This window comes from Balaenoptera ricei, chromosome 17 (genome assembly GCF_028023285.1).
Source record: "Balaenoptera ricei isolate mBalRic1 chromosome 17, mBalRic1.hap2, whole genome shotgun sequence".
Taxonomy (NCBI): Eukaryota; Metazoa; Chordata; class Mammalia; order Artiodactyla; family Balaenopteridae; genus Balaenoptera; species Balaenoptera ricei.
This window is the reverse complement of record NC_082655.1, coordinates 76,680,239-76,824,417: the sequence shown is the minus strand read 5'-3', so window position 1 is coordinate 76,824,417 and position 144,179 is coordinate 76,680,239. Positions and strand designations below refer to the sequence as shown.

Here is a 144,179-nt window from a genome sequence, read left to right as displayed (position 1 = left end):
ATGTCTTAACTATGTATTCCTCACTTTCCCATAGTCCTCACTTCAAGCCCTATTTCTGGGGACCCCCCCCCCCCCCCCGCCCAATAAGCAAAGCCCTGGGCAGGTAGGGACTTAGGACTTGGTCACCACTGGGACACCCAGCCTGGCATATACTTGGTGCTCAACAAATATCTGAGAAATGAATGAATTCTATCAATGATGTCCGGGTGGGTTTCTCCTAATAGGATTCTGTTTTTTATGCCTTCTTTCAAAAGTTCAAAAGACTTTTTTGTTTGTTTTGTTTGTTTTTTTTCAAATAAAAGGAAAAGATCAAATAAAACAAGAATAAAAGCACTCTATTCTAGAGGATGACATCACGGGAGATGATCAACAGTCATTTATTTAATAGGACCTATTACGTACGCTGTTGACTTTACATCGAACAGAAGATCCAACAGTGGACAGCCAAGCTCAGGGTCGGGGGGACATTTGAAGTGATATCATGGAGGAAAAGGTTTGAAGTTTTCTTGCTTCCTGATAGAAAATAGGCTAAATTTTCAAAGTGTAATTTCACAAGTAAAAGAGCCAAACTTCTTAAACCATTCCATGCTTTCTAAAGCAGAAAGAGGAGGCAAGTGGTGGAAACACAACTGAATCTCTGTATAGAGCTCACTGGCCAGTGAGGTTCGACTTCTGGGGATCTTGACATCCGGGGACAAATGTCCACATCGACACGTGTCCTTTTGCCCTCACACCATCACGTGAGGATGAGAAGCTATTAAATGTATATTATTTATAAGCTAGCATGATACTTTTCTTACAGAAGACCTGAACTTGGTTATTTTATTATGGCCACATGATTACTGAAATTGAGAAATGAAACAGAGTTTATCTCTTCTAGTTTTTCAACCCTGCTTCTAAATTAAAATCAACAGAGTCTTCTTAAAAATTACACATGCCAGGGCTCCATTCCAGAGCTTCTGGTTAAGTCTCCTGGGGTAGGGCTCAGTGTGATGTAGAGTCAAGGCTGAGAACTACAGCCCCGCCATTACTAATTCCCTCCAGGACACACAGAAATGGCTCTGCCTTTGCAGAGCTTCACTAAGAAGAGCAAACTCATACGGCACATGTACCCTGTTTTCCAGACGACTCGTCATTACAAAGCCCTGCCTTCTATGTAACCAAGGTTTTCTCGCCTCCACGGGTCCTGGTCCCAACTTTTGAGTATCCTCTTGATCCCGTCCACCCCAAACCCTGAGCCCAGTGGCCATGCTCTGCTGACTCAGCAAATGGTCCCCCTCCTGCTCTGTTATTTTTGTGATAACGAAACCGAGGGCAGTCACCAGTTAGGTCCCTTAAACTGTAACTTGCTTAATAAATAATACCCTGTAACCTGCCTTCACTGACCAAGCTTGCTTTCATTGGTCTTGCAAATTGCATACCGTACGAGTTTCATGTCACTTCGACAATATATCACAAGACTCCTTTAACTATAGGTAACACCATAGATAACACCTCTGATGGATGGGTCACTATAGTAACCGTTGCTTAAGCTGTTTTTCAGGAACATGGAGCTAGTCTTGCCCAGTTCAAACCAGTTGAGACCACCGACCATTCAACTGAGCCCCCGCGAGCATCTGATGGATGACCTTTTGATGTCAGGCCAAAAACTCCACCTTCAGATCATGCTAAGGCTGCCGTTTTCTGAACACGCGTCCCATGAAGAAGCCTGTGACTCGGATGCTCTTGCACAGAACACCGATTACTTCACTTTTTTCTTGCCTCCAATCACACTTCCCCACACCTCAGACCACCCTGCTTCTTTATCCCATAAATATTCCAAGCCCCTCACCTTCAGGGAGGCAGATCTGAGACTTGTTCTCCCATCTCCTTGCTTGGCTGCCTTATGAGTAAACTCTTCTTGCTGCAAACCTTGGCGTCTCAGCATTTGCCTTGTGTGTGTCTGGCAATGAACCTGGTCGGTAACAATCACAGTTACCCATGCCCTTCTCTGTTTCGGCACCTCTGTCAGCTTCCCCAGGGCTCAGCCTTCAACCTGCCTCACTTCCCACCTTCATCTCCTGCTTTCTTCTTCCTCCTTCCTGAATTCTCTCCTCTCCTCTCCCATCGCTGGCACCCAGGCCAGCCAAGCCTCACTGTATTTTGTTCTGAAGTGGCCTTCTTCCCCTAGAATATTCCACTCATCCTTAAAGCCCAGGGAGGACAGCTTCCCCTCCTCCTCATGCAGGAGCGGTTCTGACCCACACAGCTCCGTCTTCGTAGCTCAGGACGAAATTACCAAGTTCACGTCCATCCCTGTGTTGTGCCGTTGCCTCTCCCACTAGGATTTCAGGTCCTTATGGGAAAGACGTGTATTTTTTTCACCTTTCAACCTGGAACTCATAGCCCAAAACCTGGCACATAGAAGCTTAAGAAATGCTTGTTGAATTAATGAATCAATGAATGAATACCGTATATTTTCCAAAAACAATCACATAACTCCCCAGGCTTCTATCTTCTAGTCTAAACACTATTTGTTATTCAGCTCTTCCCAAAGTTTCATGGTTTTCAGATCTTTAACCCCATCTTGGTTGTTCTTTTCTTAAAAATAAAAAAATAAAAAAAATATGCTCCCACTGCTGAAATCCTTCTTAAAGTATAACAGTCAGAACTGAATACGCTGCAATATGCAAGATGTGATCTCACAGTGCAGACCGCAGCAGAAATAGTCTCTCTATTGCTGTCTAGAATCATCTTACATAGGAAACTTTAGGTAAAATCACCTTTTTTTGGCAAACTAATCACCATCACATTGAATTTGCAGTTATCTAAACACCCAAAGTAAATCTCACATGTGCTGATACCTAGCATGGTCTGCCATGACCACTGTTTTGGCAGTGTTTTAACCTCCATGAAGAATGATACATTTAATAGCTTATCCTTTTTTCTTTTAATGGTCAAGGATATTTTCTTATTGTGGTTAAACATGACATCCTAATTATTTTTGTGTATTGTTTCATGGCATTAAGCATATTCATATTGTGCTACCATCCCCACCATCCATCTCCAGGACCTGTTCATCTTCCCCAAGTGAACCTGTACCCACTGAACAACTCCCCCCTCCCACCAGTCCCTGGGAACCATCATTCCACTTTCCGTCTCTATGAATTTGACTACTCTCAGTCTCTCATATAAGCGAAATCATACAATATTTGTCCTTTTGTGACTGGCTTATTTCTCTCTTTCTTTTTTATAAATTTATTTATTTTATTTTTGTCTGCGTTGGGTCTTCATAGCTGTGCGCGGGTTCTCTCTAGTTGCGGCGATCGGGGGCTACTCCTTTGTGGTGCAAGGGCTTCTCATTGCGGTGGCTTCTCTTGTTGCGGAGCACAGGCTCTAGAGCGCAGGCTCAGTAGTTGTGGCGCACAGGCTTAGTTGCTCTGCAGCATGTGGGATCTTCCCGGACCAGGGCTCAACCCGTGTCCCCTGCACTGGCAGGTGGAGTCTTAACCACTGCGCCACCAGGGAAGCCCTGTGACAGGCTTATTTCTATTAACATAATGTCCTCAAGATTCATCCATGTTTTAGCATGTGTCAGCGTGATATGCTGACTTATAGTAAGAAATATATATTTGGTCTTCCTCCACTGTTCCTGGCACAGAGCTCCTAAAACTCTTAGAATTTCCTAAGTGTTGAGATGGATTAAGGTGACTTTTGTTATGTTAATGAGGTGACTTCTGGAATGCCCCTGGGTCACCTAAGGACTGGTCACCTGAGTTACCAAACTTAAAGGGTTGGAGGGCTTCCCCGGTGGCTCAGTGGTTGAGAATCTGCCTGCTAATGCAGGGGACATGGGTTCGAGCCCTGGTCTGGGAGGATCCCACATGCCGCAGAGCAGCTGGGCCCGTGAGCCACAATTACTGAGCCTGCGCGTCTGGAGCCTGTGCTCCGCAACAAGAGAGGCCGCGATAGTGAGAGGCCCGTGCACCGCGATGAAGAGTGGCCCCCGCTTGCCACAACTAGAGAAAGCCCTCGCACAGAAACGAAGACCCAACACAGCCATAAATAAATAAATAAATTAATTAATTAAAAAAAAAAAAAAAAAAGGGTTGGAACTTTCAGTCCCAGCTCTCTGACCTCTGGGAGAGGAGGTAGGGGTTGGATATGAAGTTTAATCACTGATGGCCAATGATTTAATCAATCGTGCCTATCTAATGAAGCCTCCGTAGAAACCCAAAAGGTCGGTGCTCAGAGAGCTGTGAAGATATGGGGAGACTGGTGCGGTCCCAGAGGGCATGGAAGCTCCACGCCCCTTTCCCACACGTTGTCCTAAGCATCTCTTCATCTGGCTGTTGACTCATACCCTTAATAGCCGTTGTAACAAACTGGTAATCTAGTGCATAAATGGGTTTCCTGAGTTCTGTGAGCTGCTCTAGCAAATTAATCAAACTCAAGGAGGGGATGACAGTCTTCAGCCGGGTGGTCAGATGCACAGGTTACAACCTGGAGTTGCAATTGGCATCTGAAGGTGGGGGGCTGCGGTTGCGGAACTGAGCCCTTAACCTGTGGGACCTGATGCTACCTCCAGTCAGACAGGGTCAGAATTCAATTGAGTTGTGTTGAATTGAGTGTAGGACACCAGCTGGTGTCAGAACTGTTTGGTGGGGGGGGGGGGGGACAGCCCCCAACACATGCTGGAATTGGATGAAGAACCCTTTTTAATTAGAATTTCCTTCCTTTTTAAGACTGAATAATATTCCATTACATGTATATACCATATTTTGCTTAGCCGTTCATTTGTCAGCGGGCAGTTGGGTTGCTTCCAACAACTTTTATTATACCAGGCCGCTTATCCCACCCTCAGAAGTACATCAAGACTCTAACTCTATAACCCCAAACGTGTGCATGCCCGCCAGCTTCTATTCACCAAGTATGTGTCCTCTACCCTTCCATCAAGTCTCTGCGGCTCCCAGAGGACTTCAAAGGCCCTCAGCACACCTACAGTCCTTCCCAGCCTTGAATTTTGACCACAGACTCGGTTGTGACAAAGTATTTGTCACATTTAAGGACCCTGCTCAAATATCAGCTTCTCTCTGAAACTCTCTCCTCCCAAGGGGGCGCCACTGATGTTTGCAAAGCCCTCCGTCACCACACCAGTCTCAGAGGTCAGCAATTGCAAGTGTTTTAATTGCGTGTATTCCCTCCTCTTTAGCATAGGCTCAAACTAAATATGTCTTTAAACCCCCTCGGCTTAGTTCAGTAGATACTTGGTACTCAGTAAACGTTTTTTGAACAAATGCATAAAAACATGAATCCTCCTGGCTTTCCAAGATTGAAAAAGTAAATTGAAAATAGCATATTGTGTGAGTAATTTCCATCCTCTGTCTTCTAAAATGGCCTAGTATTGGGGGGCGGGGGGTTGTTTGTTTTCTCCTGCGTTAGAATATAAAGCTATCAGCTGACATGATAGACTAATCCCCAGTAAGGATTAGATTATTTAACAAAAGAAGCATTTGAAAGAGATGTAAAAGAAGAGAGAGCAGGGACAGCCTGGCATAGCAACATTGTCTTCTCATCATGCTGTCTGCCTCCTCCTGTCATTTGGGCTCAAGACCTCAAGGCGGAGAACTTAATGATTAGATCTTTATGCACAGTTGGTCCACCCTGAGAGTCGGTGACTTTCTTTGCCGACTTCCAACTCTCGGCGGCTTCAAACACAAACAGCGTCTCTCTGGAAGGATGGAGCTGACAGGATAACACACGTGAGCAGCATATCAGGGAATGGCTTCCAGGGGGCAGCAAGTTCACCTTCAACTGCATAAAAATGCTACAGTTTACTTTGTGGAGAAGACACGGCAGCAACATATAATGAAGATTAAATAAACCTTCCATCCAGTCAGTTACTGTAGATACTTCTTTGGGGTTTTGCTATCTTTGCTATCTAAAATATTGCTAATGTGGACACAATTTGCCATAACTAGCAAGAACCCAGCCTTAGAAAAGAAGTGCTTAAATTACAAATGAGATGTGCTGATATAAATGTACAGAGAAAACACGATGAGATTCTCTGGGTCTAGTTTTCTAGTTTCAGTTTCCTAAGAGATCAAATGTACCTCAGTATTGAAAAAAAGTTATCTTTATCCATCCACCCTACCTTGCAAATGAGTTTTTAAGAATATGCATTTGCAACAGCACAGATGGACCTTGAAGGTATTATGCTAAGTGAAGTAAGTCAGACAGAGAAAGACAAATACTGTATACTCTCGCTTATACGTGGAATCTAAAACAAAAACAAATCAAAAAACAGACCAACCTCATAGAAAAAAGAGATCAGTGGCAGGGGTGGGAGGAAAAGGAATTGGATAAATGTGGTCAAAAGGGACGAACTTCCAGTTATAAGATAACTAAGTTCTAGGGATGTAATGTACAATATTAGCACTGTTGTATGATATATATAAAGCTGTTGAGAGAGCAGACCCTAAGAGTTCTCATCACAAGGAGAAATTTTATTTTTCTTTTCTTTTTACTGTATCTATACAAGATGATGAGTGTTAATTAACCCTACTGTGGTAATCATTTCACATATATGTAAATTAAGCCATTGTGCTATACAACTTAACAATATACAGTGATGTATGTCAATCATTTCTCCATAAAACTAGAAAGAAAGAATATGCACTGATATCTACTACTATTAAGAGAAAGAACACACCAAACCAGACCTGTCACCCCTTCTGCAGGGGCCTCGGGTTATTAGGGCAAGAAAGGGGGATTAACGGTTCTAGCTCCTCAAACCTCTCCAGGCATAGCAAGTCTGGTTTTAGCTGCTTTACATGATGGTCATCTGTAAAAGAGATTCAGTGACTTCAAAAAGCTTGAAAATCACTCTATTAAAAAAATTAGAAGTCCCAGGGCAGCAGAATCCTATGGAACAGACCCAGGGCTCAGATTTAGGGCACCTGGGACACGCAGCCCAGGCTCAGCACCAACCAGACCTGTAACATGGAACGAGCCACAGAAACCCTCTGGGCCTCAATGTCCTCATCTGAAAACTGATGCAATGGATCAGAATCCATAGTCCACTCAACCTCAAAATTCAGAAATGCAAATGAAATCTTCTGAATGATATTAATAATCACTCGTGGGTACAGAAGCACAATCTCTGTTTCAGATGTTGTAAAAGGAATTTTATTTCTTAATGAGATGACATTCCATATAATAAATGTAATGTGTGGGAGTCATCTATCTTTAGACCCTCTTTCTCATAATTGGTGCTTAATCTCAGTTCTTTCCTTGAAATTCTGTCCATGTTGTTTTTGGTTGCCTGATCGGAAAATGCAAAGGTCTGAACCAGATTGCCTATTCAATTTTACTCAACTTATTAATTATTTAAATTACGTGGTTCCATTAAACTAAAATGGAGATCGCTAGTGTCCCAAAGTGATTAAGAGAATATAAGCCCTAATCCATAATTCAAAAATTATAAAGATATGATTGGATGAAAGATGCTGGCTTAGGAGCTCAAGGCTCTTCCACAAGCCGAGCAAGTCTTTATGTCACTAACACAATCTCGAGTACACTGCTAACTAATAATATATTTGACTTCCTTGGATATACCATACATAAGTCAGATAAGCAAACACTAAAAACCAATATACACAGAATTTTCAGACATATTATTTCATTTAATTTTCTCAACTCTATGAAATGAGTGTGTGTGTGTGTGTGTGTGTGTGTGTGTATGTGTGTGTACAATCAGGAAATTATCAAAAAAGTTAATTATACTGCCCAAGGTCACATGTCATAGGGGTCAGAGACCTGGAATTAAAGATGGGTTTTGAGATCCCATTCTTTGTTCGATCCACTACACTGTTTATCTTGATAATAGAATTTTCTATCTAGGGTAGTGGCAACTCTCGAGAATCTACTAGGAGTCCTGCAAGGACATGTGGAAGAAAGGAGAGTTCTTGACTGCGGAGCTCTCGCCTTCCAGTAGACAGAGCACAGGGAAGCCCTGTATGACAAGGGGAGCATATACTGAAAAGACCAACGAGCAGTATGACCCACAGGTGCTGCAAGAACTCAGGAAAGGGGAAAATTACAGGCTGCATGAAGAAAAGCTTCACGCAGGAGATAGGACCTGACCAGGGCTTTGAAGAGTGAAGGTTTAAGTACGGAGAAGCAGAAGGAGGCATTCCAGGCAGGGACAGACAGCATGAGCAAAAGCTGAGAAGCAAGAATGAAAAAGCAACACACCGTTGGAGACAACAGTCACGTCCTGGCCCAAAGTCGAGGGACAGGAGGAAAATCACAGTGTTCATTCTATTGCTATGCTTCAAAACACACATACCTGTGTTATATATACTCTTTTGCATGCAAATGTTACACAATAAAACTTAAGATGATTCAGCAAGATATATTCAGGGACCAAGTAACAGCACCTTCTGGAGTTGCAGTGCCTGTAGCTTGAGGAGAGGGAGAGAAGATTTGGCCAAGATGGATTGGGGTCAAAAGGAAAACTGACTTGAATACAACAGGGAAACAATTACCAGTTCAGGATGATGGATACCATTGAGAAAAATAAAAAGTTCCATGTTACAAAATCATTTTCATATCTTTGCAAACATCAAAACACTCTTCCGTTCACTGATGGCAACAAACTGTATTTAGTGAATAATCCTGGGTAATCCTACACACTTCTCTGCTTCTTGCCCACACTGTAGTCACTGGCAGTGCCCATTAAATGGTGCCAAAACCAGGGAAGCTCTACGCAGGCACTAGGATGTATTTATGAGGCATCAACTTTCTTATCGCCAGCATGCCACTTCCCCACATCTTGTAGACACATCACCATCGAACACACAAAGTGATTTAAACTAGTCGGTGTTCCAGAGGCCAGAGATGATGCTTGTCTACTTCACCGCTATAGCTCTAGAGCCCAGGATTCGAACTGATAGAGTCACTCACTTAATATTTGTCAAATACACAAATGAAGAGAGAAAGGGAGGGAATGAAGGAGGGGACACTTACCCTCCACTTGCTTTTCCCAAGTATATCTTTTCATTTTTTCTACTTAAGTCATTCAACCAATACTTCCTGAGTGCCCTTTATGTGCTAGTCACTGTTTTACATGCTGAAGATACAGCAGTGATCAAAACAGACACAAAAATCCCTGCCCCCAGGGAACACTTTCCAATAAACGCACACTCGGGAAAAAGATCTTTTTCATCCCTGCAGAATGTGATTTCCTTGTAATAAGCTTTTATTTTAATTAAACAATGTGTCTGTGTTTATAAAAGGATTTTACTAGTTTCAAGTATTAAAAAAAATGTCCCAGGTTAATCAGATCTTCCTTAACTCTGGCAATTAAAAGCTGCCATAGATAATATTGATAATATTGCTCTGGTAACATAGTAACATAGACAACATTGTTGTTAACATAGATAACATTGTTGGTAACATAAATAATATGGCTCTGGTTTTGGAGTGGTGTGTTTGGGTAAAGGAATCAAAAAATAAATCCGTTTTGTAATGATATTTTCATATTTTACATGGTTCCAATACAGAAATGATAACGTTAACTCTTTAAAATAATTAGAAATGACCTACAGTGGTTTCAGCCTAACAAGGCCAGGTGAAAACTAAGTTGCAGCCCTGATTTCCCCTTCCTGGAGCTGGTTCGTTTGTGCAGACCTCTGGTTTCTTTGCAGCAGAGATCGAGTGGGAGGGGTTTTGGAGGTGTGCTCAAGAACCTGATGCAATCTTTCAGCAATCACACTCAAACTCTTGTTTTCTTGATGAAAAGAAAAGGGATTCTTGGTAAGAGTGATTCAAAGTTATACATGGAGCCAGACTCCAACAAATGGCGCCACGTATAACCAGCATGCATCTACCAAAGGCCATTCAGAACTCTGGTTACAGATTTGCTTAACGATTCATGAAACGCCAAGACACGATTTCATGAATCTTATTTCTCTCTCCATTCCAAGGGATCCCTGTGCTGTCAAAGAGGACGACCCCCAAGAAAGAGCAAGTCTAGGAAGCAGAGTAGACAACATCCGCACCTATAATCCTCAGGCATCTCTTTATCTCACAATAGCACACGTGCGCTGATACCCTTTACCACCGGGGCTCCATAGCTTAACTTGGGCTTTTTCTTTAAACCGCTTTCTTCAAAATCCTAACTGGATTTTTATTCCTGGATTTGTTTTCCTTTTGCTAGATTACCAAGAAGAAAGTACTTTGCTCCCATATTTGTCTTAATTCCTAAGATAATTTTATTAGTAATCTAATAGATGAGTTTCAGTTCAAACAAAAGCACTCAGATAGGATCCCCATAGGATCCCCATATCTCCCATTAGAGAATTTTTTCCTGGAGGCATGAAGGATGAATGTTTAAAAGCTCACTCAATGCTAGTCAAAATAAATCCTAAAAAAAGGTACTTTAATCACACAGAAAGTCCGAATGGTTTTCTAACCAAAAACACATCCTGTACTCCTGCATCATATTATTCATCACACATCACAGCAAAGTTTGTAAATTAACGCTATAAATTCTATGATGACAGGGCACACCTGTCCTATCTCCATACCCCAAAACCTCTCCAACGCTGGGCACATGGTCCATGCTGAGCAAATTTATGTCCCAAGACTAACATTTTACTAATTTGTATTGAAATCATAATTCCAAGTAAAGAATATATGAATATGTAAATATATATACCACTTTGTATAAAAATGCAAATATATACATATATAATGGAAGAGAAAATGAAGCTATTGTTCTGCTGGAAAAAGCAAACGGCACCTCATTTTTCAAACCTTCCGCTGTTTGACAAGGCTGCGGCAGTCTCTCAAGCATCCAAAAAAGGACAGTTTATTTTGTTAGATAGGATGGTTTGCAGAGAAGGCAGGGGAGGAGCATAGATCAAGCAAAAGCCAATGTTTCCTAGGACTCGGGTGACATAAGAACCTTCTCCATCAAGGAATGAAGAGGAGGACACCGATGGTTCCTCCTCCCTCCCATCTTTCATCAGGGGAGCAAGGGGATTTGTCTTTCAAGCCTCTTTGTTTCACCAATTAGCCCAGTGTTACTGTTGATGGGCAGGGGAGGTAGGTCCCTAACATAATGTTGCCAGATTTAGCAAATAACAGCACAAGAAGCTTGGATATATTTGCATTTTAGATAACTGTTCTTAAATCTATGTCCCAACTGTTCTATTTGGGAGTCCTATATTTTCTTCTGGCAATTCTACCCCCATAGCAGGGTAATTTCAATCCACACTTTCCAAGAAGGAACTTTCAAATTGATTTTAACCTTCCTAGAGTTCCTTTTCTTTCTTTTTATGCTACTCCTGTCACATTTTACCTGTCTCAGGACTGAATGACTGACTACACTGGGAATTTTTTTTAAATTTGATTATGTCATGATGACTTCCCAGATTTTCCAGAAAGAAAAGGGTCCACTCACTGGTCAGCATCGTCTTCCCGTGGGCTCAGGATAGTAGCTGCAGTTTCCCAAATACTGGCGTAAAGACAAACCCTGTTGACACTGTTTCTCACACTAGATCAAACAGACTTCCTGCCCCAAAAGAAGTCTGCATGGACTTGTGTCTTTTGACAAAAAACTGTAGGAAGAATAAGAGGCAGCTGCTAGGCTTCAGGAAACCTGGACTTCACTCCTGGCTCTCACAATGACTCTCTGTAGAGACATCAAGCAAGACATTTCAAGATTTTTGTGGCCCCAGGCATTTCAACATCTGGGGACTGGTAGTTCCAGATAGATCGCCTAACTAAAAAGAATATTACAAGACTAAGATGAAAATTCTTTGAAGAAAAGTAAAAGCTTGAAAAATGGTAACATCACTTGTTTAGAAGATGCCTGCTTCTCAGAAGGACTTAGCATGGCATAGAAAATGTATAAATATAAACTCTTTTAAAATAAATCAATGTCTCATTTCCCTGGTGTTTTCAGAGTGTTCCACGTGAAGCCAAGACTTTAGAAAACTATGCCTGAATCTCATATCTCTGAGCACACTGAAAAAGATGTCTTGCATTTTCTTGATGATTCTAGGGCAACGTTAACAATATTGGTTATTGAGCTCTGTCCCACCAAACAAGAAACAAATGCACTAAAAATATTTATACTTTTGAGAGCTCCCAGGGCCACTGCAACAAGGAGGATGGTTTGCCTTGTCCTAAGTGGCCCCAGCTGCCTGCCGGCCTGCTGGCATTTCTCATCCAGACCTCAGGCCATGCTGTTTCACACCTTCTCCCTTACTTCACAAGCAATTTTACCACAAAAGGCACATATCTTATGACAAAGCATGAGGGATTTGCCACCCAGAGGCATTTTTCCTTACTTCTGTATTGCTGCCTATATTCCAAGGGGTTGAGACTGTCAGTTTCTGTAGGGCTCTGTTATATACCTTCATGTCATTCACAAGTCCTGTGTACATACAATATATTTAACAATCGTAGATATTTATTTCAAGTGTTGAATGTTTACTATACCTCCCAATACATTAAGAACTATTGTATGGGGCTTCCCTGGTGGCACAGTGGATGAGAATCTGCTTGCTAATGCAGGGGACACGGGTTCGAGCCCTGATCTGGGAAGATCCCACATGCCGCGGAGCAACTGGGCCCGTGAGCCACAACTACTGAGCCTGAGCGTCTGGAGCCTCTGCTCCGCAACAAGAGAGGCCGCGACAGTGAGAGGCCCGCGCACCACGATGAAGAGTGGCCCCCGCTTGCCGCAACTAGAGAAAGCCCTAGCACAGAAACGAAGACCCAACATAGCAATCAATCAATCAATCAATCAATCAATCTTTAAAAAAAAAAAAAGAACTATTGTATTTTTTTTTAAGATTTTTTTTTGATGTGGACCATTTTTAAAGTCTTTATTGAATTTGTTACAATATTGCTTCTGTTTTACGTTTTGCTTGTTGGCTGCAAGGCAGGTGGGATCTTAACTCCCTGACTAGGGATTGAACCCACACCCCCTGCATTGGAAGGCGAGGTCTTAACCACTGGACTGCCAGGGAAATCCCTAGAACTACTGTATTATTATTATTATTTTTTTTTTTTTACTGTATTATTTTTTAAATCAGATATCTATTATCAAAAAGTACTGAAATTTTATGCCTAACAGCTGCGAAACCATCCCAGTCAGCTGAATTATCATATTCCTTCATTGTGAGCACACCTGATAAACATTTTAATGTTTCTGAACATTAGGAGTTAAGTCTTACAATTGATATTCATGTTTAATGTGATAATGTTCCTTTGATTCCAGAAAAGCTGCTGTTAAGAATGATGCATCTTTAACTGAATTTGTAGAGTAAATAAAAAGAAAACTTTTTAGAGTTTTTCTAATAAAATTCGAAGAGGCTAAGAGGTGATACTGTCAGAAAGGAAGTAATATTACCGGTATTAATTTAGCCTTTAATCATCACACACACACACACACACACACACACACACTTATACCATTATCTCCTCACTCCAAAGGCAAATATAACTTTGATATTTAACCTTCTATTCCATTTTTCCATTTTTGTATATATATATGAAATTTAAAATATCTGTTATTATATTGTTTTTTATAGAATGATATAATAATACTGCTGTGTAATTTGTCTGTATCACTCCACCCTATGTTTTGAGAACTATCCAATATGTGTAGATACAGTTCTGTAGTCATATATGTAGAAATAGTTCACTGCTTTTAACTTCAATATGACCTTATCACAACTTATCAGAGTTTATATATTCATTCCCCTACTGATGGAGATTTACTCTGCTTTAAATTTTTACTGCTACCAACCATCTTCCGTGAACATATTCGTGTCTCTTGAGCTCGTGTACCAAGTGTGCTGGACCCGCCTCTGATGACCATGAGAGCCGATGGTGCACATCTTTCCTACTCTGCCTTCAGTGATGTAATGTCAGTAGCTTAAATATGAGAATTTACATTATGGGAAATGGCAAACCTACAAATCAAACTCACAACTCCCTCCCCAACTGGAAAGACAGTCTGCCAGCACAGCACTGGATGTATACTTTCTGAGGTGGAATTGCCAAATATTCTGGAGTGCTTGTTTCCATTTTTTCTGGATGCAACCAAAGATTCTGTGCCACCATCTACTTCCACCAGACAGTATATGAAAGTATTGCTTCTAAAATATCTTTACCAAGGCTTGACATTGCCAGGTATGTTATTTGTGCCTACATGATAAATAAAAATTGGCCTCCCATTACTGGCTTCATCTGCATTTTCTCACTAGCCAGTGAAGTTGAGTATATTTTCATATACATAGGGAACATTTGGATTTCCTTGCCTTTTAATTGCTTTGCCCATTTTTAAATTGGCCAGCCTTTTTCTTATTGACTTATAGGAGTTCTTTACATTAGTCTGGAAAATTAATCTTTGCCTGTTACACAATTTGCAAATATCTTTTGTCAATCTATTGCTTGTCTTTTAACCTTGCTTATGGTGTTTGCCATGTACTAGCTATGTGACCTTGAGACAGTTACATACACTTATATATCTTATATTTTTTATCTGTAAAACTTAAACTATAATTGGTTAACCCATCTTATTGGTTGAGTCGATACATGTACATCGGTCAGTACATAGCAATTATTATTATTGTTGTTGTTCTTATTCTTGCTGTTATTATTACTATTATCATAATTACATTATTCTATGGAAGTTCTTGGTTTTCATACAGTTTTTTTTCCTTTACGGTTGTTTGTTGAAGAAATCTTTCCCAAATCCAAGAAGTGGGGGAGACAGACTACTCTATTTTCTTTTTGTACTTTTAGAATTTTTGTTTAGGTCACCTATGCATTTGACTCTGCTTTCTTTCTTCCCTTTATTCTGAGCACCTAGCCAAAATTCCTGGAGCCAGTAGGTGCTCAACAAATGTTTACAGAAAGAAGACAGGGGGAGAGGGAGAGAGGAATTAGTATTCATTTTTATAAGTGATCTCGCTAAGAAACTCAAGGGGGAGAGAGATGAAGGACGAGCTAGAGGGATAAATTACTATTAACTATACTTACAACCTATTAAAATGGAAATTCCTTATTCCCTTGTCATATTTATGTCAAATCTTACAGAAGCTTTAAAAATTGATAACTTCCAAGACAAGCAAGGGCACTTGGTATCCAGGTCTTGAGATGTTTTATCTTATACATAATAATGAGCACTGCCTTTATTCCAGTGCTCATTCCAGATAATGTCTGTGTAATTCTTAGACCATAAACTGTCCCTCCCTGAATCATGTTCGTTTTCTACCTAATCCTGGGATTCATCGGAAATCCAATTCAAATTTACAGTTGAAAAGCAGAATGGGAGAACATACTGGCCCTCCGGCTGCTGCTATTTCATTCCCCAGAGGCCCCTCCGCTGACAGCTATGGCCCATGTGGAGGAACATAGAACTAGTACCCAAAATCCTCAAACCTAGAAGTTCCATACTAAGTCGTGTCTATAGACTGCAGAGTTAATACTAGTATCATCACTAGCAACTGGGGAGTCTTCATTCTCAAAAGTTTGGCAACCAGAAAACTACATGATGGGCAATAGGAAAGATGGACTTCCATATGTTTACCTGGAGCCAAAAATTTCAAGTTCATGCCAAGCTGGGACACGGAGAAGTTCACAATCAGGTGATTTTAACCTACTGGTACCTTCTATTGGCACAGCTGCTTTTATTCCATCATCAACCAAATAAGTTATTCAAATGTTAAATTTCTTGGGATTAGGGGTTTTATCTTTTTCTAATAACATTTCCCCATTCCCATGAGTTAGGCAATGCACACTTCTAATGCCCAGCTTACCACGTTGCGCTAAACTAAAATGATCTGATTTACAGGTAGCCCTTCAAATTACTAGTCTTTCTTACCACCAGAATTTTTGTGATTGGACATTGTTGTGCCTAGAACACTTTTTTTTTGGCACCAATTTGGGTTTTCGTACACCAGCTCCTTAACACACAGTTCAAGCCACCGTGCAGGACAGAATCTCTCAGAAAACATTTGCACTTTTGCAAGATTACTACCTTGATCAGTCAGCAGGCTGAGATGCAATTTCCGGAATATTGCTTTGAAGTTTATAAGAATGGATGGAAATGAAGAAAATAAAAGTGATGAAACTATGGAAAAGATAATTGTGACAAGCGTGAAATTACTATCATGCTGAAATTAAAATACAGAAAACCTAAATTGGATGCTCATGTGTCTTAAACTGGCCATTTACGTATTCAGTTTTCAATAGAAAAATAAATGTAAATGTGTAGAAAATGTCAGAAATATATATAGGGAATTGTGTTCCCTATACATATAAAAGGTGCTATGTAATTATGGATTTGAAGAAAGTATTATATATACAACTGGAAGATAGCATTCTGACTGCATTTGTCCCCTGCTCCTTATGAGGGGAGGTCTGCTTAATGGGTCTTTATACCCCAGAGCCAAGTACAGTGCTGTCTCCAATAGACACTCAAGAGACGTGTGTTGAACCAACTCACTAACTGTGTACGATTTACTTCTATTTACTCCTAGGCCACTCTCATTATATAAAAACTCTAAGTCCTTCTTAGTGGTTAGAGTTTTCCTTTGTTTCTGTCCATCCCCAAGAAAGCTCTCCCCGCTAAACTCCATGGATAATCCCCACCAAGATAAGCCACTTGTATGGTCCAGACAGATGCTGATTCGTATGTAAGCACCAAGATTCAGCCTTACACTATTCCCACTTCTAGCTCAACTATTTCACTAACCAGCCATCTCAGTGACAAAATTAATGGATGCAGTTTTTACATATGTACAAAGTGACTCCATTTCAATGAAGTGCAGTCCTTCTGCCTCTTTTGTGCAAGATTTTCACTGGTGCCAGTGAGAGCTTAGCAAGAGGAAGCCTGAAGGGGTTGATCCATTGTTGGAGGATGGAGAGGAAGGAGCATTTTATGAAAGTGGGATCATTATAATGCTTCCCACTAGAACATTTTTAGTGCTCACATTTCAAGCTTTATACAGCCGACCCCCCTGATTTGGCGATATCCCAGACCCGAGGCCCAATAAGGTCCTTGGTGCTTCCTGAGGCTTCTCAAGCAATGAGGCAGGCAGCGCTTTCTCTTTTTTGATCACCATCAAAAGAATAAATTATGAAACAATAGACAATCCTGCTTCATTTAAAACATATGAACCACTTCACAATAGCATTGCCATCTTTTGGGTCAAATGGAACAGCTGTTTGAAGGCATAGCATTAGACCTTAAAACTTACCAATCTAACTTTTAATGAGTTAACCTAATAAAATACACACTTCACACTAAGTGCAGGCTGTCTATTTCAATGAAGTTATAAAGTCGCCTTACAAATATGGTCTTAGAAGAATCTATTTCTTTGTGATATTGTGACAAGTTCTTTCAGATTGTCAAAAACCTTGCTAAATAAATATATTTTCTTAAAGCAAACTGATCTTCATCTTTAAATAACAGTGGACAGAGACTCACTATAAACATAACCCTACTCTGAATGCTTATGGGGCTGTATTCTCATCCTGTAAAGTTTTTCTCCATTGTGAAGTTACCTGTTCAATCATAACCTTGGTTTATCATCTTTACTGTGTATTTTTGCTGCTATCGCTGGGCTGAGCAATTTCCATCAGTCAGTGCAACAAAGGCCAAATTTATCTTTTGTTCCTGAAGTTTCATTTATTCTGCAACCTCAAAAAAACAAATGACGAATTTCGCTTTACCCTTGTTGTTAAGGTAGTGGTTAGCAATTTCTAACAACTTAAAAAGAGGTTGAAACCCATGGTTTCAAATTCAGATTAATAGATGGTTATTTAAGCCACAAAGGAAATAATGCCATCAGGATATTCTTGCAGTTAGGAGAGAGCCTGCTTCTAATCAGTAATCCTGTACACCTAAACATTTTCTGAGAAGTACATTTATGGATGTATTTTTGAACTTCCTGTGTGTCTTGCTATGAGAAGAAAAACATCCCTAAAAGTACAATTCTTCAAAAAAGAAAAGGACAAGAGAGCTGGTGATACACATGGTGTACATGACCCTCCAAGACTCCCTTTTAGGTAGAAGTTAGCAATATTGTGTCACACTTGATCTGGCAAAATTGGAAGTCACAAAATCTAATGTGTCAGCAAAGATACCTGACAAGAAAACAAAAAAGATGTGTGTGTGTGTGTGTGTGTGTGAACATAATAAAAGAAACTACAGCCTATTGGTAAAATTTTACACTAGGGGATTCGATGACCAAAAGTTACTAAGTTTTAATCAGTTAATATTTTTTGAGTACCTACTTTACATGAAAAATTGATCTAGACACCATAAGACATACAAGAGAAGGAATTTACTGAGACCCACCTTCAAGGAGCTTATCACTCAGTTGTGCCAAAAAGACCAACACATAGGAAGATGACAGCTCTAAGAGGCAGAATATAAATGACCAAGAAGTGGCAGAGGCGATAAGTGCTGTGCATCAGAGGATCACTTTGGGCCAAGGAGGTCAGTAAATATTCCAAGAAGAGGGAGTGACAAGTGACCCTGGGCCTTGTCCGTCAGAAGCTAATCCTTTGCATTCTAGTATGTACCCTTGGGTAAAGTCCTTGCTCATGAATATGATTTTTTTTTTAATCAATTAATAGGCTACTCATTTCACATGTCTTCAGTGTCTCCCTCTTCCTTTTGTAGGGGCCAAGTGAAAATCTCATTCAATAAAACACAGTATTGATACTTCTGAAAAGATGTTGAAGTAATAATCATAGTGCCTATTCTGAGCTAATCCAACAACAAATATAAGAAAAGCAACAAAGTTTGACTGTTTTAACAACCATGACTACTTTTTCAAAATAATAAACCAACCAAGATTCCATTCAAATGTTTCCCTCCTGAGGTAAAGAGCAAAAGATCAGGAAATAAGTGAAGATACTCTCATTAGTAGAATACAGTTGTCACCACTCATCTGCGAGGGCTACGTTCCAAGACCCCCAGTGGATGCCTGAAACCACAGATAGTACCAAACTGTATATATACTATGTTTTTTCCTATACATACATAACTAGGATAAAGTTTAATTTATAATTAGGCACAGTAAGAAATTAATAATAGTAACTAATAATGAAATAGAACAACTATAACAATATACTATTAAAAAGTTATGTGAATGTGATCTCTCTCCCTCTGTCTCTCTCTTTCTCTCAAAAATATCTTATCATACTAATTTAATGCTTTTTCCATCTTAACTAAGCACTTATCCCACATTGTGGTCGTACCTTTTGCAGTTTGAGGCATAACAGCAAAACTAGCGCAAATTTCTTTTTCCTTCTTCACAACTTCATGGATAGAAGATTCATTCTTATTATAGATCTTAACCACCTCAGCATACAATTTTTTTCCTTTTGTTATTAATTCAAGAGCTTTCATCTTTTCACTTAAAGGAAGCCCTTTACGGCTTCTCTTTGCCATATTTGAACTGCCGGCGTCACTGCTCTTGCATTTGGGGGCCATTATTGAGTAAAATCAGGGTCACTTGAACACAAGCACTGAGATACCACGACTGCCGATCTGATAACCCGGACAGCCTCTACGTGACTTGCAGGCGGGATACACCCGACAAGGGATGACCCACATCCCCAGCAGCACGATATTTCATCAGGCTACTGAGAACGGCATGTAATTTCAAACTGATGGATTGTTTACATCTGGAGTTTTCCAGTTAATATTTTTGGATCACGGTTGATCATGTGCAACTGAAACTACAGAAAACGAAACTGCAGATAAGGGGGTTCAACTGTAGTGCTTGAGATACACCTGAGCAGGACGTCCCTGGTGGTCTAGTGGTTAAGAATCCACCTTCCAATACAGGGGACGCTGGTTCGATCCCTGATCGGGGAAGTAAGATCCCACATGCTGTGGCGCAGCTAAGTCCGTGCGCCGCGACTACTGAGCGCAAGCACTCTAGAGCCCGCGAGCCACAGCTAGAGAGAAGCCCACGCGCCACAACGAAGAGCCCGTGCACCACAACGAAGGATCCCACATGCCACTATGAGGATCCCCCATGCTGCAACTGAGACCTGATGCAGCCAAATAAATAAACAAATATTAAAAAAAAAAAAAAGATGACACCCAAGCACAACCAAGTCAACTGCCAGCTGAGGACACAAGCAGATGATGGGGGGAGGGGAATGGGGTAATCTAACCACCAAATAATAGAGATACTAGGGGAAACAGAGTCAGCAGCACTAAAACCATACTCAAGGAAATAAAGTTCAACTGCGTAGAAAGAAAATCCCAGTAGAGACATTATTAACAAACCATCAATTCTATGAGAATAGTGCAGGTTTTGAGAGAACAAATGACATGAACAATTAGCTAGACATAATTCTAAAAACAAACAAATAAAGCAAGGCCAATGAGGGAAAAATCACTGTCAATGAAATGTCTGGAGTACTGGATGTCAGTACAAAGAAGGAATAAATTAGGTCCAAATGTCACATCATACGCCGTAATACATTCTAAGTGAGTTAAAGTGTAAAACACACACTAAAACTATGTATGTCAGAAAAAAATAGAAAGATGTGTAAAATGACACGGGTAAATGTTTTAAAAAGAAAGCAACGAAATTCCCAAACTGACAACATAACTAATAAAAGTTTCATATTCTGAATATATACAGAACTGGTACAAATAATGCCAGTGCTCACATTTCACTGGAGGCAGGAAAGAAATATAAATCAAATAAATTTCAGTTACCACGACACAGCTGTGAGACCAACCATAATAAAAAGAAATAATAAGAGTCAATGTTAAAGACAAAAACTCTGCAGGAAAGGAAAGATATTCACAGTAAACCACTTGACTTAACGTCAAGCAATATTTACAAAGTCATAACACACAACGTCTACTGACACGAGCACGGGGGAACATGGGGGTGAGGGGTGTACAAAACCTAAGTCTGTGCAGTAGTTAATTTTTAAAATTACTGCTAAAGAAATAGCAATTTAAGCATTTTTTTAAAAAAATAATATGGACCTAATTACCTGAAGAAACAGACAAAAAGTGTGGAAAGTCACAGCTCTGTTGGCCAAACTTCTGGAGTAGAAATAGTAGAACAGAAGACTGCTGTTTTCTATAAGCCTTCCTTTTTTTTTTTTTTTAATAAATTTGTTCATTTATTTATTTATTTTTGGCTGCGTTGGGTCTTCGTTGCTGCGCGGGCTTTCTTTAGTTGCGGCGAGCGGGGGCTACTCTTCGTTGCAGTGCGCGGGCTTCTCATTGTGGTGGCTTCTCTTGCTGCAGAGCATGGGCTCTAGGCATGCGGGCTTCAGGAGTTGTGGCACGTGGGCTCAGTAGTTGTGGCGCACGGGCTTAGTTGCTCTGTGGCATGTGGGATCTTCCCAGACCAGGGCTCGAACCCGTGTCCCCTGCATTGGCAGGCGGATTCTTAACCACTGCACTACCAGGGAAGTCCCTCTATAAGCCTTTTAATACTACACTCCCTTCTGTTACAATGCTTGCTTTGAGAATCAAATTTTTTCTAGCACAAGTAATTAGTTATTTAATTTGAGAACAATTTGAGCATAATGCAAATTTCCCATTTCCTTATGTGTGATTTTTGTCTGTAAGAAGCACTAGAAATACTGCACCCAGCTAAACTGGGTAGGAAAACACGAAACACATATACTCCCGTCAGTTATGTACCAGCTAACTCCATGTACCAGGTAAACAAGACACACACATCCACATCCCTAGTTATGTACACACATTACTCATGAAGATGAGCAGCAATAAATACGTCCAACTGTTTCTTCTTTGTCACACCAACATTGACAATTTTAGTGTTTTTTAAAACTGTGCTTAATGTATTAAAAATATTATTTCTAAATTATTATCTGTCAAATTCATGCATATCATTCATGAAGTATTTGAGTGTCACGTCCCTAATCCCATTTTTGCCCTGTGGTGTTTATTTGTTGCTTTGTTTGCTTGGTTTTTAATTAATAGACTTTATTTTTTAGAGCAATTTTACGTTTACAGAAAAACTGAGCAAAAAGCACAGAGTCCCAAACACACAACTGCCCTATTATTAGCATCTAATGTAAGTGTGGTATGCTTGTCACATTTGATGAGCCAGCATTGGTACATTATTATTAACTGAAGTCCATAGTTCACTCTTTGTGTTGTATATTCTATGGGTTTTGACAGATGTATAATGACATGTATCCCCCATTACAGTGTCATACAGAATAGTTTCATTGCTCTAAAAATCCCCTGAGCTCCACGTATTCATTCCTGCCTCCCCCAAGCCCCTAGCAACCACTAATCTCTTTACTGTCTCCAGAGTTTTGCCATTTACAGAATGCTATATAGTTGGATTCATACAGTGTGTAGCTTTTTCGGATTATACTCTTTCACTTAGCATTTAAGATTCTGCCATGTATTTCTGTGACTTGGTAGCTCATTTCATTTTACTGCTGAATGATACTCCATGGCATGAATGTACCACAGTTTGTTTATCTATTCACCTACTGAAGGACATCTTGGTAGCTTGCAAGTTTGGGTAATTATGAATAAAGCTGCTATAAATATTTGTGTGCAGGTTTTCTTTGTGGGTGGACATAAATTTTCAGTTCATTTGAGTGCAATTAACTTTTCAACTCAAGGAGCACTATTGCTGTATCACGTGGTAAGAGCACGTTTAATTTTGTAAGAAACGGCCAGACTGCCTTCCAAAGTGGCTATACCACTTTGCATTCCCCTCAGAAGTAAATGAGAGTTCCTGTTGCTCCACACCCTCGCCAGCATTGGATGCTGTCAGTGTTTTGGATTTTAGGCATTCTCATTGGCATGTAGTAGTATCTTGTTGTTTTAATTCCAATTCCCTAATAACATACGATGTTGAGCATCTTTTCATATGCTTATTTGCTATCTGTATATCTTCTTTGGTGAGGTGTCTGTTCAGATCTTTTGCCCATTTTTTAACTGGGTTGCTTCTTTTCTTATTGTTGAGTTTTAAGAATTCTTTGTATATTTTTGTGAAATCTGGCTTGTCTTTTCATTCTCTCAACAGCGTCTTTCACAGAGCAGAAGTTTTTAATTTTAGTAAAGTCCAACTTACCATTTTTTTCTTTAGTGGGTCATGTTTTTTATCACACAGTTTTGCACAATGCAGTGATTTTTAGGAATTCACAGAGTGCGTGATAGCCATTGACCACATTTATCCTTTTCAACCGTTCATTTATTTGACCACATAATTCATTTTGAATAAAGCCCCCAAAATAATTGGTACAGAGGTACTAAGAAGCATAACTTATGGTGAAAAATTGGAAACTTAATGCCAAAGAGTTGAGATTTGATAAGTAAATACAAGAGAATATTGCCAATATGAAATATGAATATGGTGTTAAAGATGGTTAGCATGTCAACATTCTTTACATACGAAAAGAAGTTCATGGAAATGTTAAGCAAAGAAAGTAGCATTCAAAATATCAATCGTACATTAATTTCAACTAAGAAAAAATGTAATTTAATAAAATTAAAATAAAAATAAATAAAAATCCAGTAACACGTATTAGTTAGAAAAACTAGCACTTGCTGCCGTAAAACAAATCCCCGAATCTCATTTTCACTGTGAGATTTTTCATTCATGCAAAGTTGAATATAAATATTCCAGGGAAGCATCAGCTAAGGGACCAGCCTCCTTCCATGTGTGGTTCTACACATCCCCCAGGCCATGGAGCCCTTGGCCAATTCCTTCCTCTGCACTTGGCGGGGAGGCGGGGGAAGAGTGCGAGGGGCCACACAGGAGGTTTTGACTGGCTGGCTTGAAAGGCTGAACAGACTCCCACCCACGTGGCCACACCCACCTGAGGGCAGGCTGGGAGAAGTGGTCCAGCTGTGTGCCCAGGACACAGAGGAACGCTTTTGTGCCTGCACAGACCTCTCTGCACTTAACAAAATTAGACTATGGTTTTCTTAGGCTCCTTTCTCCTTTCCGTTTTGCTCAAATCTGTGATAATATGTAAGTATCCCTTATTATCTTTACCTATTTAGTTCCTGGGTCCAGATTATGAGAGTTCAGATACACTTACCCAAGTCTATTGGATTCCGGTGTTCAGACAGGAAGGGTTTTGAGAGTTAGGATTTATTCATTCTGTAAGAGAAGAAAATTGAAATTTACAGTCTCTATCTCATCCCCATCCTTCATTTCAGGTAATACCTCCTAAATCAACTCAGTATTGCCGTCCTACTTTAAAATTTTACCGTAAGATTACACGTTTTGCTAAAGAAACAGTGTGTAACAATTCTTTCTGTGATTCCTCATTCTTAACCTAAATCTTTTTTTTTAAAGATAAAGCAAAAAGAGTCATGTACCAAAATGTTCATTGCAGCTCTATTTACAATAGCCAGGACATGGAAGCAACCTTAAGTGTCCATCATTGGATGAATGGATAAAGAAGATGTGGCACATATATACAATGGAATATTACTCAGCCATAAAAAGAAATGGAGGTATTTGTAGTGAGGTGGATGGAGTTAGAGTCTGTCATACAGAGTGAAGTAAGTCAGAAAGAGAAAAACAAATACAGTATGCTAACACATATATATGGAATCTAAGGAAAAAAAAAAAAGGTCATGAAGAACCTAGCGGCAAGACGAGAATAAAGACACAGACCTACTAGAGAATGGACTTGAGGATATGGGGAGGGGGAGTGGTGAGATGTGACAGGGTGAGAGAGTGGCATGGACATATATACACTACCAAATGTAAAATAGATAGCTAGTGGGAAGCAGCCGCATAGAACAGGGAGATCAGCTCGGTGCTTTGTGACCACCTAGAGGGGTGGGATAGGGAGGGTGGGAGGGAGGGAGATGCAAGAGGGAAGAGATATGGGAACATATGTATATGTATAACTGATTCACTTTGTTATAAAGCAGAAACTAACACACCATTGTAAAGCAATCATACTCCAATAAAGATGTTTAAAAAAAAAAAAATTTCAAAGATTTTCTTCTAAGTACCACACAATGACTCTAGGTCTTCTAACCTACATATTAAGAACCAGTGTTGGTTATTTATCAGTGGCATTCAGCAGGGTCAATTCTTGTAGAAGTGTTTTGTATTAACATAGATATTTTTATATGATATAAGGATCTGTAAGCATGCTACATTTGGGGAATAAAACAGCTTTATCGTAATCATTTCTAAATCTTTTTTTATTTCCATGATCACTTTTAACATTATTCTCCAGTTACTATTTAATTTTGACAAAAGTTTCGTAAAGTGTTTAAAAATTTTACAGAGTAGGTCTATTATTATGATCTTAAAAAAAATATTTTATGTACTTGCTTGCTGATTTTTCCAAAAGATTTCCACTATTAACTTGTCAAGTTGTATAAAATGTTCCATACAGGCTCTTAACAAATATTTATATTTAATCTATGTTTAACTTAGAATAGTATTTTCATGTTTACTATATTTAATCTCTATAATTATGTGTCTTCCTTTATTTTTCCCAATAAGGTTTTATTGTATTTCTTTAATATATATTTTATGTTAAAAGATAAATCACTATCCATTTATGCAAAGCTTTTGTTGCTGTTATTACATAACATATTGACATTTTATTTTCTGTTTAACTCTATGTCATTAATGTATGTATGAAATTGATTTTTTAAAAAATTATGCTAAAATCTTGCAACTCTGGTGAAATTTCAGTTTTTGGTTTGATGTCCTTGATTTTCTGTATAATTATACAATTAGTAAATGTTGACCTTCTAAAAAGATATCCAGAGACCTTATTTGAGGCTCTCCTTCAAATAACTTCTTATACAGTATTTTTACAGTTTCAGTAAAATAAAAAGTTCAATCTATATCAACTCTTAGTCTTCTAACTAAATGGATTAATTAAAACTGAAACTATTTATAAAATTAACTGAATTAAATAAACTGTAACAGATTGGAAGTCATGTCTGAGGTAATTAGATTTGGAGTCTGATTTTATAGACATTAAAAGAACAAATTAACAGTCGATTGATACCCTAAGTAAATATATTAAATGTAACATAATAAATTTTATAAATGTACTCTTTGTATATGACATTAAAATTTTACTACAGTGGCAAAGAATATTTCTAAAATGAATCCTAAGGGGAGAATTGCAGTTAGTTACTAGATCAGTAACTATTTTGAATGTTATAATATCACCACCTACTGGAGAAATAGGATAGGAAAATTTCTCATTTTGGAAATCCTCATCAATAGCATTATTTATTCAATTTAGACATTCCTAAATTCACATTTTTTAAGGTCTCAAGATCCTAACCCTATTCTTTACACACACGAGGAAATAGACACAGAAGGGCTAAACAGTTCAATGATTTGCCCCAGTCACGCTACTAATTATACAAAAGATGATGATATGAGACCAATTACATATATATAACTATTCTCCAGGTCTCCTAGTTCTCAGTCCCGTGATCTGAGTTCTATAACTTGGTCTTCCAGCATGACAGGCACCACGTTCATTGTCAGCGTCCATTACAATAATGGCTAAAACACTCTTGAAGTAAAAGCAAAGTTGGTTTTCCTATCAAACGTATTTATCATAATTTCCTTTTTTTTTTTTTTCTTTTTTTTTTTACTAACTCATAGAACAATTAAGAGCTAAATCTCTCTGAAGTTCTTATGTTATCTCCTACAGGTGACTGTTGACTGAATTATTTAGTATGAGCAATCTAATTTCTCATTTCTCCCTTTTATTTTCTCACCTATAATTAAAGAAAGAAAGGACACAGCACTTTCCATCTCTCAGATCAACCATTTAAAAAGACTGTTGGAAACCGGGTGGGAAAACAGGCCCCCCCTTAAACTGTGAGAGTGTAAATTGGTGCCAACGTTTGCTGGTAATTTCAAAGCTCACCCGTCCCCCCTCATGCGTGCCTTCACTTTCCGGGTCAACTGCAGTCCAAAAATACTAAATAAACTATTCATCAGTTTTAAATTGAAAGCCGTTTTGATTAACATTATGAAATCTCACGCTGCTCCGTCTTATGCAGGAGCCCCAACAGTCAACATCGTCTACACCTGACATCCAACCACCAACAGCATCACAGCTCAATGATTCTCCTTCTGATGTACTGGCAGAAGGTTGGTAGTAGCCCAACGCTACGTCACTATGCCTACAGTCACTCACTTCACTTCATCTCATCATGTAGGCATTTTATCACCTCACATCATCACAAGAAGAGGGGTGAATACAGGACGATAAGATATTTTGAGAGAGAAAGACCATATTCGCATAACTTGTATTACAGTGCATTGTTATAATTGTTCTATTTTATTATTCGTTATAAAATAATTTTACATTGTTATTGTTAATTCTTTACTCTGCCTAATTTATAAACTAAACTTTATCATCAGTACGTATGTATAAGATAAAGCACACTGTATACGGGGTTTGGTACTATCTGTGGTTTCAGACATCCTCTGAGGGTCTTGGAATGTATCCCCTGTGGGTAAGGGGAGACTACTGCATCCATCAAAAATTTAAATCACATAGTTTTTGATGACATAATTCCACTCCTAGGGATTTATAATGATATTTCTACACAAATAATCATTGCAGCATTATTGGTGATAGCAAAAATGAAATAAATTTGGAAACAACCTATATATTATTAATAGGAGACTGACAAAATAAATTATAGGGCATTGATACAGCTATACCATATGGAACATTGTGCAGCCACTTTTTAAAATAACATAGTTCTATGCATACTTATAAGAAAAGATAACTAGAGATTGGTTCAAGATGGCGGAGTAGAAGGACATGTTCTCACTCCCTCTTTCGAGAACACCGGAATCACAACTAACTGCTGAACGATCATTGACTGGAAGACACAGGAACTCAACAAAAGATACCCCACATGCAAAGACAAAGGAGAAGCCACAATGAGACGGTAGGAGGGGCAAAATCACAATAAAATCAAATACCGTAACTGCTGGGTGGATGACTCACAAACTGGAGAACACTTATACCACAGAAGTCCACCCACTGGACTGAAAGTTCTGAGCCACACGTCAGGCTTCTGAACCTGGAGGTCCGGCAACGGCAGGAGGAATTCCTAGATAATCAGACTTTGAAGGCTAGTGGGATTTGATTACAGGACTTCAACAGGACTGGGGAAAACAGAGAGTCTACTCTTGGAGGGCACACACAAAGTAGTGTGCACATTGGGATCCAGGGAAAGGAGCAGTGACCCCATAGGAGACTGAACCAGACCTACCTGCTAGTGTTGGAGGGTCTCCTGCAGAGGCAGGAAGTGGCTGTGCCTCACCATGAGGACAAGGACACTGGCAGCAGAAGTTCTGGGAAGTACTCCTTGGCATGAGCCCTCCCACTGTCTGCCATTAGCCCCGCCAAAGAGCCCGGGTAGGCTCCAGTGCTGGGTCGCCTCAGGCCAAACAAACAACAGGGAGGGAACCCAGCCCCAGCCATCAGCGGACAAGTGGACTAAAGTTTTACTGAGCTCTGCCCACTAGAGCAACAGCCAGCTCTACCCACCACCAGTTCCTCCCATCAGGAAACTTCCACAAGCCTCTTAAATAGCCTCATCCACCAGAGGGCAGACAGCAGAAGCAAGAAGAATTACAGTCCTGAAGCCTGTGGAACAAAAACCACATTCACAGAAAGACAGACAAGATGAAAAGGCAGAGGGCTATGTACCAGATGAAGCAACAAGATAAAACCCCAGAAAAACAACTAAATGAAGTGGAGATAGGCAACCTTCCAGAAAAGGAATTCAGAATAGTGATAGTGAAGATGATCCAGGACCTCGGAAAAAGAATGGAGGCAAAGATCGAGAAGATGCAAGAAATGTTTAACAAAGATCTAGAAGAATTAAAGAACAAACAAACAGAGATGAACAATACAATAACTGAAATGAAAAATACACTAGAAGGAATCAGTAGCAGAATAACTGAGGCAGAAGAATGGAAAAGTGACCTGGAAGACAGAATGGTGGAATTCACTGCTGTGGAACAGACTAAAGAAAAAAGAATGAAAAGAAATTAACACAGACTAAGAGACCTCTGGGACAACATTAAATGTGACAACATTAAATGCGACAACGTTCACATTATAGGGGTCCCAGAAGGAGAAGAGAGAGAGAAAGGACCCGAGAAAATATTTGAGGAGATTATAGTTGAAAACTTCCCTAACATCGGAAAGGAAATAGCCACCCAAGTCCAGGAAGCACAGAGAGTCCCATACAGGATAAACCAAAGGAGAAACATGCCGAGACACATAGCAATCAGACTGGCAAAAATTAAAGACAAAGAAAAATTATTGAAAGCAGCAAGGGAAAAACGACAAATAACATACAAGGGAACTCGCATAAGGTTAACAGCTGATTTCTCAGCAGAAACTCTACAAGTCAGAAGGGAGTGGCATGATATACTTAAAGTGATGAAAGGGATGAACCTACAACCAAGATTACTCTACCCGGCAAGGATCTCATTCAGATTCGATGGAGAAATCAAAAGCTTTACAGACAAGCAAAAGCTAAGAGAACTCAGCACCAACAAACAAGCTCTACAACAAATGCTAAAGGAACTTCTCTAAGTGGGAAACACAAGAAAAGAACAGGACCTACAAAAACAAACCCAAAACAATTAAGAAAATGGTCATAGGAACATACATATTGAAAATTACCTTAAACGTGAATGGATTAAATGCTCCAACCAAAAGACACAGGCTTGCTGAATGGATACAGAAACAAGACCCATGTATTTGCTGTCTACAAGAGACTCACTTCAGACCTAGGGACACATACAGACTGAAAGTGAGGGGATGGAAAAAATATTTCATGCAAATGGTAATCAAAAGAAAGCTGGAGTAGCTATACTCATATCAGATAAAATAGACTTTAAAATAAAGAATGTTACAAGAGACAAGGAAGGACACTACATAATGATCAAGGGATCTATCCAAGAAGAAGATATAAGAATTATAAATATATATGCACCCAACATAGGAGCACCTCAATACATAAGGCAACTGCTAACAGCTCTAAAAGAGGAAACTGACAGTAACACAATAATAGTGGGGGACTTCAACACCTCACACCAATGGACAGATCATCTAAACAGAAAATTAATAAGGAAACGCAAGCTTTAAATGACACAATAGACCAGATAGATTTAGATATTTATAGGATATTCCATCCAAAAACCGCAGATCACTTCTCAAGTGCGCATGGAACATTCTCCAGGATAGATCAAATCTTGGGTCACAAATCAGGCCTCAGTAAATTTAAGAAAACTGAAATCATATCAAGCATCTTTTCTGACCACAACGCTATGAGATTAGAAATCAATTACAGGGAAAAAAAGGTAAAAAGCACAAACACATGGAGGCTAAGCAATACGTTACTAAATAACCAAGAGATCACTGAGGAAATCAAAGAGGAAATAAAAAATATCTAGAGACAAATGACAATGAAAACACAACAATCCAAAACCTATGGGATGCAGCAAAAGCAATTCTAAGAGGGAAGTTTATAGCTATACAAGCCTACCTCAAGAAAAAAAAAAAATCTTAAGTAAACAATCTAATGTTACACCTAAAGGAACTAGAGAAAGAAGAACAAACAAAACCCAAAGTTAGCAGAAGGAAAGAAATCATAAAGATCAGATCAGAAAAAAATGAAAAAGAAATGAAGGAAACTGTAGCAAAGATCAATAAAACTAAAAGCTGGTTCTTTGAGAAGATAAACAAAATCAATAAACCATTAGCCAGACTCATCAAGAAAAAAATGGAAGAGACTCAAATCAATAGAATTAGAAATGAAAAAGGAGAAGTAACAACTGACACTGCAGAAATACAAAAGATCATGAGAGATTACTACAAGCAACTATATGCCAATAAAATGGACAACCTGGAAGAAATGGACAAATTCTTAGAAAGGTATAACCTTCCAAGACTGAACCAGGAAGAAACAGAAAATATGAACAGACCAATCACAAGTAATGAAATTGAAACTGTGATTAAAAATCTTCCAACAAACAAAAGTCCAGGACCAGATGGCTTCACAGGTGAATTCTATCAAACATTTAGAGAAGAGCTAACACCCATCCTTCTCAAACTCTTCCAAAAAACTGCAGAGGAAGGAAAACTCCCAAACTCGTTCTACAAGGCCAACATCACCCTGATACCAAAACCAGACAAAGATACTACAAAAAAAGAAAATTACAGACCAATATCACTGATGAATATAGATGCAAAAATCCTCAATAAAATATTAGCAAACAGAATCCAACAACACATTAAAAGGATCATACACCATGATCAAGTGGGATTTATCCCAGGGATGCAAGGATTCTTCAATACGCAAATCAATCAACATGATACACCATATTAACAAATTGAAGAATAAAAACCATATGATCATCTCAATAGATGCAGAAAAAGCTTTTGACAAAATTCAACACCCATTTATGATAAAAACTCTCCAGGAAGTGGGCATAGAGGGAACCTACCTCAACATAATAAAGGCCATATACAACAAACCCACAGTAAACATCATTCTCAATGGTGAAAAACTGAAAGCATTTCCTCTAAGATCAGGAACAAGACAAGGATGTCCACTCTCACCACTATTATTCAACATAGTTTTGGAAGTCCTAGCCACAGCAATCAGAGAAGAAAAAGAAATAAAAGGAATACAAATTGGAAAAGAAGAGGTAAAACTGTCACTGTTTGCAGATGACATGATACTATACATAGAGAATCCTAAAGATGCCACCAGAAAACTACTAGAGCTAATCAGTGAATTTGGTAAAGTTGCAGGATACAAAATTAATGCTCAGAAATCTCTTGCATTCCTATACACTAATGATGAAAAATCTGAAAGAGAAATTAAGGAAACACTCCCATTTACCATTGCAACAAAAAGAATAAAATACCTAGGCATAAACCTACCTAGGGAGACAAAAGACCTGTATGCAGAAAACTATAAGACACTGATGAAAGAAATTAAAGATGATACCAACAGATGGAGAGATATACCATGTTCTTGGCTTGGAAGAATCAATATTGTGAAAATGACTATACTACCCAAAGCAATCAACAGATTCAAATGCAGTCCCTATCAAATTACCAATGGCATTTTTTACAGAACTAGAACAAAAAATCTTAAAATTTGTATGGAGACAAAAAAGACCCTGAATAGCCAAAGCATTTTTGAGGGAAAAAAATGGAGCTGGAGGAATCAGACTCCCTGACTTCAGACTATACTACAAAGCTACAGTCATCAAGACAATATGGTACTGGCACAAAAACAGAAATATAGATCAATGGAACAAGATAGAAAGCCCAGAGATAAACCCACGCACCTATGGTCAACTAATCTATGACAAAGGAGGCAAGGATATACAATGGAGAAAAGACAGCCTCTTCAATAAGTGGTGCTGGGAAAACTGGACAGCTACATGTAAAAGAATGAAATTAGAACACTCCCTAACACCATACACAAAAATAAACTCAAAATGGATTCGAGACCTAAATATAAGACCGGGCACTATAAAACTCTTAGAGGAAAACATAGGAAGAATACTCTTTGACATAAATCAAAGCAAGATATTTTTTGATCCACCTCCTAGAGTAATGGAAACAAAAACAAAAATAAACAAATGGGACCTAATGAAATTTCAAAGCTTTTGCACAGCAAAGGAAACCATAAACAAGAAGAAAAGACAACCCTCAGAATGGGAGAAAATATTTGCAAATGCATCAGCAGACAAAGGATTAATCTCCAAAATACATAAACAGCTCATGCAGCTCAATATTAAAAAAACAAACAACCCAATCCAAAAATGGGCAGAAGACCTAAATAGACATTTCTCCAAAGAGGACATACAGATGGCCAAGAAGCACATGAAAAGCTGCTCAACATCACTAATTATTAGAGAAATGCAAATCAAAACTACGGTGAGGTATCACCTCACACCAGTTAGAATGGGCATCATCAGAAAATCTACAAACAACAAATGCTGGAGAGGGTGTGGAGAAAAGGGAACCCTCTTGCACTGTTGGCGGGAATGTAAATTGATACAGCCAGTATGGAGGTTTCTTAAAAAACTAAACATAGAATTACCATATGATCCAGCAATCCCACTACTGGGCATATACCCAGAGAAAACCATAATTCAAAAAGAGACATGCACCCCAATGTTCACTGCAGCACTATTTACAATAGCCAGGTCATGGAAGCAACCTAAATGCCCATCGACAGACAAATGGATAAAGAAGATGTGGTACATATATACAATGGAATATTACTCAGTCATAAAAAGGAACGCAATTGGGTCATTTGTAGAGATGTGGATGCATCTAGAGATTGTCATACAGAGTGAAGTAAGGCAGAAAGAGAAAAACAAATATCGTATATTAATGCATATATGTGGAATGTAGAAAATGGTACAGATGAACTGGTTTGCAGGGCAGAAATTGAGACACAGACGTAGAGAACAAACGTATGGACACCAAGGGGTGAAGTGGAGGGGGTGGTGGTGGTGGGATAAATTGGGAGATTGGGATTGACATGTATACACTGACGTGTGTAAAATGGATGACTAATAAGAACCTGCTGTATAAAAAATAAATTTAAAAAAAAGAAAAGATAACTAAATTTTCTGTTTAAAGAAAAAGGGCCAGTTTTTGCATTATATGTGTACTATCATTCCACTCGTGTAAACATGTAGACTTTTATAAATGTTTACAATACAAAATATATTAATGTATGGTTTTACATAAATATAATTTTATAAATATATATGCTAAATGTATGTTATATATGTATACACATGAACAAATACATGCATTTGCTTATGCATAGAAAGTTCTCAAGGCGATGTATTACATATTTTTCAAGTTATGACTCACATAGCAAAAAAATTGTCCTATACTCTGAGATAAACTAGAGAGGATTTAGAAGCATCTATGTGGAAGTTGGTAAAAAAAAAAATCATGATGTCTTCTTTATAGTACAAAATTATTATAAAATCTATACAGTATTTGGAATGACATTAAATACTAAATTTAAGCTTCAAAAAGTATTTTCAAATATTTAATGTATTTCTAAGTTTTTTCTTGCTAATACAATTTTTTAATACATGACTTCATACTTGAAATGTCTACATGCAATCCCTGATCAAGACCTTTAAAAATGACTGAAGCTAATTCTTGATGACCACCATTGATAAAAAACATATTTGCACTAATATACAATAAAATTTGTATTGCTTTACAACTATGCACAAATTTTAACATAAATGAAAGTCTGTTTTCAATTTTAATGTCTTTTTCTTTTCTTTCATTGATAAGTGTAATGACAGAATTTCTTTGGTGACATGAATGGATTTCCAACTTAAATATTTCCGTAACAAGTATTTCACAATCTAAATAATCTCAAGTTTGCAGAAAAGTGTGGGCCTTGTTAGAGCAATCATCCTCAAAGTGCTTTGGATGCCCCTAAGAGGGCATGTCGGCCCCAGGCAGGCAGAATTATATATGTGGTGTACTGGGTTGAATAATGTCCCCCCAAAATTCATGTCCACCCTGAACCTCAGAATGTGACTTTATTTGGAATAAGGGTCTTTGCAGATGTAATTAATGTGAGGTTCAAGATAAGATCATCCTGGATTAGGTGGTCCCACAATCCAGTGAGAGTATCCTTAGAAGAGACAGAAAAGGAGAGGACACAGGGACACAGAAGAAGGTGATGTGAGTACAAAGGCAGGGATTGGAGTGATGCATCTACAAGGCAAGGGACAGAGAGGACGGAGGGCCACTGCCGGAAGCTGGGAGAGAGGCGGGGAGTGGATTCTCCCTCAGGGCCGCCGGAAGGAACAACCCTGGGGACACCTTGATTTCTGGGCTCCAGAACCATGAGAATGCATTTCTGTGATCGTAAGCCACTCAATTTGCAGTAATTTGTCATGGCAGCCCTCCGACACTGATGTACACGGGTGCCCACCGAGTGCCCCCCACTGGGATGGGACGGCGCCTGGCCAGGCTGCCCCCCAGCTCTCTGAGCTCCGGGGAGGATGGGATGCTGAGAAAAGCAGCCTGGAGGACTGAGAGCTGGACTTCCCCCCGGGAGCTGGGGCTGTGGAGGAGGAAGCTCCCTTCCCTCGAGGTGAACCAAGACTGCAGTTTCAAGATGGAAAGTCCATGGGATTCAGCTGTGACTCAGCACCGCCCAGGCCTGAGCTGATTGACCTACGCCCCCAGCAGCAGTTCGGAAAGCGCCCTGTCACAGCACTGTAAATCAGCTCTACTCCAATTTTTTAAATAAATAAATAAGAAAAAAAGGAAAAAGACAGAAAGAAAGAAAACACCCTGCGAGTGAACACTTGGAGGACCACCGAGGAAAACAAGGTCCTCCCTTCACACTCCTGTTATGGTGCCAGTAAAACATCTCACACTCAAGAATGAAGAAAGCAATCAGACCTTTTCAGAGACACCAGCATCTTCAACAGAGAAAAGTGTGTGAATTTCAAGAAAATGTTAAACACACAGTGAATGTGAAGAAAGGATATATTTGAAAAATACCTTCAAGAGTATCAGTGCATGACAATCTCAGTCACTTGAAACTGGTCAGACCGTGGGCTCCAAAATGACTTTGTGTGAGAATCTTCCCAAACAAGGAGTAATTAATGAAGAAGTAGAACAGCTGGTACCTCAGGCGTTGCAGTCAGGTATTCTGAGGAAACAAGAGACTCAGCCTTACTCACTTGATAGACCCCTGTGGGTTAGATGATAAATGCTACATCATAACAGAAAGGAAGATGAAGTTATAGGTGTTTAATTCATAATTGTTTCTCCAGAAGATCTTTGAGAATGACAGTTTAATTAAAAGATACTTACACATTTTAAAGGGAAGATATAAACCTGGGGCTTAGAGAAGGGTATCAATTTAGGGCACTCTGTAATATAAGTATAAGCTAAGTTCTAAAATGAAATTTTGGTATCTGGGGTAAATTTGCCCTCTCCCCAAATTGACGGTTAAAGAAATGTAGGGGAAATTATGTGTTTAAAAAATAATTTGAACAATACTGGAAGTCAGTTTTAATACACTGCTTTGTTCTTGTGGTAAAAAGTTTTATGTTAAATGTTAAAAAATAGTCCAATCTGGTGAATGTCTAAACCTAAACTGGTCCACAAGTGTCTGCCTTGCTTCTAAGTTTACGACCCTTGTTTCCATTCCTTCACTGCGTTTTTCCATCTGGATGGTCTAGCAGGTAATTAAACTCCTCTGCCCAAAACTGTAGTAGTAGTAGTAGCAGTAATAATAATAATATACATGGAGACAAAATTGGGGGCCACATCATGAGCCAAAAGCCTTCACCTGCCCACCCACCCCTGCTCTGCATATCCTGCACCAGGCCCTTTGGAAACAACTGCTGCAAATGTCACATCAGCAATTCTCTCTCTTTCTTTTACTAAACTCAACTTTATATTCCACATAAAAAATAACCACAATGATGTATTTAACCTTCTCTTACTGTATATTTTATGTAACACTTGTATCCCTGAGAATTCCACCTTCTTTTGTTCAACAAAGATTGAGAGGAAGCTGGAGCCGGAATCTCAAGTTACAGCTCAAGTCTGTGGGCTGGTGCTCCCTCTGATGGACATTTTTCACATTACACGTGCTTTTTTGTTTGGGGGTGTTTTTTGTGCTGTTTTTTTTTTTTAACGCAGGAGCACTTCATTTGCAGGCCAAGAAACATCTCGTAAAGCCAAGAACAATCAGGAAGTCACCTCAAATGATCCCTGAATGATCCAAAACACACGAATCTTATTTAGCTGACTGTGTTCACCAGAGTTCTTGTCAGGGAACTTGTTTAACAGAGGTGGCTTGAAAATAACTTGGAGTGGCAGATAAACTGCAGGGGACTGATCAGCAATAATTGTTTTTTAAAATGTTTGTTCTGATTGATAAAGGATGGGGAGTTTGCATTTGGGAATTGGAGGGAGAAATTGCACCCTCACCCTGGGGACAGGGTAGCATGGTAGACCAGAGGCCACAGAAAATACACGCGAAGTAAGGAGAGTTCGCTTTGAGCAATCTAATATGCTGAGCCCCGACCCGGACCCTCCAAATCTTCAGCAAAGAAGACTGGTCGGCCTCTCGCGGAAAACAGTAAAGAAGCTGAATTCTATGTCCTGGGTGATTTGGGGGGCGGAGCGGGGCAGGAGCCTGCGAGACACAGACCCAGAGTCTCAAGGGACAGCTGAATGTAGAAACCCAGTGTTCCAGGAGAAGCACACCGTGGTCCTTCACTGGAGGGCTGCGTAAATTCACAAAGCTCAAACATCTCCGAGTCAACACGACAGCAGTGGTTGAAAAGAGACAGAAGCAGGGCTTCCCTGGTGGCGCAGTGGTTGAGAATCTGCCTGCCGATGCAGGGGACACGGGTCCGAGCCCTGGTCTGGGAAGATCCCACATGCCGCGGAGCAACTGGGCCCGTGAGCCACAACTACTGAGCCTGCGCGTCTGGAGCCTGTGCTCCGCAACAAGAGAGGCCGCGATAGTGAGAGGCACGCGCACCGCGATGAAGAGTGGTCCCCGCTTGCCGCAACTAGAGGAAGCCCTCGCACAGAAACGAGGACCCAACACAGCCATAAATTAATTAATTAATTAATTAATTAATTAATTAATAAAAAAGAAAAGTAGGTAAACATATATATTAAAAAAAAAAGAGAAAAGCAGAGCTACAGGTCAGTGTTTCCCAGCAAGGTAAGCACAGGAAGTAGCGACATGTGTGTAGCTGGCTGACAGAGGTGCAGGGCCTCTGGCCACCCCAGAGCTTGTGTTGTTTCCCAAGAGTTCAGAGGTGTCAGTACCTCAACACCTGTGTGGCCTCCTGAGGGCCCGCGGAGGAGGCCCTGCTGTAGGTAGGCTGCATATGGGCTGCGGAAGTGCCCAAGACTGGTCAACAGGAGTGCCAACCACCCCCAGACAAGGCCAAGGTCTCAGGCCTGCACCTGGTCCGCCACGACAGCTAAGATCGATCTCTCTGGTCCTCCTGTCCTGTGTTGTCAGGTCATACTGGAATCTAGGCCTCTATTGAACGCTCCCTGGCTAGCCTCCGCAGAGCTGCTAAATTCTGTGCATTTGCTCAACTGTTCTATTTTTAGGCGCAGGTGAACAGAGCTTCACTGCTGCCATTTTGGTGGCTGTTACTCTTTATTTTTATCCTTGCTCTACCTGGTGATGTTTCCCTGTCTAAATACTTCACTAACAAACAAAGACAGTAACACATTACAGAGCTGAGAACCAGGAAGGAAGCAGGAAGGGGGAAATGCCTGTGAAGGGCAGAGCCCGTGTATGAGTGATGCTCTGTTCACACACTTCTGAAGCCACCGTCTGAGAACAGGTCTAACTTCTCTTACTGCGATGACACAGGGAAGACCTCGGTGGCTTTAGACATAAAAAGAACAGCTTTGGGGGAATCGTGTAGTGATTATTACACTACTGCATTTTCTTAGTTACACTTCTGAGTCCACTGTACTGTATCTGTTACAATTTCAGAATGAAGTGAAAGGGACTGTTTACTCCCAGGACCAGTGCTTTAGAACCAGTGCAGGAAAGCCTTGAATGCTTCCCTGCTCTTAACTTGTGAATCACACTGAAATAGTCATTCGTGTGATCACATCTCCAGCTCTCCTGCATCTCCCAAGTCCTGGACAGTCAGGCAGGGCCTCCGGATTCGCTGTGGCCAAGGACACATGAATGGGGGCATCACGTGCCAGGTCCAGTCAAAAGCTTTAAGACCTGAGCATGATTTTCCAAATGTCCTTCCCCCTGTGTGACAGCAGAGGTTGTCCCAGAAGGTGGAGGTGGCATCAGTCTGGGTCTCTGAGCGAAGCTAACATGAGGCAGAGACCGTCCCCATCGACTCATTGTCACCCCGTGGTCTGTAAGCATCACTGAGACGTGTGGACACTTTGTCACCAGAGCAGTGCCTTTCCTGACTGATGCGTACACACACGCTAATTGTACATATAGAAGAACCCCCATATCAATGGGTATTTTATCTTACACATAGTCATAAGAACTTAGATTATCTAATACTCAAGATTACAATAAAATAAAAGGTTGTTACTTCTATAGTAACACCGCGATGAAGAGTGGCCCCCGCTCGCCGCAACTAGAGAAAAATAAAAGGTTGTTACTTCTATAGGTAGATCTAATATTTGTCTTTAAAAGGAACAGCTGGGGGGGGAAAAAAGAAACAGCTGGTAGATAAAGAGAATACAGTTGACCCTTGAACAACACAGCTTGAACTGCGCAGGACTGAACTTAGACGTGCATTTTTTTCAGTAAATATGTACTACAGTACTACACAATCTATGGTTGGTGCTCAGATTCAGAACCACAGATACAGAGAGCTGATTGTAAACTTCTGGCAGGTTTTCGACTATGCGGAGGGTCGGCGCCCCAGCCCCCATGTTGTTCAAGCATCAATTATACATATAAACATAAAAAGCAGAGGAGAAGCAATGATATGATCAGGAGTTATTATCAGAGGGCCACCAGCCCCATCTACCACAGTCGTCTCCAAGGTGATCAGTGATGTCAACGTGCTGCTCCTGGACCATCTGAACCCAAAACCTCCCATCAGCAAGACCCGTAGAGGTGACTTTACTTCTGTATTCTTTTATGTCAACCACAAATATTTAGATTCCAGAATATGTAAATGTCCAGTCATGCTTTTTGGAGATAATTTTTAGAAGATGCTCAACTTTGGGAACAGAAAAGAAAAGCAAATCGAACGACAGAAAAATAGAGGCCTTTACAATAAACCGAAGGAAACGTAACAGACATACACTTAGAGCTTCAATGTGCACCTTCCTGACATTCTTGAGGAGAGGGGAGGGTGAGGTTAAGTCAAAGAGGCCGGCAGCATCTGCTTTGCATAAAGTCATTGTGGCATTTAGAAAAAATCTTTTTATGTTTCTACAGAGTTGAAGCCTTCCTGAATACATTTAGTTGAAAAGATTGGATCCTGGGCTAAGAGTAAGTCTGGGAAGTGAATTTACAACTCTGTAGATGGTGAGAGATCCAGAGAGACAAGTCCGGAGGATCTCATGGTACCTGTCTACACAGCAAGGGAAACTGAGGTCCAGGACTGGGGAGACAGCTCTGTGATCTGTAATTTGAAAACTTTCCATAAAGAAAAGTCTAACCCCAAATGCCTTAACTAATAAGTTCTACTCAAATTTAAAGAAGAAAAAACCACCAGCGTAGGAGAAACTCCTCCATGGAATTTTAAAAAGTGGGAATACTTCTCCATACACTCAGTGAGGTCAGAATAAATTTGATCCCCAAACTTAACAAGGACATTACAAGAAAGAAATTATAGGCTAATATCATTCATGAACATAAATGCAAAATTCCAAACAATATTAGCAAATTGAGGTTCCATTTCCAGCAGTGACAGAATAGGTTGTATCAGACTGATCTCCTCCTAATAATAGTTAGAATTTCTGGACACAAGCATGACCAAACACAGGCGGATGTCATAGGCGATCTCAGCCTTAAAAGAGGGGAAGCGGGCTGGGTTGATCTAAATTTACTGACTACTCACCTAACGGCTCCACTACCTGTGTTGCACGCAGGAAATGGAGCTCAAGTAGAAAGGGACAGGTTCATCGGGCCAAGGATTCAGAGGTCAGAGTTCGGGGCTGGGAATTAAGAGGAGGAATCCTAGCAAAGAGGTAGCCAGAGGAAGGGGTCCCCAAATCTGTGCAAAACTCCTCTCAAATCCTTGACTAGCTCCCTAACTGTGCAGACCTAAGGTGAGAGTCCAAGAAACAGAGCAGAAAGCAGCAGAAGGTGGAGCCTAAACAAGCTGGGCAGAGATTTCAGCATCTTTCTCTTCTTGAGAGGCAGCGTTTGGAGTTCAAGTCATGCCAAATGAGAGGGAATTGGTAAACACTTCGGGTTTTCCACTGAGTACCAGAAGAGTCACCATACAATAAAGGGCCACATTTAAAACTAATGGCTATGTCTTAGGGCTTACTGCCTACAACAAAAAAAACAACACTTTTCAGAGAAAGATGAAAGAATTCAGAGCTCCTATAATGTATCCTTTACAATATTCAATATACAAATTAAAAATATTAGCTATACAAAGAAGCAAGAAAATGTGACCCGAAATTTCTAAAAAGTTAAAAAGCAGTTATTATAAACAGGCCCTGCAATGACCAGATGTTAGAATCAGCAGTCAGGGATTCTTAAATAAATAAAAGAAATATGCTAAAGAATCTATAGGAAAAGAGAGATCTAATGGGTGAAGAGGTTTGGAATTTCAGAGAGAAACGGACATTCTACAAGTAAAGCGATGGAGAGTTCCGGTCCAAGATGGCAACATAGGAGGTTCCTGAATTCACCTCCTCCCATGGACACCTCGAATCTGCAGCTCCACACAGAACAATTCCCTCTGAAAGAAATGCAAAAACTAGCTGGACAACTCCTCCACATCAGGCAAATGAGAAAAAAATCCACATCAAAACGGGTAGGAAAGGTTGAAACTTTCATCATAAACCCCACCTCCGGTGCAGTGACATACAGTCAGGAGGGAACTCAACTCCCAGCTTCTCCCTGAGGAGCAAGGGGTTTTGACCCAACATCTAGTGCCCTAGCTTTTAAAACGTCCACCTAAGGGATGGGCCCCCAAAACACCTAGCTCTAAAAGCCAACAGGGCTTAGGGTCCGTGAAACCTACAAAGCTAAAGCAAAGAAAGAAAGAGTTGTTAATGGGCTTGTGAGGACTCCTCATGGCTGCCCCCCAGTGCTAAGTGCGGAAGCAGCAGACAGAAATGCCCACCTCCTAGTTTTTACCTAAAAGAGGTCTCTTTGCGTTCCTTAAAATCTGCAGCCTGAGGGGCAGGCCCCTAATTTAGCACATGCCTAGGGGCCACCTGCTGCCCCCCAGGGAGACTGGGGGGTCTGGTAGGAGCCATCTCCACCAACTCCCTACGTCTGCCTCCAAGTCACAGTTTTCTCCCTGGAAGGAGCCTGTACGCACATCTGATGCCCGGCTTTTGCGGATGCAACCCAGGAGATGCACCCCTTGATCGCCTGGCTCTGGTGGCCAGTGGGGCTTGCATTCGTAGGCCCTATCAGACCGTAGCAAACAAAGAAACAGCTCCTAATTGGCTGTCACCCCAGGGCTCAGGGCAGAGAGAGCAGACAGAAATGCCCATCTCCCAGGCTTTTCCCGGAAGGAGGTCTACTTGCAGACTTTCAATTATAAGATAAGGTCTGAGGATCTAATGTAAAATATGATGACTGTAGTTGACTGTGTTGCATAATTGAAATTTGAGACTTGAAGTTCTGCTTTAAGAGAGTAGAAGTTAACTGTTCTCACCAAAAAAAAAAAAGGAAATATGCGAGGTGATGGGTATGTTAAGTAACCAGATGGGGGGATCCTTTCACAAGGTGCACATATATCAAATCCTCACACTGTACACTTTAAATCTATTACAATTTTATTTCAATTAAAAGAAAAAGAATTTGTACCACATCAGTGCAATGAGGGTGAAGAAGAGATATTTTGGAGGAGAAATCAAAAGATTTGGTAAACAATAAACTGTGAGGTTAAAGGAAAAAGAGGAATTAAAAATGACTCTGGGGACTTCCCTGGTGGCACAGCGGTTAAGAATCCACCTGCCAATGCAGGGGACACGGGTTCGAGCCCTGGTCCAGGAGAATCCCACAAGCCACGGAGCAACTAAGCCCGTGCGCCACAATTACTGAGCCTGCGCTCTAGAGCCCGTGAGTCACAACTACTGAAGCCCGCGCACCTAGAGCCCGTGCTCCACAACAAGAGAAGCCACCGCAATGAGAAGCCCGCGCACCGCAACAAAGAGTAGCCCCCGCTCGCCGCAACTAGAGAAAGCCCGTGCGCAGCAACAAAGACCCAATGCAGCCAAAAATAAATAAATTAATAAATAAAAAAGACTGATTTGTAGCTTATGGTAAATGGTAAGAAACTATAGAATGAATAAGTTCCATGATTCTCAAACCCCCTCAACCATTTTGAGAATATAAAATAGTAAGAAATGCAGGGGAAGTGAGGTACTTGTGATCATTTCTTTGGAGAAGAATGGGAAGAGGTACTATAGCTTCCATCACAAGCTAAAAAGAGAGGGACTGCCTGTCATGAATGTCACCAATGTCGGTTGATACTTTCATTCAAGTTAAGATGTGAGTGAAACAACACAATATACATAGTAACTCAATGACATGACACGAGCAACTACTTCTTTCCTGTATCAGTCAGTCATTTTCAAATACTGAAAGAATGCCCCTTTTTCTTCCCTTTTGCTATTCCCAATATAACAGCTACAGACACAGCACACTTTTAAGTCTTAACTGCCTTGTAAACATTTTCTCCACCACATTCTTAAATTCAGAGTAGGCAATGAACAAAACAATAAATCAAGGTCTTAAGTGTGGCATGTGCCCATTTCTGAGTTGTGAATACTCCCACCATGGTGAATTTCAAGCTACCAACATGTTGTCACTGAATGTGGAGTTGGGAAGAGGTGTACCATAGCATGCCATTACATGGTATTTCCACCATGTAGATACAATAGATGTATCGATAATAATAAAATATATTTAGAATAGGTAATAGATAATAAAATGTATGGCATAATTATAAAATGTATTTAAATAATTTGGAAATGATTTTTAGTATTTATTACATTGGTTTTTAATATGATTTCATTGCAAGCTTATGTAACTTAATTTTTTTCTCTTTTTTACTTTTTTATTGAAGTATAGTTGATTTACAATATTGTGTTAGTTTCAGGTGTACAGCAAAGTGATTCGGTCATACATATATGTATGTATATAGCTATATCCTTTTTTTAAAAATTCTTTTCCACTGTAGGTTATTACAAGATAGTGAATATAGTTCCCTATTCTATACAGTAAATTCCTGTTGCTTATGTATATGGTAGTGTGTATCTGTTAATCCCATACTCCTAATTTATCCTTCCCCCCTTCCCCTCAATTTTTAATAATGGCTGTGTTTAACAACTACCTGTAAAATTCCTGAATATTTAACCACAGGCTCTCCCGAGCCAGGATAAGCCACCTCCTGCACACCTCTGACTTTAAGTACATTGAAAGCACAGCTTTACTGTCCTAGCTGTCATTCTCAAACTGCTAAAATGTGGATTTTCCTCTCTATGAAATTCCTAGTAAACTTGGTACAGCAATCTCTTCTCTTAATCCAGTGGACACATTCCAGTCCTAATTTTTTTTTTTTTTTTTTTTTTTTTTTTTGCCATACGCGAGGCTTGTGGGATCTTAATTCCCCGACCAGGGGTTGAACCCAGGCCCACGGCAGTGAAAACACTGAATCCTAACCACTAGCCCACCAGGGAATCCTAACCTTCATTATCCATAGGAAACGACACTGTTGGTCTCCTGCTTGAAACCACCATGTCGCTGGTTTGTCCAGTCTCTTGCCTTCACCCTCCCTCTCTGACTATTCCCTAGGTCTAGTCTGAATGTTCTCCTTTCCCCACTGAGCCCTTCAGTGTTGGTTTTTCTGAGTATTCTCCATCCTCACATCTTATCACATCTCACACTGACCCAGGAAGCCTCATCTACCCTGTTATCGCTCATGGGCAGTCATCATCAAACCTATATCTCCAAACCAAGATTCTCTCACCTCCTAATATCTAGACCCACATTTGCAATTGCTCTGTGATGTATTTTCCCTCTAGTGCCCCACATAAATTTCAAATTCAAAATGTCGTAACACTCTCTTCCCTTGTGATTGGATGACGATACTTAGTGTTACGTTTGGAGTCCTTTCTCTTTGTGTGTGTGTTTATCTATTGCAGAGTGCTGGTTCCCATGAGGTTTATATACAGCAACCTATAAATATACAGGATTATTTCAAGTTGATGATCTCCTAAATGACCTCTTTTATTATATTTTGTATCTATACCATTTGATGGATGTTCGCTAAACCTACTGGGGTAAACATTTCATGATGTATGTAAGTCAAATCATTATGCTGTACCCCTTAAACTTATATAGTGCTGTATGTCAGTTATAGCTCAATAAAACTGGAAGGAAATAAAGCTAAACGAAACCACAGAATGTCCACAACAAACTCATTTCTGTCTTTTCAAGTCTGCTTCTCCCTTTCAACTCAATAATTTATAGGAGGCACCATTTGCCAAATCACCTAACCAAAACCCTGAATGTCATTCTTTATTCCTCCTTCTTTCATATATTCCCCATGTAAGACTTCAGCACCAATTGGCTCTGGTCCTAATATCTCTACCAATTATTGCTTCTCTCTTTACCCACTGTCACTGATAAAACTTTATTCCTGGGAATTCCCTGGCGGTCCACTGGTTAGGGCTTGGTGCTTTCACTGCCATGGGCCTAGGTTCAATCCCTGGCTGGGGAACTAAGGTTCCGCAAGCTGCACAGCAAAGGCGAAAGAAAAAAAAAAAACTTTAATCCTAATCACCCCACATTGTTGTAATAACCTTCTAATTTTGTAACTCTGATTCATCTTACACACTAATGCCTCTGTTATCTTTCTAAATCACAAATCACTTAATGGCTCCCAATTGCCTTAGACCAGTGGTTCTCAACCATGGCTGCACAACAGAATTACCTGGGGAGGGTTTTTTTCAACTAATTTTATAAATGTATGATTTACATATAATAAAGTACACCCATTTTAAGTATATAGCTCAATGTGTTTTTAACACATACATACACACACACACACAAAGTGTGTAATTATCACCATCAATAACGATATACAACATTTTCATCACTTCAAAAAGTTCCCACATATCCTTTTTCAAATTCCCCAAGCTTATCCTTCCCCCAAAGAGTTGACTCTAAGCAACCGCTGTCAGTAAAGATAAGTTTTGCCTGCTCTAGAATCTCATATAAACTGAATCAGACAATATTTACTCTTTGACATCTGGCTTCTTTTACTCAAGATAATGTCTTTGAGATTCAGCCATGGTGTGTGAATCAGTAATTTCTTCCTTTTTACTGTTGAGTAGTATTCTGTGGTATGAATTTCTCGAAATGTTATCCATTCATTTGTTGATGGATATTTGGATTGTTTCCAGTTTGGGGCTATTATGAATAAAGCTTCTATGAACATTTGGGTACAAATATTTTTGTAAACATATGTTTTCATTCCTCTTGGGTCAGTATTTAGGAGTGTTATTGCTGGATCTTATTATAACTGAATATTTAACTTTAGAAGAAACTGTCTACTTTCCAAAGTAGCTGTACCATTCTCCATTCCCACCAGCATTGTAGGAGAGTTCCAGGCAGAAAGCCAGGACAAACATAGCTCATTTTGCTTGTTTCCCTTCTCTGGCATAGCACAGATCTGTACTGCCTGTAGTTCAATGTCTGAAAATAATCGTTTCACATATTTTGTCTAGTTTTTTCATTGTTGGGAGTGGAAGGGCAAATCCAGTACCAGGTACACTGTCATGGCCAGAAGCAAAGTCCACGTGGGGAGCGGCTTATAAAAACATGATGCTTGAGTGCAACCCCATACTAATTAAATCTGAGTTCCTGCAGTGAGAGGATGGGAGAGGAGTTCTAATGTGCATCAGCCTTGAGAATCACTGGCCTGGAGCGTAATATTCAATCTCTTCACTAAGGCAAGACCGTTCAGCATCTGTCCTAAGCCTACATCTCCAGTCTAGATCTGCACCCACACTCTCCAACCCCCAACCATCTTTTGTCATTTCTCCTAAGGTTCAGCCATGCAGTACTTTATCAGGATAAACGTGGTATTTCAAATCCTTGTCATTCCCTGTGGTCCCTTTTGGTCCAAAGTTTACCAGGGGTACTTATCCTTCAAGATTCCGCCAAAATGCCTTTGGCTTTATGGGTTGTAAAGAAGAGCCAGGGATTTCTAGGGCAGAATGTTGTACTCAAGAGAATATCTGGACAACCAACAAATGCGAGGCTTAGGATCTGGTACCACCATTTACAACAGGGTGAGTTTAGTCGTTATTTGTCATCTGCTTTCCTCAGGTATAACACGGTAATAACCATACTTACCTGGCAGAGATTACACATACAATCGAACGCACCTGGCATGGCGCACATATCAGGTGCCGACAGAATACTCCCCTTCACACCCCACATTCCACGCATAACGTTTCCTGCAAAGCTCTACTGCAAATGGCACTTTATTATCTGTTTATACCTCTCTTTCGGGCTTCCCTGGTGGCGCAGTGGTTGAGAATCTGCCTGCCGATGCAGGGGACGCGGGTTCGAGCCCTGGTCTGGGAAGATCCCACATGCCGCGGAGCAACTGGGCCCGTGAGCCACAACTACTGAGCCTGCGCGTCTGGAGCCTGTGCTCCGCAACAAGACAGGCTGCGATAGTGAGAGGCCCGCGCACTGCGATGAAGAGTGGCCCCCGCTCGCCGCAACTGGAGAAAGCCCTCGCACAGAAACGAAGACACAACATAGCAATCAATCAATTAAAAAAAAAAAAAAAAAGACTCCTTATACCTCTCCCTCTCCCAAAAGATTGTGAGTTTTATAATGACCAGGACTACTTCTTTTTACCTTTGCATCCGGGGGCATAAAAGTGCTTGGGATAAGACAGGAGTTTGAATAAATCTCAGATGAATTTAGAAGTCTCTAGTTCTGATCGCAAAGAAAGTTTACAGGGTTCTTCCTCCTCAACATCAATTCACGCTTTGGGGGCGACGTACCCCCCAGTCCTTGGCAGGGAAATGAGAGAATGTGACCGAGACTGGAAAAGGACGGTGGCACTTTTCATCAGATGAAACATCCAGAGGACGTTTTCACTGAGGGGTTAAAAGAACACGCAAGTCCGAGCTGCCCTCCGGGGCGGCGCCCAGCAGCCTCCGGGTTTACGCAGAGGCTTCTTGGCGGGGAAATTCTGAGCCAACTTCCTTTAAGGAAAGAAGCGGGACCGCACAGGTAGGCGGGCGCCGGAAGAAGGGCGCGCCGGGGCCGGGGGAGGCGGGGGCTTGCAGGGACCGCCCCGCCCCGCGGTTGCCAGGCAACCGGCCCCGGAAGTCGCGGGAGACGCTTCGGCGGCGGCGGCGGCGGCGGCGGCGGCGGCGGCGGCGGCGGCGGCGGCGGCGGCGGCGGCGGCGGCGGCGGTGCCGGGAGCGGGTGAAAGATGGCGGAGGGCGGCGGCGGCAGCGAGGCGGGAGAGGAGGGGCCGAGGGCGGCGGGGCCGCGGCCCCCGAGCGCGCGGGACTTGCAGGTGCGGCGAGCGGCGGGGCGGGGGCGCGGCGTCGGGGACGGCGCGGCCGGGGGCGTGTGGAACCGCCCTGGCCGCGGCCGAGCTTCCCCAGACCGGCCCGGGGACCGAACTGTGATTCCGGCGCCGCGGGTCCGCCCCAGGCGGCACGCCGGGCATTGGCGTCGGTGGAAACAAGTGTCCGAGCCCGGCTGTCAGTGGTGCCCCTGCCTCGTTTCCCCTCCACCCCACTTGCAGTTTAAGAAGCAGCTGCTGATGTCGAATGGCGTTTGGGAGGTTAGGGGTCAGTTGAGTGCTTCGCCGGTTGATGCTCCGGTCAGACTCACTGCAGAAGAAAGCTCTGCGGTGGCCGTGGGGAAATCGAGTCACAGCGTGGGCTGGTTTGATCTTGTTTGTCTTGCATGCTGTTTGTGGCTCGATTACTTAACGTGTAAAAAGGGTTCCTTTTTATCAGATAACTTTTCCCTTTTAAAGGGATGAACTAAAAAGTATTTCATCCTACGGCTTGCGCAGCCTAGTTGTAACAGCTTAGAGTCTAGAAAACATTGCGCATAAGAAACAGAGAAATAAAACTTCGTAATGTTACAGGACATTGACATTAGTTAGCTAAATACCAGCGCACCAAATCTTGCTCCGTCAGATGCTTCACACTACTCATTTTAGAGGGTTGTTTTTTTTTTAACTCTCTTTGTAACATCATTGATAAAATTCAAAAAGTAAACATCTGTAGGGAGCTATAATTAAAAATAAATGACACTCAATCCACAAGCCTTGATAGAAAAGTTCTATTACTTCATTGTTACACCTTAATTCTGTTTCTTTGAACAAACATATATTGACCACCTGCCATGTAACATACTGCTAAGCTCAGGAATGCAGAGATAAATAGGACCTCAAATCCACAGTTGGTGCTGGACACTGTTGAAGGGCATAGAAGTATAAAAGACATTTCTACCTATTTTTTGCAGAAATAAGATACGCATATATTTAACAGAACATTTTGAGATGGAGTATGAATTAGTGCCAAAATAAGCAGTGCATAAAATGACAAATTTGGAGAATGGAGAGATGGGTGGGTGTCAGGTTAGGAGATGAACTCAATGTAGAAGAGTTCCAGTGTTCGTAAGTCAGTTCAGTAGCAGTAAACAGAATCAAGGGGCAGGAAGGTCTCATCCACCTCGTATTTTCTGTTGAAGACCGGTATCACTACGAGGCAGCATGGACTGTCAGGGAAAAAATGGAGTTTCTGGTCAGAACAACTTCGGTTTGCATCTTGACCCTGACACTTAGTAGTTATGTGAATATCGGAAAAATGTCTTAACCTCTCTGATCCTCAGTGTCTTTATCTGTAAACTGGAGGTGATGGTGGTGTCAAGGATGAAATAAAGAAATGTCTATAAAGTGTCTGTTCAGTCCCGTATTATCCTGGATCAGACTTGCTTAGTAAATATTTGGTTCTTTTTCCCTTAAAGGAGAAAAATACTATAACTTTCACTGGTTAGTCCATGCTAATGCTATTAAACTTAAAACTATGTGACTTAATATCCTTTCTCTAATTTAAATCTATTTCTTCTTTTTATGTGAAAAATGAGAACAGCTTGGTTAATGATCACCTGATACTTGACAAATTTATACTTCATCCACTGGATTAAGATATGATAAATTGTTGGAGATATTGTGGTAGATGTCGCCAATTGTGAGAATTCCTTCCTTTCCACCATCAATTAGAAAATAGGGTTTTTGGGGTTTTTTTTTTTCCATCCCCTGTCTACCTTCTGGTAGGTAGGTTCAAGTAGATAACTGATTTTTTATGAATGTGATTTGGAATATCAAATACACTAAGTATTCATAGTGTTTCCCTTAGAATTTAATAAGAATGTGAAGAATTTGCAGAGAAACCTGAAAACAACCAAGTGATGGCATATGAAGAAACAGAGTATGTATCAAAGGTTTAAAAGAATTGGATAATGTTGTTTCCCCAGCTGGTTTCTTGGTTATTGATTATTTGGGGGATTATTTTATTGTTTAATCTAGCCATGCTTATTTTAAGAGTTACCCATTTGGTTCAGTTTTCAGTAGGTACTCCTTAACTTTCCTGACAACTCGCTCTAAGAGCCTTTCACAGTATAATTGGAAATAGCAAAAGTACCACTAAGTGCCTATTTCTTAGCTGCCACGCAGTGTAGGGTTTGCCGGCATCTACATTAGGAGAGAGTTCCTCATTCACCGCAAGAGGAAAGATGGTTCGTCGTCTCCCAGAAAGCCTCCCAGCACCGTGAGCCTCTGACTCACAAATTCAGAAATCTCCCATGGATCTCACACTGAGAGTAGATCTTAGGTCCTTTCCTCCTCCAAAATTGGGAACATTCAGTGGGAAAGTTTGGGATAGGATTGTTAGTGACAGTACTCACCCCCAAAACCTCAGTGTTCATCAGTGTTTGTGAACATTTTCAGAGCCCTTTGTCTCTTCTCATGCCCCTCAGTCCATCCACACAACGGGGTTAACAGTTAAGGCATTTGATCCTATGCTTCTGTCCCAGGTTTCCTCCAGAATGATATCAAAAGAAAAAGACTTCTGTTTTTCTTTGTTTCCATATAGGTTGGAGTTGAGGAGAACTGGGGCTAATAACTTCAGTACTTCCTAGGGTTCCGAGTGGGCTTTGGATGGGGCAAAGAGGGGAGTTCCGTCAGTAAGAAAAGTGTACAGATGTCTGGCACTGTGTTGCACTTGTCATAGGTACCCTCGTCCTATTGATGTCAGTGTCCCGTATCGTTGGTTCTCAGTTTTAACATACATCAGAGTCACCTGGAAGGCTTGTTTAAGCACGGACACCGGACCCCAGCCCTGAGTTTCTAAGTCACTTGGTCTAGGTTGGGGTTTGAGCATCTGCCGTTTTCAAGGGTCCCCAGGTGGTGCTGATGTTGCTATTCTAGATTGAAACATCTGTGTTATCCCTCCTGGCAGTTGTCCCTCTAAGACTGGGAATTCCAGTACTTTTCATCCTTTGCTATGTATTTGATGTTCTCACCCACAATTTCAGGTTCTTTTCTCACATTCTTCACATTTCAAATTCTAGAGGAAAGATTATCAGGGCTTACATACTTTATTCTCTCTGTGTAATTGAAATATCTTCATAATCTAGTTGTTTAGCTCATGGAAGTCTGTCCTGATAATTCACTGTGCATCTTTACTTCACAATGCACACATTTTTATCTCTTTATTTGACGGAGATTTTGTTGTTGTTTTCTACTGGTTTTAACCAGTGCCTCAGTTAATGTTCTCTTCTGATGTGGTGTCATTTGCTATGTCAAATAATATACATTAACTTTGTTTAAAATATTTGCTTATGAACTTATGCCATATGATGTTTCAGGTACATCATGGATCCTGGCATTAATTCCCTCTAAATATCATTCATTTTCCTCTAAGTTAATGATGTACTGGTGATAACTTGGACCTTTCAGCTCGGTGGACTCCCTGCTGTAATGTAATTTTCTCCATATTCCTATATTGTTAATATACCACATTCCATGGAGTCAAAAGGCATTGTTTGCATTATTCATTTATTTTATAGAAGAAGATTATTTGATTGACAGGGTTTATTCAAACCTTCTTAAAACAAAAAATAAGGTACAAAACTATAGCAAATATAATCTCAGTTTTTAAATCTATAACATCTATTTGTGTCTCTTTATGATTCATGTTGAGTTGTAGTCTACGTAATTCAACAAGAATTTGTTGGGTGCTTATCATGTGCTATGTTAGAAACAATTTGGGAAACCTAAATTATAGTAGGGGGGATGAAATAGTAAGAAAAGTACACAAGTGATGACAATGTAATGTTTAATGTAAATGTGCTATAAGTATTTGGAAAAGAAATACCACTTTAGTTAAGAAAATTAGAAAAGGCTTCATGAAGGATGCCTGAAATGGGCCTCTGACATACAGATAACATTTTCATTGATGGGAATAGGAATAGCATAAAAGTAATTCATAGAGCAATATTATCAGCTCATGAGGGAATCCATAAAGGAATACGGTTTTGAAGAAATTTCAGGGAGGTAAAAACTTCTGAAAACTTTGGGCCCAAGTAGTCAGAGTGTCTGTCTGTCTCTGTCTCTGTCTCTCTCGTTTGTTTTGTGGTGGGTTTTTTGTTTTGTTTTGTTTTCTCCTTTTGGAGAGGATAAGTAGGAAAAGACCGTAGAAGATATATAGATAACACTGCAGGAAGAAAAGAAACCTTGGGGGAAATGAAACACTGACACAATCATTGCTGAGCATTTCTTAATAATATCTTCTGGTAATGGAGCACTTGCCTTGTGCTTCACATACATTATATAATACCTCTAAGGGATTTTTTTAATAGGCATTAAAAGATGAGGGAACTAAGGCTCAGAGAAGTTAAATAATTTGCCCAAGCTCACACAGTAAGAGCCTAAGTTAGGATTTTAATAAGTCTTTTAGGCTACACAGCACTTTTATAATTAGGATTTCCTGCAAAATTTCCATGTTAAAAATATGAAAGTTGACATATGTGTATGGGGTGGAAGTAAAAAATTAGGTGGGAAAAATAAAGACTTTCATTTTTGTTTTCTTGTGTGCATATTTTAAAGGTTGATTAATGGAATCTTCAGAGAATTAACTTTGCCCCAGTTCCCTATTTTTTTTTTTCTACTGAGGAAAGAATCCCTGGAGATAGTTTTCATATTTCTCATGTTTCTAGAAGGGGAACTTTATCTGGGTTTTGGGGGAATTTGGGGATTTTTTTTGTCTTTTTTTTTTTAATTTTCCAAAGATTATGGTCATGCCAATTATAAATAGCCACAAGGGGCATAAAGGAAAGTTTTTGAGTTGTCCAAGGAAGTCAGAAGTGGGAACAAAATTACTTATATGATAATGAAATATTTTGATAACTTCTTAAAATTCCAGTTTCAAAAACCATGCTTTATTTCATTTTGAAGATGTCCAGCCATATATCTATAAAGCATAATTTGGTAATATTGCTTTCTAAAAGTTTTATAAACTGTATATATCATTCATTGAAAAGAAGCTCCTTTTCCTAAACTTGATGAAATTTATATGTCTGGTAAACTTTTAAGTAGAATAATTTTGGAATTGTTTTATGTACTCAGATTTTGAAAACTTGAACAGCTAAGTGAAATATTTTTATGGGATCTGATGAGAGCAAACTGACATTAGCGTGAAACATCTTCAAGTATTTTTAAAAGAATTGTAGGTCCAACTTTGAAAATGATCTGTTACCAAATAGTTTTTGAAACTGTTGAATAGTTCATTGAAAGTAATTAAACAATTATGGTAACTTTAATTTATTCTACTATATGTGGCATTTTGGTTCGTTTTATAAATGAGAGATGCAGTGGTTTTATTTTGGAAGGGAGTTATCTTCTGAAGCGGCAGCCTTCATTTTTCATTAGACATCTTTACTACTCAATTACAAGTTAATTTTCTACTCATAACTTGTCATTGTGTAGAAGGGTTTATTTCTAGTGTTTTTATACTTTATAACAAATCTGTTATTCTGTAGTTGGCCTTGGCAGAATTATATGAAGATGAAGTGAAATGTAAAGCTTCCAAATCTGATAGACCTCATGCTACAGCCTTTAAAAGCCCACGAACACCACCTCAAAGGTAAGTTTTGTTTTGTTCTTTAAACTTGTATCCCTTTTTAGTTCACTAATCCCACATTATTTTAAATGGCCCTGGGAATTTATTTTTAACTATAACTTCTTAAAATAAATGTTTTTTAGATACTATTTCTGAAACTTTAATAGTCAGAAAGCCAGAAGAAACTTATGGGAAAATTATATTAAATACTTAATATTTTGATAGACATCACATAGCATAGTATACTGAATAGTATTTTTCTTGGGCACCGTGGTTCTTTTTTGAGTCATTGGACTCATTGAGGATCTGATGAAAGCTACCCCCTCTCCCCCAGAACAAGACTTATGTACAATTCTGTCAGTCGTTTTTAAGGGTTTTTGTGTTTCTTAAAGCCCATCCGTGGAGCCCCTCTGTGTCTTCTGTCCTTCACTTAAGAATCTATAACTTCAGGAATCTGTCTTTCCTTCTGTTGGGTGACGACCCATCTAATAGTGATCTTCTAGGTAGTATTTGCTATTGTTAAAATCCCTGAACTATAAAAACCACCAACAGTGAAGTTTTAAGAGATGAGAACCATGTATATTTTATTGTCATGAGTTTTCTTGTTTCCAGGAATGTTTTCCTTAATGTCCTTTTAGTACTGCAAATCTCATTACTGGGGAGAAACTTGAATTTTCCCATTATATCTCATTTTCAGAAAGTCTGTTCTTTTATCAAAAGTTGAAAAATTCACTGGCAGTTATTCTTTCTTTTTTGTTTGTCACTAGTCTGCTTTCTTTCTGTAGGGGAGGTAAAATGACATCCCTTTCTGGACCTGAATGGAAAGAAAGAATAATATTTATAATTTTCACCCCAACTTTTTATTTTACAAATTTTAAAATCCATAGATAATCAAAGATAAGGACAATGAACATATGTTGTGTCTGCTCCGGTATTCACCAGTTGTTAACATGTTATATACAGCAGTACATTGGTGCACACGCTGTCTTTTACTCAACCACCTGGAAGTAAATTGCAGCCATCATAGCACTTCATCCCTAGCGGCTTCAGCCTGCACCCCCTAAGAAGAAGCCCACACTCCTTTATAACCTTGATAACACATCACACCTTAGAAAATGAACACTAATTGCATCAATCATTTAAGCCGTAGTCTATAGTCAGATACTCTTAGAGCCTTTCGGGTTTAGGATCCAGCCAAGGACCTTGCATTCCACTGATGATGCCTGTTTGGTATCTGAATCCAGAGCATTTTTCCCAACCTTTCTGTTGTCTGCTTTTAGCTCATCTATATAATCTAAAGCTTATTACATTGACTTTGAAGAGCCGGGGCCAGATGTCTTTTAAAATGTCCCACGTTCAAGGTCATTGTTTCCTCACGATTAGATTCTTGTGAAACGTATTTGTTAAGAACACTAGTTAGTGATGTTTTCTGCTATGTATTATATCACATCAGGAGCCATATGGTTTCAGGTTTTCCCACTATTGGTGCTATGTTCACTTGGTTAAGGTGCTGACCACCACACCACTCCATCGGAAGGTACAGTTTTTCCTTTATAATCTGCAGGTTGGTATCTTGGCACTGTTTGAATATCCTTCCCTTTCATTTAATTCTTATTTAATATGTATGTTTGTGTATGTGTGTATGCCTATATACACATACATAGACATATATATATAATATATATATAAAATATTATATATTTTAACTGCTTCCTTAATCTATACAGTCTCTGAAATTTTGAAAGCGCTCAAAATAATAATGTACCAAAGTTTTACTCATTAACTATTTGGCCACTGTTCCCCAGTTTGAACAGATTTTGAATGACTTAATTTGTTGGTATCACAAATCAAAATATTTGACTTCTTAAAACAAGATTAGTGTATTAATATTTTCCTTGCTATTCGAATATAATCCTTAAGATACTTAAATGAGTGTTTTTTTCTCTTTTATGCTATCTGAAACAGTGTTGCCGTTAACAGTTATAATTTGATAATGCAATTTTTAAGGACTTTGTGCCTCAGATTTGATTTCTAGAATTATTTACATATCCAAAAAGAGGAGCTGCCTTAAATATATTGGTTGATGCTTTTACTATGTTTAATCTGCTTAAAATACAATGTGAAGCAAATTATTGGCAATGTTTTCTTCTTGCGAAGTGTGATATTTTCGAATACTAAGTATGCAGTTCTCTTGACTACATATTCAGCATTGACATCTGCCGGGTTTCATTGCATGTCTACCGCTTTGCCTGGTACAGAAGACAGTCTTAATTAATGGTCCACCTTCTTGGACAACGTTAGATATCAAAACATTCATCTGTTCATTGTCATTTTAAGCCAGTATATTTTCACTGTGTACATAACGTGAAACTTAAGTACTCTAGACGTCGTGTGATCTATTTTTAATTTACAAGAGGAGGGGCAGGATCTACAGAAAAACTCACAGAAGTTAGCCTGACACCTGCTTTTACATATTCATCCACAAAAGCTTCTCTGTCACAAATAGAACTTTAAAAATGTGAGTCTCCTTGTTCAAAAATGTAAGAACTTAAAAAACATGTCCCCTACAAGTCATGAGACACTAGTATGGTTTTGAGAATTCAATAAGTGTATAAGATGTCTAGCACAGTGTTGGTACCTAGCTGGGCCTTAAAAGATTATTAGGATGTGGATGAGCACAGAAGACAAGGAACGAAATAGGCCCAGAAGAAAAAATAATAAAGATGCCAAGAGCGAGCCAGAAAGGAGCAGCAGAGCTTGAGTAGACTCGTGGCAGGTGAGGCTGGGCGGGCGGGGTGCTGCCGTGTGCGCTTCGTGGACGGGGGGCCTCGGCGTTCACCCAGAGCCCCTGTCCGGGAGGGGCCGCGAGCTTGGTTTGACGCTTTGTATGACTGTCTTGAAATTCTCAGTACACCCTGAGCAAGGAGACTCCTACTTCATTTTGCCGCCGGCCCACACGTTGTGCATCCAGCCCTGATGCAGCCACATCGCGGCCACCCTTGACGGCCAGGGAGGGCTGCTCTTGTGCGCAAGGCAGGGGGAAGCCAGTGTATGTTGTTCACTGTAGCTTTTACCGTAAAAACTATAGTAGAGCGATAAAGCTTTGATTCTAGACAGAGACACTCCTCAGTTTTCTATCTTTTTTTCCTCTCTGTTCTGATAAGGTTTTGCCTGTGAACAAGTTTTTTTAATTCCCTAAGCTTCAGTTTTCTAATTTGGGAAGTGGGGATAATGCCATTGTTATGAGGATTAAATGAGCAGTTGATAAATGTTAGTTATTATTATTATACTTTTGGGAAAGTAGGTCTGGCAGTTCCATATAAGGTAAATTGTAATGGGAAGAACAAGATAAGGAGACAAATCAAGAAGAAGACAGCTGCAGTAATCCAAAGAATGTGGTCATAAAATTTGAGGTTAGGATGGTGTCAGTGGAATGGAGCAGAAAGGGGTGAAATTGGTGTGGGATACTTCCAAAGAATTTATTGTAGAAACGTGATGACGTGGAATATAGAGAGTGAGTGAACGGGAAAGAGGGAAGACTGAAAGCTTCTTAATCTGGTATCCAGGGAAAATGTGATCGTTAATGGGAAGAGATGAACTGGATTCAAGTAGGTGCTTTTCAGTTCAGCACCGGCCGTTAAGTAAGAAGGTCTAAAGACATGTATTTGAGAGTCCTCTGTATAGAGGAGGTTGCTATCTATGGGAGTGGACAAACGTTGATGATCAGATGAATTTAAATAGAGAAGGAGAGTCAAGTATGTAGGTATACTTATAAAAGAGGAGAAGGATGGGTTGTGGAAAACAATAAAACTTCTAGAAGAAAATAGACCCTGAGGTAGGCAAAGATTTCTTATACCGGTAATAAAAAATCAGTGACCGTAAAGAAGTTAGTAAATCTTTTCCTAAGTCAGATTTTTCCTGTAAGGTCTTTCTCACCAAGGCTGAGAAAAAGGAACTCTGTCGTTGTACTTTGCCAGATTAGGGACAGGAGACAGGAGGGAAGGGGCTACAACAGGAGTAGCTGCAGCAGGAAGCTTTGCTTCCCTTTCCCCTTCCCCGCTCCCCTTCCCTCCCTTCCCTTCCCTTCCTTTCTCAGTGCTGCCATTTAAGGCATCTGCTGTCGAGCGCCTTCTAACACTGACCCCTGACCCCTGTCGTAAGAGCCCGTCGTGGCAGCGTTCGGCCTTGCTTGTCTGTACCGGGCCCTCTGAGCATCAGCTGGGCAGGAAGGCTTCTGTAGGCCCCTGCTCTGGGTGACTTAGTCCTCAGTGTACTTGACCAGAGCACTAGCAGCTTGGAGCCCACCCCAACCCCCCCTCAGTAGCTGTGAGCTGGCCTTGTTAGTGGCGTTCTGCTGGTGTCCACTGTTCTCCGTGTAGATCTTTCTTCCACTTGCAGTGACTTGAGAGCTGGGCTGCCCTTCACCTTCCTGCTTAGTTCTGCGTATACGAATTTTGGGAAAGTCCCGAACGTGACTTCTATTCCTAGACTCCAGTGCTGATATAATTTTCCCGCTTTGTTTTGTGAGTCAGTTCAGTGCAAATTGGGAACTGAATTGGAGGGTATGGGTAGTCAAGGATATGAGCTTTGATTGTCACCTTATTCTGGAAGTCTCCATGTTGATATTTCATTGGTTATATTTTCTGATATTCTTGATTGTAAAAAATCTTGAAAGATAAAATAGGGTACTAATTTATACGAAGGAAATGTTTATATTCCCTAGGACCACTATGAAATAGAAAAGAAAGGAGAAATTATTCACTACATAGTTAACACTGAGAAAATTGTTTGTGGTCTAAGTTATTTACCTTTAACACAGGGAGGTTATAATTTTTCAATCAGAACTCTCTGAGGAGTAAACTGTATGTGTAGCCCTGTGGTCTAGATGTAGATATTTACAGCATCTAAATATAGAAGTCTCTTCACTGACCAGGTCCTACTGAATGTGGATTCCTCGGGGGAAGAGGCTTAGCTTCTGGTTGTCAGCTGTCAAAGAGATTCGTGTGATAGATAAGCAGTTACAGAGGGTAAGTGAGGAAGAAACAAACTAGTTAGTTCTCAGGCGGGATGCTGAACTTGCTACCAGAATCTCTGCAAACTACTGATACTACTTAATTCCTTAATCCCGTTTTTTAAAATTAAATATTTCCACAAAGGCCTTAGAAATGGCTCTCTTTAAATAAAAGTCATTTCCTAAGACTGTGTAGCTTTTTGCCTTAAAGCAGTTTATGTTTGTATTCTGTTTTTATTCATGAACTGTAATGTTTAAAGGTTCTGTTCAAGTGAACATGAATGCAGTGGATTACATATAGTTCGACCTTCAACTGGGAAAATTGTGAATGAACTTTTCAAAGAGGCAAGGGAACATGGGGCTGTCCCTCTGAATGAAGCCACAAGAGCTTCGGGTGATGACAAATCTAAGGTAAGGGCTGAATTTTTAAAACTAAATATGCTATTGGGACTTCCCTGGTGGTCCAATGGTTGACTCCAAGCGTCCACTGCAGGGGGCGTGGTCAGGGAACTAAGTTCCCACATGCCACCCAGCGTTGCCAAGCAATAAAATAAATAAATAAATAATAAAAGATAAAAGCAATGTAACATTAAAGTTTAAAAAAAAAACTAAATTTGCTGTTTATATATTTGATCTCCTAAAGATTTTTATATTAGTTGCAAACATTGTTTTTCTAACTGTATATTTGTTTCAAATATTTGCTTTATTTTTATAAGTCTATATAATGTTTCTACAAATGGTCAAAAGTTGAGGCAGTTTCTTAACATTTCTATGAAACTTCTCTGTTTACCTTTTTATCTTGAAATAATTATAGAGTCACAGTAATTTGCCAAAGAATGCAGAGAGGTCTTACGCACCTTTCACCCAGTTTCCCCCAGCGGTTGTTACATAATTATAGTTCAGTGGCAAAGGAGGAATTTGACCTTGGTGCAGGGTTTGTGTGTAGGTCTGTGCCATTTTATCACAGGTGCAGATTTGCGTGGTGACCTCCTCCATCTGGATGCTGTCCATCATCACGACAGTCTCCTCTTGGTGGCCCCCTTTAGAGTCACTGCCACCGCCCCCGCCCTCAGTAGACCTCTGGCCACCACTAATCTGTTCTCCATCTCTGTAATTTTGTAATATCGAGAATGTCATACAAATGGAATCATACAGTATGTGACCTTTTAGGAGTAGCTTTTTTTCACTCTGCTTAAGCCCTTGAGATCCATCAGTTATCAAGTGTATCTGAGTGTATCAGTAGATCCTTCTTCTTTATTCCTGAGTAGCGCTCATGGTGTGGATGTACCACCGTTTGTTAACTCTTCACTTACTGAGGGACATTTTAGGTGTTTCTAGTTTTGGGCCATTAGAAATATAGCTACTGGGACTTCCCTGGTGGCGCGGTGGTCAGGACTCCATGCTCCCAATGCAGGGGGCCCGGGTTCAGTCCCTGGCTAGGAACTAGATCCCACATGCATGCCGCAACTAAGAGATCGCATGCCTCAACTAAGGAGCTGGCGAGCCGCAACTAAGGAGCCCACCTGCCACAACTGAGACCCGGCACAACTAATGAAATGAATAGAAAGAAAGAGAGAGAGAGAGAGAGAGAGAGAGAAAAGGAAGGAAGGAAGGAAGACATATAGCTAGTGTGAGCAGTTGTGTTTTTGTATGTAAATTAGTTTTTATTTCTTTAGGATAAATGCCCAGGAGTGCAGCTGCCTGGTCGAAGGGTAGGTGTATGTTTAGGTTTTTAAGAAGCTGCCAAACCGTTTTCCACCGTGTGTGAGGGATCTGGTTTCTCCGCGTCCTCGCCAGCATTTGGTAACATCACTGTTGACAATTTTAGCCATTTTGATAGGTGTGTAGTGATAACTCACTGTGGTTTAGATTTGCGTTTTCTTAATGGCTACTCAATCGTGTTCAGTTGCATTTTCCTAATGGCTAGTGATAGTGAACATCTTTTCATGTGCTTATTTGCCATTATCTTTATTATCCTCTTCAGTAAACTGACTTTTGCCCATTTTCTAATTGGATTGTTTGTTTTGTTACTGTTGACTTTTGAGAGTTCTGTATATATTTTAATAGGTATGAGTCCTTGGTCAGATATATGGTCTGCGGATAGTTTCTCCTGGACTGTAGCTTGTCTTTTCATCCTCTTACCAGGATTTGTCATGGGGCAAAAGTTTTCATTTTGATAAAGTCCAGTTTATCCTTTTTTTTTCCTTTTATGTATTTGATATCTTGTCTAAGAACTCTTCATCTAACTGTAGGTCCCGAAGATTTTCTTTCATGTTATCTAGAACATTTTTTATCGTTTTTCTTTTTATGTTTAAACTTATGATTCATTTTGAGTTAATTTTCTATAAGGTTTACATCGAGGTTCATTATTCTCCTTGTGGAGGTCCAAGTGCTTCACCGTTGTGTGTTGAAAGGCTCTCCTTTCTCCACTAAGTTCTTTTTGTGCCTTAAATTCCTATAAAACTTTTATACAGCTTTTATAACTATGTCAGCTGGCAGAGTACTGGTATATCAAAGAAGACTTCAAGTATCTTTTTATGTATAATTGTCATACATTCTTATAATTATCATTTCCCAACCTGAGTTCCCTCATCAGAATCATTTGGGAGGTTTTCTAAACCAGCATGTGGCCTCAGGGATTATGGCTCAGGAGGTGTCCAGTGTGCCTAGGGGGCCTGTCTGGTACTTGTGAGAGTCTTCCGCTGCTCAGAACCGCTTTTGTTAAACGAAACTTAACTTTTAGTTTTCATTTCGTTCTTTACCCACAGTGTGAAATTCTCTTTCAGTTAAGTCTCAGGTAATTTTGGTTCTTGCAAGTTCTCCAATTCTGTAAGAAAAATATAGGATTGATACAATTTAGTCTATAGAAAGGAAAGCAATGTGATGATTAATAGCTCATTTATGATACGAATGGTGATTAAAACAAACAGCAGTTTTACCTCATAAGCTATCTTACCTGAAAAATAGAAGAGCTTGTAATTAGTATAACAAAACAAAAAGTACAGTCTAGTTGATTTGTTACAGTTGAATCAAAGCAGCTTGTAAGTATGGAGCTTTTCTTCAGGGTGATTTATACTCATTTATAAAATTCTTCCTTTCTCTATGAAACTCTTATTTACTTTGTGAAATATTCAAGAACTATAATTATTATAAGACTTGTCATAAAATATTAAAGGTGGGTTTTTAAAGTCTGTTTCTACTTGAAAATATTATTTCAGTGTATAAATGCATTTCTTAGTTTAAGGTTGGCCTAAGTTATTTCAGCTTCTGAGTCACTAATGTTTTTGTGGGAAGAAACATAATTTCTTACTAGAGTATACCTCTCTGTAATATAAGACCTTTATTTTAATATAAAAATTTCCTGGAAAATATAAACCAGTTTGGCTAATTATAATTGATATAGTTTTAAAATATATTATCACACATTATCATACCATTTTGCTTGATAAGCCTCAGTGAATTTTTAGCTCATTTGCTATGTGTGTGTTTTAGTCTTTTACAGGTGGAGGGTACAGATTGGGTAATTCCTTTTGTAAGCGGTCTGAATACATCTATGGAGAAACTCAGTTGCAAGATGTACGTACAGAAAGAAAATGAAAAATTGTAGATTTTTACCTCTAGTTACTACCGTTACTACCGTCTGTTATAAAATTAAAAATTGATAATATAATCTCTTTTTGTTCTGTTATTTTTTGAAGCATGGATTAAGAAGACTTACAATTATATGTAAGTTTTCATACTTAAATTTTGTATTTTATATCTCAGTTGTGCCTTGCACTTAGAGATACGTAACTATTTGTTGAAAGAATGTATGACTCACTGTCAAAATGAGCTTACATATATGTTATAATAACTATTATAAATGACATACCATCATGATATAGAATTAGCTGAGTTATAAACATAGAAATGCCTAAAGTCATTCTTTGTTTTCACCTTTTGAAATTTTGGAGTTATGTTTCATTTTAAACATGTATAGTTTAGCCTTAGAGGGTCTCTGGAGGTTCTGTCTGGCCCCCTGGCATAAATAGTTTAGCTCTGCGGCAGAGAAGAAGACGGGTAGACCAGCAATCCACTACTGGGCATTTACCCTGAGAAAACCATAATTCAAAAAGAGTCATGTACCACAATGTTCATTGCAGCTCTATTTACAATAGCCAGGACATGGAAGCAACCTAAGTGTCCATCAACACATGAATGGATAAAGAAGATGTGGCACATATATACAATGGAATATTACTCAGCCATAAAAAAAAACGAAATTGAGTTATTTGTAGTGCGGTAGATGGACCTAGAGTCTGTCATACAGAGTGAAGTAAGTCAGAAAGAGAAAAACAAATACTGAATGCTAACACATATATATGGAATCTAAGGGGAAAAAATGGTTCTGAAGAACCTAGGGGCAGGACAGGAATAAAGACGCAGACGTAGAGAATGGACTTGAGGACACGGGGAGGGGGAAGGGTAAGCTGGGACGAAGTGAGAGAGTGGCATGGACATATATACACTACCAAATGTAAAATAAATAGCTAGTGGGAAGCAGCCGCATAGCACAGGGAGGTCAGCTCGGTGCTTTGTGACCACCTAGAGGGGTGGGATAGGGAGGGCGGGAGGGAGACACAAGAGGGAGGGGATACGGGGATATATGTATACGTATAACTGATTCACTTTGTTATACAGCAGAAACTAACACCATTGTAAAGCAATTATACCCAATAAAGATGTTAAAAAGAAAAGAAGGTAGAGATGATGGGGAAGGGTGGGTGTGGAGGGGCAGCTGGATGCTCTCAGGACTTTGGTCTTCTCACTGAACCGGAAATAATTGTACTTCAAGGCCAGGGTCCAGCGGTGGGACCTTTGCTATTTCAGCCATTGTCAGTTCATTAAGCTAAGTATAGATCTCACACGTGGCTTCGTTTATATCTTTATTTCAGCTGAATAAAGAATAGTACAAATAAAGTAAATCATAAATATCACATTTGAAAGTTAAAATTGTTTAATGCAGACGCGTTCTTGTATTTTTTTCCTACGCCCAAAAGGTTCAGATCTTGCTTAAACTGTGGAGCAATGGTTTCAGCTTAGACGATGGAGAATTGAGACCTTACAGTGACCCAACAAATGCTCAGTTTCTGGAGTCCGTTAAGAGAGGGTAAGATGTGTTACTTGGATTCTATTTGTTACTGAGGGTGGAACTTCTTTTTCTTGTAAACAGAAAGCCGTTCAGTAGTGCTCTACTGGTTTTTAAGAGTGAGATACTGGAATATATTCTGTAAGTGGTTGCTGGGGGGAAGGGTATTTTTAAGTATATAAAGGACATGTTGCTATCTGTAAGCCAGTGGTTCTTAACTTGGTGGGGGGGAGCAGTGGTCATTGGTCCCTTTCAAAATCCAGTGAAGCTGTGGTCCCAATTCTGAGCAGAGGTATCGTAATGTAATAAATCAGTGAATTGATTAGCAGGTAGCTGCTCATCCACTAAGCCACTGTCCTGCTTACTGTTGACAGGGTGACTCATTGCATGTATGCCTGAATTTCAGCACCTTACATTAGAAAGCTTTTAAAATGGCATTACTGCTGGCAGAAGATTTCAGAAGGTTAGTTTGAAGTTACACTTTGTGAAAGTAAACCAGATTTACAGTGCTCTGACCCATCTAAAGAACATCATAACTCACCAGGCCTTCTGGCTAAAGGATGAGGGATCAAGTGATTTTGCTACGATTATGTAAAGCTTTTCTGCATTGTGCTTTCACTAGCTGACAGTGTGATCATCCCTAAGTAGAAATACAACTGAAGAAAGGCGTCAGGCTGGTCATGAACTGGGAGGTGTAAGTAGCAGTGAAGGGGCTGGAGCAGGAGGTTACACTCCATACAGGAATTGAAGGTGGGGCTTTTCCAAGTGATGAAATCTGTCCAAGGAGAGTGGCTGAAGTGGAGTGGAGATGGGAACTCATCGGAGTTGAGGTGGTCAAGGAACTCTAAAGGAAAGGCATTTTAGAACTAATGAGCATGGATTTTGTATTTGAATTCTACGAAGGTAATGTCAGAATACCAAAGAAAAGCAAGAAGTGCTGTAAGCGGGAGGAAGGTCATGGAGAAAGGTGGGAAGCTGACCCGGGAGGCAGTGTGTGCTGGTGGTAAACAGAAGGGTAAGAGTTGAAGTCAGTGCTGTGGACTTGGAGACCTGCAGAGTCACTGGGCAGAGCTTGGGAGCCACTGGGTGGGGGAAGTGCTCGTCTGCTGAGTAAAGGTCAACATGACTGCTGAAATGACGCTTGCTTCCAGATGGAAGAAGAAAAGAACATGATGATGAATGTGCTATAACATAGATCAAAACTAATTTATTATTAAATGAAAATACTCGACGGACGTTGTAGGCTAGTGGTCAGTCATGGTATACTAAGAGAATTTTTTCATTTGAGCTACACCATATCCTCAAGTACAAATTATGATCAAGAACAATTTTAGAAAAGACTCCTTGAAAAAAATGATTGTCAGATAGTGGTTGTCAGCTGCATAATCATTGTCCCTTTTTTGTAACAGATATTTTGTAACACTATCTTCACCATCCTCAAAGAAGAATTTATAGATAATATAATCTATGCATATTATTTCTAAAAACATTCATATAAAATTTATCTTAAATATCGTGAAGAAGTAAAGGAAGGTAATTTATCATAAAACTAAACATATTTCAACGTCTAATGCCTAGGTATGATTACACCAGAAGACATAACAGAGTAGACAGATAGACTGACCTAGACTGCACCTGTGTGCAGTCTAGCACTTTTCATGTAGATGCGACACACAAAAAACAGAATAATGAGGTGTGTGACTTTGGCAACTTAATTACTATAAGTGGCATTGCAGTCAGGCACTTGGTACAGTTCCAAACAAAGCAAAGTGCAATGTTCCTTCTGTTTATATGGCAGATGAGTTCCTGAAAAGTTCAAAGCATATTTATACAATACCAAAAAAAAAAAAAAATTTTTTTTTTGCTTATATGTAAGATAGAGCCTAAGCCTTAGGTTTTAGGCTCAGGCGTTATAAACAGCCTTGTCATCCATGTGACCCCCTGGTGGGGCCCTCAGTGGTTCTGTGGAACCCCCGACAAGTCTTCATCGTGTAAGTTGAGACCCCAAGACAGAGCATCTCCTGCCCCGATCCTGACCCTAAAGGAGGGCAGCATGCATGAATCACATGACAATCAAAATCATCCGTCAAATTTCCAAACTTCCTCCAGGGTGTTTAGAAATAAATATCCACATTAACTGTTATGTCCTCATCGGGATTTTCTAATGCCGACTTAGGTGTAAATTGCCGCCCTACAATCTGGCCTTCTGTCAGAAGCACTCCAGCCTCCCTGTGACAACAAAATCCCTATGTTGAGAATCACTAAGGAATAACGTGATGCACCTTTAAGAAAGAAATATCTACGAGAACTAGTCAATCATCACGGAAATTTTTAAATTATAAATTAAGCAAAAATTGCTGTTTTCAAGTTCACAACTTAACTATCACAGTCTCAACAGTGTAGACTCATTTTTCGAAAAGTTTACTAAAACATTTTTCCTTTTTTAAAATTTTTATTTTATTTTTATACAATTTTTAAAGGTTACCTTCCATTCACAGTTACTCCAAAATATTGCCTATATTCCCTGTGTTGTACAATACCTCCTTGTAGCCTGTCTTACATCTAATAGTTTGTACCTCCCACTCCCCTAGCTCAATATTCCCCCCCACCCCACTGGTAACTGCTAGTTTGTTCTGTGTATCTGTGAGTCTGCTTCTTTTTTTGTTGTTATATTCACTAGATTGTTGTATTTTTTTAGATTACACATGTAAGTGATATCATACAGTATTTGTCTTTCTCTGACTTACTTCATTTAGCATAATGCCCTCTAAGTCCATGCGTATTGCTGCAAATGGCAAAATTTTATTCTTTTTTATGGCTGAAGAGTATTCCATTGTATATATGTACCACATCTTCTTTATCCATTCATCTGTTGATGGACACTGAGGTTGCTTCCATATCTTGGCAATTGTAAATAATGCTGCTGTGAACCTTGGGGTGGATGCATCTTTTGGAATTAGTGCTTTTGTGTTTTTTTGGATATATACTCAAGAGTGGAATTGCTGGGTCATTTGGTAGCTCTATTTTTAGTTTTTTGAGAAACCTCCATACTGTTTTCCACAGTGGCTGCACCAATTTACATTCCCACCAACAGTGTACAAGGGTTCTCTTTTCTTCACATCCTCGCCAACGTTTGTTATTTGTGTTCTTTTTGATTAATGCCATTCTGACAGGTGTGAGGTGGTATCTCACTGTGGTTTTTCTTCTTTTAAGAGAGATTCCCCCGGAGCTTCAGCACCTGGTTCACAGAGGCCACGTGAATCTGGATATGGAGGATCATCAGGATCAAGAATACGTAAAACCTAGACTGAGGTTCAAGGCTTTTAGTGGAGAAGGACAGAAACTTGGGAGGTAAAACCCTAAAATGCGAAAAGTACTTGTCTTTGTTCAACATGAATTTTCTTTGAGAATAAGAAAAGCAAATTAACCTGGAAAGTAAAAACTAAAATATAAACTATGAAGACCTTGCTGATGGAATTAGATGTGCCAGTCTGGTGATAATATTAGTAGGTGATACTTAGATAGCAGTTACCACATTCCTGGCCCTGAAAGCACTTTTACAGTCATTACCTCATTTCATCTTTACAACTGCTCCTTGACGTAGATCCTGTTAATCACTCCATTTGCAGATGCAGCAGTTTGCCCAGGGTGATTGAGCGAGGAAGTGGTTAGCGTGTGAGCTTCAAACTGGGCACTCTGGCCCCCGAGTCTGTGCTTTTTACCACTGTGCCATCCTGCCTCTTTCTGATTACGATTACGTGGGTTCACAGGGGGAATTGTTGATTAGATAAAACAGTAGGTATCTTAGATCACAGCTGTAAGCATCCCTGTCTGCCGTAGGTAATTGTTAAGCTCTTGAAGCCAAAGCAATGTGCTTAAGTTGGTTATTTTCGATATATCTTAAGCAGCCAAACTCTTTCTTCAAGTTATGGAAACACATAGAGAACTCCTCTTGTTGCAGGAAGAGGGAATTGTCTCAGACATTTCCAAAGAACCCTAAGACTTTGCCGAGCACAATTTAGAAACCAGTGTGCATGGTGTAATGTACGAGTGGACACCTTTACAATAGCTACGGCTTGCCTCTTCATAAAGCTTGTTACGTGTGCTGGTAAACATGACCCTCCATTTGTCCACACGTTACTGCAGGTGGCATGTTGAATTGCGGTCTTAGCCATGTTTCCAAGATACCCTTTTGTGCACCCTTTGTTCCTTTTCACGTGATTCCTTCCCTTCCGAGTTCTTTTCAGTTGCCTTGTGCACACCGGTTCTCTCTTCCCCTCTCATTTCTCAACATAGGAAAGAATTCAGTATCAGCTCTCTGCACCTGCCTTTCATTTCTCAAGTCTCCCTTTCTGCATCCTTTTCTCCGATTAGAGGCTGATTTCTGAGACATGTAGAGAATACAGGAACACGTGTTGACCTGGCTTTTTTAAGGACAGGTCTACTTGGAAATTTTCTCCCTCATCTCTCTTTACTTTCAACACAGTCAGGCTTCTCCTGAATTGTCCTATTTCTTCCCTCCTTTTTTTTTTATAGCTACGACCCCCAGATATTTTTTTAATATTTTCTAGCACTTCTCATTTTTTACTTAATATTTATTGAGATTATGATTTTTAATTAAAACACAGGTTAAATGCCCAGTCATCTCTTTGTTTCATATACTTTCTTTTTCTATTATTTAAGTGTATGACCAAGAATTAAAGTTAGAATGCATATCTTTGTTAGTAGAAGTACAGTTGACCCTTGAACAACACGGGGGTTCGGGGCGCCGACCCTCCAAGCGGTCGAAACTCCTCTTATAATTGGCTCTCTGTATCCACGATTCCCCATCCTCGGATCGTGTAGTACTCTATATTATAGATCATGTAATAGTGTTTGCTGTTGAAGAAAATCCACGCGTAAGTGGACCTGCCCAGTTCAAACCTGTGTTTTTCAAGGGTCAGTTGTATAGTAAACCTAGAATTGAAATTGAAGAAGGTTGCCTAAAGGGAAGATAGCTAAGAAGACCCAGTGATTATAATTGGCAGTTTGAACTCATGAAAATAACGATTTATCATCTGATTGATTATATATCTTACAAAGGCCAGCCTTTTTACTTATAAGGGAAATAACTAGAGAAAATGACATTTAAAAAAGGAGAAAATGATGAAGGAAGAATGGCAAAGATAAGTGGTGATAATGCTGTGTTCATCGTTAGCCATATTGGTCAGGGTTTTTGATTATAGAAAACAGAATCCATTTGCTAGATTAAATGGTAAGGGTTTTCTTACAGAGCCTTGAATAATTTATAGAATTTCTGGAAGAGATAGCAAACCAAGCTTCCCTTAGATGGGAGAAGCAAACAGAACTTTCTAGAGAAAACACCTCCTGTGCCCCATCGGTTGCTCAGAGCCTGTGGAGCTGGGGCCCAGAGCTAGGACACCCCATCGTGACTGCACTGGGAGAGTCAGATGCCTCCAGGACCCTGGGGACCAGAAGAGCTGCATCATCTCCACGCCACGGTCTTAACTTTCACCGTACAAGTATGTATTTGTTTGCTTGATGGAAGGGTGAAATCCTACAAAATCCTAGCTACAAGGGAGTCTGAGAAATGTAGTCTTCAGAATTTCCAGCTTCTGATACATGGGAAATTTACACAGGAGATGAGCGTGATGGTGTGAGCCTGTATGATGTACGTGGATCCAGGTGCGGAATAGTTGGCTATGTATATTCTAAGAAGGTGAAGGGTTGCATAGAGCATTTTAGAGGGCTTCAGGTCAAGAAATATATTAAAACATAAAAGTTCTAACAGTCAGCCTTTTTCTATTCAGAAAGTAACTTTCTAAAATGGCTTATTTCCCAAGAGTTTCAGACAACTATTTACTGAACAGAGAAGTAATTAAAAAGAAGCAAATGAAACAGAATGAGAAATGATTCCATTGTCTTCCATAGTTGGCAGTCTAATTGCAAACAGAACTTTACATAGATGGAAATTGACTTAATTATTTGTAGACCACAATAAAATGGGGTAAACCTAAATGCGATAGAAATATTACCCAGTACCTTCACGTAATATTATAGGAGCAAGCAAACCGTAGATGTAAAACTACAAATTTTTGTAGTAGAACAATACAATTATTTAATAAAAATGAGCTTGGTGAGCCAGGTAGAGCTAGAAAACCTCAGAATCATTTTTGACGGGCAGGGCTAGCATTTCTGACAGACATTCACGGTAGGCTTTTGAGCTGGCGTGTATGATGACACAGATCGTGATTTGAAGTAAATCTCCCTCTGCGTCAGGACAGTCGCCGCCTGTCTGGCACACTGTGCATCCAGAAGCTTCCGTTTGCCGTTTGGCCCGAGCCCGGCCACTGCACCGGAGGTGTGCCTTCGCCTTGGTCCCTGGACCCTGGAGGGCCCTCTTCTCTAACGTCTCACAGCCCCTTCCTTCCTGCCTCCGCTTCGTTCTCGGGCCAGCGGTTCTGCGGCCCCTTGCCCGACTGCACAGCCACTGGATCTGTCTGCCGTGCGCGGTCACTGCCGCCGGGGGCGCCCGCGCGCCCGTGCTGGACAGGCGGGCCGCCCCTCTCCCGCCCCCGGGCGGCCGAGCCCGCACGTTCCCGGCTTTCCCACAGCGCCCGTGCTACCCCCGCCCCTCACTCGCAGCAGCTCTGCTGGCAAAACAGAGCCGGACGAGAATCAGCTTTCTTAATACATTCCTCTTAGCCTCTGAGTTTATTACATCCATCCTCACCACCCTCTTTTAAGTCCGAAGAAGATGGGTCTGACGGAACCACTCCGCTTACAAGCTACATCCTTTCCTCCAGTTTGCCTAGAAAGCTTGTTTCATCAATTAACTTTCTTCTTTTCCTTTTTAAAAAATTTTTCTTTTTAATGTAAATTCTTGAAGCATACATACAATGTATTAAAAATGTCACTATGGCTTGATAAATTGAATGATGAGGAGAAAGTTTGAAATAACATGCAGCCGTGAGTTTGAGAGCTAAATGTTAAAGTTAATATGACTTTTTTTTTTTCATTATTCCAAATTTTTTTTATTTCAAATTCATTGAAAGAAATAAAATTATATTTAAAAAAATGGAGTGATCTCACCAACCGAGGAAAGCCAGGGACAAAAAGAACAGGTTAAGTACTTTTTCCTGAGAGGCAGATCTAACAGCTATAGAATGGTCTTTCTTCCTTCCTAGCTTTTGTCAACACACTGACCAGCTTGTTCACTGCCTGTCTCTGTCACTCTGAGGGTATCTTTCAATCTCTGGGACTCAGTTTTCCTTTCCTGTAAAATGGTGTGGTTGGCCTTAATTATCTCGAAAGGCCATTCCAGCCCTCAACTATTATTCCATGTAATTTCACGTTGACACACACACATCCTACAAAGAAATGCATGAAAGCTTTTCTTCCCTAGAGCCCCTGCCCTGTACTTTATTTTTATGTTTTAAGAAGTAGCTTACCTGGGAGTTCCCCAGTGGTCTGATGGTTAGGATTGCGGCCTTTCACTGACGTGGCCCGAGTTCAATCCCTGGTCAGGGAACTGAGATCCTGCAAGCCACTCGGCCCAGCCAACAAAAAAAAAAGGAAGAAGTAAAGAAGTAGCTTACCTGGTCAGAATCTGTAGAAAGCATTAAAGTACAGAAGCAGCAATACGAGGCAACTTGATGTCGTGGGAAGAACCTGGGAGGAACCTGAGCTTTCTCATCTGTCGGTGGGGTAACAGGGGTAACTTTTCCTCCCCTCGTTGTTGTTAGGGTAATAGTTACAATGCTAATAGCTAACTTGGAGGCAGTGCCAACCATATAAAAGCACTGTTTGACGTGCTTATATGTCTAATTGATTGAAACAGTGCTACTGTTGTCTCTCTTTTACAAATAGACATCAAATCTTAATCCTCTCTCAGTCATCCTAAGGGATTCTTTGATCGTCTTTGATGTTGATTCTCTCAAATACTGAGACTTAGATGGCTCCCTATAAATGACCTTCTTTTGAAAAACATAAAATAAATATATATTTATTAGTATAAAAGTCCTATGAGCGTTTGTGCTTTAGTCTAGTGTAAACCTAGCTCATCGTGACTCCAATTCCCACCCACCAACTTCCTCAGCGTATCTGGCAAAGTGGGAAAATTAACTGGCACTTACTGCCAACACTTCGCCTTTCCTTGGGCACAAAGAGGTTAAGTGACTTGCCCAGAGTCACACGTCTAGTAAGTGGCAGAGTCAGTCCCGGAGTCGGGCCCCTGTATCCGTGCTGTTGCCCACTAAGCAACAGTGCCTCCCTCGCTCCAGGATCTAAATGAAATAGCAAATGCTGCAGCGGCTGTGCTGGTGGTGGTGATGACAGTGTGTAGACCTGGTTATAAGGGTGCAGAGGGAGAGGGAAGAGGCCCTCTGTGCTCACTGACTCCCGTCCACGCTTTGGGTTTCGTCCCCCTCCCTGTGTGAGGGACGCTGGACTGTTGCAGAGTAACCCACCTTGGCGGTGCAGCTGTTTCAGTCCTCAGTTCCCAACTTGAAAGGAAATCCCTTAATACTACCTGAGCAGTGACTGCAGATCATCATTTTCTCCTCTTCCATCTCTTTATCATACACACTCTGAAATTAGTTCTAAAATATGTGTCAGGAAGTAGCTAAGGAAAGGCGAAGTGTTAGCAGTAAGTACCAGTTAATTTTCCCACTTTGCCAGATATGCTGAGAAAGTTTTTGGGTGGGGATTGGAGTCACGATGAGCTAGGTTTACACCAGACTAAAGCACAAACGCTCATAGGACTTTTATACTAATAAATATATATTTATTTTATGTTTTTCAAAAGACACTCATTTATAGGGAGCCATCTAAGTCCCAGTATTTGAGAGAATCAACATCAAGACTATCAAAGAATCCCGCAGGATGACTGAAAGAGGATTAAGATTTGATGCCTCTGAAGAATTTCTAAATTTCATTTGTTTTAATTGCTTAATCAAAAGAGCACTCTATTTTTGAGATTCGCTTTCGGCTTACAATGATGGGTCATCCTGCTAGCGTTAGAAGGCACCGTGGTCACTAGTAACCAAGGTCCAGTGGTAAGAGATTGTATCACACAAGGTTCATTATAAATTCATCACCATATATTAAATTTCATTTCTCACTCACACTTAGGAACTACTCTTTTGTAAAGCAGTAACTACTTAAAGCAGATTTTTAAAGTAATATCAACGAAGTTTACGTTAATAGCTTAGTGCTTATGATATGTACAAATATGGCTGATATCTCTTGAAACACTGTTCCAAGCACTATATGAAGGACTTACTATAACAGACCTACATGACATATTATTATTTCCCCCCCATTTTATAAATGATAGAACTGGGATTCAGAGAGATTAATTTAGGTACTCGAGTTCACACAATTGACAAAGCTGGGATCTGAAACCAAGTCTGTCTGTGCTCATGGTCAGTCCTGGACGTTAACTCCAAGTTGCTCAGGTTTCTGACTGAAGACCACTGTGCTGAACAGTCTCATGAAATGTCAAAGGGATTGGGGAGGAAGGAGTACAGAGTTAGGCTTTCAAAAGAGGCTGGATAAACTAAATCAGAATCATAGGACCCAAAGTAATTTTAATATAGTGAAAGAAGTTGGAAGAAGAATAGGAGACCCCGAGGAAGCCGTGTTCTCACTGGGGCAGAAGCCATGGCGGGATGACTGGAGGTCAGGTGAAAGTCTGAGTGGTTGTTCTACTGTCTTCAGGTTGTCGTGCATCTTACGTATTCAGATTTACATTCTGATTCTTTAGTTCTTCTTTCTTAGCCTCACACCTGAAATAGTCAGTACGCCTTCCTCCCCAGAAGAAGAGGAGAAGTCACTACTTAATGCAGTTGTTCTTATTGATGATTCCGTGCCAACGACCAAAATTCAGATCAGGTTAGCAGACGGGAGCCGTTTGATACAAAGATTCAATAGTACACACAGGTAAGCTTGGGGTGACTTATCTTTGTAAAACTGGATGCAGCTTGAGTCATGAAGAATACGAAATTCTTTACATTTACTTTTGAAGTAAGTTTTTGACAGAAAACAAAAACTTTAAAAGAATAATAGCTGTGTGTGAGAAGTGAAACATTTAGTACTTAAACATCCTCGGTAAACTGTCCCAATACTAGTGCAAATGCAGATACCACTCAAAAATAAAGAAAATTGTTAAAAGCTGTGGTTTTGCACCGTTGCTAAAACCATGAGAGGTTGAATCAGATTTGATTTGCTTTAGTACAACCTGATTTGGACTTTACTCCTTTAAAAATTTATGATAACCCTGATTAGGATTAACTTTCTACATAGCAAATTCTTTATAACATAAATTTATAGTGTAAATAAAGTTTAATTGTGCTCTTATCAAGCACTTCAAATAAACAGTTTTAAATGTCATTTTAACATTCATTGTACATTTGTTGTGCTAATAAGATATTATTTTTATTTGTTCATTGTATCCCACTAAGAGATACATTTATGATCTTAGTTGAGCTACTGTATATATGTGAGCGTAATTTTTTTCATTATTTTTATAACTTGCACTTTTCATAGTTATAGACTCACACTGACACAGGCTCATCTGAGGTACCTTTTTCTGGGTCATGTGCTGCTAAGATATTTTATACTCTGAAAAAATAGGCCCTGTAGTGTAGTAACATTGTTGACATTTCTTTGATGCATAACTCACCTAAAGATTGTGTCTGTTTACAGTGAGAGTAAATGTCAGGTGCGCTCCAAAGTTAATCCTCACATTTTACCATAAAGCCAAGGTAAATCCATCCATTGAAATTAAATTAAAGAAGGTTACAACACATTTAAATAAGGATAAGAATTGTGTGATTTTTTTTTTTGTTATCTAGTTTTAGCTAAAAGCTTAATTGACAATAAAACCTTTGTATCACAAATTATTTTTATCTTATTTCTTCAGGATCCTGGATGTTCGGGACTTTATTGTACAGTCCCGTCCTGAATTTGCAACTCTTGACTTTATTCTTGTGACTTCATTTCCAAACAAAGAGCTAACAGATGAAAGCCTGACACTACAAGAAGCAGATATTCTTAACACTGTGATACTCCAGCAACTAAAATGATATTCCTCCTACCCATGCAGTAGCATGTAGGAACGATAATGTGCCATATTAGTGAGGAAAACACTTAGACTGTAAAAAGTTATTTTTATTATTTATACAGATAAATTTTGGTTTTATTCTTATTCTGTCTTCCAGCGTTAGTCTAGGCAAATTTGGACTAGGAATAGATCTTGAGAAATATGTTTGAGGTTTTAGCTGCAAGGGCTGGCTTCTGTTGATAGCTTTTAAATATTCAGGCAAACCAATTTGATACACGATCAGCGTTAATGCAACAACATTTGTTTTCAGAGAAAATGAACAAAACCCCATTTTGATAAATGCATTTGGTAAAATCTGCACTAAAGTTTCTTGATGCTGCATTGATCAACAGCCATTAAGAAATCTTCTGATCAAATACTTCGAAAATTTTTCTGTAATGTATACTGAAAAGTATCTGTATCTGATTTTGAAATACTTTGATCATACGATAATTATTTCTCCTATTAAGATTTTACACATCCTTTTTCCTTGCTGATTTAGCTGTTTACTCATGTCAGAAAATACAGTTTAGCCTTGTATTTTACAAGACTCTGACCATCCTAAACTAGAAACAAAGACAAAGGTCAGCAGTTCCTGAGATGTGTCCACCAGCACTTTAGCTAACTCCAGTCCCTCGCAGAGCCTGCCGTGATCACATTCATTTATTCATCCGACGCGTTGTTCCAGAGGACCCACTACATACACTAAACACTGTTCTAAGTGTTCGACCCAGAATGTAGTTTACTGCAAGACAAAATGAGTGTAGACATACAGGAATGTGAATTCTGTCAGCCAGGCTGGATCTGAAGAGTTACCAGCCGTAAATGTCTGCGTTTCTCCTGACGCCAGCTATTTCCTGAGTAAGGGAGGCTACAGCAGGATGGGAGAAAAGCTTTTCCTTCTTCCCAGACACCATTTCATCTTTGGTCACCCCTCCTGGTTAGTCTTTTATTGTCGTCTTTTATTGCTGCTGTAACAAATTACTACAAATTTAGTGGCTTAAAACAGCCTAGGTTTCTTCTATAGGTGAGATGTCTCACGTGGGTCTCACTGGGCTAAAGTCAGGTGTCCGCAGGGCAGCATTCCTCTGGGAGGCTCTGGGGGAGAAATGTTTCCTTGCCTTTCCAACTTCGAGAGGCCACCTGCATTCCTTGGCCTGTGGCCCTCTTCCATCTTCACAACCAGCAATACTGTTATGTCTCTGGCTCCAGTGTCATCACATCTCTTTGAGAACAGCTGGGAAAGAGTCTCTGCTTCTAAGGACCCGTGTGATTAGATTGGTCTGCCAGATAATCCAGGATGACCTCCCCATCACAAGGTCCACAGTAACCTTAACCAAATCCTTGAAATCCCTTTTGTCGTGTAAGGTGACATATCACAGGTTCCTTCTGCAGGCACCAGGGGTGGTCTCTTCTTTGCCTCTTCCAACTTGTAGAGGCGGATGGCATCCCTTCCCTTATGGCTGTATCCCTCCACGTCTCTGCTTCTGTCCTTACATCATTTACTTCCGACTTTGATTCTCCTGCTTTCTTCTTACAAGCACCCTAGTGCTTACATTTGGTTCACACAGATAATCCAGGATAATCTCCTCATCTAAAGTATGAGTGAGCATCTGGGTGTGTGTCCTGGGACACAGTTTCTCTCTATCTGTGAACCTAGAAGCCCAGGTATCTGCTCCCAAATATAAGGGTAAGACAGGCATAGAATAATCGTTACAAACCTTCCTTTTCAAAAAAATAGAAACTGGAAGGGGAAAAGGAGCCAGCAGTGCCAAGCAATTTAGAAGTTCAGCCAGGCACGCTCCGTTAGGTTTCGGGGCCTGGGAATAATCTCCTGTGGCTCACAGCAGCGGCCCATAGACGTGTGACTTTCCCTCAGGGTCTTTCCTTATACATGAGAGGTAGCAGGTGTTTGCAGCTGAGTAGTTTTATCAGCTTGTTTCTTGGCCTGTGGAATCGTGGGAGGTTCAGCCACCTTTTTTCATTTCATTCTGTCTCTGTCCCTTTTAGTTTAAGACGGCAATGTCTGTGGGTCTTCTGTGCATGTTACAGAAGTTGCTCCATTAGACCAGAGGCTCCTCCCCAGAGCTTTCCTAGATAATCCAGCTCTCTTTTTGGCCTTTTCTGAGATGGCTGAGGGGCTCTGTGAGTCACACTCTTTAAAGAGCCTTTGATGTGACCTTTTTTTTTTAAATCTTTCTCAGGTATTAGCAAAAAGTTATAGGCCACAATCTCATGTCTTTCCTTAGAGCCGTCTTTCCTGACAGTGAGTCTCTTAATGTCTTTGCCGTTCGCTCGGGTAAACTAAGAATTTCCAAGTCATCAAGTCCTGTTTCCTTCTTTTTTACCATTCCTTCCCTCAATTTATCTGCTTCCTCTCACGTTTTACCGTCATCAGTAGGGAGGAAGCAGGCTGCGCCTTCCCCGCCTTGCTTGGAAGTCCTTTCAGCTCGGTGTCCCGAGTCTCCCTCAGGCCTCTTGCTTTCCACGCGGCTGCAGCCAAGCCTCCTGCCGCCGTGTCCCCGGCATCTCGTTTCCTTCCGCTTCCCGCAGCGCGCTCCGCGTCCCCTCCTGAGCCCTCCCTGGCCGCGCCTCTCGGGTCCCTGTCGCTGGTAGGCGTGTCCTCGCAGCCGCCGCACGCACCCCTTGCCTCCTCGGAGCCGTCCGCGTCCACGTGTCTGCCGCAGGGCTCAAGGCAGCCTCGGCTCTCTCTGTCGCGCTCCTAAAACCTCTCCCGGCCTCTAGCCGCTGCCCAGGCGCAGAGCCACCTCCGCACTTGTAGGTCTTTGTTGCAGCAGCGCTCACTTCAGGGTGTCTAGAAAAGCCCACTGTGCCTCCTCACTGCCACTTGACTGGAATGTGCCAGTAGGAGCTTTGGACGTGACCTTTCTCTGGGGCTCCCATCGCTTCCAGGAGCTGAACTTACCCGTGTGAGGGGCGGATAGTGGCAGGGCTGCCAGACCTGCCCACCGCGCAAGTGTTGATCTCACCACCACAGAGAAAACTCGTTCTCGGTGTCGTAATCCAGAAGAAGAAGCGTAGTCCTAAGTCTTCTCCTCAGCATGGGAAGCTCTGTTCCTTTCCACTAACTGAAAACAACCTGGAGAATATACAAATGACAATTCAAAAAGTCAGCCTCTGTTCAGAAAGGTTACCAGGGATAAACTACATTTTCAAGGAGCAAAATCGTATTCCTGCAGAAATAATCTATTGAAACAAATTAACATTTCAAATAAACGGGCATTGCCCTGTTTTGGATTAACAAAATGGAGGAAACAATTAACCAGACCCTGTAAAATTATTTGAAACGTTATCCTTGTAGTTTCTTTTTAGTCAATTAGATGGAGTGCCTGTAGACACACATACAAAAACGACTGCCATTTCTGTATATAATGGTTCCAAAATAGATTCACATCTGGAGGGCGGATCAAACATCCAGAGGGATGAACAGTACTTTCGTGTGTTCTACAAAGTGTTTTGCTTCATTTAGAGTTTTCCTGAATTCTTTGTACTGTTGCAGTCACTGTAACTTTTAGAATTTATAATCCTCTCAAAAGAGATTGTGTGACGTCAATTGTTTTGCATGACGTGTGTGTAAGGACGTTTTCACTTACCAATAAAGAATGTTTTCACTGAAAGTCATTGAAAATCCTTTTCAGAATGTCCTTTGATTTGCAGTTTTATTTGAGTGGCCTAGTGGAGTATTGTAAGGGTAACATTTCCCGTGGTACGTCTTTCTGACGGGCAGAGGGATCTGAGCTGTAGCGATGTGATCTGTTTCCATTACTGTTTCTGTTTTTATTCCACCAAAATAAAGGGGCAAATTTTTCTTCACTTCGGCCACACTGGATCTCTTGAAAACCTTGTCACGACATGTGTTGTTGATAAAGTGCCTCATGTTTTCCATTAAGAGTTTTTGTCCCTGATCAGCAATGCACATAAATACATATGTGTCCAGTGTTGTCATAAAGGCTAAGAAACACTTTCTATGATCCTCTATCTAATTTTTTTTTAAATAAGGATATGCCCTGTCAGGTTTTTTTTTTTAAGTGTTAGTTTAATTATTTATTTATGGCTGTGTTGGGTCTTCGTTTCTGTGCGAGGGCTTTCTCCAGTTGCGGCAAGCGGGGGCCACTCTTCATCGCGGTGCGCAGGCCTCTCACTATCGCGGCCTCTCGTGTTGCGGAGCACAGGCTCCAGACGCGCAGGCTCAGTAGTTGTGGCTCACGGGCTCAGCTGCTCCGCGGCATGTGGGATCTTCCCAGACCAGGGCTCGAACCCGTGTCCCCTGCATTGGCAGGCAGACTCTCAACCACTGCGCCACCAGGGAAGCCCTATCTAATTTTAAAGTATCTTTTAACTCCAAGTAAATGTTTTGTAAAAGGAGCCCCATTGCATATGTATAACAGTGTGCGTGGTGTTTGTACAGCACATATAAATTACTCATGTGGCCCAGAACTAACAACTAGCTATATAGTCTACTTAGCTTATACTTAACAATTTGGCCTCTTTAGAATTTAGAGCTATGACCTAAGTTTCTGAAAAAATAGGAGGGCGGGGAGCTTTTTTTAGAAAGTTTGAACTTGATGATTTATTTTCTTTTAGATAAATGTTTCTATATTGTTAAAAACAAGACTGTAGCCCAAAATGGAGCCCCTAAATGCCAAGGCCCACGTCACCAAACCCTGACTTGACTTAATTACAGTGTGGGCTCTCCCAGAAATGGAATCTTAAACCAGTCAATCGATAATCTGATCAGCACTAATTAGGTCATCTGTCTGATAAACCCTTGCCACCCCCTAAAGGAAAGTGACCTTTGCCATAACCAACCTGCTTTTCTGCCAGTGTATCTTTCTGTTCCCACCCTCTTCTGCCTAAAAAAGTCTCAGCTTGAACAGCTACTGGGAGCTCGTTTCTATTTGCTAGATTGGCTGCTGCCCATTCATGAATTGTTCAATAAATTCAGCAAGATGTTTAAAATTTATTCATTTGAATTTTTTGTTTTTTCACACTATGAAGCAAGAGACTTTCAGAATCATTCTGGGGAGCTGCAACCTTACAACTTCCTGAGTCCTGACTAGGTGATCTCAGATGGCTTCTTAGGCTGCTCAGAGGAAAGCTACAGTAGGAAAGGTGGAAATAAGTCCATTCTGTTGAGTATATCACAACATTTCTTGCTTTTTTTGGAGATAATTACCAACTTATTAGCATGGACTTAGAGACGTCATACAATCAGCAATACAATCGTGTTTCAATTGGCTCCTGTGGACTGAAAAAAAAATGCACAACATGAGAGTTACGAGTTAAGTTTTATTTGGGGCAAAATGAGGACTATAGCCCTGGAGACAGCGTCTCAGATAGCTCTGAGGAACTGCTCCAAGGAGATGGGGGAAGGTCAGCGCTGTATAGGATTTTAGTAAAGGGCAGACGTGCAGTCCAGCACACGTGTTGCCAGAGGCTTGCTGGTAGTCACGAGGAACAGATGTCACCGTTAGTGGTTCTAGTGCTCTTCTAGATATGGGGAGATGCAAGAATTGGAGCTCATAAAATCTTCTCTTGAAAATATCTAACTATCTGAAGCCCTGTTCTGCCAGTTTTTCCCGGAGCACAGAGGTCTCACTCCTGATCTCCACCCTGAACTCCTCTCAGGGGACGTTGAAGGTCAGTAGCTGCGCTGGCTACTGACTTCATCCTTGTAGAGCCAGGTGGCAAGCGACAAGTTTTAGTTGGCGCTTCTCTTGAATGAAGTTATGTGTGTTAATTAGGCACCAACAAAAGAGGTCCATGAGATTAAAGGCAACTGCCTTTTTTCCTCCAAAAATTCTCTTCTGCCCTTTACCTTCTTGAGTGTAAACTCTCTTAGCACTGCTGTTTATTTGTGTAGATGTCAACACAGACGTATGTACAACAGTGACTTTCCTTGCTCTAACCCTGGGGATAGAAGAGTACTTAAAATGAGTGGATGTCCTTTGATTTTATGCCTCTGTGTCTGCTTTTTGGTTTGTATTTTCCTTGTCTGCATAGGGCACCTTTCAGTGTCCTTTTTAGAACATTGTTAATTGTAAAAGGTCCGACATGGTAGTTTCTGTAGTTAACATTTTTCCCGCTTTGTTTTTCATTTTTGTCCCTGTGGGAAAGGCTTGTTTCTTCTGTTGTCAACAGATTTTATCATTTTTAATCATAGGATCAAGAATGGTAGAAAGTATAAGTTTTAGTTTTCTATCAGAATTTATGTTGATTAGGAAGTAGCAACAATAAATACTACAAATACTCAGAACATCAGTAGGCTTGGAAGTGAAAGCACGAACATAGCTGATACAAGTGGGCGGTCCTGCCCCCAGCGTGGGATTTTTAACTGGGTCTGGGCTTTTGAGCACAGGAGGGCATAGGATGAAGTAACATCTTCTAGAAAGAAATGTTCATCCTTCCTACAGATCAATGTCAGATTTAACGTCCCCTGAGCTGAAGAGATCACTCTTATGAATGTAGTGAACTTATATGCAAATAAAAGTTTCATATATGCATGTTATAAATACATGATAATAACACCAAGGCTGAGAGGTGGGTTTTGTTTCCCTTGAAAACCTATTATAAATGTTTGTAATGGAAGTAAATGTTACTGTTTTTTGAGGGTTTTTAAAATTTATTTATTTTTGGCTGCATTGGGTCTTGGTTGCTGCGTGCGGGCTTTCTCTAGCTGCGGCGAGCGGGGGCTACCCTTCGTTGTGGTGCGCGGGCTTCTCACTGTGGTGGCTTCTCTTGTTGCGGAGCACGGGCTCTAGGCGCGTGGGCTTCAGTAGTCGTGGCACGTGGGCTCAGTAGTTGTGGCTCGCGGGCTCTAGAGCGCAGGCTCAGTAGTTGTGGTGCACGGGCTTAGTTGCTCTGCGGCATGTGGGATCTTCCCGGACCAGGGCTCGAACCCGTATACCCTGCATTGGCAGGCGGAGTCTTAGCCACTGCGCCACCAGGGAGGTCCCAAATGTTACTGTTTGAAACACTGTGTACAAAGGTGTTCTACGGCTATTCAAACTAATCTGACTTTCCATTCTTTAACAGGAAGCATGTGTGTGGTTCATTTGCGATAAAGATACATGTGTTGGCGATCGCTGCTTGGGTTCAGCATTTATCGAGGGCTCACTCAGAGCAGAATCCTGTGTTTGGCGGGCAGCGTGTCACTTGCGGTCAGTGTCACTCCGACCCCAGCCTGGATGTGATTTCTCCGGAGAGCCCCCCGCCCCCCAGCCCCACTCATGCTTTGGTCTAACATCCTCCCTTGTCCACAGCTCTCAGTCCCACTACCCTGTTTACTACAACGTTCGCAATACCAACATTTCCTTGTCCATTTATTTGATTTTATCCCTACATCCTAATGTTCAGGCACTCTTTCCTGTTCCCCCTGACAATTATAAAACTAAAACAATTTGGTGATGAGTCTGATGTCCTTTATCCAAGAGAAAACAATCCACGGAGTGGGGAGTACAGGGCCCTACAAGCAGTGAGGGAGGTTTGGGGGCAAGAGTGAGTTCACAGAGCTCAGAAGAGGCAACCTGGAAACAGGGCCTGACTAGCTAGGAGGCGGGGGGTTTCCTTACGAGGCTGGCAGGGCCCATTTTCTAGGGTGAGGTGAGCTCACTAAAGCTGAATTGGAGGATTGTGATTGGTGGGTGTTAGGATTCCTTGTCAGGTGTTTCCCAGAAATGCAGGCTGGATGAGGTTTAGATCTGTGGCATGGGCAAGCCCCTGGGACGGCCTCCATTATTACGTGGGTCTCCCTAAACGAATTAACTTTATCACCCCAGATTCTCAGAATGTGAGTTTGTGAGAGCAGGGTTGTTTTTAACCTACTGCTGTGTCCTTAGGGCCTAAAACAATAACCTGGACATAGGAGTCACTCAGTAAGTGGTCCATAAGTAACAAATCAGTGAATTAAGATTAGGACCCTCTGAACGTTGGAAGAATATTTGCATTTACGTTTTAAAAAGGAGATTCCAAATAGTGCCAGTAGAGTCGATACTGGTGACAGAAAACATTTGTATATTTTGTTTGGGTTTAAAGGAAGGAGAAGGAGAAAAGTGATCTAGAAGTGGTGGCCTCGACTCATCCCAAGAGTGGAAGCACCTGTATCTGTGAGCAGTGGTCCAGGCGTTTCCCCAGGTAGAACTGGGGCGAAGAGGGCTGAAGAATGTGCTCCGGAGAAGCCTGCAGGAGGTGAGATGCCTGGGACTGTCTGAAAGCCAGTAGCAGGGCCTGTGATTCTAGTTTAGAGATAAGGAAGATCACTGCTCTATAAAGACGTGGTAGAAACCCCTCAGTGGGCTCAGTTCTTTTTTATTTTTTATTTTTTGATGGTTACTTCTTTAATATGATAAAATGTATTTCAACCCAAAAGCCAGCATTTTTTAAGGACATATACTGGAAAGATGTCCACTATCACCACTATGTTTTTAATCAATTCATATTTATATTTTAATAATTAGCAATGAAAGGACTTACATTTTGGCATTCTGAGTTACAAAGGAATGGAGAAAATAACCCCCCTTAAAATGAAACTGACTAAGGTTAAAGACGTTTTGCAACTTTTTCAGGAAGGAGAATATAAATATAAACAATCCTTTTAAATGTTCTTCAAGGTGAGTTTTTCCTAGAAAAAAATAACATGGGACCATGGAAGGCCACTACTAGCTGTTGCTCGGGGCAAGTCAAAGGAACAAAGATGGCCTTGTGGCCACATCGCCAATATTTTTTCTTTTGAATTTTATTTTATTTATTTTTTTATACAGCAGGTTCTTCTTAGTTATCCATTTTATATATATTTGTGTCTATGTATCAATCCCAATCTCAGTGGGCTCTGTTCTATTTGCTTACTCTAAGTACGGTTGTTCTTATAGATTTGATCTTCATGTCAGAGTTAAAATATTGCTAGTCTTATAATAGTCTTTAATTTATTAATAGCACATAATTTATTTAAAATGTTTAGCCCTTGATATTTTATTTTTGAGTGTAATACCCCATCCTCATTTGTTACTTTAATACTGATACCCCAAAATGTGAAAGTTGATTTAATGAAATTTAATCACAATAAATTGGGAGTGTGCTAAAATATATGGCAACACTCTGGTTAACTGAAAAGCTGCAGAAACTCAGATGACACTAAAGGCCATAACCACACATTGCTTGTGCCTTTGAAATCAGACTAGTTTGTGGAGCTGTTGACTTTGGCTACGCTCTCAATTTGGCTGAACTTATAAAGAAAACTCACTAGTCATTATATATTGTTCTTGTTCTCCAGATTAACCCCATTACCCAATCTTCCACGCAAGCAAAGAAGGCAGAAATGACCTGGAGTTACAGATTTCCAAATAACCTTTATAAACAGAAAAGGATGATCTCTGCAAACATGTATGAGTTTCAATGTTCTTCTTGAAATTATTTCACAGAAAGAATGATTTTATAAAATTCTCTTAATTTTGATACTCCTGAATAGCACACTTTTAGGTAGGTTAAAATACTCAACCAGTACTTATTTAATTTGCATGTTTCTCTTTTTTAACATAAGTACAAAATCTTAAGTATTTATATTTGACATGAGAAATGGCACTAAAGCTTATAATGGTAAGTGAAGTAGGTTCTCTATGTGCAGTCCTGGAAATAAGAAATGACTTTTAACAAGGAATGGTATCCATAGGCATCTTAAACCTTTGGTTTTAGATGTAATGAAAACAGCAAAAAGGCTAGATTTGATTCCAAGTCACACCCGTGCCTCGGTGAGTGTGCGGCACCCAATTCATCTGATCTCATCTCCCCAGGTGCAAAGGACCATGGGGCGATTCACAAACTGTATTTTTTCTTCCTCTAAATTATTTTTTAAAATAAGAGGATCTCCCTTAATCTATTAATGAAAATAAAATTGTAAGAGATGTTTGCATTTCTAGAGGTTTTTATATTTTATGACAAGTTTTTGTTTTATACCTACAAATTGATCCCCTAACTCCACTTTTAAGTGGATTGTTGTCCAATCGAGGCTAAGATTTTACCTAAATAATTGCATTTAAGTGTATGCAAAAGTGTGAGTATTCAGCACTTTAAGTAATTTTCAGCATATGAAGTAATATTCTAAAGGATATTGAGCTAATATGGTAACTCTTAGTTTCGCCACCAGAAACATCCTCAGGTGAAATGTTAATTTATGATGATTTGGTAATTTTGGTTCCATTTAGCTCTTGTGTGGAGTACTCTAATGCAGTTCAATGTTTTGTTATATTTTTCCTCAATGTTTGCCGTCTTCCTAGCAATTTTGTTACATCAAGACTGATGTAACAGAAAAAGCAGACTATTTGAAAGGGTCTGACACTTTCTAAAAGAATATTATGTCTTTATTTTAAACTGGAGATATAAATATCAAATTCTTTTTTGTATTGATCTAGTACAAGAATCTAGTATTCTTATACAACTATAAGCCAGAATATCTTGAAAGAAATCCAAAAAGATTAATAAACTTAGAACTCTGAAAAGTTCTTAAAGCAGCCTTTCAAAAATCTAATGTATTAAAACATGGGGGAGCGGGGGCAGAGAGACAACGTTTGCTACAGTAGGTATCATTGCCTAGCAGCATTTAACGATATCAAAAATGCTATTGTTGATTACAATTTAACTTCTTTCACGAGGTGACTCCAATCTTAAAATTAACAGCCCAGGATGTCAGAGGAGAAAGAACTGCATTTCTTCCCACCAATGGAGAGGAGCCACATGGGGTCAAGGAGTGAGTGAAGAAAAAAAATTTTTCATATGTCATCATCTGGCAATAAATGTCTAAGGCCACAGGCCCTGTTAACCTTTACAAAGATCAAGGTGTTACTGATAGTAAAACAGAACCTTTTAGTTGCCTTTGAGAAGGTAACATTAGGACATCCGTGTGCGAGATGTTGGCTACTTATTCCTCCACCAGACGGCGTGCGGGCCCTGTAAAAGAATCTCATCATTATCTTTCCCTCAGCTGGTTGGTCTGTTGGTTTATTTACTGATGTATAGTTGCCTTAAAATATTGTATTAGTTTCAGGTGTACAACATAGTGATTTGATATTTTAATAAAATAAAGAGAGGATGAAAGTTAGTTGTTAAAATAAAAACTAGGAATTATGCCAACATCAGTATCATTTAGCACTGTTTTTTTCTGACCTTTTGCAGTATAGATAAGGAATACTTGGCTAAATATAATTAGCATCTTTAGAAATGTAACAGTGTTGAATCGTAAAAATATTGCTCGTGTCAATGTATTGGGCCTTGGGTTATTCAGTGCAAGATTGCCCATTACACGTGGCCCAGATGTCCATCACTGGTATCTTACCCACTGACCGTTCTCCCTGGAAAGCATTTAAAATGCCCCGCTAAGGTCTCAACTCTTGATAAGACACTCTCTGTTTTAATGCACTGCCATAAACTGACTTCTTAACTCTTTTCCTGTGTTAATTTTATCTGCAGTCACCAGCTCTCACCACGGTAAATTCTATTTTGATCTTTGCCTTTCCCTCTTACAAAACTGTGCGTGCACGTTCACAATCCGCAAGGCCACTAGCAGAGACGTGAGTAGCAGAATCGTAAATGAAAATGGAGAGAATTGGCATAAAGGTGGACGTCCTAAATTCCTCATCACGCCTCCACCGCAAACTCTGTGAGTCCCAATTTTCTCATCTCCAGAACCAGGAGATCAGAACACCATCCTTCAGTTCTTAATTCTGATTCTTTTCCACAAAATTAAGCACTGACCAACATAACATGCCTACAGATGTTACGATGGAAGTGAAGATGGACAAATGATGCCAAAACCGGAAACCAACAAGTAAATCCAGAGAAAATATAACGTGTTGTTTATTCTCTTCCTTTTGGATTGCTTTTCTGGGACTGTCTACTGGTAAGAGAATTTGAGAATTCTTATTAAAAACATTTTAGTCTAATAATATCTGTGGAAGCATTAAGCAACAGGTTAAAGACAGTGAAAGTTTTGCCGGCCAATACAATTTTCCTGGGCCTAATGCTTAATAGCCTTTAAAAAAAAATTGTTAGAATCTAACGGCATAGACCTGTTCAACAAAAATTATGGTTCCTTCATAGGACACTATTCAGTCTTTTGAAAAATGTCTAGTAAAATAATGATGTGAAAAAATTTACGATAAGAAAAAAGCTGTTAGAAAAGATTTGCCACGGGATTACAGTGTAGTTGAGGGGTGGAGGGGGGGCACTGCTTACCATTTCTAGCCCAAATTTTGGTCTCTCGTATTATTCCCGACTAAAAATAGCCAGAGCCCCTTGAAGAAATGGTTGACTCCAGGTTAGGGAAAGGGAAATACAAGGTGAGCCCAGGTTATCTGGGGACTAAAAGTAAAGAAGCTTTCAAAGACCAATGGGGTCATGTCGAAAGGGCCCAAAAGCCAGATTGATGTAGTTCTGACCGGCCTAATTTGACACCATTTGAGCCAAATTATCAAGATCGTAGACCTGTTTGTCTTCTATTCTACATTTTTAAAACTCTCTTCTTTGTTCCTCGCTGTTTTAAGCTTTTGCTTGATTTCATTATTTCCACTCATGATTCTTTCGACCTCTCTGTATAATAGGAGCACTCAGTGTGAAATTATCCCTTGTTATCTCTGTGCTGTTGAGTACTTTGATTACATAATTATCCACTTCTCTTAGGTCTTTGGTCACTAAAAAATTCAACAATCTGTGCCATGTTGTCACTTTGTGACTCAGTCTTCACTTAGGACAATATCTGTTTTTCTTGACTCTTCATAATCTGCTTCAGTGTTTATTTCCTAAAATAACACTCCTTCCCTCCCTCCCTTCCTCCTTCCCTCCCTCCCTTCCTCCTTCCCTCCCTCCCTTCCTGCTTCCCTCCCTCCCTCCTTCCCTTCCTTCCTTCCTTCCCTCCTCCTCTCTCCCGCTTTGCCTCTCCCTCCCCCTCTCTCTCTCTCATTAGAGATAACAGGGAGAACGCCTTTTCTCCCTGCATGTTCCTGCACTTTGGATGTCTCCACGTCTCCTGTATCTCGCTCTTCGGTGGAGTCTGAGCCAAGGTTGCCCCTGACGGGCTCTGCTGACCCCTGAGCTGCTTCCGTGCCCACCCTCCAATTCTCCAGTTCCCGCTCTGACCTCTGTCACCCTCACTTGTCAGAAACAGCTGTGCTAAGGTCTTCCTTAACCTCCTCCTTCTAAACTAAATCCAGAATCCTCATTGTGATTGTTAATGCTCAAATTTTTCAGCTGCTCGTGATTAGCATCTGATCTCACCTGTAACTATTTACATTTAACTGTCTTTCTTACTTTTCCAGTAATTTATTGAACTCTCACATTTAATTGCAGCCTACTTGTCCCTTATTTGCACATAATGAATTCTTTCCCATGTTTTCATCATATGTACTTTCCAATTCCTACAATTTCTGTAAAAAAGAACAGAAGCATTCTATTTTCTGGAGCAAATTCACCCAAGAAGACTGACTCTGTTGAAGAACCAATGTTGAAAGATAAAATGAAAATGACAATAGGGCAAAGGTCATTTGTTCCTTTTAAATCTCCTGCCTGTCTCCTTAGGGATCTGAATATACGGATCAATAAACAGAGTCACTAATATACAGACAACGAGTTTTTTAGAGCAGAAGTCAGCAGAGGTCCTCCCCACCCCCAGGGTAAGTAAGTATGCTTCCCAGCAGTTCCAGGGGTCCTTGTCACCTTCGTGTAGCCTGGTGGAATAAACATTGCCCTGGAGCCAGATCTCAGTTTAATCCCTGAGTGGCCCTGGAAAAGTGACTCAGAGCTCTCATGTCTTCATCTATACAATTAAATGCACGGTTTAATCTTAACATCTCCCAAAGGTGAGAAAATTAAAAGTTGTGTCAAGATTCCTACCTATTTGTTAACTACCCGCTTCCCAAAGAGAGAGAGAAATACAGGCAAAGAAGTACTTCTCCCAGTAGTAGCTATGGTTTCCCTTCCTTCTGAGTTCTGGAGGAAATTGGCTCTAACTTCCATTCTGTGTCCGTGAAGTCAGAATCCCTTGCCCCCAGCTCCTTGCTTCCATTTAACTAGTTGGATTTATGAACAGTCACCTGACTGCCCCTCACGTGAGGTTCCTGTCCTGTACTACATTGACACCGATGTCAAATTAGACAGTGGCTTCCTCACCCACCCAAACCTCCCAAAAAGCAAAGCTCAGCAAAAACAGAGCTCCCCACACAAGGCCTTCTTTTTTCGGCAGCTGACACTAATAAAAGGAGATCACAGGGAAAGGAGAATGAAATATTACAGCAACACAAGCAACTTCAGTCGAACACTCAACAATTCTATCTTCGAAACTCCTTTCTCCGTCATCCCTAGGGGTTTTTTCTTTGGCCACCTTGTTCCATGCTGCACCCCCAGGCTTAGGCCATCAGGCCAGCTACGTGCTCCCTGTTTGGAGGTCAGTGCTCCCTGGAACTCTAAATTCTCTCTCCAGTAAGTGGAGCCAGTTACCTCTTCTCTCTCATCCTAAGCTTAGCCCCTCAGCTGGACCTGTGGAGGTCCTCTGCAGGAAACGGTGGGCAGCTTATTCAGTCGGATTTGACTTCCTTAGAAGTTGTGAACAGCATGCTCCCCATCATTACATAATGGTTTGGGTTCTCATGAAAGTGTGGCTATAGTATCTCAGTTTATTTATTTATTTTTTAACGCCATTTACCTAGAGTTCATAGAGCTAAGAATAGAGAGCTACCTCAGCGTAAACGTAAGAAGTCAAGGCTTGACCATAAATGGTCAAGGCTACGTGCAAGTGCAGTTTGGGTTCGGTGTTCCCAAAGAGCTGTAGTGCTTAAAAAAAAAAGCCTTACTAAATACTGTTCAAGGTCTCCTGTTATCAGTAAATGGCCTTGATCTTGGCTATTGGGTTCAGAGTTGAGCAGTCTCCATCTATAACGTCCCGACTCCTGTTGATTTTGGAGGTTTTACAGTTCAGGGCCAACGCTTGCCATCTCTGAGCTTTCTAACCTACACGCAAATGCACGCTCCACCTCTACTGTGATTTCTCTGTCCTTCATAGATATAGTTATGAGTTTACCTCTTTGTGTCAACCTATTATTTATAAGCTTTGAAAAGTGTGCCACGTCAAGGTGAACCAAAACAAAGAGAAGAAAATAATTCTAAATTAATGAACACATCTCAATAGAACCAACTTTGCATCCTCCTGCTTTATTTGCGATCGGTTTTTTTTTTAATTTTTTTTAAATTAATTAATTTATTTATTTATTTTTGGCTGTGTTGGGTCTTCGTTTCTGTGCGAGGGCTTTCTCCAGTTGTGGCAAGCAGGGGCCACTCTTCATTGCGGTGCGCGGGCCTCTCACTATCGTGGCCTCTCTTGTTGCGGAGCCCAGGCTCCAGACGCGCAGGCTCAGTTATTGTGGCTCACGGGCCCAGCTGCTCCACGGCATGTGGGATCCTCCCAGACCAGGGCTCGAACCCGTGTCCCCTGCATTAGCAGGCAGATTCTCAACCACTGCGCCACCAGGGAAGCCCGAGATAGGTATTTTTAAACACTTGTAGCACCTAGTGTGTGGCCCATCTAAGATGAACCCGGTGTGAACCGGAGGCTGGCGCGTGGAGAAAGTTCTTTCTTTCTTTGCGCTTCGGTTAAGCAGCAAACAAAAACAGCATCTCCCCTGATTTCATTCAGGTGCTTGAACCAGCTTTCCAATTAAGTTTTCATAGATTAACATCATGGCAATGGGCTCACCGGATTACATGTTTGAATTTGTGTATTTCTCAAATGTCTGTGTCTCCTATGTGTTTCCACAGGAGCTGGGTGGTGTACAGAGGCAGCATGGCTTAGAGGAGAGAAAGTGACTATAACCTGAATTCTAGTCTTTATTCCCCACTTACCATCAGTGAGACCTTAGACGAATCACTTCCCTCCTGCAAAATGTTATACAACATAATAACTTTATGTTGCATCTACCATCTATTGATTTAAGGCTTCCTTGCTTTGCTCATTACTACCTGTAAAGTAGGGATTATACCTTTTAGTTGTTCTAACATTTGTTTGTCATAAGGGCTCTGTACTTTTTAAATAATCTGGAATTTGATGAAAAACAAAGTCACACTCTTGGTAGCTGTCATGATCTTATTGTCATCCCCCAAACTCCTCTCAACATATGATCATAATAATCACAAGATGACTCAGAAGCCTGCTTATTTCTCCCAAAACAGGAAATCAGTGTTGATCAGTTCTTGGAAGATTATTTCAACTTTCAAATGCTTTCAAGATTTCTTGAGGATTGTGACCATAATGGAAAGAGATAAAATATAGATGTAACATATTAGTCATTTATGCCCTTAGTTAAGTATTATTTGAAATTTCTTTGGATGAATTAACTTACATTTAGCTTAGGTTAACTCCATCCATGCTTTTCTCCCCATTTTGCTAGCTTTGTCAGAAAAGTCTGAATTTTTTTTTTCCTGTTCTAGTTTCGAACTCTAGACAAAATTCTCCAGAAGTCAGTTTGGTTTATGCATATCCAAGCTCACAGATGGACTTAACTGGTTGTACGCAGAAAGCAGGATTTCTGAGAGCAAAACTTCTTCTAACCCAGCATTTTTTAATGAGCATCACTTCTAATCAGACAAATCCCGGAGCCCACCCAGACCAAAGGGAGGGAAAATCAACCCTACTTCGCAAAGACTGGAATATCACTTTTAGTCTGCCATATTTCATTTTCCAGAAACATCCATCTCAAACATTTTTACCTAAAGTGTCATTTCAAAAGGTCAAAATGGATTCTAAGAGTGACAGAGGCAATATTTGACCTAAGATACAGAGAACTTTTTCTTTGTTTTTGAAATAAGTATACCCACATGTAATGTAATGTGTAATGATATAGCACAATGCCAATGACCTATTTGGGGGATTTATTGATATTTTCCTTGTTATATGGCTTCAGAAAATACCCACTCCAGGCTAGGATAAGTTATTTCAATAGAATTTGTGGCTAGGGAGAAGAAATCATTCTTACAAAAGCAATTAATATTAATATTTGTATTCAAAAGTAATACTGAACCCTAAAAATAATGTCTCAGGGTCTGGTAGTTGTGCTTTATCTACCTTAATAAACAAGTAACACTTGTTCTTATTTTCAATCCAGTATCTCTCAATTAACATCTGAGGACCAGCTAATAGCAGCTAATCAGCTGCTAGTGAGTACACATCGCCTGTGGTATTCAAGGCTTTGCAGATAAACTCAGCTACAAAACAAGAACCTGAGCAAAACTGCTCCACCTTTTCAGACTATAGGGCCACTTGCTTTGTCAGCTTTGGAATCAAGCCATTGACTGAGGTAACGATATCACATGAACAGACCCAGTGGATGGGAGCTTCCCAGCAGGTGTGCGTGAACAGATGACTGGAGGACAGAGAGGGCCAGCACCTGGTGAGTTGGTTGGGTCCTGGGACCATTGGAATCCCTAGACCAACGACCCCCAGCTTCAAGCAGGCCCTCCAGTTACCCCCGTGTGCCAAAATAGAATGATTTTCCATGTGTCCATGATGGGAGAAAAATAATGGATAATAAATACAAATTTTTAAGTATTTGGGGTGGAAGGTCATCTAGTCTAACATCTAGACTAATTTATCTAACAACAGCAAGGTTTCACAGCATTGATTTTACCAGCTGATTTTTTTTCTTGTGGTGGTAAGTACACATAAAATCTACCATCCTAACCATTTTTAAGTGCACAGTTCAGTAGTATTAAGGACATTCACACTGCTGTGCAGCCGATCTCCAGAACTCCTTTCATGTGACAAAACTGAAATTCTGTACCCCTTAAACAACAACAATTTCCCAATCCCCCTGCTCCAAGTCCCTGGCAACCACCGTTCTCCTTTCCATCTCTACAGATTAGACTAAGTACCTCATGTAAGTGGAGTCATACAGCATTTGTCTTTTTGTGACTGGCTTATTCACTTAGCTTAATGTCCTGAAGGTGCATGTGTGTTGTAGCAGGTGTCAGAGTTTCCTTCCTTTTCAAGACTGAATAATATCCCATTGGGTGCAGCTACCACATTTTGTTTAACCCATTGATGGTTCTGGATGTTTTTATCATTGATACAAACTTACTTGACCTTCTGGAACAAAATCAGGGTATCTAGAAGGCGTTCATTATGATCCACTTTCATTTACTATGCCTACAAATTAAATGCATCTGCTCATAAATCAGCCACAACATTTGATCTATTTGCCTTGAATGTTATGTACCCAAAATGGGGCAAAAACGATTAGAACTCTAGTCTGGGCCAAAGCACTTGTGTGTGACATTGAATGGAATACCTCTGATGCTTGGATTCATCACACGACTGTAGGCTCTTGGTTGCCAGGACTCAGCCGGAATCTCACGGAATCTAAAGAGAATCTAAGGTGTAGGAAGGGCTAAAGCTGCTGCTGTTCGGGTTCTGAGAATTTTGTCTTCCAGGACTCTTCGCGGTGAGATGTTGGCTTTTTCCATCCAGTCCAGCACTGCCTCTCATGTGAGGCCCTTCCCGTGAGAGGCGGAGTCTGTGCTCTGCCATTCTTGATGTTGAACCATCTTATTTTTCCTTCAGTACCATCTCTCTGTGGATAATGTGCTTAAATATATTGCCTACTATGTAAACTAACACAGAAAGTTCTCATTTATATCCCCAGAACACTCTGAAACCAAGGGTATTAAGCAAACCCTTGTAATAATAACTAAAACTTCTGTAAGGCTTCCTTAGGGCTATGCAGTGTTTTAGACACTCATTCACTCCTCATAGCAGCTCTATAAGGTTGGCGCTTTATTATCACCTTTTTAAAGATAAGGAAATTGAGGCACAGAGAGATCAAGATTATAAGGCAAGTAAGTAGAAGAGCGGAGAAGTGAATGCGGCATCCTGGTTCCAGAATCCAGGCTCCTGGCATCTGCGGTAGGCACCCTCTAAGATGGGCCCAATGAGCCCTGCCTTCTGGTATTCATGTCCTTGTGTGTGGGCTGAAATTTTTTTTAATTCAGATATAGGTGAAGTACAATATTATATAAGTTACATGTGTACAACATAGCGATTCCCAATTTTTAAAGGTTATACCCGATTTATAGTTACTCTAAAATATTGGCTATATTCCCTGTGCTGTAAAATACATCCTTGTAGCTTATTTATTTTATACATAATAGTTTGTATCTCTTAATCCTCTACCCCTATCTTGCCCCTCCCCCTTTCCCTCTCCCCACTGGTAGCCACTAGTTTGTTCTCTGCACCTGTGAGTCTGTTTCCTTTTTGTTATATTCACTAGTTTGTTGTGTTTTTTAGATTCCACATATAAGTGATTTCATAGAGCTCTTTCTATCTGACTTATTTCACTTAGCATAATACCCTCCAAGTCTATCTATGTTGCTGCAAATGGCAAAGTTTCCATTCTTTTTTATGGCTGAGTAGTATTCCATTGTGTGTGTGTGTGTGTGTGTGTGTGTGTGTGTGTGTGTGTATATATATATATATATGCTACATCTTCTTTATCCATTCATCTGTTGACAGACACTTAGGTTGCTTCCATACCTTGGCAATTGTAAATAATGCTGCTATGAACATTGGGGTGCATGTATCATGTTGAATTAGTGTTTTGGGGGTTTTTATGGATATATACCCAGGAGTGGAATTGCTGGGTCATATGGTAGTTTTATTTTTACTTTTTTGAGAAACCTCCACAGTGTTTTCCACAGTGGCTGCATCAATTTATATTCCCACCAACAGTGTACAAGGTTCCCTTTACTCCACGTCCTCGCCAGCATTTGTTATTTGTGGTCTTTCTGATAATGGCCATTATGACAGGTGTGAGATGATATCTCATTGTGGTTTTAATTTGCATTTCTCTGATGATTAACGATGTTGAGCATCTTTTCAGGTGCCTGTTGGCCATCTGTATGTCTTCTTTGGAAAAAAAGCCTATTGAAGTCTTCTGCCCATTTTTTAATAGCTACTTTATTTATTTATTTATTTATTTATTTTTTTTTTGGCTGTGTTGGGTCTTCGGTTCGTGCGAGGGCTTTCTCCAGTTGCGGCAAGCGGGGGCCACTCTTCATCGCGGTGCGGGGACCGCTCTTCATCGCGGTGCGCGGGCCTTTCACTATCGCGGCCCCTCCCGTTGCGGGGCACAGGCTCCAGACGCGCAGGCTCAGTAGTTGTGGCTCACGGGCCCAGCCACTCCGTGGCATGTGGGATCTTCCCAGACCAGGGCTCGAACCCATGTCCCCTGCATTAGCAGGCAGATTCTCAACCACTGCGCCACCAGGGAAGCCCCTGCCCATTTTTTAATTGAGTTGTTTGGGTTTTGATGTTGAGTTGTATGGACTGTTTATATATTTTGGATATTAACTCCTTATCGGTCATATCATTAGTAAATGTTTTCTCCCATTCAGTAGGTTGTCTTTTCTCTTTGTTGATGGTTTCCTTTGCTATGCAAAAGCTTTAAGTCTAATTAGGTCTCATTTGTTTATTTTTGCTTTTATTTCCTTTGCTTTAGGAGACAGATCCAAAAAAATATTGCTACAATTTATGTCAAAGAGTGTTCTGCCTATGTTTTCTTCTAGGAGTTTTATGGTTTCTGGTCTTACCTTTAGGTGTTTAACCCATTTTGAGTTTACTTTTGTATATGGTATGAGAAAATGTTCTAATTTCATTCTTTTACATGTAGCTTTCCAGTTTTCCCAGCACCACTTATTGAAGAGACTCGTTTCCCATTTTATATCCTTACCTCCTTTGTCATAAATTCTCCCTTCCTTCCTTCCTTCCTCCCTTCCTTTCTTCTTCATCTGTGTGTGAGTGTGTCTTTGTGTGCCTGCATATAGAAAACCCACTTGCAATCTTCTCATCTGGCACAAATACACATTCTGACCAGAAACTTTTTTCTTAGATTCCCACAAAATTATAAAATTATTTTCATCCGGGTTCAGTATCTTTTTTCCAATATTTTTCAGTTTAGCTTAGAAATACTGAGGAACTACACCCAACTTGTACATTTTATGAATAAATTTGAGCATAAGAACCTCTTTAACAAATTGGTCAATAAAAATAGAGGCCAAGCATGTATTTGATCTGTGAGTCAGCACCCTTTCTTCCTCAAGCTTTGGCCCTATCATCATGAGAGTGTTCCTTAGAATCCTCCTTTGAGGAGCCATCACAGTTTGGGACATTCAGGAAGGTCCAGATCATTTACTAATTTGTGGGTTTTGCCACGTGATATTTGTGCACAGGATTGAGACTCTCACCTCGCGAGTAGACACCTGATCGTCATCCCAACATCAGCATCTTAACTTACTTCTTTGTGGCAGGCATATTTTATGGAGGAGTTATATGTTACAGTGGTATTTGTAAATTTAGGTGGTCTTAAAAATACATCTCTAAGTGCCGAGAGGCCGCTTAATCTGTTTGTTTTTATTTTGTTTCTTCTCAGAGCTCTTTGGCTTGCATCATTTTTAGTTTGCCATCTGGTTTCGAGTTACTTCATGATTTAAAAATACTTTTTCCCTGCCCTTATTTTATATAAATGCAAAGTATTACTTAACTCTGTGTGTGTGTGTGTGTGTGTGTGTGTGTGTGTGTGCGCGCACGCGCGCGCATTTTAACCAGGCCCTATTTGGGCAAGAGTTCGGTTTTCTACGCTTACCAATCAGCCTTGCCACTGCCCTTAAACGACTTTAGATTCAAAGGCTACCTGACGTACCAAAGATACAGCGATGTTTACATCATTTCACCAGAGGTAACCAAGGCGAATACTTTGCAAACAACTATTGACCGTAGGTCCCCTGCCAAAGTTTCAAACACCATGAGACAGCATTGGAAGAGACCCAATGAGAGTTTTTAGTTTGGAGCACTGAGCCCCAAGGTTGTTTTGCAGGATTTATAATGGCACACAAAGGTTGATAAGGGCAAAAGAATTTTGATGAATTAAGCAAACAGCTTCCCAGAAACCAACCCCTTAGTGTTTTGTAAGTGAGCAGTCAGATAGAAGAGGCAACCATATTGTCCCTGAAACAGGGCCAGTGCCAAAGAGCGTTGTCTCCAGGCCTGACGGCATGATTTGGGGAAGACACCTTCACCCTTCTGGGACAGTGGCCACCCGTCTGCCACTTCATCCTCTAACATAGGCTGGAGTCTGTTCCTTCTGCGAGTAGAGGTGACACTTTAAATATCTCCCCACCCCCCAAAAAAAAGTACCATGTTATTTTAAATCCACCCTTAGGTATGTGTGGTGTTCGAATTAGATCCATCAGGGCTTCTGACATGATTGGACTAGACTCCGAACTCCTTGCGGGCAGGAACTGAGCCTTTTCATCTCTGTAAATCACCATTCCTGATGCCGTGGGTGGCGCAGGCTGAGCCCAGCAGCCCTTAACTCTTTCATGCATGAAAGATGGATACTGTGAGATGAGGAAGGGGCCACCAAAGATACGCTCACTTCATAATTTTGCTTTGCCTTGTTTTCAAGTGTCAGACTCGAATAATGTTGGGTTAGTCCAGCAGTTCAATAGGGGTCATTCTGGTTGCATGAATGCTATAGGCTCTGGGTAGTTACAATGTTTGTTATCTGTTAGCACCTAAGGGTCCCACCACCTGCATGTAAATACAAGGTACCAGGGGAGGCTGAGGCTTGGTCTGTGGTCCCTTTAGTCCTGCAATCACCTGCTTACCCAGTGGAAACGGGAGTGGGGAGGGGCCTGCATGTGTATAGGTGCTTATGCTCTGTTTCTCAGTCTTGGGCTGGAGTGAATGAAGGGGTAAGTTGACCACACAGCAACAAGGACCGGGATCAGACCAAATCCATGTTCTCACAGGAGAGCTAAGCTCCAAGCGCGAGAAAGGGCTGTTACCAGTGGTTCTCAGCCTCTGCTTTCTCATCCCAAGCAGACCAGCTGGGTCTCAGCGCTGTAAGCCTCTTTCCTCAGGAAGCAGTTGAGCAGGCGCCAGCCGCTTCCGGAATGTGCCCTCCTCGTACCTGCATCACGAACAGCTTGTCAGAGCATTCCTGAGAGAAGTTCTGGTAAATACGACTTTCCTCCCTCAATTGCATTGCAACCCTCAAGGGCTGGCTCCCAGGGCAGAGCTCAGCCAAGCCACCCCTAGTCTGACTTTGATTCTGATGAAGCTGCACACAACACGGGAGAGCAGGCTGAGGTCTAGGAAGCAAAACCTCGGATCAGCTGCTTGAGAAGTGGTCCAGGCTTTTGACGAGCAAGCTGTGGAAGGGACTGTGAGGGGTGAGTTAGCACATGGGACGGGCTGGAATTTCAAATACAAAATCTTTTCGAAAGTAAATATCAAGGAAGATCTGAAGGGAAGTAAACCAGGAAAGAAAAATAAAAATAGTGAGGCAACGTCAGTGTTAGAAAGGCTGGGCTGTGCCAGCGTTTCAGTGACTTAGCATGATGCCGATTTCTTGCTCACGGAGGCAACCTCTAGGTGGCTTTTCTCCATCATGTGCTTGTCTCTAACGCACCACCTGAGGTCACCATGGCAAGAGGAAAGAGCACCGTGGATTTTGAAGAAGGTTTTTAAAGGCCAGGCTGGGAGTGTCCTACAGCACTGTGGCCTTGTCCTGCTGGCCAGAACCCAGACGTGTGGCCCCAACCTAACTGCAAGAGAAGCAGGACTTGATAGGAAGAGGATGATGAGATGGAATTGGATGAACCCATATCATTGTCTCTGCAGCAATCCGCCCTTCTGGTCACCTCAGAACAATTCCCTTCTTCTCCTCCATGGAGCGTTCTCAGCCCCTTCCTGAAGGATTCCCCCCCGCCTGACAGAGCCATCAGTCTCTGGCAGAGACCCCATCAAGTCAGAGGTGCTTCCTCTTGATCTGGAGACCCATGAACTAAAGAGCCATGCACTTGGCTGAGGGACCAGGGCGGGGAAGGGGCAGGGCAAGGGCAAGGAAATGCTCCCGTTCAGCATGGGGAAGGGTGGTGGGACACAGACAGCGGTCACTGCTCTGGGGACATCCGGAAACTCCCCCGTGAGACGCATTGAAGACCTTCCAGCACAGGGTGAGGGGGTCCTTGGCTCGTCCTGGGTCACGCTGTTTAAGAGGGATCCCTTGGCCATGGTTCTCCGCTCACCGTGCCTGAAATGGGCGCCGGGAGGGGAGTCCTCCTTGGGGCCTGCACAGCCATCTCAGCCAGCGTCCTGTCCACGACCTTGAAGATGGGATGAAAGTGCCCTTGATGGAGCCTGTGTGTGATGGCGTCGGCATTTAGGGCCCCAAAGGCAACAGTAAAATTCATGGGGATGAGAATCGAGGCCCCTAAGTCACCCCCTAATCCACACACACACACACACACACACACACACACACACACACACAAGGAAGGGTGGTTGAGGCTGACCCGGGAGCCCTGCCCCTCTCCCCCTCCGGGTGAAAGCCCCCAGCTCTGTCCATCCCAGCCAGGGCTCCGTGGGCCCCCCCACCCCGGTCCATCTGGCCATGGGCAGCACTAGGGCCTCTCTAACTTTCTTCTTGCTTCTTCTCCTTTCTCTGCTTGTGTGAGCTGAACCACGTCCTCTCAAAATTCACACGTTGAAGCCCTAACCCCCAGTACCTCAGGTTGTGACTGTATTTGGAAATGGAGATTTTAAAGAGGTGAATAGGGTTAAATGAGGTCATGGGGTGGGGGAACCTAATCCAGTATGACTGGTTCCTTATAGGCACAGGATGTGACCACACAGAGGAAAGGCCACATGAGGACACAGAGAAGATGGCCGTCTGCAGGCCAAGGAGAGGCCTGAGGGGAAACCAGAGCTGCCCACGCCTGGATCTCGGACGTCCAGCCTCCAAGAGGTTAAGCCACCCAGTCTGTATTATTTTGTTGCAGCAGGTCTAGAAAATGAATACCCTAGTCTGTCCCATTTCTCAAATTCTTCTTTACGTCCCGTCCGCCTTCTCCCCTCCACCTCCCCACCATCAGTGACACAGCTAAATGAAAAGAAAAGAAAATGGATAAGCCTTGAGGTAAAATTAGAAATACCCTCCCAATACCCTCCTGCCTCTTGTTTTCCTCAGCTACGAGCTGAGTGAGTATCCCTAACTTGGAGACGCCGTGATTCCGAACCACCTCCTGTAAAAGCACCTCCTTCGAAAGCACTGAGATGACCCCCTCAGAATCGTCGTGTTCCATCTCCCATCCTCTTCTTGAGACATCTGTTTTCAAGGTAAATTAATACCATTTCCTAGTTGATTTGAAATATTCATCTTTCAACAGCATTTCCCCCTCTTTTCTCTTGCATTGAAAAATTATGCAGAGCAGAATGACTCATGTGATGTGATGGATTAAATTAGGTTTTGTGCATTTCTCTGGGAATTTAAGTCCCACTTCTAACATATTTTCTTCAATAAAATATGTTCAGAGTTCCAAACATTCTATTCACAAGTGCATATTTGGAACATACTGCTTATAAACTGGGACTGTCTAAACATAGTTGAACGAAAGAAGTCATAAATCTCGACTTATTTTTTGGCAATAAGCTTTTATCATTATGAGACAAGCAGCTTGACCTAATTATGATAAGAGTAGAAATCTAAGAGGTGGCTGGCATTACGGCTTCTTCCTCCCGCCTAGAAAACTGTACAACGTGTGGGTTACCTCACCAGGCCACGAGCAAAGGCCTGATTATAACCCAAAATAGGCCTAGCCCCTCAGCAGGCTGAACACCTCTGAAACTTCACTGAATAACAAAATAGAGTATTCATATGGCGCATTCAGTAAATTAATGACTGACACGGAGGACAAAAAGTTCTGTCCGATTCCCACCTGGCCTCTGCTCCACTTCTGTCTCTGATGCTGCTGGCGGGGCCCCCCGGCCCCTCTGACACCTCCACTGGATTTCAGCAAAAAGCAAACTGCCTTATCACACAGCGTGGGCCTGAGCGCAGGCCAGCTGTGTTCTCAGTTCTGTGCGTAACTCTTTCCCAATATTTTAATAGACGGGCGATCAATAGAGAGAAGCAGAAAGGTCTGCTCTCAAAGCAGCCAAATAAAGCATTTGCAGCTTGTTGGTGCCTGGGCTCAGAAAAGCAGAGACACTGGAGTACACACCACCTCCACACAAATCATTCCTTCCCTTCGTCACCATCTTCAAACGTGTGTGCTCCTACTATGTGTGAGACGCTGGCTAGGAGCTTCTGTGAGCTGTACAGTTGAGCAAAATAGAACTACTCTCCATGTGGGGCTGGCATTCCCTGGAATCACTCCCAAAAAGTGATGAAGCAAAGGTACTTATGGCCAAATTTCTGAGAAACTGCTGACTCTGCTTGATGGTCAAGTTTCCATGGCCAAAGCACTCCCAGGAGCACCTGCCCTCACTCGTCAGCAACATAGCCAGGTCCCTCACTCCCAGGGACAGCCCTTGATGACAGGCTGTGTTACCTGGAGCGCTGGATACTCAAGGGGATGCTGTCACCAAGCTCTCTGGACCTCCTCCCTAATCACATTCTCAGCGACACTCTAAGACAAACTCTGAAGAAAAATAGTTTCCTGTACATATTTCCATATATATATATATAGTTTTTAAACTATGGAAAACATTTATTAGAAAACAATGATAAAGTGATAATTGAGTGTTATGTGAGTTTATTTTCCAGGTTCATGCTTTGAGCTAATGACAGTCATCTTGAATTTTCCCAGTTTGGGGAAAGGAGAGAGCAGATCTAGTCATGGCTCTGCCATCACTTAACAATCGATGTCAATGACCTTGGGAGTGTCAGAGCCTCTAGAACTGCTGTTGGTCTGTAAGGCAAAAGGATGAAGTTAAGTTATTGCCATGGTCCTTCCTAATTTTATTACTAATTATGGAGAGAATGAGTTAAAGAAGCAGTCAGAAATAATGGTGAGATTGCCAACATGGACGTCAATTAGGTCAGTTTGGAGCACTGGGCTCTGTGTGAAGTTGGGGCAAGAATTTGACAAGCCGGCTGTACATTCAATGAGATTAGATACTGGAGACGTGCTTAGTACAGAGTAAGGACTTAAGTACGAAATGCATCGACTGAACTGACCCGCAGAAGTCACTGACTCCGCTCTCTCTGGTTTGGATGGCGGGTTCCTTAATAGTAAATGTAAATGGGTTAATTTAGTGGATGCAGTATTTGCTGTGCAAACAGGAGGTTTCAGACCCAAGCCTGCCCTGTAACTTGCTGTGCAGCCTTCTTCACAAAATCACTTCTCCTTCACCAGATGTCACTTTCTAACTAAAATGAGAGCTTAAACTGGTGACTTTGAATCATCTACGGTGCTCTATGAAGCATCAGTGCCATGGTTTTGATGTCACTTTCTAGGTTTGAGCCTCTGACTTGGTATCAACTAAGGTGGATGGAGAAGGGGCTGGTGAGTATGGTGTTGGCATTTCATCCTCTATTAATGAGACTAAGGCCTTAATCCCAACTGCCTTGGAAATGTCTCACACTGATCCTGAGAGGAACAACGTGAGATTCCACAGTTAGCAAGTCCAAGATGTTGGTGAGTGGGAGGAAGACCTTCCTGTGCAAAGGGGAGCAGAGTTTAACACTGCGATACTGTACTGGATCGTGCTTAGAGTCTGTTGCAAGGTGTGTGTGTAGGGGGGTGGCACTCAGCATCCTGGCAACCCTGGACCAGTTGAGCATGGCAGCTGCAGTGTCCTCACACTCTAGCCAGATGATGCTCCAACCCGTGGAGACATTAGGACAGAAATGACATCGTTGTTCACATGACCTATCTTCAATGACCTGAGTCAAGACAGTCTGCCACTGGGACTTGGGCAGCGTGGAGAACGCCAGCTCCAGAGTGGGGACCAAACAGCCTTGTATTGGAAGAAGATGCCATCTGGGGTTTTCAAGATGCCGTAGGACTTTCAAATCCCAATACTCTGCTACTCTGACACTTGCCAGCCCTGTCACCCTGGGTCAGAACTTACCCTGCCTGGAGTTCCCTTCCTCCCCTGTAATATAGGAGCAAGAGTACCAGGCACCTCACAGGACTCTTATGAGGATCAAGTGACATTTCACGTGTGAAGTGTGTGAGGCTGGACCTAGACCACAGTGACCCTGAATAAATTTAGCCATTAATATCTCTGTTAGGCTTATTTGATCTTTTTATTTTTTATTTATTTATTTATTTTTTAACATCTTTATTGGAGTATAATTGCTTTACAATGATGTGTTAGTTCCTGCTTTATAACAAAGTGAATCAGCTATACATATACATATATCCCCATATCTCCTCCCTCTTGTGTCTCCCTCCCGCCCTCCCTATCCCACCCCTCTAGGTGGTCACAAAGCACCGAGCTGATCTCCCTGTGCTATGCAGCTGCTTCCCACTAGCTATCTATTTTATGTTTGGTAGTGTATATATGTCCATGCCACTTTCTCACTTCATGCCAGCTGACCCTTCCCCCTCCCCTTGTCCTCAAGTCCATTCTCTATGTCTGCGTCTTTATTCCTGTCCTGCCCCTCGGTTCTTCAGAAGCTTTTTTTTTTTTTAGATTCCACATATATGTGTTAGCATATGGTATATGTTTTTCTCTTTCTGACTTGCTTCACTCTGTATGACAGACTCTAGGTCCATCTGCCACACTACAAATAACTCAATTTCGTTTCTTTTTATGGCTGAGTAATATTCCATTGTATATATGTGCCACATCTTCTTTATCCATTCATCTGTCGATGGACACTTAGGTTGCTTCCATGTTCTGGCTATTGTAAATAGAGCTGCAATGAACATTGTGGTACGTGACTCTTTTTGAATTATGGTTTTCTCAGGGTATATGCCCAATAGTGGGATTGCTGGGTCGTATAGTTCTATTTTTAGTTTTTTAAGGAAGCTCCATACTGTTCTCCATAATGGTTGTATCAATTTACTTTCCTACCAACAGTGCAAGAGGGTTCCCTTTTCTCCACACCCTCTCCAGCATTTATTGTTTGTAGATTTTTTGATGATGGCCATTCTGACTGGTGTGAGGTGATACCTCATTGTAGTTTTGATTTGCATTTCTCTAGTGATCAGTGATGTTGAGCATCCTTTCATGTGTTTGTTGGCAATCTGTATATCTTCTTTGGAGAAATGTCTATTTAGGTCTTCTGCCCATTTTTGGATTGGGTTGTTTTTTTTTTTTTTATATTGAGCTGCATGAGCTGCTTGCAAATTTTGGAGATTAATCCTTTGCCAGTTGCTTCATTTGCAAATATTTTCTCCCATTCTAAGGGCTGTCTTTTCATCTTGTTTATGGTTTCCTTGGCTGTGCAAAAGCTTTTAAGATTCATTAGGTCTCATTGGTTTATTTTTGTTTTTATTTCCATTTCTCTAGGAGGTGGGTCAAAAAGGATCTTGCTGTGATTTATGTCATAGAGTGTTCTGCCTATGTTTTCCTCTAAGAGTTTTAGAGTGTCTGGCATTACATTTAGGTCTTTAATCTATTGGGAGTTCACTTTTGTGTATGCTGTTAGGGAGTGTTCTAATTTCATTCTTTTACATGTAGCTGTCCAGTTTTCCCAGCACCACTTACTGAAGAGGCTGTCTTTTCTCCATTGTGTATTCTTGCCTCCTTTATCAAAGATAAGGTGACCATATGTGTGTGGGTTTATCTCTGGGCTTTCTATCCTGTTCCATTGATATATATTTCTGTTTTTGTGCCAGTGCCATACTGTCTTGATACTGTAGCTTTGTAGTATAGTCTGAAGTCCAGGAACCTGATTCCTCCAGCTCCATTTTTCTTTCTCAATATTCCTTTGGCTATTCAGTGTCTTTTGTGTTTCCATACAAATTGTGAAATTTTTTGTTCTACTTCTGTGAAAAATGCCATTGGTAGTTTGATAGGGATTGCATTGAATCGGTAGATTGCTTTTGGTATTATAGTCATTTTTCACAATGTTGATTCTTCCAATCCAAGAACATGGTATATCTCTCCATCTGTTTGTATCGTCTTTAATTATATCATCAGTGTCTTATAGTTTTCTGCATACAGGTCTTTTGTCTCTTTATGTAGGTTTATTCCTAGGTATTTTATTCTTTTTGTTGCAATGGTAAATGGGAGTGTTTCCTGAATTTCTCTTTCAGATTTTTCATCATTAGTGTATAGGAATGCAAGAGATTTCTGTGCATTAATTTTGTATCCTGCTACTTTACCAAATTCATTGATAAGCTCCAGTAGTTTTCTGGTAGCATCATTAGGATTCTCTATGTATAGTATCATGTCATCTGCAAACAATGACAACTTTACTTCTTCTTTTCCGATTTGGATTCCTTTTATTTCTTTTTCTTCTCTGATTTCTGTGGCTAAAACTTCCAAAACTATGTTGAATAATAGTGGTGAGAGTGGACAACCTTGTCTTGTTCCTGATCTTAGAGGAAATGGTTTCAGTTTTTCACCATTGAGAACAATGTTGGCTGTGGGTTTGTCATATATGGCCTTTATTATGTTGAGGTAAGTTCTCTCTATGCCTACTTTCTGGAGAGTTTTTATCATAGGTGGGTGTTGAATTTTGTTGAAAGCTTTTTCTGCATCTATTGAGATGATCATATGGTTTTTATCCTTCAATTTGTTAATATGGTTTATCACACTGATTGATTTGCGTATATTGATGAATCCTTGCATTCCTGGGATAAACCCCACTTGATCATGGTTCTGATCTGATTCTTTTAATGTGCTCTTGGATTCTGTTTGCTAGTATTTTGTTGAGGATTTTTGCATCTGTGTTCATCAGTGATATTGGCCTGTAGTTTTCTTTCTTTGTGACATCTTTGTCTGGTTTTGGTATCAGGGTGATAGTGCCCTCATAGAATGAGTTTGGAAGTGTTCCTCCCTCTACTATATTTTGGAAGAGTTTGAGAAGGATAGTGTTAGCTCTTGTCTAAATGTTTGATAGAATTTGCCTGTGAAGCCATCTGGTCCTGGGCTTTTGTTTGTTGGAAGATTTTTAATCACAGTCTCAATTTCAGTGCTTGTGATTGGTCTGCTTATATTTTCTATTTCTTCCTGGTTCAGTCTCAGAAGGTGGTGCTTTTCTAAGAATTTGCCCATTTCTTCCAGGTTGTCCATTTTTTTGACATATAGCTGCTTGTAGTAATCTCTCATGATCCTTTGTATTTCTGCAGTGTCAGTTGTTACTTCTCCTTTTTCATTTCTAATTCTGTTGATTTGAGACTTCTCCCTTTACTCCTGATGTGTCTGGCTAATGGTTTATCAATTATGTTTATCTTCTCAAAGAACCAGCCTTTAGTTTTATTGATCTTTGCTATTGTTTCCTTCATTTCTTTTTCATTCATTTCTGATCTGATCTTTATGATTTCTTTCCTTCTGCTAACTTTAGGGGTTTTTTTGTTCTTCTTTCTCTAATTGCTTTACATGTAAGGTTAGGTTGTTTATTTGAGATGTTTCTTGTTTCTTGAGGTAGGATAGTTTTGCTATAAACTTCCCTCTTAGAACTGCTTTTGCTGCATCCCATAGGTTTTGCCTCGTCGTGTTTTCATTGTCATTGTTTCTAGGTATTTTTTGATTTCCTCTTTGATTTCTTCAGTGATCTCTTGTTTAGTAGCATTTTGTTTAGCCTTCATGTGTTTGTATTTTTTACAGCTTTTTTCCTGTAATTGATATCTAGTCTCATAGCACTGTGGTCAGAAAAGATACTTGATATGATTTCAGTTTTCTTAAATTTACCAAGGCTTGATTTGTGACCCAAGATATGATCTATCCTGGAGAATGTTCCATGAGCACTTGAGAAAAAAGTGTGTTCTGTTGTTTTTGGATGGAATGTCCTATAAATATCAATTAAGTCCATCTTGTATAATATATCATTTAAGGGTTGTGCTTTCCTTATTTATTTTCATTTTGGATGATCTGTCCATTGGTGAAAGTGGGGTGTTAAAGTCCCCTACTATGATTGTGTTACTGTCGATTTCCCCTTTTATGGCTGTTAGCATTTGCCTTATGTATTGAGGTGCTCCTATGTTGGGTGCATAAATATTTACAATTGTTATATCTTTGTCTTGGATTGATCCCTTGATCATTATGTAGTGTCCTTCTTTGTCTTTTGTAATAGTCTTTATTTAAAGTCTATTTGGTCTGATATGAGAATTGCTACTCCAGCTTTCTTTGATTTCCATTTGCATGGAGTATCTTTTTCCATCCCCTCACTTTCAGTCTGTATGTGTCCCTAAGTCTGAAGTGGGTCTCTTGTAGACAGCATATATATGGGTCTTGTTTTTGTATCCATTCAGCCAGTCTATGTCTTTTGGTTGGAGCATTTAGTCCATTTACATTTAAGGTAATTATCTATACGTATGTTCCTATTACCATTTTCTTAATTGTTTTGGGTTTGTTATTGTAGTTCTTCTCCTTCTCTTGTGCTTCCTGCCTAGAGAAGTTCCTTTAGTATTTGTTGTAAAGCTGGTTTGGTGGTGCTGAATTCTCTTAGCTTTTGCTCGTCTGTAAAGCTTTTAATTTCTCCATCAAATCTGAATGAGATCCTTGCTGGGTAGAGTAATCTTGGTTGTAGATTTTTCCCTTTCATCACTTTAAATATGTCCTGCCACTCTCTTCTGGCTTGCAGCCTTTCTGCTGAAAGATCAGCTGTTAACTTTATGGGAGTTCCCTTGTATGTTATTTGTTGCTTTTCCCTTGCTGCTTTTAATTTTTTTTCTTTGTATTTAATTTTTGATAGTTTGATTAATATGTGTCTTGGCATGTTTCTCCTTGGATTTATGCTGTATGGAACTCTATGTGCTTCCTGGATTTTATTGACTATTTCCTTTCCCATATTAGGGAAGTTTTCAACTATAATCTCTTCAAATATTTTCTCAGTCCCTTTCTTTTTCTCTTCTTCTTCTGGGACCCCTATAATTTGAATGTTGGTGCATTTAATGTTGTCCCAGAAGTCTCTGAGACTGTCCTCAATTCTTTTCATTCTTTTTCTTTATTCTGCTCTGTGGTAGTTATTTCCACTATTTTATCTTCCAGGTCACTTATCCGTTCTTCTGACTCAGTTATTCTGTTATTGATTCCTTCTAGAGAATTTTTAATTTCATTTATTGTGTTGTTCATCATTGTTTGTTTGCTCTTTAGTTCTTGTAGGTCCTTGTTAAACGTTTCTTGTATTTTCTCCATTCTATTTCCAAGATTTTGGGTCATCTTTGCTTTCATTGCTCTGAACTTTTTTTCAGGTAGACTGCCTATTTCCTCTTCATTTGTTTGGTCTGGTGGCATTTTACGTTTCTCCTTCATCTGCTGTGTGTTTCTCTGTCTTCTCATTTTGCTGAACTTACTGTGTTTGGGGTCTCCTTTTCGCAGGCTGCAGGATCGTAGTTCCCATTGTTTTTGGTGTCTGCCCCCAATGGCTAAGGTTAGTTCAGTGGGTTGTGTAGGCTTCCTGGTGGAGGGGGCTGGTGCCTGTGTTCTGGTGGATGAGGCTGGATCTTGTCTTTCTGGTGGGCAGGACCATGTCCAGTGGTGTGTTTTGGGGGTGTCTGTGGCCTTGTTATGATTTTAGGCAGCCTCTCTGCTGATGGGTGGTGTTGTGTTCCTGTCTTGCTAGTTGTTTGGCATAGGGTGTCCAGCACTTCAACCTGCTGGTCATTGAGTGGAGCTGGGTCTTAGTGTTGAGACGGAGATCTCTGGGAGAACTACTGCCATTTGATATTACGTGGAGCTGGGAGGTCTCTGGTGGACCAATGTCCTGATCTCAGCTCTCCCACCTCAGAGGCACAGGGCTGACACCCGGCCGGAGCACCAAGACCCTGTCAGCCACACAGCTCAGAAGAAAAGGGAGAGAAAAAGAAAGAAAGAAAAAATAAAATAAATTTAAAATAAAAAATTATTAAAAATTTAAAAAATTAAAAAGTAAAAAAAAAAAAAGGTTCTGAAGAACCTAGGGGCAGGACAGGAAGAAAGATGCAGACGTAGAGAATGGACTTGAGAACACAGGGAGGGGGAAGGGTAAGCTGGGACAAAGTGAGAGAGTGGACATATATACACTACCAAATGTAAAATAGATAGCTAGTGGGAAGCAACCACATAGCACAGGGACATCAGCTCAGTGCTTTGTGTCCACCTAGAGTGGCGGGATAGGGAGGGTGGAAGGGAGACGCAAGAGGGAGGAGATATGGGGATATATGTATATGTATAGCTGATTCACTTTGTTATACAGCAGAAACTAACACATCATTGTAATGCAATTATACTCCAATAAAGATGTTAAAAAAAGAAAGAAGAAAGCAGCCAAACCAAAAAATAAATCTACCAATGATAACAAGCGCTTAAAAACTATACTAAAAAAAAGGACAGACAGAAACATAGGACAAATGGTAAAAGCAAAGCTATACAGAAAAAAATCACACAAATAAGTATACACATACACGCTACCAAAAAGAGAAAAAGGAAAAAAAAATATATCTATATATTAAAAAAAAAAGGAAGAGAGCAACCAAATCAATAAACAAATCTACCAATGATAATAAACTCTAAATACTAAACTAAGATAAACATAAAACGAGAAACAAATTAGATGCAGAAAGCAAACCCCAAGTCTACAGCTGCTCCCAAAGTCCACCTCCTCAATTTGGGATGATTCGTTGTCTATTCAGGTATTCCACAGATGCAGGCACATCAAGTTGATTGTGGAGATTTAGTCCGCTGCTCCTGAGGCTGCTGGCAGAGATTTCCCTTTCTCTTCTTTGTTCGCACAGCTCCCGGGGTTAAGCTTTGGATTTGGCCCCTCCTCTGCGTGTAGGTCACCTGAGGACTTCTGTTCTTCGCTCAGACAGGACGGGGTTAAAGGAGCAGCTGCTTCGGGGGCTCTGGCTCACTCAGGCCGGGGGAGGGAGGGGTACGGAGGAGGCGGGGCGAGCCTGCGGCGTCAGAGGCGTCGTGACGTTGCACCAGCCCGAGGCGTGCCGTGCATTCTCCCAGGGAAGTTGGTCCTGGATCATGGGACCCTGGCCGTGGCGAGCTGCACAGGATCCCGGGAGGGGCGGTGTGGAGAGTGACCTGTGCTCGCGCACAGGCTTCTCAGTAGTAGCAGCAGCAGCCTTAGCGTCTCATGCCCGTGTCTGGGGTCCGCGCTGATTGCCGCGGCTCGCGCCCGTCTCTGGAGCTCGTTTAGGCGGCACTCTGAATCCCCTCTCCTCGCGCACCAGGAAACAAGGAGGTAAGAAAAAGTCTCTTGCCTCTTCGGCAGCTGCAGACTTTTTCCCGGACTCCCTCCCGGCTAGCTGTGGTGCACTAGCCCCTACAGGCTGTGTTCACGCCGCCAACCCCAGTCCTCTCCCTGGGATCCGACCGAAGCCCGAGCCTCAGCTCCCAGCCCCGCCCGCCCGGCGGGGGAGCAGACAAGCCTCTCGGGCTGGTGAGTGCTGCTCGGCGCCGATCCTCCGTGCGGGAATCTCTCCGCTTTGCCCTCCGCACCCCTGTGGCTGCGCTCTCCTCCGTGGCTCCGAAGCTCCCCCCTCCGCCACCCACAGTCTCTGCCCGCGAAGGGGCTTCCTAGTGTGTGGACACCTTTCCTCCTTCACAGCTCCCTCCCACTGGTGCAGGTCCCGTCCCTATTCTTTTGTCTCTGTTATTTCTTTTTTCTTTCGCCCTACCCAGGTACGTGGGGAGTTTCTTGCCTTTTGGGAGGTCTGAGGTCTTCTGCCAGCGTTCAGTAGGTGTTCTGTAGGAGGTGTTCCACATGTAGATGTATTTCTGATTTATTTGTGGGGAGGAAGGTGATCTCCATGTCTCACTCCTCCGCCATCTTGAAGGTGTCTCCTAGGCTTATTTGACCTTACAACTGGTTACTATAATTTTTTTTTTTTAATTTTAGGCCCCTGTTTCAAATAAAGATCTTGGCTAAATGGGATGATTTAGCCTTCAAGAAAGTTCTAAATTAAGGTTGTTTCCCAAAAAAATTATATCTGGGTTTTGTTTTGATGTAGTCCCCTCACATGCTTTCTTTTTTAAAGTGAAAAAAAATCTCATATACTAGTGCATTTTTTAAAAGGTAATAAAATTATAGAACGAAATAGCCTGTGGGATTGCTCTACGACAGGAGTTGGCAAACGTTTTCTGTAAAGGCCCAGATAGTAAATATTGTTGGCTTTGCAACCACGTGGTCTTTGTTGCAACTACTCAGTCCTGCAACTGCACTGTAAGATCAGCCCTGGGCAAGAGCTCAAATAAAGGGGCACGCTGTGTCTCAAGAAAACTTCACTTATGGACATGGAAATCTGAGCTTCGTGTGATTTCTATATGTCATGAAAGATTATTCTTATTTTGATTCTTTTCCAACCAATAAACAATGTAAAAACCACTCTTAGCTTCCAATCTATACAAAAACAGGACACCTTTGGCCCACAGTGCTATGGACTAGTAACCCCTGCTGTATAAGAATAAAGATGTGGAAAGATGTGTGGACACATTCAGCAAGTGACAGGCACTTCCCTTTATTCTGCTTCACAGATGTTGCATTTTTTTTACAGATTGAAGGTTTGTGTCAACCCTGCATCGATCAAGTGTATCAGCACCATTTTTCCAACAGCATTTTCTCACTTTGTGTCTCTGTGTCACATTTTGGTAATTCTTGCACTTTTCAGATTTTTTCGTTATTATTATATTTGCTATGGTCGATCTGTGATCTTGGATGTTGCTATTGTAATCGTTTTAGAGCATCATGAACCATGCCCATATAAGACGGCAAAGTTAGTAAATGTGCGTGTTCTGACTGCCCCACCTACAGGCCGTTCTCCTCTCTCCCTGTCCTCGGGCCTCCCTATTCCCGAGACACAACAGTATTGAAATTAGGCCAATTAATAATCCCACAATGGCCTCTAAGTGTTCAAGTGAAAGGAGGAGTCCCACGTCTCTCATTTTAAATCAAAAGCTAGAAATGATGAAGCTTAGTGAGGAAGGCATGTCCAAGTTGAGATACGCTGAAAGCCAGGCCTCTGGTACCAGTTAGCCAAGATGTAAATGCAAAGGAAAAGTTCTTGAAGGAAATTAAAAGTGCTACTCCCTGGGACTTCCCTGGTGGCCCAGTGGTTAAGAATCCACCTGCTAATGCAGGCGACACGAGTTCGAGCCCTGATCCGGGAAGATCCCACATGCTGCGGAGCATCTAAGCCCGTGAGCCACAACTACAGGGCCTGTGCTCTAGAGCCCGTGAGACACAACTAGCCCACGTGCAGCAATGAAGACCCCACGCAGCCAAAAATAAATAAATAAATAAAGTGCTACTCCCATGAACACAGGAGCAGTAAGAGAGTGAAACAGCCTTATTGTTGATATGGAGAAAGTCTCAGGGGTCTGGACAGAAGATCAAACCAGCCACAACATTCCCTTAAGCTAAAGCCTAATCCAGAGCAAGGCCCTACCTCTCTTCAATACTATGAAGGTTGAGAGAGGTAAGGAAGCTGCAGAAGAAAAGTTTGGAGCCAGCAGAGGTTGGTTCATGAGGTTTAAGGAAAGAAGCCGTCTTCATAACATCAAAGTGCAAAGTGAAGCAGCAAGTGCTGATGTAGAAGCTGCAGCAAGTTATCCAGAAGATCTGGCTAAGATATTCATGATGGTGGCTACACTAAACAACAGATTTTCAATGTAGAAGAAACAGCCCTATATTGGAAGAAGATGCCATCTAGGAGTTTCCTAGCTAGAGAGGAGAAGTCAATGCCTGGCTTCAAAGCTTCGAAGGACAGTCTGACCCTCTTCTGTTAGGATGATGAGTTCTTCTTATGGATGAGCAAAGAAAGTGGTATCTTGGGATGGAATCTACTCCTGGCGAAGATACTGTGAAGGTTATTGAAGTGACAACAAAAAATTTAGAATATATACATTTAGTTGATATAGCAGTGGCAGGATTTGAGAGGACTGACTCCAATTTTCAAAGAAGTTGAAACCATCAGATGATTAGCACTTTTTAGCAATAAAGTATTTTTTAATTAAGGTATGTACTTTTTTTTTAGATATAATGCTATTACACACTTAATAGACTAAAATATAGTGTAAAAACATAACTTTTATTTGCACTGGGAAACCAAAAAATTCATGTGACTTGCTTTATAGGGGAGATCTGGAACCAAACCTGCAATATCTCCAAGAGGTGCCTATATAAAACATATTAGTAAAGGAAACCACGTTAGAAATTTAGCTTAAAACAAATTTTCTGTAAAAGAATTTTGTTCATCTTGAGCCACATCTAAATAAGTTTAGTTTTCTTGGTATGAAAAATAACCTATGTAGGAGATAATTCCATGATAATATTATTAATAAATTTAGTTATTAATAAATTTAATAAATAGCAAGATTAAAAATCTTTAATGAATTTTATGAAGTGTGCAGATTTTTGAGTGAATAATTATTTTGCTTTTTCTAAGAAATGAATAATGAACAAAATTGTTGCAGCTTATCAGTAGGTAAATGCTTTAAACATTCGGAATATTTAAAAATTTAAAACATACAATTTCACACTTTTATTTCTGAAAGGTGAATCATTTCAACATTATCAAATGTTATAATATGTTCTTAGTATTTGTAGTACAAGGAAAAAGTTAAATATAATTTACATATAAATACATAGAGAAATATCAATAAAAATATTATAGCTGATAACTCCAGCACTTAAAATATTTTAAAAGAAATTATTCTTTTCATAGATGTATATTTAGTAATATCAGAAAAAAACTGCCTTTTCTGAAAAAAAAACTTCCAATTAATATGAAATCTAATGATAGACAAGATCATTGAAACCTGACACAGACATTAGAGTTTCCAGCAAAAATAAATTAAACCCTAAAGAGAATATATTAAAACCATCTTTAATGTTCTCAGGACATCAAGATCGTCATTTTAAAAGCCATGAATACTGGATATAAGGGAAGCTGAAAACATTTTCTTTTTATTAGAAGGCATGATATAATCCTTTAAAATATCCTTTATAATATACATCTACACCCGTACGGCCCCATATCTGGTCAAAAAGTCATGCAGTTTCACTAAAACGTGAATGTGTATGTTTTGCATAACTGTTGGGTGGTTTTTATAAAAATAAAGCAGTTTCCTTAGGAAAAAAAAGAAATTTTGCCAATTGGAATATCTTCATTCTGGAAAAAAAAAAAAAAAAAAAGACTTTTTCCTCTGAAAATAATGAAGTTCAGTCCGTGGCTATATGAACATTCACTGATGTATTGAAATGAAAACAAATAATTGTGCTTCTAGGAACTAGTTTTTTTTTCACTTGCAGGGTCTGAAATAGCCTCTGCAAACCATCAACAAGATGTTAAGATTCACAAGCAAGCGCTGGTGAACAGAACTGGACCTGCTGCATCCATTCTACCACCACTAAGCATGTCTGTCCAAAGGGACTGGTAAATGATGGTGCTCTGCAGTCTTGTAACAGCATCAGGGGTCCTCTTTTCCAAGCATATGTTCACAGATGTTTGAATTTATATCTAAACTCAATATCATTTAATGGTGGTAAAATGCCCAGGCCTGCACGGGACTGGTCCAAAGGGGGACATTGAACACAGCTCTCCACAAGCTCCAGTTCAAAATAGGAAAGCATCAGAATCAAAAACTGCTTGATTTCCTGGACAGCAAATAATCTTCCAGGACATATAGTTGCCCCTGACCCAAAGGGCATGTAGTAATACTTTAACTTGAGTCCATTACTATAGAAGGCGGTCTTTGTCTTCCCATTTTCATCAAGATAGCGATCATATTTAAATGTCTGCAATAAAGATACAAAGAAAACAAATGTATAAGCTGGTTTAAAAGGAATTTATCTTTTTCTTAACCTGGAAGTTCCAAAGAGTAATTTTCTTTTTTAATCCAATCTATGAGTAATTTAGCAAATACCCCACCTTGAATCAGAAAGTAATAAGAAGCTGGAACTTAAGGAGAACTGGTGGGAAAGAGAAACCTTTATACCTCCTATCCCGCCTGGGCAACTAGTTCCTCCCTCTGTTAGGCAGAACTAGAAAGAAGGATTCAAATCAGGAGCTAGAGGAGTCAGTATATTAGCCCCTATTTCCTGGATTTGGGAGCAGGCACTTTTTAAAGAAGAAGAAGGGCAGCAGCTTTATTATCACAACTGCAGATATAATCTAGTAGAGATTATGTGATGACCAATACCAGGAATAAAGATTAAAATTTCAAGCTGTCATCCAAATTCTCCAAATTAGATAAATATTTGACATTAATAAAAGAGACAGTCCCTGTGGTTTCAATGATCAAATGAATTCTGCAATGGTAAATTTCTTCTTTATTTCAATCTGGGTAGACATCACCTGGATACTGAAATTTTTTTTTTTTTTCTGGATTCTGAACTTTGATGAACAGTCACTTACCAAAGGGTCTGGGTAGATTTCTGGATCTAAATGCATTAACTGCGGATAAAGAGCTATGATGTCATCTTTGCGGATATTATAGGAACCATCCTGGAGGTGCAAAGTGAAATCCTCTTTAGCAGTCCGGATGTTGAGGGAAGCACTGGAAAGCCTCAGAGACTCCTTGATGATACTGTCTAAAGATTTTAAAAGGAAGAAAGGAGGAGAGGGAAGGGAGAAGGAAGAACAAAGTATTTATAAAGGCCACGTAATGCAGAGTCTGAAATACTTCCAGCAGCCTATAACACAAACCTAAAGAGACTGGGGGAAGCTGACCAGATAAAAATTTCTCAAACTTTTTCTGTGCTATGATCAATGATTCAGTTGTGTCTGAATGTATTTTTAATCTGATAATCTGAGTTAATAATCTTTTGGTAAAGATATGATCTTCTTGGTCATCAATGGGAGCTGGACTTTCATAATTTTATGGAAAAATAATCTTATTTCTACAAGACACTAGACATCTAATGCAACTGGAAAAAATCAGTAAATCACTTTCATGTGAATTATTCAAAGTTTATCACTTTTGAGATTTAATATACTAACACTTTTACATAGAAATAGTTTTCCAGCTGTTTAATGCAGCTTCACTTCGGTGTTTACAAGAACCCAATTTTATCGTTACGCTATCTGATGTTGTGTGATTATGCCCTGCATTCTGGTAAGGGCATAAATGGACACAAAGAACACGCAGAGGATAGCTGAAATATAGGATGAGAAAGTCTCGCCTGACCTTCCGGTCTCTGTCCTTTTAATTGTCATGCGTTAAGTGCTCGTCACATGACTGTGCATAACATCATAGCATGTTAGCAATTTATTTCGCAAGTGAGAAAATAAGACCCCCAAAAGTGAAATGACACGTCCGTGGTTTCTACGGCAGGCGGAGTCCCACGTGGAGCCTGTGCTCCTTGCCGCCCTAGTCCCTTCCGCTGAGACACACTGCCCCTGAAAGCATACGTTGGCTTATTTCCTCTAGAGAAACATAACAAAAACAAAGAGAAAACCCTTTCTTACTCTAAAAATATGGTACTTTTGTATTTCTATAAAATCCACAGAAGCCAACATTTTTTCAATGAAATAACCTTCCGCCCCACCACCCAACCCATGCAGCTAATTGTGGTTTCATGATGGTACTTTTCCCCCTTTCATTTCATGAAAATGAGTAGCCCATTAACTATAAGATGACTGGTCAGAGCAGTAACAAATGAGGCAGAGCAGGGCAGCACAGAGAAGAGGTTGAAAGTGCAGAGTCAAGAGGTCCACGTTATTGCTGTCATTGGTTCCACCATCCAATCCCGGGCAGTGACGTAACCTCTAAGTGCCCATTTCCTCACTTGTTATACACAAATATTGAGTTGGCCAAAAAAGTTCGGGTTTTTCCGAACAAGTAAGTAAGTATGCAACAAGTAAGTGCGTGATGTGTACTGACAATTCCTGTTAGGAGGATGCAGCAAATGACATGTAACAACACAGCAAACACACCTAGCACGGGCATGTCATCCAGTTGTATCCGGTTCAAATAAATTGGATTGTCTTCAAAGCTAATTTTTTGACCAGCGTTCTCTAGCATTTTATTCACTTCTTCAGTGGCCGCTTTCATTGCCTCCGGGTTCCTATGAAAGGTTAAGAGAAAAGAAAAGATGTACAGAACAGCCTTTTCTCTACCAAAAGGTCTGCAAACGAATAGGCGGTTTCCCCTTCTTTTAACCAGGTGGTCAAGATACAGAGAAGGTGGGAAAGGGACATTCCCATTTATTTTTTACTCTATTTTATAGTTGTGTTTTAAGTCCTTGGATGTTAGCAAGAACTGTTGCCTTAAACGTGTCCCGTGGGCTTCCCTGGTGGTGCAGTGGTTGAGAATCCGCCTGCCAATGCAGGGGACACCTGTTCGAGCTCTGGTCCGGGAAGATCCCACATGCCGCAGAGCAACTAAGCCTGCGAGCCACAACTACTGAGCCCTCATGCTGCAACTACTGAAGCCTGCGTGCCTAGAGCTCGTGCTCCGCAGTAAGAGAAGCCACTGCAATGAGAAGCCTGTGCACCACAACGAAGAGTAGCCCCCGCTCGCTGCAACTAGAGAAAGCCTGCGTGCAGCAATGAAGACCCAATGCAGCCAAAAATAAATAAATAAAATAAATAAATTTATAAAAAATAAAAGGGTCCTGCTACATAGAAGTAAAACTTTGACCAGACTTTTATAAATAAATGTTTCTAATAAGGATTAAATGGTTAAATTAGTCATATGCATGGCAATTGAGAAAGAAAATTGCATCCAAGATAACAATTCTAAAGTACTGGCTAAAATGCCAAAGGAAATTTAAATTTACTCTTAACATGCATGTGATTCCACGTAGAACAGCTTTTCCATTTATATAATAATTTATTGTTCTAACACTTTGACTGGTGAAATGAATGCTACTTCACTTTAGTGCATTGACGTTTACTGGATCCTCAGTGCCATGGTAATGTAGCCATATAACATGATCACAGTAAACTGAGTCTCAGAAATGTTTGGTAAGTCTTTGCGTGCTTATCGTGAAATGGCTACTATTACCTATAGGATAGAAAACTGATGTTGTAACCTCACTGTAAATATGTGAATTTATTCCAGAAAGAGCTTTCTCAAGTAAAAACTTCAGAAGGCATTTAAACTTTGAGAAAGATTAGTAATGGTTTTTTATATCTGAAATTGTTTAAAAAATATTTTTATATTAAAGACATAAAATTATCAGCCTTCAATGGAACTTTGGCATTCCCAATCCTATGGAATAATAATTTTGTGTCTATGTGACACAATTTTGTGTCTATGGGACACTCAACATCCAATTGAACTGGAATAGTTCAATAAACCATTTGAATGTCAAATTCCCAAAAGACTATCACTCTGGGAAGACATCACATTATGCAAAATATATGTTACATACAGGGTTTTTTTTAATATACAGTTTTAAAAGGCAAACTCTAGCTAAATCCCATCAATAATAATATATTATGATTCTTATTCACAGCTATCAGAGTTGGTCGAATAGTATGACAGCAATCACTAACAGTGAAAAAACAGTTAATGCACAGACAAATAAGATACAGGCACTGTTCTTTTCACTGACAATACGTCAGCAATCACACAAGGATATTTTTATGATTATAAAGACCAAATTCATGGACTTTAGGAGGTGTCATGAAGAACAGCTTGGAGTTAAGAGCAAGGGCTCTGGTGCAGACAGCCTACATTGACCCTGTACCAGCACGTTCCTTTCCCTGGGACGGTCTCTGCTTCTACAAGATGTGTTTACCAGTCACAGCTGTTTTTGGAGGGTTGGATGAACTGATACATGTTAAACTTTTACAAGGGTAAATACCACATTCTTGATTGACAGCATGAGAAGGTACCACGTCTTTTTTTTATTTTAGTTAAAATGGTTGAATTTCTGCTTTCACCTAAAATGAAGAAATAAATGGATAATTTGCTAATTACCTAATCATCTGAAATAAGCTCCAGAAAGTCGCTGGAATGGTGTTTGCTTGCGAGGCCCAGAGGACAGCAAGGAGTGACTTGGCTTTCTCCGTGTCGTCCAAGGTGGAGAGCGTGTCATTCAGAAACCTGACCAGTTCTGAGATGTGGTCTCTCTTTCTGAGTTTCTGGAGCCGCAAGCCCTCCGCCAGTTTCTCCCGGGCGTAGTGGCCCGTCTTGAACACGTGAATGGGGAAGCCTGCTACCAGGGCTGGAAAGATTTTGTCAAATTGCTTGAAGTGGTCCAGGTGATTTAGAATGAGTGCTTTTTGTGCATCTTGCCCTGTGAGATCTTTGCCAAAGAGCGTGAAATACCCAGCTTCGAACATCACTCGGTAGCAAAAGGCATACATCCCCTCTGACATCCAGGCGGGCGTCTTGGGCTTGGGAACCACCTGGGATCTCAGGACAAGTTGGAGGTTTTCCATCATGGCTTCTGTGAGGGAATTCAAGGCATCGCCCTGCAGAGTCTTGATGATAGTTTTACTTATGTTGTCGGTGGTATTTCCATCACTGGGGTCAATACTTCTGTGTCCAAATGCCTGACCATAAATGAAATGTGTGAAAAAAGAAATTAAACCTGACCTAGGACTAGTAAATGTCTGAAACACAGATTAGATGCTTTCATGATTCTCTACTTGTTAAAAAAAAAAAAAAGGAAAACCGGCCTTCCCACATGCAATTTCATAGCACTTTACAAACGGCCAAATCACGCCCTTCCTTCAAGGCCAAGTTTGAGTCCCAGATTATCAGTGACACTTCCCTCACAACCACTCTGGTCTTCTATTTCTTATTTTTCTTATGCTTCTGCATTTATTTGCACATAATTTGGTACTAATCAAGAATGTTTTTAATCATTAGTTCCCTTTTATATTCTTTGTAGATGCATCTTAACCAGACTTTAAGCTACTTAGTAGCAGAGACCAGTTCTAATATTTCTTCGCAGAGACTCACTTAATATTGATTAATTTTTTCTCTATAAAAGAGCCTCTTAGATCTCATCTAAGTGATGCCAAAATATCTGGTCAATTCCTTAACAAAATTAAACAATTGTGTGGCATGAGTGTGGTAAAACAATTGTTGAACGTTAAGTTTCCAACTTGCACTCTGGGTCTTGTGTAGAAATTGTTGACATGAGTGAGTTTGTACCTGTCTTATTCATACCATGCCATCCGGTTCAGTAAAACGTTTAATTTTTATTTCACCCTCATAAGCTGATTAAGAAATGACAAAGCTATACCGATTTTGACTTTTTAAATGATTAAAACCAAGAGATTATGTCTAATTTGGTTTATTGTGTTTCTAAGAATCTCCATGTAAGGGTAACTCTCTTCAGCATCTCCGTCTTTACATCTGAGTATGTCAAAATGATTAAATAGATTGACATAGAAAAAGGTAGAAAATAAAAAAGCCGAATGCTATATAAATGCAAACCTGGTTACCTTTGCAGAAGCAGTGAAGTGAAATTTTTTCCAGTCAAAGTATTTTCCATGATACAGCACTTTATGGTATGACAAGGGATTGGTGATGAAGTGGACATAGTTTCCCATTAGTTTGCAGGTGAAAACATGACCATGTTTCCTTTGATTTGCTCTGAGGAACTCAAGAGGATTGGCACCAAACTGCAGAGCACAACCCAGATACGGAATCAACCCATTCTCCAGAGGTGGTTCACCCATTTGCCTGTAAGACACAAAGAGATGGTAAATATGGAAAATTGCACATTGTTCTTTATTTATATTTATTTACATTAAATTTTTTACCCCTGACTTCAAACTTCAAAACTCTATAGTTTATTGATACTTTTTTGGTTGGTGGGGCCCTGCTCCTTTACTAAAAGAATGAATTATATTAACCTAGTAACATGATACATTGGTGAAAATGATAGCTAAATCCATCCATCCATCCATGCATACATTCGGCAAACACTGAGTGTCTAATATGTGCTCCTCACTCTTCCCAATGTTAAGGATAAAAGGATCAACCAGGCCAACAAGATTTTCCCTATCAGTGTAGAGATGAAACTACATTCTAGTGTTTATATTTTTTCTAAGCATCGTTTGCCTAAGTATCTCAAAATGTTTCATCTGATTGTTATCTCTAAAGATATAGAATCCTGAATGACAAAAAGGATTGCAGAATTGAAGTTTTCAAAATCTTCAAAGTTTAAATATATTATTGTTCTGTAATGATAGTTGCAGAGGGGAATCTTTGAGAAATTAGCACATTATAAAGTGAAATTGAGTAAGGTAAGTATTGACATGGTTATTGATTATAATTCAATGCTCTTTGTTGCTATTTTAAATGTTTTTATTTAAGAATATAAACATTTAATTTCCAACATAAACCACTATCCCTCTTGGTAGAATAACATAGCATAAAATAATTCTTTTTATTTTCATAGTTTGCAGATAAGTGGTTTAATTAAAACTAGAAACTACCAGTCCTGGTAGTTAATATTAAAATACCATAAAGGGCAAAACAAAAAAAAAAACCTGTAAAAGGTAGACAGCACAGCAATGTACACAGTTGAAGATATGCTGTGGGTAATTCTGTCTTTGGGAGATTGACAAAGCAGAGAATATTTACATACCTCCCCCCCAATACTCTTTGAGGCAATCAGAAGTTAAATAAACTATGGCTATGTATCTGATTCTATTTGTATTTCTTGAACCAATTATAAATGATACATACAAATAAAAGTGATGTCTCATACATTTAACAGTTTCCCAGTTTGCCATGGTTGATTATCATTAATAAGAAAATAGTAATAGAATGATCAATGCAGGCTCTATACTCTTTCCCAGCTTAGACTGAGTGTATACAATGCACAAGAACTAGCTGAAAAAAGAACATTTATTTAGTCAGAGCATCTATTTAATCCACATGATAGGAATTGCAGATCCACTTACCACTTATATCCTTACTAATACAGACTTTCTCTTTATATGCACACATAAACACACACAGAGATCTCATAAAATTTCTGTCAGTGATGTTTAACAAGTTTGTCCATTTTTACATTACCACTAGTATATGTCAATACTAAAAAGGAAACTTTGCCATTATATCTTTTGTGAGATATAATAAAAAAGATACTTTCAAAATTTTAAATTAAAATGTTTTACTTTAAAAAAATTAAGGAAGAAAATGCTAGCGTATGTAAGTACAGAAAACCAACTTTATGGTATAACAATGAAGGTAAAAGAACATTAAATGAATGAACAAAAATGCAATTTAAAAGTAAAGCTTTCCTTACCTTCTCCTCATTCCAAGGAGAAGCCACAAACAACAGCACGCTGCTATAACAATCCCCCAGATCAAAGAGGTGCTCATCATTTTGCAAATCTAATGCAAAACTTCTGAGGAGGAGAGTCTGTGATGAGAAAGGTAAGGGTGTCACAACACAGACTCCAGCTAGACTTTTATATATGGTAAGATGCTTCACTTGAGTGATCAAAGCAAACAATTAACCATCCTATTAGGAAAAAAAAAAATAACTGGCCTTGAACTAAGTCCACGGGTATCAGAAGAGGTTCCAAAACAATCAGAAACCTGCAATACTTGATAAGTTGAAGGTCTCTCAAACATATGTTGACTTAACATTCAGACCTGGGAATGACCGCTAATATTACAAATTTAGTACGCTTATAAAAAGAACAAGTAAACCTGTTCAGGATGAACATACGAAATAAAGAGGTAAAATATAATAATTTAAAGAAAAATAAGTGTAAGTTGGCATTAAGCTAGTGATTTGATCTTGTTACATTTAAGAAGAAATCAATTTAAATGATTCATGAGAAATACAGCAGTCAAGTTCAAAGGAAAGAGAACTGGGTGAAATGTTTTTGCTGCTTCATGTTTCAGCGCTTTTACAAAATCATAGGTAACATGTTACTTACCTAATATCCTCAAGAAAGCATCCCACGTAAATGCATCTTCCAATTAAACATAGTTTATTTTAAAACATCAAAATTTTATTAACCATTTTATTCTAATTGAAAATATGTTTACTAATTTTTCTCATTGTTAAAGGAATACAACTTCATTTCAAATAATTTAAGACTAACTGAAACATATCTTGGTAGAAAGTCAATTCATAATTTATCTCCTCAATGACTGCCCACTCAGAGGTAACAACTGTTAACTGTTTGGTATATATCCTTCCAAACTTTATTTCTATACACACTTATATAGTAATTGAGCACCTATTCTGTGCCAAGAACTCTTCAAAGGTATTCTGGCTACAGGTTTTAATAAGATGGATTTATTCCCTGCTCTAATGAAGACACTATTGCAGTAGAGAGACAGATAATAAAGTTTAAGACTTATGAATAAAATAAAACAAGGTATAGAGAGCTATCAGGGGATAAGAGCAAATGTAGGTATGCTGATGTGCTCCTCTGAGATCTGAATGACAGGAGGGGATTGGCCAACTCAAAACCAGAAGGAAGAGAGATTACCAAATGCAAAAGTCCTGAGTTAAGGATGAACTTGTTCTATCTAAGAACCAGAAGGGAGGTAGGATTGGTCAGAGCAGAATAAATGAGGGGAAACTTGGTTAAGATATAAGACCAGAAAACAGGCAAGAGCTGGGTCATATATAGGGACACCTGAGAGTAGGGAGAGAGATTTTGGAGGGCAGCAGATCAAAACACTATCTTCAGCTATACAGATTGCTGTGTTGTCAGGTTAACAATTGAACTTGAGCCAGAAGCTGGGGAGAAAAGTCAGGAGTGGAAATAGGTATCTCAAGTCATCAGCATTTGGATGGCATTTAGAGTCCAAAGACCTTATTAGATCACCTAGGGAGAAAATAAAGCCCAAGAAAAGAATAGAATTTAACACCAGACCCCAGAGCAGCCCATTTCTCGAGGTTAGTCAGAGAGCGGGTGAAGAGGAGACGGGTAAGGAAGGACCAGGAAGAAAACCGAGAGAATACAGTGTCACAGGAGGCAAGAGGAGGATGTACGTGAAGAAAGATGAGACATTTTCTGCATCACATGCTACTCGGAGGTCAAGGAAGATGACAAAGAAATGACCTCTGGATTTGATAACATGGAGATAGTTGGTGAGTCACACATAAACACGTGCAAAGATGGGGTTCTATTAAAGACTTTTTTATAGCACTAAAAAAATGTCTATCATATTGTGGATGTTTCCCGTGACAATACATATGTATGGATTATATATGTATCTGTATAGATCTCTTCATTTTTTTCTGTGTGTATAGTCTTCCACTGACTAAATGTACTATAATTTAGTTAACTGATTCCCTACTGGTGAGCATTTGGTTTGTTTCTGGTTTTTGGCTACAGAATCCATAGGTTCATTTCATCCTTTTTTGTCTCCTTAAACAGAGACCACAAATATTTTTTCATGGGTGATTTGTAATCATAATTATGAATATCAATCATTGTGTGTCAGTAGGTAGACTTCTCAATCCATTTAGATATTTTTAGGGCATTGTGCCCACTAAATATACTTAGGCTGATGTGCTTTTTTGAATTACTATGTCTGAGTTCTATATGACTCATTAAAAGCAGAACCTTTAGGTGGCCTGTCACAGCAGGACACCACAGTCAGAGAAAACACCAATCCAAGAGCCAGACAGTTTAACCCTTTGGAGTCACCTCTCAAGCAAACAAATGGAAACAAACAAACAAGTGAAAAAAAGGGTACCTGGGACCTCTAGGAATTACCTGCAACTTCCCGTGCATCTATAATTTTGCCAAAATTAAAAGATTTTCAAAATGGTAAAGGAGAAGTACATTCACAACTCCAAGAAAATGTCCTTAAGCCTTGTCTTCCCCACCCCCTCTCAGAACACCACAAACGCCTTTCGAATATAGCCTGGATTCCCCTTACCCTCATGTATTCTTTCTACTCCTTCCCTCACTATCCCTCTTCCAGACAGCAAAAGCCCAGGATGCACACACACCCAGTTTTCTTTAGTGGGATGAGGAAAAGCAGAGGCATGAATATCCATATTCATATTTTTCTTGTTTACGTATGGCTTATGTCTTCCTTCTAGGGATGTCACTTCTCGTTACTGTCCCACGTCCACACATGGCTTCTGTCACACCCCTAACGTGCAGCCTCTAAGCTGATGAGTGGGGATTCGGATGCTGGTTACAGTTTTCACAACTATTAATAGCCTGCAAGGAAATACCTGCAAGGTTTCCTGGTGAGTCACGTGCATAGAGTTTCGCGCTTGGATTCTACGACATCTCAATGTGTTTAGCACAGTGATTGGTGAAATGTCAGGAAATAAACAAATGCCAGCTGAGTTGGAAAGTCATTTGCTTGCTTTTTTATTCTCTCCTATGTTTCAAACTGTGACGTTTTATTACACACACACATGCTGTGCACCTACTACGTGTATCAAGCACTGCGTCAACACTGGGAACACAGTAGGAAACAAGAAAGCTGTGAGCTCTGACCTGTGGGGTTTCCACAGCAGCAGGGGAAAAAGTATGTGCCCTGATACACAAGGAGTATGTTTTAGTTGCCAGAAGGCCTGGCATGAACCGACTTTATTTAAACACTCTAATCCCTCCGTAGTCTGTCAATTTCCTCTGTATTTGTAGAGTAGTGAAGGGTCCACACTGATGTGCAGAGGAAGAAGTTCTGGGCCTCAGAAAATAGGGCCCGAGTCCAACTCACCATCCCCATGAACAGATACATACAAAACATGGGAACTCAAACTAGAGGAACAGAAAGTAGAAAGAACTGCTCAAGCTATCTGCTTACGGAACCTGATGGCACACAGGTGGTTTCTATTCAGAAATGCAGTAAACATAGTTTACGTGTGTGTGATTGCTCTAAATAAAATGAGCTGTGAATATGGTCAAACAATTGAGTCAACCAGTTGTTTTCTTGAATTCACAAGTCAAACCAACTCAGCGGTGGAACGTAGATCACCTCAATTAATGCAAATCTTTGTGCTTTCCAGGAGCATCATGGGGCTCCCGTGGACCAAGGCTCCTCCCATGGACCCCGTGGATCAGGGCAGGTCAGTGGGAGAACAAAGTGGAAAGGGCTGGGGGGGGGTCTTGTTATGGTTAATTTGAAGCTTTCATAACAAGCTCTTAGGAACTGTGTCTATTCACATGTCTTCAACTATTTTTTATGAAAAAACCAGTTTTTTTATGGCATATACAGAATATCTTATTCTCATTGTTTTGAATCTTAAACACATGGTGTCAAGGTTGTAAATGCCTAGTGTATCTAAATGTGTCCATTGAACAAATACAATTTCACAGGACTAGAGAATAAGAAGGTGTTGATAAGTTCTATTTCAGAGAATCATAATTTTTACATTAGTTTTGAGGTTTTCACTTTTTAAAGCTTCTGACATATATTTCCTACTTGAATAAAATAACCAACTCAGTTAGGCAGGGAAGGTATTTTAGCTATTTTAGAGAGGAAATAGAGGCATGAAGGTTTAGTGGCTAATGTCACATAGCTTGACATGGTTCAGGTGGTCAAGGGAGTGGAAGCTGGGATTAAACCAGGGTTTGCATCTTGGCCCTGCCACTAAGTATACAGCTTAGCACAAGAGGCTGTCCTCCCCAAGTCTTTGCCTTGTTATCTGTAAAATGGGGATGACCACAGTGCATGACATAATATAGATGTTGAGATGCAATAAGGCCATGGTATAAAATGTTTCCCCGAGGGCTTGGCACAATCTATGGTCAAAAATGTTCTTTGTCATTCGTAAGTGGCAAATCCAGGACACAACCCCATATTTGAACCTCAGGGTCCCTCCGTTACAGCTCAGAACCCCACAAGAAGTTCAGTGGAACCAACAGGCACCTGACTACAGATTTAGGAAAGAGTAAGCACACCATCTATATGTTCAAATATAAAGTTGATCCGTCAAACATGTTCTGAACACCAAGCATGTGAAAGGCGCTGTTAGGGAATGAGGGGGGAGATGGACAGATCATTCAGCAAATATTTCATTCATTTATTCATTCATTCATTCATGTTAACAGCACCCACTTGACATAAAGCACTTTTTAGGTGCTGGAGATACAGAGGTAGATAAGACAGGCAGACTCAAGGGGACACAGCCAATCAATAGGAGAACAAATCCACTATTTAATTTCTGATAAAGAAAGCATCATTTATATTATCAGAAAAGGTCAGGCAATGCGTCAGTGTTTGTGCCAAGATCTTCACATGCTTGCTCATGTAACCCACACGGTGGCACTAGGAGATGCACACACACAGTTGCCTCCCCTTACGGGTGGCTTCATGCTGTTAAGTTCTGGCTCCAAGCCCCTGCCATGCCATACCATGGGGGACTGCCTGTCCCCAAGGTAAAGCAGGCCTGGGGGCTAGACTCAAAGGCTAATGGTGGCTTTGCTGTTAAGGCTCACCTTAATCTGAGCCTTCTGGAGCTTATCCAGGAAGCTCAACTGGACAGAGAAAAGATATGAGGACAGTGGTCCTTGGACCCCCTGGGACCAGCCAAGCTCCCCAGGAGGGTGAGAGAACTCAGGGAGGGGGAGAGAGAAAGAATGAAGCCGCCAGTTGGGGGGTCAGGAGGGGGCTGCTGAGCCTTTATCCACTCTTTACTGGTTATAAATTGTGCTGCTACCAACATTCATGCTCAAGTTTTCATGCGAATATACGTTTCACATGTCCTGAGTGTAGAGTTAAGAGTGGGTTTGCTGGGTCATATGGTGACTCTAATTAAAGCGAGGGTAGTCGTCAGTGGGATCCACTAAACCGTAACTTGCTTAAGAAATAATGAACCGTAACGTGCCTTCCCTGATCAAGCTTGATTTAATTGTCTTCCAAGAGTCACGTAGCCTAAACAAGTTGCTTGCCCGAGTTGTTTTTCAGGAACTCGGACTCAGCTGTGTCCGGTCTGAGCTTGAGCCAGCTGAGACTGGTCAAGACCCCCGACCCTCCAACTGCGCGTGCTCAAGTGTCTGATCAGTGCCCTTTTGACCTCAGAGGGCCCAACTCTCCACTCCCAGAAGAGGCATCCCATGGAGAAGCACGTAGCTTAGTTGCACCTGCTCAGAACGAGGATTAACTCCCCTTTTCCTTATCCTCCAATCACCTTGCCCCACGCCTCCACGCTCGCTCCCCACGCCTCAGCTCATTCCATAAATAGCCCAAGCCTTGGCGGCTTTGGGGTAGGTGGAGTTGAGGTTTGGCTGTTTGGCTGTCTCGTGAATAAGCCCTTTCTCTGCTGTAAACCTCGGCGTCTGGGCGTTTGGCTTGCCGTGCTATGGGCGAATGAACCTGGTTCCGTGACACTAGGTTTTAATTTTTTCGGATAGACTGTTTCCCGAAGTGGCTGCACCATTTTACATTCCTACCAGCAAGGTAAGAAGGTTCCAGTTTCTCCATGTCCTTGTCAACAGTTACTTTTGTCTTTATGTTTTTAATGACAGCCATCCTAGTTGGTGTGAAATAATATCTCATTATGGGTTTGATTTGAATTTCCCTAATGACCAAAAATGTTAAGCATCTTTTTATGTGATTGTTGGCCCTTTGTAAATCTTTGGAGGATGTCTATTCGAATCCTTTGCTCATTCTTTAACTCAGTATTCGTCTTTTTGTTGTTCAGTTGTAAGAGTTCTTTTCATATTCTGGATGCTATACCCTTATCAGATATGATTTTCAAATATCTACTCCTGTTCTGCGGGTTGTCTTTTTCACTTTCTTGCTCATATCTTTGGATGCACAAAGGTTTTCAATTTTGTTGAAGTCTCATTTACCTTTTTTTAAAAAAATTATTTATTTATTTACTTATTAATTTATTTTTGGCTGTGTTGGGTCTTCGTTTCTGTGCGAGGGCCTTCTCTAGTTGTGGCGAGCGGGGGCCACTCTTCAACGCGGTGCGCGGGCCTCATTGACGCGGCCTTTCTTGTTGCGGAGCACAGGCTCCAGACACGCAGGCTCAGTAGTTGTGGCTCACGGGCCCAGTTGCTCCGTGGCATGTGGGATCTTCCCAGACCAGGGCTCGAACCCGTGTCCACTGCATTGGCAGGCAGATTCTCAACCACTGTGCCACCAGAGAAGCCCTACCTGTCTTTTTATTGTTTACTTTGTCTAAGGAGCATTGCCAAATCCAAGGTCATGAACACATAACATTTATGTTCTCTCCTAAAGAGTTTTATAGTTTTAGCTCTTATATTTAGGTATTTGATCCATTTTGTGTTAACTTTTGTATATGGTATGAGGTTGGGGGTCCAACTTCACTGTTTTGTAGGTGGATATTCAGTTGTCCAGCACTGTTTGTGGAAATGAATGTTCCACTGAAATCTCTTGGCACCCTTTTTGAAAAACCAATTGACCATACAGGTAAGGGTTTATTTCTGGCCTCTTTTTTTCCCATTGATCTGTAGGTCTATCCCTATGCCAGCACCCCAGTCTTTTACTGTAGGCTTGTAGTCAGTTTGGAAATCAGGAAATGTGTGTCCTCCCGCTTTGTTCTTTTTGAAGATGTTTTGGATATTCTGTATCTCTTACATTTGCATATTTTAGAACTAAGTTGTAAATTTCTGCAAAAAAAACATACTGGGATTTTGATAGGGATTGCATTCACTCTGATCAATTTGGAGAGTATTATCATCTTACCAATATTAAGTCTTCTGACCCATTAAAATGGGATGGTTTCCATTTATTTCAGTCTTCTTTAAATTTCTTTCAATGATGTTTTGTAGTTTTCAGTTTACAAATCTTGCACTCTTTTTGTTAAATTTATTCCTAAGTTATTTTATTCTTATTGAAGCTATTGACAAGGAATTTTTTCTCAGTTTCATTTACAGATTGTTCATTGCTAGTGTATAGAAATAAGCTGATTTGGGGGTGTTGATTTTGCATTTTCTGAACTTATTAGCTCTAAGAGGTTTTTTTGGTGGGTTCTTTAGGCTTTTCAATGTACAAGATAATGTTTTCTGAAAATAAGAGTTTTCCTTTCAAATATGTATGTCATTTCTTTTTCTTGCCCTGCTGCCCTGGATATAACTTCCAGTACAGTGTTGAGTTGAAATGGTAAGAGCAGATGCACTTGTCTTGTTCCTGATCTAAGGGGAGAAGCTTTTAGTCTTCCACCATTAAGTATGATGTTGGCTGTGGATTTTTCATAGATACCCTTTATCATGTCAAGGAAGTGCCCTTCTATTTCTAGCTTTTTTTAGTGTTTTTTTTTTTTATCATGAAAGGGCGTTGGTCTTGGGACTCATCCTCTTTTATATGCATACTTTTTCTGCATCTATTGAGATAATCATGAGGTTTCTGTCCTTACTGTATTAATATGATGTATGTCATTAATTGATTTTTTGTACGTTGGACCACCTGTGCATTCCTGGGATAAATCACACTTAGTAATGGTGTATAATGCTTTTCATATGTTGCTGTATGCAGTTTGCTAGTATTTTGTTGAGAGTTTTTACATCTCTCTTCGTAAGGAATATTGGTCTGTATTTAATTTTACTTGTAATAACTTTATCTGATTTTGGTATCGGAATGAGAAAGTGATCTCTCCTAATTTGTGAAGAATTGGTGTTATTTCTTATTTAAATGTTTGGTAGAACTCCAGCAATGAAGCTCTCTGGTTCTGGGCATTTCTTTCCATGAATTTTTTAATTTCAACTTCAATATTTTTCTTGTTAAAGTTCTATTCAAATTTGTATTTCTTCCTGCATCAATTTAGATAGTTTGTGTCTTTCTGGAATGTGTCTATTTCATTTGGGTTATCTAATTTGCTTGCATACAATTGCTCTTATCATTCCATTATTTTTTTTTTTTTATTTCTGTAATGTTGGTAGTAATGTCTCCTCTTCTATTCTTCAATTTAGTAAATTGAGTCTCCTTTCTCTCTCTCTCTGTCTAGCTAAAGATTTTTCCGTTTTTTCCTTTTCAAAAGAACCAACTTTTGGTTTTGTTGACTGTATCTGTTTTTCTATTCTCAATTTCATTTATTTCTGCTCTGATATTTATTTCCTTCTTGCTGCTTGATTTGGGTTTATCTTGCTCTTATTTTTCTAGGTTCTTAAGATGAAAGGTTATTAGTTTGAAATCTTTTTAATATATGCAATTATAAGTTTCTCTGTAAGCACTGCTTTTGCCACATTAATTTTGGTATTTTTTTTATTTCATTCATCTCAAAGTATCAATATTTTCTACTTTCCTTTGTGTTTTCTTCTTGATCCATTAGTTAAGAGTGTGTTGTTTAACTTCCACATATTTGTGAATTTCCCAAATCTCTTTGTTACTGAATTCTAATTTCATCCCATCATGATTAGAGAACATACTTTGTATGATTTCAAACCTTTAAATTTATTAAGACTTGTTTTCTCACCTAACATGTATCTGTCCCAGAGAATGTTCCACATAGACTTGAGAGGATGTTGTATTCAGCTGTTGTTGTGTGACATGTCCTATATGTTAGACACATCAAGTCTAGTTTGCTTATACTGTTGTTCAAGTCTTCTATCCCTGTTGGCCTCCTATCTAGTTGTTCTGTTATTGAAAGTTAGGCAATTCAACAAAAATAGAGGCTTTAATACCTATTTCTCTCTCCAGTTCCATCAGTTTTGCTTCATGTATTTTGGGGCTCTGTTGTTAAGTGAATATATACCTATAATTGTTATTTCTTGATGGATTAACCCTTTTATCATCCTAAAATGTCTCTAGCAATAATGTTTATCTTACATGTGCTTGATTTTTCTCCTATTCATGTGTATTTTAGGAAATATTAAACATGTTCCAACCATAGCACAAACCAGAAGGTAATATGAAGTTAAATTTTTGTTGTTTTAGAGTTCATTTATTACTTTTTTCGCGAATGTACATTTGTGCTAGAAATCTGATTCTGCGTCATGTTTTAAAAACTTAATCTTATATCTCCCTCTAGTGGACAGCCATGTACACTGACACTTCCTCTAGTTACAGAAACCAGGAGCAACCCCACCAAAACCTAGGCTTGTGGAGCCTCCATTCCGTTGTTGTAAGCCAAGGCACTGGTGTTCTCAGAACAAGGTGGCGGGCTTCACAGTGGTTGAGAATCTGCCTGCCAATGCAGGGGACACGGGTTCGAGCCCTGGTCTGGGAGGATCCCACATGCCACGGAGCAACTAGGCCCGTGAGCCACAATTACTGAGCCTGCGCGTCTGGAGCCTGTGCTCCGCAACAAAAGAGGCCGCGACAGTGAGAGGCCTGCGCACCGCGATGAAGAGTGGCCCCCACTCGCCACAACTAGAGAAAGCCCTCGCACAGAAATGAAGACCCAACACAGCCAAAAATAAATAAATAAGTAAATAAATTTATTTAAAAAAAACAAACAACAAAAAAAACAAGGTGGTAAGCCCAGGAAGGTGCAGGACCCTGGAGAAGCTCCGAACCCAGAGACACCAGGACCCGTCCACGTGAGCTTTTCTTTTTGTGTAGCATGCGGACAAAGATGAGAAACCCAGCAGCGGGTCAGGTTGCCAGTCACAGCTGCTGCTTGACTCATGCTGACCACACGGTGGTTTTGCCAGGCGGTGGTGCTGGATCTCTATGTAATGTGCTTCCCCTGTGACTGTCTTCAAGATTTTTCCCTTAACTTTGGTTCTCAGCAGTTTGGCAGTGATGTTTTTCGGGGGTTTTGTCCTTCTTGAATCTCTGGCTTGTGTTCTTTCATTGATTTTACAAAATTCTTGCCTGTTATATCTTCAAGGATTCTTCTGCCCCTTTCTCTTTTTCTGGGACTCCAATTACATGTATGTTAGTTTGTTATCCCACAGTTACTCTTTATTTTTTTTCTCTGTGTGTTTGTTTGTGTGATTCCTACCGACTTATTTTCAAGTTCATTGATTCTTCTGTAGTTTCCAGGCTGCTAGTAAGCTTATTTAAGAAATTCTTCATCTCTGATCCCATGTTTGTTTCTAGCATTTCCACTTGACTGTTTCATGGTTTCCATCTTTCTAATGAAATTCCCCATCTGTTAATGCCCACTGTCCATTTATTCCACTAGATCTTTTAACATTTTAATCATCGTTATTTTAAATTCCCTGTCAGTTCTAACATCATGGTCATCTCTGAGTCTGGATCTGTTGAATGCTTTATTTCTTGAAGATGGTTTGATTTTTCTTACTTTTTGTAGAATCCATCTATGATGAGATTTAAGTTCATCGATGTTAGATAGCAGGAAATAAAAACTCATCGTGAGAGAATCTATACTGGGGACTGTGGTTCAATAGGAAGGCTTGAATGTTTCTGGTCAAGAGCTGACTCTGGTTGAATATATGACTGAGGCAGAAAATGGAAAGTCAGAATCGTGAGGGGAAACTGGAATTTCTCTGATTTGTGCAAGCTGGAGCATGCAACCAGGGCACATATCTCCAGGACCCTTGGAAGGCTGCATCCTAAGACAAAGAGTTAACAAGAAAAAAATCGCTTAGACATTTAAACAAAAAAAAATTTTTTTTGTCTAGTATTTTAGGAGTTTTAGTGGAAAGGAGGAATTCTTCAAGAGGTTAGCAGTGAAGTTTCTCTGATCATTGTTGATGTGCTGTGTGCTCCCCAGATGATGGAAGGATGAAGGGTTTTCTTCCCTCACCTGAAACCAAATCAGGGGGTTTCAGAGAACTACTCCGGGAGCTTGTCATGTGCCCCCTGGCATTTGGACGACACAGCTAATAGACTTGCTGGAGCCACGAAAGTGAGAGGAGAGAGAGCTTCGTAGGAAGTAGCCTCTACCGCCAGAATTGGACAAAGAGAGTCTCTAGTTTAGTGATCTTGAAAAGGTCACACCCAAAAGGATGGTTCGGGGGAGACGAGGGAGATGGCTCCAGTAGGAAGGGTGCACGTGGGATGAAACTTCAGAAAGCAGGAGCTGAGGGCGGCTTACAAAAAAGGTCTTGCTGGTAGGAGGTCCCTGAAGGACAGGGGCGCTAAGACTATACCGAGCGGACCATCGGAGAAAGCACCGAAATAGATGTTGGAGGCCAGATGACAACCGCTCCAGCTTCTAAGCTCCACCCACAACTCTCCCTGCCTGGAGGGCGGGCGGGGGCTGAGGCTGTAGTAAACCTCAGACCTCCAGTGTGGGGGGTGGTCAAGGAGGAGACAGAAGACGTGCGAAGCGCCTCCCTTTCTCCTGCAGGTTTCCAAGCTCAAGTCAGACATTATCAGGTGGAGGGGAGAGGCTTAAACTGCACCTAAAGAAAGCAAACTTTGAAAATAATCTGCGCCTAAAACAAGAGGAACTGTGGGATCTGCCTGCAACCCTCGGCTATTCAGGGAAAAACTGAGCTATTTTAAACTATCATCCCTAATAAACAGAGCTGCTTCAATAAGCCAGTTCAGTACATTTCTCTGGGTAATCATTTAATCTAAATTTCCAAGTGTGTTAATAGAGATGTACCTAGTGGGTTTTTTTTTTTATAACATTAAAAATCTCTATGCCTGTACTTACATCTCTTTCTTGTTTCTACTGTTGTTTATATGTAACTTTCTTCTTGATCAGATTTATCTATTTTAGTGAGTTTTTCAAATAACAAACTTTGATATTGGTCAAATCTATGTTTTTGTTTCCTATTTCATTTCTGCTTTTATATTGATTCCTTCTGTTTTTTGGGGGGTTATTTGATATACTTTGCCTGTCTTCCTGAATTATATGCCTAGTTTGTTTTCAGTCTTTCTAGTTTTTTAATGTCTGTTTTTAAGGCTATATTTTCATTGAATACTATTTTAACACTGCTATTAAATTCTTAACCAAAGATTGCAGAAACACCCTTTTCCTTTTACAATATTCAAGTAAATTTTTTTTCATAAGGCAGTGAGATTCAGAATGCCAAGAGACAGGCTTCAGATGAAAGTTTTTCAAGACAGTCCCATTTATTTTTCACTTAAGATCATTAAGAAATTGAATATTCTCTGCTGTGATTTCCCAACCATCTTATATTTAGACTTCTCCAACATCGTTTCAGAGTTGTGTACAGTGAAGAAACTCCCCTTTTTATGTCTTTTTATGTCTTGGGAGAGACACAAACAGAAGAGAGATCTTCACAGACCAACTCTGTGAAAGAGCCTGGTCATTGAATCCAGAAATAATTGGCAGTGATAATGTTTAACTTCATAACTTTTCAGTTTTTCTCTAGGAGTACCGAAAGACAGATTTCTTCAGTTTTCTGAAAGATGGGGTCCAAATCAGCAAGCAAGAGTGAATTTCCCTGACTTAGAGCAAGCTATAATGATTCAGCGACACATCTCATTTTTTCCCTCCTTTTGCTACAATTTATTTAAACTTCCTCTTGAGAAGGGCATGGCCTCAAATTGTGTGGAGCTCTGCTCTCCTAAGTGACAATATATTTGGTCTACCCTTTTTTCTTCCAAATGAAGGAAGTATCGTGACATGGCAAATTGCCTAGTAAACCTTAGCTGGCGAGACACAATTTCTAAAGATTCCTTAGCCTAGTCTACTTTTCAGCATTTATTGATTGGAAATTGATGGATGTATTTAGGGCATAATGAATCCTTGTATTTGGCCATTAGCCAAGACGAAGTGCAAGAAAATAGCTGTTATCTGGTTCAGCTGCAACAGTGAAATAATGACATGCGAAGGCAGGGCTGTCATGCGTGGGTGGCTTTACCCCGCTGCTTAGGGATCACCATCTATGAGTTCTAAACTGTTTACTAATTAGGCAATGTGTCCACCGTGTTTTTAGGTTTGTTTAATGAATAACTTTATGGCCTCTCTATATCATATTGACTTTTTATACAGCAGTAGATAACGTTATTTTATTTTAGTTTAAAGTGATAAAGATGATATAAATTTTAAGCTGGTGAGCCCAGTGATGTTATTTCTGGCTCTAATAGTTTTGATCCAAACATCAAATTCTCCTTTTGAGGTGTTTGATTTTCCTTCAGGCAATCAGGAGATATTTCCCATAGCCTCTCAGGCTGTGGCCTTCAAAGCAATATTGATAATTGATAATGACATTAATCGCTTTCATTAAATCATCATTCATCATTCTTTGGATCAATGTAAGAACTGCCCAGCATTTTCCCAAGCAGTAGTGGTACAGTATGGCCCCCACTGTCCCTGAAGCTTAGAGCAAGGCAGATATTTTTCAGAAGATGTGGTGACAGAAATGCCAGGGTTCCCAAACCAAGCCAGTAAAATCTCCTGTAGGATTAGCCATGTAGAAAGGGAAACCATCAATCACCAGCATAAGTTAAAAATCGAAGACCTCTGGTTAGAAGAAAAAACAGAGAACTGATACTTCTGAGGATGTGGAAACTTCCTGGGCAGATTTCAGATCTTCACATACCATGGGACTCTGACATCATACCCTAGAACTGAGGCATAGCTTTCATCTCTTATTAATTATCTGGCTGTTATCAACTCTGCTTCCTGTGTGACATACATATTTAACATACCGTGACTCATTATGAAACACTACTTTCCAGTTTATCTGAACATGTTTCATCATTCCACAGGTTGTCTGTACCTGGTCCACTACAGCTATTGATTGGGCACAGGTGTTATGCTGGATAACTTAACCCACAAGGATAGCTAAATACTGGAAACTTGGACACATTGCACCGTGAGCTGTGCACAGCTGCACCCCTGCCCAGAGATTCCCGCAGTCCCTGCCCACCGCGCCTCTCCTCACTCACACCCCACCCTCCATCCGACCTCAGTCCCAGCCCATCCATTCCTACAGCCAGGTCAGGGTTTATTCCTTTCTATGCATTCTTATTCCGGGTTTGCCTGTTTCTCTAGTTCATGGAATTTTTAAGGATTGGCTGCAATGAAACGTCTCCACGTGGCATCCCTGTTACATACCACAAATGCAAAGTTGAAAAAGAATTTCTTCACTCAGCGAATAGTTTGCCTTGCTGGTAGAAATTTATTTATACTCATTAACGCATATATGTGGAATCTAGAAAAATGGTATAACTGAACTTGTTTGCAGAGCAGAAATGGAGACACAGATGTAGAGAACAAACGTACGGATGCCAAGGGGGAAGAGGGGGTGGGATGGAGTGGGAGATTGGGATTGACGTATATACACTACTATGTATGAAATGGATGACCGATGAGAACCTACTGTGTGGCACAGGGAACTCTACTCAGTGCACTGTGGTGACCTGGATGGGAAGGAGAGCCAAGGAAGAGGGGTTATATTGTGTACGTGTGGCCAATTCACTTTGCTGTACAGCAGAAACTAACACGACATTGTAAAGCAACTATACTCCAATTTAAAAAAAAAAGTTTATACTCAAATATTGTTGGATATATTCTGGTGTACCTTCTCACTCTGTTCACATTGCCAGTCATCCTAGATACTGCTTTAAAGTTGAATGTGTAGACACCAATTACCAACATTGTTTCAGCGCATTGATTCCTCTTATCAGTTACTTCGAAGAAAAGTTTGATCACTTCTTTGTAGGTGGGTTTGCTCCCGTACAGCTCAGCCTCTTCCCACAGGTACCTCCTAAACGTATTACTGGGCATTTTTAATACGTAAGTAGAGTCCTTGGCTGCTTCTCCACATAGAGGCCACCGAATAAGGGGAGGCTGGTACACGCTCAGTCTTTCCTAAATATAAGGGTTTATCAGATAGTTAAAAGTCATGCCACCTCTCGGAGAGGGAAGAGTCTCTTCTAGATATGATACATGGAAGTCCAGCCTTGAAGAGTAGTTGCTATTATCAAGAACAAGAGGATCAGGAAAACATACTGGAAAAGGAAAATAAAGGATCAACTTAAAAGGTTGCCAGATCTCAAGTTATGTTTACCATACATTCTTTCATCTTTCATGTTCGGTATTACTTGACCATTAATTTTGCACTTTGTGGCTTAGTTCCTAGATAGTTCATTTGGACAAAGCGAAGTTTCCCTTTTTACCTATATCTTTTTGGCACATAATAAGTTGTGAATACTTATTCCGGTTTATTCGGTAGATTGCTATCAAATTGTTTCCCTGGTTTATGTAAACAAAAATGTGTAAGACTAAGCAAGTAAAGTTTGATTCTAATCTGAATAATGAATGATAAAAATCAAGTCCATCAACTTTGTTAAAAATGGTTAGTAACTATCAGTGTTTGGTATGTGTTTTGTTTTTATGTTCAATTGATATAGAAAAATAATACACTAAGTAAGTTAATTTAAAACCCTTGTTTCTATTTTTTCTTTACCCAAGAGTTACAGTTGACCCTTGAACAACAAGGGTTTGAACCGTGTGGGTTCACCTATACGCAGATTCTTTTCAATAAATATACAAAAATATACATGGAGAACAAAGTGTGCAAGACTTGTATTGAAGTGGATAGCCTTATCCTTACATAGGCGTAAGGTAAGTGATATTTAATATTTTCGTACTGTTTTATAACTTTGCTTTCAAAGAATGACAGTACAGTATGCCTCTCTGTCATAATTGGAAGAACTGCATGTCAGCCTATCGTCACAAGTAAGTGTTCTTTTTTAAAGTGTAACAGTATTTCCAATACTGTATTATGAATATGACTGTAATTCTGTGTGCCATGAAATTTTTACAAAGATTCATTCATTAGTGTACAGGCTGAGCTACTGTGAAGCAATCGTACTGATTACATGAGGCTACAATAGAGCAGTCATATTGCTGCTGCTTCGTTATCAGTGCATGAATCGTTATACTTGTAAATATGAGTTTTTTTGTCATAATACAAAACACTGCACGTTATGTGTATCATCCAAGACTATTGATATAGGTACTGACAGATGATTCATTTTGTAAACAGAGGACGTAAACTTACTGTATCCATAAATACAATACAGCACTGTAAATGTGTTTTCTCTTATGATTTTCTTAACACTTTCTTGTCTCTAGCTTTATTGTAAGAATGCAGTATATAATACATATACAAAATATGTATTAATCTACTGTTTATGTTATCGGTAAGGCTCCTGGTCAATAGGAGGCTATTAGTAGTTACGTTTTGGGGGTGTCAAAAGTTACACGTAGATTTTTGACTGAGTTGGGGGTCAGCACCGCAAAGCACCGCATTGTTCAAGGGTTAACTGTTTAAAAGGATGATTGTAAATCTTCAAAAGGAAACAGTGTGTTTATTTTGATTTATTATTATTATTGTTGTGAATTTCCACATTTTCTGCATTGTGGTCAGAAAATGTGATCTTTTATGAATTCTGCTTTTAGGGCTCTGTTTAAAATTTTTCAGTGTGGCCTAATATATCAGTTTGGTGAGTACTCCATGTGGATTTCACAATAAAGTACTATATATTTTTACATGTTAAGAATAGGTTCTAGCCAGCCAATGAATCTGCTTACCTGAATGTGTTTCTGCAGAAATTTAGAAAATGCTGGCAATTGGAAAGCCATGTTACGAGCCTTATAGACATTGAAGTCTTTAAGGTCCCTGAAAATGGCTATAAGACATTTTAATGGTGGGAAGCATTTTCATGAGATGTGCTGATTTTTTTAAAAGCTATATTATAACTAGTGCTAACAACTTAGTGGAGTTTCTCAATTTTAGTAAAATCACATATGTGTTTTTTTAGAAAAAAAGAAAAAAGAGGTTCTATATCTCTTTTAATAAGAATTATTAATTATACTAAATTTTTTTATATCCTTACTTTGATATTTTGATTTCTGAGTTATAATAAACTTTCCTACTATGGTTGAGGATTTGTCAATTTCTCCTCCTCCTTCTGTCAATTTTTGGTCACTGTATATTTGAAGCTGTGTTGATAGGTATATACAACTAGCCCTCAGTATCCATGGGTTTTGCAACTGTGGAATCAACTAGCCTGGATCGAAAATATTTGAAATAAAAATTCCAGAAAGTTCCAAAAGCAAAACTTGAATTTGCACACTGCCGTAGCATTTACATTGTATTTATAACTATTTACATAGCATTTATATTGTATCAGGTATTACAAGTAATCTGGAGATGATTTAAAGTATATGGGAGGATGTATGTAGATTATATGCAAATACTGTGCCATTTTATATGAGACTTGAGCATCTGCGGATTTTGGTATCCATGAGGGGTCCTTGAACCTGTCCCCAGTGGATACCCAGGGACAAATGAATAGGTTCATGATTAAGGAATGACTATCTCATTAATAAAAGCTTTTTGCCGTATAGTCTAATTAGTTTTATATTTATGTTGTTAACCTATCTTCTTTATATCAGTGTTTGCCTTGAATATCTTTTCCATTCTTACAATTTAAAATTTTTTAATGTGTGGTTTTTAAAGACCAAAGAGCTGAAATTTGTTTTTTATCACACTATGAATGAGAGCTTCTGTCTTTTAATAGGATGAAGCTATCCTTTTCATGTTTATTTTGGTTTCTCATATCTGTCCATTCTACTTTTTATTTGTCCATCCTACTTTTTATTTTCCAGTTATCACTTTATTTCTTATCCCCTTCCTACTTTTGTTTGCTTGAGGGTTTTTCCCCCCCCTCTATATTTAATTTTCATTCTCTTGTGGCATAGAAGATATATATGTATATATGCACATATATGTATTTGAAATTATGTCTACTTGAAATAATGTATATATAGTTGAAATTATATATAAGGAGAATATATGCACAGAAGCACACCTCCAGGATTATGTCCTAGTAGTTCTGTACTCCAATCCTTACACCTACAAGCAACCTGCTCTTTCAGATGTTCGCTTACTTTTAACAGCTAAAATATATATCTGTGTATTTATATATTAGCTATTAGGAATTAATGTTTCAATGTTAGCAGTGCTCTCTTCTTGTATTTACTTATTTGGGCTTGGAGTTGCTGTGAAATGTGCTTGCCTCCAAATCAGCTGTTCTGCCTATGTTTTGGGCTAACATTTCCTTCAGGCCTTTTTTCTGGTGGGGCAAAAAGCGGCTCGGCACCTGTGCACGTTGCCTAGGTGCTTCTGAGTGTCCCAGAGGAGGGTTCCGTTCCACTAGGACCTGCCTCGGTGAATTCCCAGCAGCAGCAGACAGCCTGCCGGTTGAGTCACAGGTGGCCGTGGGGAGCAGTGTCCAAGGCAGGAAGCTAAACAATCTCTGTTTTCATAGAGGCCACACGTGCTAGGGTGGTGTAGTAGCCAATGTGCACAGGCAACGTGCACAGGTGCCGAGCCGCTTTTTGCCCCACCAGAAAAAAAATGCCTGAAGGAAATGTTAGCCCAAAACATAGGCAGAACAGCTGATTTGAAGGCAAGCCACATTTCACAGCACCTCCAAGCCCAAATAAGTAAATACAAGAAGCAAGAGAGCACTGCTAACATTGGAAAGGGATTTTGCAGGCGCTGTTAAGTGAATGATCATGAGGTGGAAAGACTATTGCGTAATCCCAGGGTCCTTATAAGAGGGAGGGGAAAGGTAGGTGTGGTCACAGAAGCAGAGTTTGGAGGGATGCACGGTGAAGATGGAGGAAGGGCCCCTGAGCCAAGGAATGCGGGCATCCTCCCGAAGGGGAAGGAAATGACTTCTCCCCCAGAGCCTCCAGAAGGGATACAACTCTGCCAACACCTTGAGTTCAGCCCATAAAACCCATTTCTGACTTCTGACCTCCAGCACAGCAAGATAATAAATCTGTGCTGTCTTAAGTCACTAAGTTTGTCATACTTTGTTACAGCAGCAACAGGAAACTAAGGCAGGTGGCATCTTTCTCCAGCAGTAGTGATCTTTGGGTGTGGGTTACCTATTCTCCATGCCATCTTCAGTGAAAGGTGGTCCCAGCCAAACCGGCCAAAGCTCTTCAGGTAGACCTGCTTCCTCCTTCCCTGCCCTAGACTCAAGAGAACGGACAGGTGCTGGTCACCGCACAGATGGGGCAGCGTGGAGGTTTGTGTGCACTTCTGTGGAACAGTGGTTTTGTGTCTTATTGGCTGCTGGAAATGCAGAATGGCCCAAGCATGGAACCGGGGCTGGTGAAAGATGAAATATTGTTCAGAAAGGTGGGGGAAACGAAGCAAGCAAAGAAGGGCCCTCTGCCCTGAGGGAACCATGCCTGCGAGCTGGGAGGAAGGCCTGGTCCTCCTGGCTCATTCCTCTGCTCTGGCTGGTCACCCGGGGACTCTTGGCCATGCGTCTACAGGGGAAGGAAATCTCTAGGATTACGTCCTTATAGTTCTGCACCCCAGCTCCTACATCTAGAAACAACAGGCTCTTTCAGATGGGTGGGTGCTTCCCAAGCACAAGGTACCTTCTGGAGACTGGGCCCATCCCAGGACCCGACCTCACAGGGCCCCAGATGTACCATCCCTTCTCCACTTCTCTCTCTGACTCAGTATCAGAGCTGGTCCCTCCTCTAACTTCACAGTAACTCTGTTTGGGGGGCCCCATTTTCTATACCTAGCCCTGAAATTTTATCTAAGTCATCATTTTGATTCTAGAAGACTCCATAACTTCAAATCTTAGAGGATTAGAGTATAGCTTCCTCTCCTCCAAGAAGTCTCTGACTTCTTGAACTGGTTCTTCCTCCTCCTGTGTAAGAAAAATCTGCTTCAAGATGATTTTTCTGCCCCTGGCTGTGACTGGAAATCAAGTGGCAATCTCTCTATACAAAGAGAAATGTTAAACAAATGTGGTTTTTGGCGGTGCACCCGTGACTGGGCTTGAATCCTCGTTGTGTGACTTACCATGAATTTTTATGACTAACTTTGCACATCATATTCATTATGTCTACTGACAGAAATCAAGTTTTACTTACCTTTGACAGTTTCTGGCATATTAAAAATTCTCAATACACATTAAATATTTTGAAATAATACTGTGGCAAAGAATGCCAATTGCCTGTCAAGATCCATTCTCCCTTCTTCCTTAATATCAAAACCCCAGGAAATGTGCTTGGCTACAAGACGCTATTTCTTAGACCCTTCTGCAACTGGGTGTGGCCAGGGAGATATAATTTAAGTGGTCTCTGAAGCTTCTCAGAAAGCTTCTGTTGGGTAAGTGTGCCTCACATGGCATATTGATTATTTTGAATTAAAGTTACTTAGGAAATGGCCAACACAGGAGGAATACTCTGACCCTCCCTTCCGTCTCCCCAAAAGCAGGAAATATACTCTCATGTGAAAGGTGCTCTCCCTGCATATGGAGGTGGAAGGACGCCCTTGCCACCAAAGATCTGGATCTCAGGGCGGAGAAGCCTCTGTAAATAAACCTCCTTACTTCTGTAATTGACGACCCCAAGCCCAAATTGAGTTTACATTCTTCACTAATTGGGCACCCCAAATCTAAGCTTATTTGTCCTGTCAATTCCTCACAAATGTATTGTTTATTTGTCTAAAAAGTATAAAAGCTGCCTGCTTTGGCCACTTCTTAGGTCCCATTTCTATGAGGCCTCTGTGCGCACCATGAAAATTTTTCTTTTTCTCCTGGTAATCTGTCTTGTGCCAGTTTTATTGAGTCCAGCCACAGACCTCGAGAGGGGCAGAGGGGGAAATTTCCCATTCCCCAACACTTCATAAAAGGAGAGGGGCTTTTAGGCCCATCTGCTCTTCCTCTTCTTTCTGTCTGGGATGTGGATGTGATGGCTGGAGCACAGCAGGAATTTTGTATTACGAGATGATCTTAGTTCTGAATTGCTTTTATGTGAGAAAAAGTTAATGTCTATCTTATTTAAGCTACTTTATTTTAGGTTTCTGTTTACAGCTGAACACAATACTACTTAAATCAAGCCTTTTTTCTTTTTTTTTTTTTTTTGGCTTGTAGAGCAAAAAAGAAAAGAAACATGGAGAGAGGATTGAGGAAACAGGATGCAAAAAACAAACCAAAACAGTGTTAAAATTCTAGGGGTGGTGTTTGCCCTAAAGTCTTTCAAAGGACAAAATGTACGGTTTGTTCTGCTATCACATGTGTTTTGGGAATGGGAATTAGCTCATACACAATTGATAAATGCGGGGTGATATCAGTGTAATGATGCTGATATGGGATTTCCAAAAGACCAGGAGCAAACTTTCTTCACAATTAAAAAGCAAGCCATAGCAATATGCAAACACCTTAAGAAAGAAATCCTACAGAGGTACCTTCCTTTAGTGAAAGCAGGGGCTGGCTTAGTGGTTTCGGGAACTGCTATGCATTTCCCAAC

The 144,179-nt window shown here is 40.4% G+C and overlaps 2 protein-coding genes and 1 non-coding gene across 20 annotated transcripts; 2 read left to right on the top strand and 1 right to left on the bottom strand.

Annotated features, from left to right (window-relative positions):
* The first annotated feature begins 48,258 nt into the window (after positions 1-48,258).
* Positions 48,259-143,887, top strand: UBXN2B (UBX domain protein 2B). 18 transcript variants are annotated; one of them, XR_009498417.1, is made up of 25 exons: positions 48,259-48,353; positions 53,897-54,000; positions 59,248-59,398; positions 62,480-62,563; positions 64,027-64,136; positions 67,329-67,466; positions 73,896-74,057; positions 82,276-82,400; positions 83,275-83,427; positions 84,509-84,618; positions 85,884-85,978; positions 86,698-86,887; positions 87,002-87,127; positions 88,801-88,895; positions 92,376-92,660; positions 99,941-100,073; positions 100,296-100,444; positions 120,727-120,813; positions 122,405-122,518; positions 125,163-125,315; positions 126,084-126,143; positions 127,985-128,476; positions 136,586-136,816; positions 138,294-138,446; positions 143,804-143,887. XR_009498417.1 is itself a non-coding variant. In XM_059901594.1 (8 exons), the coding sequence occupies exons 1-8, from the start codon at positions 48,267-48,269 to the stop codon at positions 75,200-75,202; spliced, it is 999 nt and encodes a 332-aa protein (XP_059757577.1). In that variant the 5' UTR covers positions 48,259-48,266; the 3' UTR covers positions 75,203-78,847. The 18 variants fall into 18 exon arrangements, 3 of the variants coding, with proteins under 3 accessions (XP_059757577.1, XP_059757578.1, XP_059757576.1); XR_009498425.1 differs by lacking the exon at positions 122,405-122,518 and adding an exon at positions 98,147-98,279 and having other exon boundaries at positions 120,727-120,831; XR_009498420.1 differs by lacking the exon at positions 122,405-122,518 and having other exon boundaries at positions 85,909-85,978; positions 120,727-120,831.
* LOC132351653 (cytochrome P450 7A1) lies at positions 114,660-122,467 on the bottom strand. Its single transcript, XM_059901598.1, has 6 exons — positions 122,388-122,467; positions 120,571-120,811; positions 119,093-119,670; positions 117,100-117,230; positions 115,579-115,754; positions 114,660-114,959 (listed from the first exon to the last, which is right to left on the bottom strand). The coding sequence occupies exons 1-6, from the start codon at positions 122,465-122,467 to the stop codon at positions 114,660-114,662; spliced, it is 1,506 nt and encodes a 501-aa protein (XP_059757581.1).
* Positions 139,395-139,524, top strand: LOC132352159 (small nucleolar RNA SNORA33). The gene has a single exon (XR_009498622.1). It is a non-coding gene; the product is annotated as a small nucleolar RNA SNORA33 (small nucleolar RNA).
* Positions 143,888-144,179: the final 292 nt, after the last annotated feature.

What these genes read in the sequence shown, in the direction of transcription:
- UBXN2B (XM_059901593.1), top strand. Translation starts at nt 48,267, where the DNA reads ATGGCGGAGGGCGGCGGCGGCAGCGAGGCGGGAGAGGAGGGGCCGAGG. An exon ending in CGGGTGATGACAAATCTAAG is followed by an intron (nt 59,399 to 62,479) that starts GTAAGGGCTGAA and finishes TGTGTGTTTTAG; the next exon opens with TCTTTTACAGGTGGAGGGTA. An exon ending in GAAGGACAGAAACTTGGGAG is followed by an intron (nt 67,467 to 69,443) that starts GTAAAACCCTAA and finishes AGCTTCCCTTAG; the next exon opens with ATGGGAGAAGCAAACAGAAC.
- LOC132351653 (XM_059901598.1), bottom strand. Translation starts at nt 122,467, where the DNA reads ATGATGAGCACCTCTTTGATCTGGGGGATTGTTATAGCAGCGTGCTGT. An exon ending in CTCCTTGGAATGAGGAGAAG is followed by an intron (nt 120,812 to 122,387) that starts GTAAGGAAAGCT and finishes TGTGTCTTACAG; the next exon opens with GCAAATGGGTGAACCACCTC. An exon ending in AGCTTATTTCAGATGATTAG is followed by an intron (nt 117,231 to 119,092) that starts GTAATTAGCAAA and finishes AACCTTTCATAG; the next exon opens with GAACCCGGAGGCAATGAAAG.